We start from the raw sequence: 128,438 nt of genomic DNA, 5'->3' as shown, positions 1-128,438 counted from the left end.
TGCTGTCCCTTACCGCGTTAATGCAGAGCTCTGGCGTGGTGGACATTCTTTCTCGTGCCACTCGTGGGAATACATTATGAGCAAAAATTCTAAAAATATCCACATAGGTGGAAGTAGTGGTGCGATCAACCCCTTCGCAAGAAGCGGGTTGATGAGGTCTTCGACAAGGAGAAGTGAGGAGTCAGGTGCTGGAAGCTGCTTACGTAGCTCAAGCGTGGGAGCTCCTGTCCACTCCACGGCAAGCCAGCCGGCGGAGGTAATGGACGGAGCGTGGTTGCTGAGGGCCATCAGCCAAAAAGTAGGAAAAGGACGGCCCGCATTAGAGGTTGCTGAGCACCAGCTTGGCAAAATCATCGACTTTGCGACAACTAAGTCGAATATAAGCAAGGACCTGAAAACGGCCTTGCTTAGACTTAGAGTGTCTGTCGATGAGGCCAAGCAGGAGCACGCGGTCGCGTTGCTGGCTGCTGCAGCGGCGGAACCCGCAAAAGAGAAGGCGTCGAAGTTTACACAAACGGAGGCCTCTCCTTTGCAGATAGTCCGAAGAGTGTGGAAGCGAATGCTCGTGACAAACGTGACAAGCATTCGCAGAAGCGGGCGAGGCAGCCGTCAGGTGAGGAGCTGTCGGGCGGCGCCCGCAAGGCCAAGCGTATAATAACCCCGAAAGCCGCTGGTAATGCCGGAAAGTCGGACCCCAGCCAGGGTTCCCGGAAAGCTGGGAAGGGTGGGCCTGAAAAGGCTGGCCCGACCCGGAACGATGGGAACAAGGGGTTGCGACCAATGGTGGGCCCTCAGCAGCCACAGAGCAGGGCGATCCAAGGAGAGGACCCTCCTTGGACAAAGGTAGAGCGGAAGAGGAAGAAGAAGGTGAACCCGCAGGCAGAAGTGCAGGACGCCAAGCCAAGGCGTAGGAAGGCAGGTGCCAGGTGCGAGAAAGGCGACGCTATCGTCATCAAGACGGAACAGTCTAAGTACTCGGACGTCTTGAAGACGATGCGAAGCGACGCCAAGCTTGGGGGTCTTGGAGCCGACGTACGCAATATTAGATGTACTCGTACGGGTGAGATGATCCTGGAGCTGAAGCGCTAGAAGGAACACAAGGGCGCCGCCTACAAGAGGCTGGCAGAAGAGGTCCTTGGAGAGGGTGTGCAGGTGAGGGCTCTGACACATGAGCCGACTCTGAAGGTCAAAGACATTGACGAGATCACCGAAGTGGAAGAGCTCGTCACGGCACTGCGGCAACAGTGCGATGTGCAGGTGGCCGCCGCAGCCGTTAAGCTACGGAGAGGGCCAGCAGGGACACAGATAGCCTTGGTTCAGCTACCTGTGGCGTATGTTAAAAAGTCCGTTAAAGTAGGAAGTATAAAGGTGGGCTGGTGTGTATGTCACCTGACATTCCACGAGCCACCAGAGGTTTGCTTCAGGTGTCTGGAACCAGGACACAAGTCGTGAGACTGCAAAGGCCCCGACAGGCGCAAACTGTGTAGGCGATGCGGCGCTGAAGGTCATAAGGCCCAAAGCTGCACGAGTCCGCCCATCTGCATGATCTGTACCGGGAAAACCTCGAAAAACAGACATACGATGGGTGGTCCAAGGTGCCCGGCCTTTAAGAAAGCCGCAGTGAACAACAAATCACAGTGCAGGTAACGCAGCTGAACCTGAACCACTGTGATGCGGCTCAGCAACTGCTTTGTCAGGCGGTTTCTGAGTGAGAGACGGATATCGCCATCATTTCGGACCCATACCGAGTACCCGCCGACAACGGCAACTGGGCCTCGGATGGGACCAGGAAAATGGCGGCGATATGGACGACGGGTAAATACCCCGTGCAGGAGTTGGTGTCTACTACCTATGAGGCCTTCGTGGTCGCCAAAGTAAACGGGGTCTTCTTCTGTAGCTGTGGCCGATCGAGCGGTTCACGCAAATGCTGGACCGCTTAACGACCGTGCTAACAGGGCGAAGGCCGGTGGTGACTTTAATGCCTGGGCTGTGGAATGGGGAAGCCGTTTCACAAACCAGCGGGGTCAGATCCTGCTAGAAACACTGGCCATCTTAGATGTCGACTTGGCTAACGTCGGTACCAAGAGTACCTATAGTAGAAACGGAGCGGAGTCAATTATTGACGTGACCTTTTGTAGTCCTGGCCTAACAAGTAGTTCGAACTGGAGAGTAGATGATGGCTACACTTACAGCGACCACCTAGCGGTTTGCTACAGTATCGACTACAACAACAGCAGACAGCGGATAGAAGAAGAGGCGGCTAGGCCAAGGCCTAGCCCTCGTAGGTGGAAGACATCATACTTCGACGAAGAGGTATTTAGGGAAGCGCTCCGCCGTGAGCGAAACTTAATCGGTTTAGACGGCGACGAGCTGGTAGCGGTGCTCTCACGTGCGTGTGATGCGACCATGCCTATGCGAGTCCACCCTAGAAATGGGAGGCCACCGGCTTACTGGTGGACCGACGCGATTGCGGACCTGCGCCGCGCCTGCCTACGGGCTAGGCGGCGGATGCAGCGAGCACGATCAGAGGAAGAGCGAAACGAACTGCGGGTGGTGTTCGCCGCTGCAAAAGCCGCGCTCAAGACCGAGATAAGAGCAAGCAAAAAGGCCTGCTTTGAGGGTCTCTGTCAGAGTGCCAATACGAACCCGTGGGGTGACGCCTACAGGATCGTTATGGCCAAGACGAGAGGTGTGATGGCTCCTACAGAGCAATCTCCAGAGATGTTGGAGGGGATCATAGGTGGACTTTTTCCGCGTCATGATCCTAGTCCTTGGCCTCCTTTCGTAGGACAGTCGGGTACTGGGGCTGGCGATGAGGAGAGGGTCACCGATGTGGAACTTGCGGGGATAGCTAAGTCCCTTAGCGTAGGTAAGGCCCCAGGTCCGGACGGAGTTCCGAACCTGGCATTAAAAGTAGCTATTGCAGAGGCTCCCGAGATGTTCAGGTCTGCTATGCAGAAATGCCTGGACGAGGGAGTCTTCCCAGAAGCTTGGAAGAGATATAGACCAACATGCTTGATTGACACGGCGGGGAAGGTGCTCGAAAAGATCATCCTCAATAGAATGTTGCGGTTCACTGAGGGAGTAAATGGTCTTTCGAGCAACCAGTATGGCTTCCGGAAGGGGAGGTCCACCGTAGACGCTATCTTGTCGGTTACAAAAACCGCCGAGAAAGCACTTGAGCCTAAGAGGAGGGGAATTCGCTTCTGCGGGGTAGTGACTCTGGATGTAAGGAATGCATTTAATAGCGCCAGTTGGGCTGCTATTGCTGATGCGCTCTTGCGTCTGGGGATACCGGAGTACTTGTACAAGATTCTCGGAAGTTACTTTCAGAATCGCGTACTAGTTTACGACACGGAGGTGGGTCGGAAGTGCTTTCACATAACCTCAGGAGTCCCGCAAGGTTCCATCCTGGGCCCGGTGTTATGTTCGTGTGCCCGCGTTTTCGCACAATGCGTGACCGCATGCTTGCCACATGCGGGGAGGACACAACTCCGGACAACTTGGTCCAGAGGATGTGTACACAGTTAGAAAAAAATCACCGACTTCGGTAATGTTTTACCGAAATCTCAACCGTTAAGTTTGTTTTACAGGAAAAAATCGGTAAAGGTAGCAACTTTTACCGAAGTTCGTTAGAGTTTGATAGATAAACGATAACATTTTACCGAAATTTGTTATTTTTTTACAGAATTTCGTTAAAAATCCATTACCGAACGCTCAGCGGTTGAGATTTCGGTAAAAATTACCGAACGCGATTAGCTGTGTAGGGATGAGTTTGGCTGGAACGCCGTTTCAACGGCTATTACCCATATCGTCTGGGAGCTACAGAGGAGGTGGCGCGTGGACTCGGAGAATGACTAGTCCAGATGCAGTGCAAGAGGTGGTCCAGGGGTTCGAAGTCGGCTTCGTAGGTCATACCGGTGCCCTGCGGTCGAGATCGACCTTTACAGCGATTAAGTGGCCGCGGAGAGGAAGTCCCGGTAGCGGTGCTGTCGTGGCATCGGTCTACTGGGTTGGATCCGAGCCCGCGGTTGGAAAGGGGTCCCCGGCAAGGGTCGGGGTAGGTGAGACCCTGCTGTCTGCAACCTACGGATGCATCTGATAGGGCCTAAAGGGTAGTGATACCCTTCCTTTGCGGGCAGGTCAGATCGGGTTGCATGTGGGCATCAGTTCTTGATGTCCGCTCAGCAGTAGGGCGCGGGCGGGGTTTACCCTGCCCGCCTTCCGAGGACAAAGGGAGTGGTGAGGACCACTCGGGAAACTGGCTAAGCGCCAGCATGTTACCGTGATGGACTCTCCAAAGCGAGTCATCGATGTTCGTTGCTGCAGGCTACGCAGCTAACCTTGAGGGTGCAATATGCACTAGCCCCTCTCTGAAGCAATACCTTCTTGGTGGTTTCGGATAGACGTAGGGTTTGGCGACCATTGGAATGTGTTTAGTGGGTCGAGGAGAGAGTAGTCCTGGCTTCTACTATTGTAGTAGAAGACGGCCTCAGCCCCACACTATCCTAACCTTCCTGTTAGGGTGTCTGTTTGCAGATTATCCCCCTATGGTTTAGAAGGAAAAAAAAAGATTTGGGAGGAGGAAGTATTACCGGAGGAGTGGATGGAAGGAATCGTGTGTCCCATCTTCAAAAAGGGCGACATGTTGGGTTGCGGGAACTATCGCGCGATCACACTACTGAGTGCTGCCTACAAGATACTCTCTCAAATTTTATGCCGCCGTCTATCACCGATTGCAAGACAGTTCTTGGAGCAATATCAGGCAATTCATGGGTGAACGCGCTACAACGGACCAGAAGTTCGCCATCCGCCATGCGTTGCAGAAATGCCGCGAATACAACGTGCCCACACATCACTTTTTCATCGATTTCAAATCGGCGTATGATACAATTGATCGAGAACAGCTACGGCAGATTATGCACGAATACGGATTCCCGGATAAACTGATACGATTAATCAAGGCGACGATTGATCGAGTGATGTGCGTAGTTCAAGTATCAGGGACACTCTCGAGTCCCTTCGAATCTCGCTGAGGGTTACGGCAAGGTGATGGTCTTTCGTGCTTGCTGTTCAACATTACATTAGAGGGTGTAATTAGAAGAGCGGGGATAAACACGAGTGGAACGGTTTTCACGAAATCCTTTCAGTTGCTTGGTTTCGCTAATGATGTTGATATTATATCTCGTAAATTTGAGACGATGGCGGAAACGTACATCCGACTAAAGAGTGAAGTCAGGCGAATTGGATTAGTCATTAATGTGTCGAAGACAAAGTACATGATGGCAAAGGGCTCCAGGGAGGAATCAGCGCGCCCGCCACCCCGAGTTTATATCGACGGTGATGGAATCGAGGCGGTTGAAGAATTCGTGTACTTGGGCTCACTGGTGATCGCCGGCAACGACACCAGCAGAGAAATTGAGGGGCGCATAGTGGCAGGAAATCGTGCTTACTTTGGACTCTACAGAATTCTGCGATCGAATAAAGTTCGCCGTAACACGAAGTTAACTATCTACAAAACGCTGATTAGACCGGTGGTTCTCTATGGGCACGAAACATGGACCCTACGGGCAGAGGACCAACGCGCCCTTGGAGTTTTCGAGCGGAAGGTATTGCGTACGGTGGAGTGCAGATGGAAAACGGGACTTGGAGAAGGCGAATGAATCACGAGCTGCATCAGCTGCTGAGAGAACCAACCATCGTCCGCACCTCGAAAATCGGGAGGCTAGGGTGGACGGGTCACGTCATCAGGATGTCGGATAGCAACCCGATTAAAATGGTTCTCGAGAGTCATCCGACCGGTACAAGAAAACGTGGTGCGCAGCGAGGGGTCTGGTACGTTTGGCATAAGGCCGTTTGGCATAAGGACATTTGGCATAAGGACGTTTGGCATAAAGGACATTTGGCATAAAGGACGTTTGGCATAAAGGACGTTTGGCATAAAGGACGTTTGGCATAAGGGACGTTTGGCATAAAGAATATGTGAAATATATTTTCCCTCTGGAGAAAAATTAAAGAACAGCCTTCAAGGGAAAGAAGGCAAACTTGTTGTTGGTGCATTATATTGGATCTCATATTTTCGAAATATCCTTTTGCTTCCATGAATTTGTTTTTTTTTTCGGAAGGGGAATGTTCCTTCTTTTGTATATAGGCTGTTCTTCATCGATACAAGCAATTTAGATTCCGGTAATGGTTCTTTCTAGCAAATCATCCTTGTCTGCATATTATATCCATAAAAGTTATGGCATTATAATGTATTATCCTTCTTTTGTATACTTATCCTTCTTTTATGTTAAGTATGTATGTCACTTTTTACTGAAATCATTTTATGCCAAACGTACTTTATGCCAAATGTCCATTATGCCAAACGTCCTTTATGCCAAATGTCCTTTATGCCAAGTGTCCTTTATGCCAAACGTCCTTATGCCAAATGGCATTATGCCAAACGGCCTTATGCCAAACGTACCAGACCCGCAGCGAGCTAGTTGGGTCGACCAAGTGGAAGACGATCTGCGGACCCTACGCAGAGTGCGGAACTGGAGACAAACAGCCATGGACCGAGTGGAATGGAGACGGCTACTATTGTACAGCAGAGGCCACCCCGGCCTTAGCCTGATCGGTAAAGTAAGTAAGGATAACGTGCCTCTGGAGCCGGCCTTCTGAAACCCCCCTAAAACTTGCCGATGCCGCTCATTTAGTATTTTTTTATGTTAATAGTTATTGTTGTTTTTTACCAAATTGATATCTGTTCGGTTCAATGTGCATTATGAACCGTTTGCTTACGAATCAATTGTTCGGCATTCTAGTAACTGTTGATCATATCAAAGTAGATAGATACTTACCAAGCAAACATCCATGCACAAAAGCCGTCCATTGCTCACTTTCTGTCGGTAACAAACACAGCCGCTGTGTTATCGTTAAATCCTGCTGCTAAGCTTATCTTATGCTTGTGGAAAGAAAGACACGACGTCACTCCCTTCTTGGTTCCCATGAATCCTTCATTGCACCGGATCGTATTCAAGCTGGTTCCATCCAATCCGTAGATCGTAATGATGCTCGTGGCACAGGCCACAATGTCGGCACTGGAGTGTATGCTCATTGCGGAAACATCCGAACCGGCGCTCCAGTGCTGCACTGACGAGGCCGTCTTCCGGATATCGTACAGCCTTACCGTGGAAGTAGTACATGCCGAAACCAGACTCTCACAATCGTCCCTCAGGCAAACAGTCAGAATTGGATTCATATGTTCCCGGAATGTGGCGACCCGGGCCTCTGACGGCGGATTCCTCCGATCGAACAACCGAACGCTTCCATCGTTGCAGCCGGCCGCAAACATACCATTTGGAGCACACGACAGCTTAATGATTGTCGTGTCCGACCCACTAGGAATATCACAGATTTTGGACTCCTGCTCCGCATCCCACAGCCGGATGTACTTGGCCTCGCCGGCCGCCATGATGGTCTGCGTTTTCTGATGCCAGGCCATCACCAGCCCGAGCTCACTGGTACCCACCTTGGCCGTGGCCGGTGAATTGAAATCGAACAACCCATGCCACGCCGTGACCAGGGCCGATTCCCGATTGGCGTCCGCGGGCCGCCAAACCCGAATCACACTATCACTGTACCCGACTAGCACCAAACCGACGTCGTGTGCATTGATGAAATCCAACGACGAAACGGACACCGGCGGAGGGCTCATCTGGAACCTGTTTTGGTCCAGGAAGATTGACTGATGCTGTTGCGAGGGCTGCTGTTTGAAGGGAATGAACGAGCTGGTTATGTCGGTGCTCCAGTCCTGGAGGATGACGCGATCCCTGTGAAAAAAAAAAGAAAATGACCGTGTTTTTGTAACGTAAAGTGTAACTTACTTGTAAGCCACAGCAATCTGATCATCGTACGGATTAAGCTTGACCAGCGTGGGAGTGTGCTGCGTCCGACAGGACCAGCTCTGGGTGTCCAACCGCCCGAATACGGCTCGCCTCTGCTGCTCGCGGCCTTCTTCCCGCACGATGCGATTCCTCAGACACCGGCTCTGCCTGTCGAGGAACTCCGTCGAGTTCTGGTCCTTGGCCGTGAGCTTGCCTTCGTTCAGGAACTTGGATGGCCGGGCGAAAAAGCTAACCGACCATTCGATGTAGTTGGTGGTCACGATGGGGGTCACCGTTTGCGGTTGCTGCGACTGTGATGGCTGAGGTTGCGTCTGCACCTGGGGAAATTTAAAGAAAAATAAATGTTTTTTTTACATATCGAATGCATATTTCCGGAGAAATTCGCGAAAAGGTCGTAACTGTCAAAATGTACACAATTTAAGTGATTGTAAGAGTGAAGAGATGCTAGATTTTCCTACTAACTACTCACAAACTTTCCTTGATATCACTTTTCTAACCATAGGCTAATCCAGACCCCCAATTGCAGAGGCGAAGAGTTAAGAGTTATATAAGAGTTATAGAATATGGCGTCCTTGGTGATAATTGTAGGAAAAACAATATTTAATCTACAAGTTTGTCGAACATCACATTTTAATATTATGCTTCTGAACTGAGATATAGACAAATCAGTTAAATTTTTGCCAGATGATTGAAAACATCCTTGCACCAAACTAACATTCAACGACCACCGCGCCGAGATCATCGATCGCGCCAATCGAAACCTAGGCCTCATTATGAGGACGGCCAAAGATTTCACAGATATCCACTGCCTCAAATCGCTGTACTGCTCGCTGGTTCATAAATACACAGATCGGAAAAATACTAGCTATGTTTGACTGTTTTAGAGTAAAGAGTGCAAAAACCGATGTCGAGGGAAAAGTGCTCCGATGAACGGATTCGCTGAAATCTCACAGGAAATTCCGAAGGATCACGTGGCCCGCTCAATGCTTGCATCGATGGTGTGAACTCCAGCCAGCTTGCGGAGATCGTTGATCGCGTACCGGCGAGGGTTCAAGTTGTGAACCATTTTGAGCAGCTTATTCTGTTTCACCTGCAGCCTTTTGCGGTGAGATAGAGCGCAGTTTCCCAAACCGCGAGATTATTGACCACCACCAGCTTGTTTTTAATGTGCAGCTTGGACCGTCGATTCCGCAGGGAGTACAGCGCTTTGGTAGAGACCGATCAATCTCTTCGGCGACGTACCGTCAAACGGGGTGACTTGCAACGGCGGGGTGACTTGCAACACTTGATGTCTTCTGTCTATGTTTATCAACAAAACATAAAAATCGGACGTTCACGTACCAAAACTCAGTTGAACTATGAAGTGCACATACTATCTGAGTAGTAGCCACGATTTTTACTTTTTTATTTTTATTTTTTTTTAAATAGTTCCAACAAAATATTCATAAATTTAACATTAGTCTGAAAAAGTAACAAAAATGTGAGCCTCGAATCGTCACCTGAAAAAGAATGAAAACAAAATTTCCCAAAACTAATATTCTATATGCGGATTCTATACATAATGAGCTATATGAATTTCCATTTTACTTTATAAAAATATTACAATATCTTTGTTATATTCATATGTTTTGAAATATTGTACCTAGACGGGGTGACTTGCAACACTCATTTTCTTAACAATTCAAAGTCCAGAAAAACGAAATATTGTTGTTTAACTAATAATTCACCAGCAAAAGTCTGAAGGATCATCATATGAACTGAAAAATACATTAAAACTTATGGTAAATTAACAATTAGTAACTTGGTGTTTTTGAGCCCAATATTTCCATATAAAAATTCGCAATTCAATTTCCTATGTAAAAACAAATATAAAGATAAGTATGTCAGCCCAAACAATATCACAATAGTAGCAAGAATACTTATCAAATATGCTCGAAACTAAAAATTAATATCTGCGTGTTTGAAAAGGGATTTACATTGGGTGTTGCAAGTCACCCCGCACGACGTCTTGTATAAAAAACGACCTTATTTGGCTTTTTCAACATGAAAAAAATAATCAATCTATAACTTGTTCACTCTATTTTATAGAAGGGCCGGCTATTAAAACTATTACAAATATTTTGAATTTTAAAATTGAGTTTAATCAACATTTTTTGTTAGTTGAAGCTAAAAAGTGTTGCAAATCACCCCGTTTGACAGTTCACATGTATGTCGAACTTCAACTTCTTGTCGAACAGCTTTCCAAGATACTAAATCGTCCCATGTAGTTGGCTGACCGTGATCAACCTGCCGAAAAGGTGTCGAGCAGCATGCCTCCTCGTGAAGAAAATCGAATGAGTTTTTCCTGCGTTCAATTAGGTTCGCCACTTCCGTTGGAATTCCTGAAGGTTGTTCATCGCCGCTTGGAAGTGAGTAACAACGATTTGCGGATCTTTGTCCGACGCCAGGAAAGCCAGTGTCATCCGAAGAGAATGCGTCTACCATCAGTACGTGAGATTCAAGCGAAAGAGCTTGTAGACAACGGAGTCTCGCCACACGGAGTCGAGATGAATCATGTCAGTTGATTTGCCCGTTCGAACTCCGTGTTTCACCTTTTGCGTGATGTTGGTGCACCGTGGAATGTCCCATTCTAAAGCCGAACTGCTCCATTGGAACGACTTCTTCTATTTCCAGGTGAGGGTTTAATCGTGCGAGGATTACCCTTTCCAGAACTTTGCCTAGGTTACTCAGCAGACTTATCGGTCGGTAATTACCAGGATTGGTGATATCCTTGACTGCCTTCGGGATGGCTATCACGTTAGCTTTTTTTCAACCGGTAGGAAAGTAGCCTAAGGCCAGGCACGCGTTAGAAACTTTGGCCAAAACTACCAGTTCCTTTCGTGGTATGTGTTTCCGATATCATTCTGTCCGGAAGATTTTCGATTTTTCGGCCTGCGGATGACTGATTCCACCTCTTTCGGTTCTACCAGGGCAGCGTTAAGAGCTGGATGACTTGCAACGCGAATTTGGTCGATTACTGTGTCCACCGCCGCCAAAGTTTCCGGATCGCCAGACTCTTCGTTGTTATGAGCGTCGGCAAACGTAGCAGCGAACACTTCGGCTTTCTGTGATTAGCGTTGACGGTACAGCGGAATAAACTGTCTGCGCCGCACATTCCTTAAACGTATCAGCAGCTTTTAGCTCGTCGAAGATTTCCTTTTTTTTTTTGGAAGGATCCTACATGTAGGGTGGGGCGGGGCAAGATGGGTCAGCGCCATTTTCGGGCGCATTACTCATGTTTTGATTATGTTAATAATTTTGTTAGATGACCAGCATCAATACCTATACAAAAGTTTGGGGCATTGATTGAAAAATTATTCACTCTCATTGGAAATAAAAAAAAATGGTTTTTCGCCATTTTTCTTATGCGATACATTCCATATAATCTCCATATAAACGGCCGCGGGGCAAGATGGGTCACCTTCAATTTTGAACGTATTTCTGGAGCATTCATTTTTTTTTATTTTTTATTACAAGACTATCTCATAAATGACTTCAATCAAGCGGAATGAACGCTCAAAATTATAACATAAAATTATGTTAATTTTTTTAGTGAAAACAACGATTTTCAAGTCGCCTTAGGACCACTCAAATCGTAAAGTTTTGTATATTCCAAATCAATTTATAAAATGTTTACTAGTAGGGGTAGGCGGGGCATAATGAGCAGCTCAAGCACTTTGCCATCAAATCCAGTAAATTAAGCGCAATCTATGTGTAATTTTGACGTATAATCCTCATTTGAACCTTAACTTATAAAAACTAATCGTTGAAATTTCGAATATAGTTATAAATGTTGCAAAATTTAATGTTTTTAAAAACGTATAAAATCATGGATTGCGTTTCAGGGGTGGGGCATAATGAGCACCCTAGGTGGGGCAAGATGGTCGATTCCTGTTTTGTACACAACCAAATGCTAACTGACTGTTCTTGTCAATGATAAAGCATACCGGCAACAACCAATGATAATTGGAGGGGATTATGAGTTTTAATTTGTAGGGAACTGTGGGGTTCCATGGAGTATACTAATAAGGCATTTTTAAACGGTGATGATTTACAGATACTGATTTTTTAAAGCTAATAAATTGGAAATTAATGATAAAACCTTACTATATGCATCGTAACAGAGAAAACCAAAAGTGAAAATCGTTTGTTTAAAATGTTAAAAAATTTCATCATTTTTCCATCAGTTGCTCATTTTGCCCCACCCTACTATCAACTTTTTAAAGTATATTTTTTAACAAAATAATTATACAAATATTTTGAAAGTATTACAAACACATTTCATTGACCCAGTAAATATCAAGAAATTCGATAGATACCCATTACGTTCGTATTTCGATGCCAAAACCTTATTTTAGGTCAGCTGATTCTTATAATATTTCCCCAGTACTTGACCACTTCAAGCATTTTGACTATTTTTTCAAAGCAAACGGCTTTTTTGACAAATGTTTCGTCACCAATTCATTGGATTTGAGGTAATTAAACTACAATCAAGCAATTTGTTTTTAAAATCTGGAAATTTACCGGTTACAAGGTGCTCATTATGCCCCACCTGCTCGTTATGCCCCGCCTACCCCTAGCTCTTGTTTACTCAGTATGGATATGAAGCATATATGAATGCGGAACAAATCTTATATTTTGACGTTTTTCGTTGAGAAAATGTAAATTACTTAAAAGGTGACCCATCTTGCCCCGCACTTTTTTCACGGCGCAAGATCGATCACTTTTTAAAACTGCTTGTTTAACATCATATTGTGTATTCAATGAACTTTTTATCGACTTTTAGCATAGCTAACTAGTGTATTAAAGAGTAGCGGATGAATACAAACCAATACGATTTGTATTTACAAAGTTATGGTGATCCATCCTTAGGTGACCCATCTTGCCCCGCCCCACCCTAAGGACAGCAGTCTCTTCAACCGCCTTGACGATCGTGGTGACTCTGCCGATTGCATAGTCGATTTTCTCCGGCCGGTCCAGGTCGTTCACCCAATCTGCCGTGAGGTCGACTTCCAGATCGATTTTTCGAGCGAATGTGCTCCAGTTCGCTTTGTCGAAGCAGTGAATGATCTTTCTCACCGGCGCTGCTGTGATTTCTGCGACGACGTTTTGTCGCTTGATCTGCAAGCGGAGGTTTCACCACTACCTCCTTCTCCTGTTTGCGGATCTTTTGGGAACCGTAGCTCATCCGAACCACGATCTGCGATGACCCGTGTCCCAGAGCGTTAGTGGCACACCGAAAACACTTGGTAAAAAAACCTTTCGAGGCACTATGGGCCAAAACTGACTACAATACTTCTAAAACTAATCAACCACTTTGTGCATCAATCGAAAGGCAGACTCATCGCCTTCGTCGATGAGTGAGCAGTATAGGGAGAAAATGCTGAGCTGTTAATGGTTTCCAACACTCAAGAAGGCAAGAAATGCAGCGTACAAGATGGGTTGAACAAGTAGAACATGATCTAGCGAGTATTGTGAGGTACTATCGTTGACTCGTGAATTTTAGGGTTTTGCAAATATAATGTATGTATAGAATGTTATATAATGATGCTATATAGGTATACAAATCCAAAGTAACTCACCTGGGGAGCGGGTGCCTGCGGGGGTGGCATCGGGTCACTGGTTTGTTGCTGCGGTTGTTGAGGAGTGTGGATCGGCGTAGATGTGACTACCGATTGCAGTTGAAGCGTAGAGGAAGATAGGTCCGAACTATCGTTGAGATGAAGTTTTTTCTTGTTCGGAAGTGGCGTATGGTGGTTCGATTGGTTAAGGTGCCCGTGCAGCGGCGGAGATTCTCCACCCAAATAGTTAACTCTGGTGTTCGGCGAGGGTGGCAAGCTCAAGCTACCTACGAACTTCTCCGAAGTGGTTGCTTCCTTGGCTAGTTCATAGCCCTGCTTCCCAACGTAGTCAACGACTTTGAGGGCCATTGCGGCCACTGCAGGGAAGGGATCTTTCGCCAGGGCATTCAGCCCATTCCACAGTTTCTGGTAGATTGATCCAACGGCATTTTTGCCACCACTGATTATATTACTCGAACTGGAAACTCGTTTCATATTTATGTTCCGCTCTAAACTGTGGTAATGGTGATTCAACAGATGATGGCCGCTGGATGATTCTTGCAGGAACACCGCAACAAATTGGTTCTCGAAGAATCGCACCATCCACTGCAGGGAAGCAATCAACTCCATCCTTACCAGTGGGCTCATATCGTTGCAAACCGTATTGAACAGATGCATCGCCGTTGATCGATCGATGTTGTTTGCGTGATCCGACCTTTGCTGAACCGAGCTTATAAACGTTCCCAAAGCGTAAACTGCCGCTGCCCTAACCTCCGGTATCGGGTCGCTCAGAAGTGGATACAGCTTTTCATTGGCATTATCGCGCACACCGGACCACCGCGCTTGTTCGTAGTTTTGCCACAGATGGCCCAAACAGATGGCCAACCACTGACGCAGTACGAAGTTTTCATCGTTCAACTGATCCAGGCATATCGACACAAGCTGTCCCTGAAGCGCATTCGCCTGACCGATAGGGAAGTTATGAACTATACTTGCTAGCACGAAGGCGGCATACACGCGGTGATTACCTGAAATATAGCAGAAAATATATGTATTAACATGTTTAAGTTGGGGCCCATATAGCCGAGGCGGTAAACGCACGGGTATTCAGCATGACCATGCTGAGGGTGATGGGTTCGATTTCCGGTCGGTCCATGATCTTTTCGTAAAGGAAATTTGCTTGACTTCCTTGGGCATAGAGTATCTTCGTGCCTGCCACACGATATACACATGCAAAATGGTCATGTGCAGAAGAAGCTCTCAGTTAAAAACTGTGGAAGTGCTCATAGAACACTAAGCTGAGAAGCAGGCTTTGTCCCAATGAGGACGTTACGCCAAGAAGAGAGAGAGATGTTTAAGTTAATGGCTCTCGCATAAAGCTAATTTTAAAATTTTTTGAAGATTTTTTTTTCGTGAAATTATGTAAAATATTCCCTGGAGGAATTATTCATGCCGGGATAAATAAACCCTGAATATACCTCGGGAGAAAGTCTAAGAGGAATCGCAGAACTGGGAAAAACTTAAAAATTAGAAGGCACAGAATGTTGATTAATTGGCAAATTGAGAGACGAAATTGTGAAAAAATCGCGTTCTAGTGAGATTTGAACACACGACTCTGTATTCGCTAGACCGGCGCTTTAACCAACTGAGCCACAGAGCAGGTAAAAATTCTGCGGAATATAGGAATAGTAGTGTTCATGGTGTGGGCTCGGAGTCAGTTTGGCTTTCTATTCCGCAGAATTGTTACCTGTTCTGTGGCTTAGTTGGTTAAAGCGCCGGTCTATTTTTCACAATTTCATCTCTCAATTTGCCTCTCAATGTGTCTTCCAATTTTCAAGAATTTCCCAGTATGTTTCGACGTACCAGCAAATTGGTACAAGCCTGTAAAATGCAACATGTGGAATCTCGGGAAACTCGGAGAGGAACTCGGAAAAAAAATCGGCGTATGAATCTTCGGAGGCGTTCTCTAAAACATTCTCTGAATGTGAAGTAAATCGATCCGATTTGTACTTAAAAAGGTTAGAGAACTCATCCTTAGGTGACCTAAGCTGCACTGTGTTACCCTATGTTGAAACATTGAAAGATTTCATTATTGTTGTTATTCCTTCACATCTGGGTGTTTCGCCTCTTGGCTATGAGTATTACTTTTCTCACACGCATTAGGTCACTTTGCGGTCTTCAGCGACATTGTACGCTAGTCGCTGATCATAATTTAACAATAATAACAAATCACGAACAAGCGAAATGCCACTTATATAAAGAACAAACAACTTTTGAGAATTGAGTAACTCACCTTTGAAACCAGGACAAGGACTAGTGTCCTGCAGTGCGGCCAGGAAATACTTATGTCCCTGGTCCCGGATCAAATCGATCTGACAGGTCCCATCCACGGCCAGAATCTTCGCCCAGATGAACACCAGAAACGGTCGCAGTTCCTTCGCCAGACTTTGCAGCAACTTCAGCACGTACGGAAAGATACCAACGCTGAGCGCCAGATTGACCTCCTCCGGACCCAGATCCAGAAAGTGACCCAACAGCTCCAAGGCACGCAATCGATGAACTTGTGAGAGGAGAACCTGCAGCACGATGGGAAGTTGCTCCGGTTGATTCCTTTGCTCGGAGCTCCCCTCCAGCCAAACTTGGAAAGCGGTCAGTTGCTCTTCGAAGAACGGAGAATGTTTGAAGCGTTTTCCCTTTTCTAGGATATCCGGCAGCTGGGACAGTGCCAAGTCAAGGGCCAAGTCCCACGCTGACCACATGGGATGCCGGTAGCTTTGAGGCAACGGGGGACTAGATACGGGCGAGCAGTCGTACGATCGCAGGATTCTTTCTGCGAGCAAAAAGTTCCGAAACAGGCTGGCGACGAGCAAATCTTGGCGGAACAATCTCTGGAACAGCTCCCGGGGTAACGTGTTCCAGGCTATCGTGTCGGTGATGGCCGTGAAGATCCAGTTTAGCTCTCCCAGCATCGTCCTCCGGTCGTTCAATTGACCAGGTATTCTATCGATCAGGTCTTCCGGTACGTGTGGAACCAGTTTTGACGTAGATTGCAGTGTGAACCATTTTAACGCTATCCGGATCGGCGTCGTTAGGCACGACGTGAAGAGATCCGCCGGTAGCTGGGGATTCATTGGTAAAATTTGATTGGCAGCACAGGCCGCTAATTGAATACAATTTTTGTAAGTGGTCGGACCTACGATCGGGGGCGACGGAGAATTCCTACTGGCATCGGCGTCGGACTGACCGGCGGTGCTTCCGCTGCGGGCTCGCATCTGCTCCAGCTCCCGCTCATGCTGATCCGCAAAGGTGTTAAAACTATTTACAATTATCCCGGCGTTGGAGCAGTCGTACACGTATATCGAGGGTGCTCCCATCCATGCCTGCAGATCGTAGATCGACAGCGGGATGTACTGGGTATAGGTTCGATTGAAGACCCAAATTTCCCCATTAACCGTGGGCCGTGGAACTCCATGGCCATTGTAGTGGAACAGAACACGTTCCTCTTTTGAGTTTCTCCGCAGAGAGGTGCACAGCTTTTTTACATCCTCCACTGTTGGGTCTAGAGATTGTTTGTAGCGTGCACGCGGTTGCCATCGTTCGTATTGTTTTTGCAGGTTATTCCCTAGAAAGAAAGAAAAAAAAAAGATTTATTTTAAGAAGAGCTTGCCCCATAAAAAGCTTGAACGTTGAACACACGAAAGCCGTTAACCTACTACTAGCACTAACCAACATCCCTTGTTACCTGATACTAAGTATAAGGGTATCGGAAACTCAATTACGAAAATATGTTGAAGTACTATAGAATAGAACATCTTATAGTGGAACACTACAAATGCGTAATAAAAAAGGACATCACATAAGCACGATTCTATAACATTCCCCAGAAAACCAATCCTCAGAATTCCATTCCCCAGAAAACCATTTCCTAGAAATCCATTCGCCAGAAAAGCTTAATATACTCTGCTAAAAATTATAATTCAATACACAAACATTATTATTAATATTATTATTATTAGCTTTATTAAGGAGATTTTCAGCCCGCGGCTGGTTTATCTCCAAAAATACATATACACAAACAATACAATGTTGATCATAATGGTATGCTACACTGAAAGACGACTTGCGATTGAAATTACTATTCTGAAGGTTAATTTAACCCTTATGTGGCCGACAGGTTACCCGGGAACCGAGTGCCCATTTAAAAAGCACGATGTAGAAAAAAGCAAAAAGTTTGTCGGACACATAACGGTTAAATACACAACGCTACTAAATTTGTGCAGACTGAGTTTCGTTTCAATTCAACAGATTAATGTTTTCAATTTTACCATGGACCCGATTTACATTTAAAAAAAAGTTTTTGTCGGCAACCGGATTTGAACCAAGAACCTTGAGAGATCACTAGGCTCACACGCTACCACTCGGCTATCGAACCGGTTGTTACGAGAAGGAATAAAACGAACACAAGAAGGAAGAAGCGTTTGTTGGTCGATCATCACGTTATGCCATGGTAAATTTGAAAACATTTTTAAGCTTGTCATTACCGTAAGCCGTCTTTCAGTGTATAGGCAAGGATTTTAAGGTGAAACATCAAGAAATCCCATTGCAATTTTGCATACAAACTTTAGAGGCACGAATCTGCCGAACGAAGCATCGAACCAAGCCGCACTTGTTTAACCTGGCTTTGCTCACTTAACCTTCCTACGGTGTTCGGGTCAATATGACCCGGATCGCACTTTTCAGGCGCAATATCTTTTGATCCTGATTTGCTATAGCTTTGAAACTTTGTGACTTTAAATCTTTTGCCAAAAACTTATTTTTAAAATTTTGACCGATAATTTTGGCCGTTTCTGAAGGGCTGGACAAAAAAAGTTACGTATAAGGTGTTCGGGTCATATTGACCCGGATTTGGTACAACGATTTCACAGTCATTTCTCAATAAAATAATAAAGTTTTTGTACTCAAAATTATCGTTAGGGCTTAAATTTTGTGCATCCGGCTCAAAACTATGGTTCGGTTGGGTGCGGCCATTTGGAACCGACGCCAGAGGGACCATGGTTTGGCCATTTTCGCAGGAGGGTATTTTTCGCAATAAGTTATGCGAAATGCAGCTGATTTGAATGTTTGGAGTGCTAAATGCACCGGAAAAGCAGCATCAAACTGCCCCAACCACTAAGCTAACTGACCAGATGAGTTTTGGCTATCAGGTGGCCACGGGACTAAATCTTGAGGCCTCGGAACGGCTTCCCGGAGACCCCCGATAGGTAACCATTTTACAAATATGGTGAATCCATGCCGTGCGACATATCAAAAGTTGCAGAATTTTATGGAGAATACATCAGTGACCATGTCAGAAGCCAGAAGCAAGATTGGCCACTTGGTGGTCCCGGAACCGATTCCCGGGACCCCGGAAATGTGGCCAATTCTCGCAGTTTATATGAGCTTGCCGTATGGCACATCGAAATTCGCAGAATTTCATTGATAATTCACCAGTCATCAAACCAGCAACTGCAGACAACATTGTCCGCTTGGTGATCTCGGAACCGGTTCCCAGGGCCGGTTCCGAGGCCCCCGGAAATGTGGTCAATTCTCGATTTTTTTTACTATACCGTGCGACACATCTAAATTTGCAGAATTTTGTTGCGAATATATCATTGGCCACATCAGATACGAAAAGCAGGATTGGCCACTTAGTGGTCCTGGAACAGGTTCCCGGTAACCGATTCCCAGGACTCCGAAAATGTGGCCAATTCTCGCAGTTTGTATGACCTTGCCGTATGGCACATCAAAATTCTCAAAACATCATGTGTAGGTAATTCATCAGTCATCAAACAAGCAACAGGAAACAACATTGTCCACTTGGTGGTCCCGGAGCCGGTTCCCAGGACCGGTTCCAAGGACCCCCAAAGTGTGATCAATTCTCGATTTTTTTTACCATGCCGTGCGAATTTTTCAGAATTTTGATGCGAATATATCAGTGGCCACATCAGATACGAAAAGCAGGAATGGCCACTTGGAGGTCCCGGACCCGGATCCGGAGGCCCCGGAAATGTGGCCAGTTCTCGCATTGTGTATGACCATCTACTGTGGCACAATAAAATTCGCAGAATTTCATAGATAATTCATCAGTTATCAAACCAGCAACTGAAGACAACATTATCTACCTGGTGGTGCCGGAACAGGTTCCCGGGACCGGTTCTCAAGACCTCGGCAATGAGGTCAATTCTCGCATACATCTCGCGATGCATCGAAATGTGCAGAATTTTGATGCTCACATCAGGTATCAGAGGCAGAATTAGCCACTTGGTGGTCCTGGAACCTGTTCCCAGGACCCCGACAATGTGGCCAATTCTCGCATTTTGTATGACCATCTCGTGCGGCACATCAAAATTCTCAGAATTTTTTAATGAATACATTAGTTTTCAAGCCAACTACGGGAAACAACATTGTCCACCTGATGGTCCCGGAACCGGTTCTCGGAGAAATGTTGTAAATTTTTGTGCTAACCCGATCACCAAATTTACAGGGTTGTTGTCCAGCATTCTTGTAATATGCCCTGCTCATCGTATACTTCCGGCTTTGTCCACCTTCTGAATACTGGGTTCGCCGTACAGTGCAACGAGCTCGTGATTCATCCTTTACCGCCACGCACCCTTCTACTTCACACCGCCGAAGATTAGTACGCAACGGTCGAAACTCCAAATACTTGCAGGTTCCACTCAAGCATGGTCCGTGTCTCGTGTCCATAGAGGACCACCGGTCTTATTGGCGTTTTGTTCATGGTGCATGTCGAGGCCGTTTAGAAGCTACCTGGGTAATTTTCATCTCACCTCATTAGATCTTTCCCGATTAGCAAAACAATCAGTATGATTTACATTTATTCTTGCTATTGTTCTGACAAATCAAAGGATTTCTTTATAACCACACTACCTTTGTATATATGCCTTAGCTTGCACACAAAACTTGCGTACAACATTGACTCAATAGAACATTGTTGTTAGCACAATACAGGACAGTGAATATAAATAGGACACTAACATGTACAGAAATCAGTCTCAAATAAATCGTTAAATAGACCATTACTCTTCGTGTTTTTATTTCGCGCTACGGAACGTATCCGCGGTAACAGTACATTTGGTGCGTGAGTGAACCTTTTAGACCGCAGCTACTTACACTGATGGTACGCGTTCGAATTGCACGACTAATTTTGTTGACAGCTGTCAGTAAAGATCCGATGTAGACGAATTTATCCACCTCCTCGAAGATATCCCTGTATTTCGTTACTTTACTGTCTAGACGGATCCGGTCGTGTTCCGTTCTGCCTACCATCATGTACTTTGTTTGTGCCGCATTCACTACCACTGCGACCTTTGCTGCTTCGTGTTTCAGGCGAATGTCCGTCACCTTGTCGCAGTTCCCAGCGAAATTTGAATGAATGGATAGTTCACCTGAAACCCACATTTATGTACAATGTGCAAATTTGCTGCATTTCCAGCTTTCCGGAAACTGGATCCTACGCCGCTAGGTGGCGAATATTTCCATGTAGTACTAACATGCTAACCTTCTTTTACATTCTGAATACTGATGAAAGTCTGAAAATTTTGATGTGCCATGAGCTTGAGCTTGATTAATCGTCAGCAGTTGCTACACCAGTATCGCCAAATCAGCTTCACTCACACAAGGAACCAATGAGATAGCTGCTCGGGATATTCGGTGTTGGTAGTGTCTTATTTTTTTTTTGGCGAGAATGGCGCCTCAGGTTGCAGGTCAATGTGGAGAACGAGGGGAACATAGGCAAAACAACATTGGCTAATCCTGCCTCTGATATCTGATGTGAACATCAAAATTCTTCAAATTTTGATACATCAGACAACATGATCATAGAAAATGCATGAATTGATCACATTTCCGGGATTTTGAAAACCGGTCCCGGGAACCTGTTCTGGAACCACCAGGTGGACCACGTTATTTTCAGTTGCTGGTTTGATAACTGATGAATTATCTATGAAATTCTGCGAATTTTGATGTGCCACATGGGATGGTCGTACAAAATGTGAGAGTTGGCACCATTTCCGGAGCCTCCGGAACCAGGTCCGCGACCTCCAAGTGGCCTATCCTGCTTTTCGTATCTGATGTGGCCACTGATATATTCGCAACAAAATTCTGCAAATGTAGATGCATCGCACGGCATGGTAGAAAAAACGAAAATTCACCTCATTTCCGGGGTCCTCGGAACCGGCCCTGGGAACCGGTTCCGGGACCGCCTAGCGAACAATGTTGTTTTCATTTGCTGGTTTGATGACTAATGAATTATCTATGAAATTCTGCAAATTTCGATGTGCCATATGGCAAGGTCATACAAACTGCGAGAATTGGCCACATTTCCGGGGTCCTAGAACCGGTTCCGGGACCACCAAGGGGCTAATCCTACTGATGGATTCGCATCAAAATTCTGCAAATTTCGATGCATCAGACAACATGATTATAGAAAATTCAAGAATTGACCACATTTCCGGGGTTTTGAAAACCGGTCCCGGGAACCTGACCACTAAGTGGCCAATCCTGCTTTTCGTGCCTGATGTGGCCACTGATACATTCGCATCAAAATTCTGAAAAATTCGCACGGCATGGTAAAAAAAATCGAGAATTGATCACACTTTGGGGGTCCTTGGAACCGGTCCTGGGAACCGGCTCCGGGACCACCAAGTGGACAATGTTGTTTCCTGTTGCTTGTTTGATGACTGATGAATTACCTACACATGATGTTCTGAGAATTTTGATGTGCCATACGGCAAGGTCATACAAACTGCGAGAATTGGCCACAATTTCGGAGTCCTGGGAACCGGTTACAGGGAACCTGTTCCAGGACCACTAAGTGGCCAATCCTGCTTTTCGTATCTGATGTGGCCACTGATATATTCGCAACAAAATTCTGCAAATTTAGATATGTCGCACGGCATAGTAAAAAAAAATCGAGAATTGACCACATTTCCGGGGGCCTCGGAACCCAAGGGGAATGACATATCCTTTTCTAACCGGAATATCCGCATTTATCCGTTTCTAACCGTCGCTAACCGTTGCTAAGCGAGCTTCTAAGTGAGCAGCGGTTAGACGCGGTTAGCGACGGTTAGAAACGGATAAATGCGGATAGTCCGGTTAGAAAAGGATATGTCATTCCCCTTGTCGGAACCGGCCCTGGGAACCGGTTCCAAGATCACCAAGCGGACAATTTTGCTGGTTTGATGACTGGTGAATTATCAATGAAATTCTGCGAATTTCGATGTGCCATAATGCAAGCACATATAAACTGCGAGAATTGGCCACATTTCCGGGGTCCCGGGAATCGGTTCCGGGACCACCAAGTGGCCAATCTTGCTTCTGGCTTCTGACATGGTCACTGATGTATTCTCCATAAAATTCTGCAACTTTTGATATGTCGCACGGCATGGATCCACCATATTTGTAAAATGGTTACCTATCGGGGGTCTCCGGAAAGCCGTTCCGAGGCCTCAAGATTTAGTCCCGTGGCCACCTGATAGCCAAACCTCATCTGGTCAGTTAGCTTAGTGGTTGGGGCAGTTTGATGCTGCTTTTCCGGTGCATTTAGCACTCCAAACATTCAAATCAGCTGCATTTCGCATAACTTATTGCGAAAAATACCCTCCTGCGAAAATGGCCAAACCATGGTCCCTCTGGCGTCGGTTCCAAGTGGCCACACCCAACCGAACCTTAGTTTAGAGCCGGATCCACAAAATTTAAGCCCTAACGATATTTTTGAGTACAAAAACTTTATTATTTTATTGAGAAATGACTGTGAAATCATTGTACCAAATCCGGGTCAATATGACCCGAACACCTTAAACGTAACTTTTTTTGAGCACCTTCGGAAGGTTAAAAAAACAGCTTTTGTGAATCGAGCGCATTTGTTTACGAATTTTTAAGATTGGTGTTCTTGAAAACGTGAGTAGGGGTCCAAGTCGGCCATTTGTGGCAGCCATATTTGTATCCTCTAATGTTTCTCCTCAACATTACAGTGTTTTTACGCGCAAATATCTATTTCTTATACGGTATATGTAACAAATTAAAGTAATTAATGTACAGTGTACACATATCAATACAAAATACTCTACAATGGTTTAAATGTTTGATTACCATTTTATACAATTGTATAATTGTTGATCTTTGAACCTATCTTGAAAGCTCACAAACTGTCATTATTCAAGTTGCCATAACATGTTTTGTTCTTGACAGATTTGACCAGCAGTTTGAACGTAATACATTTTTAGAATGAAAATTGTGCAGCAACTGTTTCGCAATGAATGACGTTTTAAATGTGATATGCAAAATTTACAAAGAAAACGTATTTTCTACTGATGTTTTATTCAGTGTGCATTATGTTTGTAGACCAGTTTATTTATGGCCGGTTTATTTATAAAGCTATGTTCACTTAGAATCCGGAATCATGTCACATTTTCTAGTGGCGCTCTCAATGAACATAATCATCATTCTTTTGCTGCACTCTGATCATTCACCTATTCTCTTTAAATGGTGAAAATTTCATCGATTTTCTTGCAACGAGTGAAAAGTTATTTCAAATTGAAAACAAGAGGGGGAAAAAAATCTTGCACAAACACGTAGAAAATTTAGCGTGGTCAGGTACGACAGTCGCGAAAATTTTTAATATCGTCAAAACCATTATGTGTTATGTGCACAGATGTTGTTAACCATGGCATAAGGAAGTGTCCTCGGAAGAAAAAAGCTTGGGTTCATTGATAAATCTGCTTTGAATTTGAAGATTTAGCAAGAAGTTCGAACTCTGGGCATGATTTTTTCGCTACAAGATGATGAGAACCAATTCATACAAGGATGACAGCCTCAAGAATCGCGTGCTGCTTTTCAAAAACGTACACAAGGGATATGTAGAGGTTTTACCTATTTTGATGAGCTGCCATGACAGCCGGAGACGTTCAGTGGTATCGTCACAGATGGGTAGTTTATCAACGAAAAAAAAAACACTCAAATTTCGCGTTTTCTCAATTCACTGAATTGCCCCTCATTTCGCAATAAAAAAAAAGTTTGGCAATTTTTCTTCGGAATCCTAGTCAGACTAGTCAAGGCACTCAGGACACTGCATAGATGACCTGATTGTTGAACAAACGTGCGGAAGGGGTTGTTGCTAAAATTTACCAACGTTGTGCAGATTTTTAGAGAGGTCAACACTGAAAAAGTGAGAAAATGTGTGAAAAATAAAAATAAATAATTTCAATGATATTTTTCCATGAAAGTACAATAAATAACCTTTGTTTTGAGGGCTTCACCTTTTATGTTTGTTATTCCATCCCTAAGATATACGTGATTTTGTCATTCCGGATTCTAAATGAACATAGCTTTATTAACCTTCCTTGGTCCCTAAAAAAAAGTTACAAATAAGACCCTGGGGTCATTTTTGACCCCAAACTTTGGACAGCTCGCAAAAATCAGTGGTTTGTCCGATTTTGGATCTCTTTGGCTCAAATGAAAGGGCCACAAGTCTAGTTTTCAAAACCACCGGAGAAATCCGGATTTGGCCACTGTGGCCACCGGGAACCTGCTTCAACTGAAAAATGCCGCTTTAGAGACCCTGACTTTGACAAGCTATAACTTTGCAACCAAACAAGTAATCAGGACCGCCCAAGAATCGTTGGAAAGGTATTTACGTGGACTTTGATTAAAGACATTAACATTGACTAATTATTGAGAACCGGTTCCGGAAATCCGGAACATCCGAAATATTAGTTTTCATCGTAGCTATGTGCTAGAAAATCCACAAATGTATTCCCTTTATGCATATTATTGCATAACTTCTCTGCACACTTCACACATGTTGTTTAGGACCATTTTTGAAGGGTTCCGGGCAGTTCTGGCCAATGCTGAACGGGTTACAGGGACCCCGGAAGGTGGTCAATTGGGTAACGACAATGAACTTCGTATAGTTTTCGCTTCAAAACCCGGCGCCACATGGCTTAACCTTCGTGGATTTTCATGTATGTTGTTCTTGTGATACACAAAGAGATTGATAGTCATCTTCTTCTTCTTCTTGGCATAACATCCCTACTGGAAAAGAGCCTGCTTCTCAACTTCTCAACTCTTCATAACGCGCGCTGTTGTAAAAAGTACAACACTACTAAAAAACCTCTCTCGTTGTATACAGCGCGAGCGCGGTGCAGTTTAGGTTGCTTGATGGCGCGCGTCCTGAAAGGTTAATGAGTTTTATGAGCACTTCTACCAGGTTTTTTTTCTGAGAGCTTTCTCTGATCGTGTGGTAGGCACGAAGATACTCTATGCCCAAGGGAGTAAGGGTAGTTTTCCTTTACGAAAAGTTCCTAGCCCGACCATTAATCGATCCCGTGTTCCTCAACATGGTCATGCTGAATGCCTTTACAGCTTTGGTTATAGGGGCCCAAATGAATAGTCATATTGGTTCCACGTGGTCACCGGAGTGGCCACCGGAGAAATTCATACTGTATTGCCTTCAGATTTTTACAACAAACTAGCTGTACCCGGCAAACTTTGTCTTGCCTACTGCGTTTTTTGACGTTTCAAGTCGCTAGCCAAGCGCCCAAGTCCCCGTTCAAAATGTATGAAAACCCGATTTTCAAAAACTTCCATTTTTCCCAAGTTTTAGGCCTCATAAACCTTCCTTGGGTGAAAACTAACAGAACAAAACTTAGACGACCCCAATCGGTCCATCCGTTCGCAAGTCATGCGCGGTCCCACGTATGCCACTGCATTTATATATATACTAGCTGTACCCGGCAAACTTTGTCTTGCCTACTGCGTTTTTTGACGTTTCAAGTTTCTTTCCAAGACCAAGTCCCCGGTTGTGTGGGTGAGATGGCAACAGCAAGTGCCACTCTATATTATATACTCAGCTCGGGCCCAATCATTGCTGTCCGATCACGAGCGGCGAGTCAGTCGTAGTGGCGACGTCCATACGGTAGGACGTGCGTTGTCATCCGAGCCGCAGTGGGTGATTTCTCGGTAGCGGTTCAAAGTTGCACACCGGTCACAACATGCATGGAAGATCGATTTTCAAAAACTCAATTTTTCCATGTTTTTTGTCTCATAAACCTTCCTTGGGTGAAAACTAACAGAAAAAAACTAAAACGACCAAAATCGGACCTTCCGTTCGCAAGTTATGCGCGGTCCCACGTATGCCACTGCATTTTTATATATATAGATAAGACTAGCTGAACCCGGCAAACTTTGTCTTGCCTACTGCGTTTTTGACGTTTCAAGTTTCAAGTTTCTAGCCAAGACCAAGTCCCCGGTCAAAATGTATGGAAGATCGATTTTTAAAAACTCTCAAATTTTCAAAGTTTTTTGGCTCATAAACCTTCCTTGGGTGAAAACTAACATAACAAAACTAAGACTACCAAAATTGGACCTTCCGTTCGCAGGTTATGCGCGGTCCCACGTATGCCACTGCATTTTTATATATAGAAAGATGTGGGCCTTTGACGACTTAATTTTTATTATTTATCGTCACTGTAATGTTCTGGTATAGAAATGAACAAATGATGATCTCGTTCTTTTTAGGCCACTGGAGTGACCACTGGAGAAACTCCAATTGTGTTACTTCAATTTTCTTTCTGCAACAAAAGTAGGCATTCGGAAGCTCACCCTTGTCGTAAGCGCTATTCAAAATTTTGACTTTCTTGTATATGTCTCGTACAATAATAAAACTATGATATGTCTGCCATATTATGATGCAATATTTTATCATTATCTACCGTATGTGTGATAATGTTTGCACCATCGTATAAATAGCGTTCCCGTATCACCTGCACACACAATGTCTTGGTTTTCTTTGCATGCACGTATACTTTAACTTATATCATAGTAGGCTGCGAGAAAAAAAAATCGGATTTCAAAATTTACACAATGAAGAAGAGGTTTCAACGGTAGTCTTGATTTGTCCACGCGCAAATGTCGAAAAGTGGCTTTGAAGTCATCGTGGGAGTGTCACAGACAAAATAAAATATTTTGACATTGCCTTATGATGTAGACATTGATTTTCAATAAAACTATTGATTCTGGAATTTGAACGGGATCGATAGTAAACATACTCTCGTCGGAGAACAAAAAAAACGGAACTTTCTTACATGGCGGTACTTTTAGCTCCCGGATGCCATTGGTATTCATGGGAGTTTTTTTTCTATGGTCATAATTAATATCAATTGCATTTTTCAAAGGTAGATGTAGCAATCTAACTTTCAATAAGTGTACACTCACTGGAAATGAACTCGAAATTTGTTATTGCAAATTATAAAACACAAAGATGAAGAAATGAGGAGGTTTCATGTCTGCTGGAGGATGGATTGTTGAAAATTGCTCTAATTCGGCGGCCTTTTTCATCTCCGGTGAAAATAAAATTAATCCTTCGGGAGCTCCCACAAGGAGCTTCACTAGGAATTCTGGCTAAATTTCCTCCAAGAATTCCTCACGGAGTTCAAACAAGAATCTTTCACGAAGCTCCACCTATTATTCGTCTAGAAGTGCCCGCAGGAGCTCCAACAAAAATTCCTCTAGAGGTTGCCCCGGAAATTCTTTCGCCGGTAGTATTTTTTTTTTTTTTTTTGAACTAATAAATGTTTCCGAAGTAACAACGGGAATGCCTTTAGGAGTTTCTCAGGAGAATCCTCCAGGAGTTCCGTTACGAATTCTCCTAGGAGTTCCAAATAGACTTTCTCTAGTAATTCCATTAAATGTTTTCTTTTTATTACTTCCACCATAGATCCACTGGGAATCCCTCAAGGAGTTCCTGACAGAGTTTCACTGGGAATTTTGCTCAATGTCTCAACGGAAGCACATCCAGTTACACCGGAAGTTTCACTCGAAAATCCTCCATGAATACTTGTAGGGCCCCTCCGCTAATACCCAGAAATTGGAGTAGTTGATCCACCGTGAATCCGTCCAGCAAATCCACTGTGAATTCTTCCAGTATATTATGAACTCCTCTAAGACTTCCACCAAAGATTCTCCTAGGAGCTACAGCAAGGATCCCACTAGGAAATCGACTTGGGATTTGTCTGGAGAATTTCTCTATGAGTTGCATCGATTATTTCTCGAAGTTGCATCGGGAAGACCGGCAAGAGTTTTACCGGAAATTCTTGTGGGAGTTCTTCTCGAAGTTAAACCGAAAATCTCTTCAGAAATCGTTCTGAAAGTTCCAAAGAGAATTTTCTCAAGAATTCCTCAAAATACTTCTCTATGTGTTCCGCCGAAAATTTCTCTAGAAGATAAACTTTCAATTCCTAGAGAAGTTCTGTCAGGATTTTTTTTGAAAGTTTAATTCACTTGGGATACTTCTCGAAGTTATAATGTATAATCATGTATAGGAGTTTCACTAGAAATTCCTAACAGGAGTACTGCCGAGAATACTAAGTAATTATTGCAGAAGTTCTACCGTACATTCCCGCAGGAACTCCAACGAGAATTTCTCCACAAGTATTACGAAATAGTGCTATAAAATTTTCGCAGAAAATTCAGTGGAATGTCTTCTAGAAGTTCCTTCGGAAATTTGTCTAGTCAGCATCAAGTTATTACGTAATACTTAAATTTTAACTTTTGAACCATTTTCCCTCCATGGCGCATTTTTTTTTGTGTGAAAATCCAGAGTTCCACTCTAGTTTCTCTTGGATTTCCACCGTACATTTGTTTAGAAGTTTACCCGGATTTTTTTTTCAGGGAGCTCCATCAGGTAGTCTTTCAAGAGTTTTGCTGTGAATACCTGTAGGAGCTACGCAACACAGATGCTTCGTGAATTCCTCTAGGAGCTCCACGGTGTGTTGAAACAGGATTATTATCGCACTTTCATGAACCTAAAATATTTTTTCGTTATAAGTTAGCCTTAGCTGTATATATTAAGATTCTGGAGGTTAAAAAATCTTTCATCGGGGAAAATTAAAATAAATTCGATTTTAGTAGTTTACCACTTTTCCCATATGATATGGTATTACGCAAATCTGATGAACCTAAACTCCGCTAGAAAAAGTCCCCCTTCAATTAATAAATTTGAAACCATTTAGTGAGAAACGAATGTAAGAGTCTTTACAACGAGTTTCAATTTGTTTGGCATTCGTTTCATGTGCCCAGCCCACTACAGTCTGCCGAAAGTCATAAATCATAGAAGTCTACATTTCTGCCATTTGTCCGGCACATAGATATTTGCAATGGATGGAGGTAAACAAATACTTCCCATTTGTGCGACTCATACATTTGAGGAAGCCTGTCACTCATACCATTTGCAGCACATATCATTCATGTGCTAATTTGCCTGAAATGGCGGTTTGTTGCACATACTTTGCATGTCAAACCACATCCACATGGATATTTGCCAAAAAGTATGAGTCGACTATACTGAGCGCGCATGACTCATTTGTAAAAGTTCTGCCTCGGATCTGTTGAGGACTTTTGTCCATACAAAATATTAAAATTATGATACCTTAGGGTTAAGTGGGCTGTTGAGTCTCAAACAACAAAAAGTTGACGCAAAATACATAAGATTGGCGTTGTTATATTATGTGATTGAATTCAAAAATGATTATTCAACATTTGGTTTAAAATAAGGCTCACCGGACCAAGTTGAAACGGGTGGGTTAAGAAGAAACAACGGGTTAACGTAATATTATCTAGTCATGATACGCAATTTGAATACCATAACATTTTTTTTAATCAAACAATCATTTGGACAAGAATAATTATAGAAATTGTATTGAAATCTTTTGCAAAACATCACATGTTTTTATTAAGAATTTACCGAATGCAACGCATGCCTAATATATGTCAATGTCAATGACATCTTATAGTTTAAGCCTAGAATATATTGGAAACATATCAATTTGCAAGTAATCTGATGAATTTCTATAATGGTAGTCTCGTGCAGTGTTATTTTTTCTATCTTCGTCTGGGTTATCTGTAGTTTAATTTTATAAGACACTTTGGTCTTGATAAAAACTTCATGCAGTTTAATGGTTTTAATGTTATGACTGCATAAAATAAAATTTCTTTTTCCAAAGTAAAATCCCTTCATTTTTGCAAAGTGAGTTTGACAACAGATTTGTATGGGGAGAAATGTGATAAAAACGAATTAAAAAGTCACCCGTACACTCGATACCTTCCAACCATATTCTATGTGTTATAACTATTTAGGAATCAAAATCTATCCAATGATTCCTAAATGAAGCATAAAATCTATATATATAAAAATGAGTTTGGACTCCCTTTGAGGCAACAAAACTTAAGAACGGCTGAACCGATCAGGATGACTCTTGCATGGTTTGATTCGTATTCATGGTGGCAGTGTTTATATGTAAAAAAAAGTTATGAAAGTCAACTAGAAAAGTTGGAAAATTGATGAAATACTGATTTATCATGAGATGGGAAGGAAATTAACACGATCAAAATGAAACCAATCTAGAGTGCGGTGCTGAAATGACCTTAACAGTTGTCAAACCACCACAACCGGGCAAGACAAAGTTTGCCGGGCCAGCTAGTAACTAATAAACGTTCTTAGAAAGTTGTATTGAAACCTCAAATTGCGTCACTCTTGCATCATTTTACACATCACTGTTGTTGTTTTTTCATTAAATATATTTTATGACATTCCCAGAACATTCATGTCTTCTTAATATTGTTCTACATTTTCAATTTTCATTTTATCTGTAGATTTAGTTAAATTTGTTCTCAGCATAAACAAGAATGAACATATCTAAAATTAAGTAAAAAAGAAAATAGAACTAAGGACTCTTCCTTTTAATTGCACTACGATTTTGTATAATTTGATAGATACGTATTTCGACCTCAACTGTTAGGTCATCTTCAGTGTCTCGTACTTAATCCGATATTCTGTTTACGTACTTGTATTCCGCTAACATGCCCAGGTTCATCATCATCAAAACTAAAACTGTTTCAATCAAACATTGATTGAATTCACAATAAAAAAAGTGATTACATATGCTTACCTTAAAGCACGTGTATCAAGGGCGTGTGCCGAAAGAGTAATCAAAAGCTATTCTCTAAGAGCTGATTTCTTCACCTCGGATTAACCGGTTAACCAGGTTTACCCATATAGTTAAACCTGGTTTAACGCTTAAGTCAGGGTGAAGAAATCGGCCCTATGTGTCCTACATGCAAACAAAAGTATTTATAGGATGAATTTTCACTTGTTAGTAAAACATCGAGCCCAGCAAAATCAGAGCACAATAATCATGAAAGTTCTTATTATATTCGAAGAGCTATCAGTATTTCTGCTAAACTAGCTCAAAACAAGTAAATGTACTGTTAACATGAATGTTAAAAAATACGCGTAATTAAGTCACCATATTTGTTTAATGATTTTCCAATCGAAGCATCTTTCGTGGCCGTGTGATCGTCGTTTAGGTGTTTCGTTACATGGTTTGGCATGCAACGTATGTGCAACCAATACCCACCATTTCAGGCAAATTAGCACATGAATGATATGTGCTGCAAATGCTACGAGTCACAGGTGGATGGCGCTTCCTCAAATGTATGAGTCGCACAAATGGGAAGTATTTGTTTACCTCCATTGCAAATATCTATGTGTCGGACAAATGGTAGAAATGTAGACTTCTATGATTTATGACTTTCGGCAGACTGTAGTGGGCTGGGCACATGAAACGAATGCCAAACAAATTTAAACTCGTTGTAAAGACTTTTACATTCGTTTCTCACTAAATGGTTTCAAATGTATTATTAGAAGGGGGACTTTTTCTAGCGGAGTTTAGGTTCATCAGATTTGCGTAATACCACATCATATGGGAAAAGTGGTAAACTACTAAAATCGAATTTATTTTAATTTTCCCCGATGAAAGATTTTTTAACCTCCAGAATCTTAATATATACAGCTAAGGCTAACTTATAACGAAAAAATATTTTAGGTTCATGAAAGTGCGATAATAATCCTGTTTCAACACACCGTGAGCTCCTCCGGGAATTCCTCTGGAATTTACAATAGTTACACCGGATATTCCTCTAGAATTTATAGTAGGTACACCCAGAGGAGTTTCACCGGAAAATTCTCTAGGAGTTCCATGAAATGCCCTATGTTTCTGGTTCATAGTTTTTATGGATGCTCTACATGGAATTCTCCAAAGACTTTTATTCGATTGTTTTTAAGATTTTTATCGGGAAACCGTCTAAGATTTCCAACCGAAAATCATCGAAAATCACCAGGAATTCCTCAAGAACTTCCACAGGAATTGTCCTAAGAGCTCCACCTCTAATTCTTCTAGGGTTTCTACCAATAATCTCCCTAGCAGAAATTCCTTCAGTATATCTCTAGAATTTCGTTCAGTTGTCTCTCAGGAAATTTCTTCGGGTGGTCGTCCGAAAATTTTTTCAAGAGTTCCTTCGGAATTTTTCCCATAATTTTTTTATAAGTTCCGAAGGAGATCGATGTGACAATGCCTTCAATAGATTCTCCGGGAAACTCTTAGAGAAATTCTCTGCGGAAATTTTAGACGATTTATGGGTAAATCCCTCAAGAAGAAATTCCCGGTTTGACTCCTACAGAAATGTTTGGTACATCTTCGGGAGAAATTCCTAGTGAAGCTTTCGGAGAAATCCTCCGTAAAACTTCTATTTCTAAAGCACGGAATACTTCATTTACTAAAATACGAAATCATTTTTTAATCAATTCTTTGATCACAAAGAATCAAATGACAGATTGGTTTCTCACACTATGGATCACAAAGATTATATCCCAATTTGTAATCTTCACAGTCAAAAATCGCAAGACAAGATCCAGATCATCATTTGTTCATTTTTGTACCAGAACATTACAAATTATAAATGTACATGATTAAAATTGAGCCGCCAAAAGCCTACATTTGTTGTAAAAATCTGAGAGCAATACAATATGGATTTTTCCGGTGGCCATTCCGGTGACCACGTGGAACCAATATGACTATTCATTTGGGCCCCTATAACCAAAGCTGTAAAGGCATTCAGCATGACCATGTTGAGGAACACGGGATCGATTAATGGTCGGGCTAGGAACTTTTCGTAAGGAAAACTACCCTTACTCCCTTGGGCATAGAGTATCTTCGTGCCTACCACACGATCAGAGAAAGCTCTCAGAAAAAAAACCTGGTAGAAGTGCTCATAAAACTCATTAACCTTTCAGGACGCGCGCCATCAAGCAACCTAAACTGCACCGCGCTCGCGCTGTATACAACGAGAGAGGTTTTTTAGTAGTGTTGTACTTTTTACAACAGCGCGCGTTATGAAGAGTTAAGTTGAGAAGCAGGCTCTTTTCCAGTAGGGATGTTATGCCAAGAAGAAGAAGAAGATGACTATCAATCTCTTTGTGTATCACAAGAACAACAGACATGAAAATCCACGAAGGTTAAGCCATGTGGCGCCGGGTTTTGAAGCGAAAACTATACGAAGTTCATTGTCGTTACCCAATTGACCACCTTCCGGGGTCCCTGTAACCCGTTTAGCATTGGCCAGAACTGCCCGGAACCCTCCAAAAATGGTCCTAAACAACATGTGTGAAGTGTGCAGAGAAGTTATGCAATAATATGCATAAAGGGAATACATTTGTGGATTTTCTAGCACATAGCTACGATGAAAACTAATATTTCGGATGTTCCGGATTTCCGGAACCGGTTCTCAATAATTAGTCAATGTTAATGTCTTTAATCAAAGTCCACGTAAATACCTTTCCAACGATTCTTGGGCGGTCCTGATTACTTGTTTGGTTGCAAAGTTATAGCTTGTCAACGTCAGGGTCTCTAAAGCGGCATTTTTCAGTTGAAGCAGGTTCCCGGTGGCCACAGTGGCCAAATCCGGATTTCTCCGGTGGTTTTGAAAACTAGACTTGTGGCCCTTTCATTTGAGCCAAAGAGATCCAAAATCGGACAAACCACTGATTTTTGCGAGCTGTCCAAAGTTTGGGGTCAAAAATGACCCCAGGGTCTTATTTGTAACTTTTTTTATGGGAGCGCCCCTAGGGGTCGTTCAATACTTTTTATTTTTGGGAAAGGTTTATTTCCACGAAAAAATAATTGTCAGAAAATTTCAGATTGCTAGGATTCGTTAAACAAAAACTACAGAGAATTGAAATTCGAAAAAGGTCAAAAAAGACCCCAAGACCTTACTAAGGTTAAAAAGATTATTCTGTCGAAAACTTTGAGTAACTCGGAAAGACTCAACTGACCACGTTTGTCTATGTAGGGGGATTAGGGGCATAATGGACACCCTAAGCAAATGTGTACATTAGGCCTGTATAAAAGAGAAAAACTTAACATTCAGTTGACTTACAACTTTAGCTTGTTTCCTACGTAATTCAACCATTTACAGCAGATAGAATGTCTTCATTGTGAAGAAATAATGGATTGTAAATCGTGTGTTTTTTAGGGCTGGCAGGAAAGGTACGGGGCATAATGGGCACCCCTGCATATTTTATGCTAATTCTTTGATTACATCGACTAGTTAAGTAATTTGCCTACGGAGATCAATACCACTGATATAATACTTCATCTTAGACGAGTTTACATAACATCAAAGTTAGTAAAATTAAGTTTTAGCTAAAATAATCGGATTGATTTTTTTCCAAACTCTTTAAAACGCCTAACAGTATGCAATGCGCGTACATCCTACCGTAATTGTCAGTGTTCATTTCGCCCCGAATCGACTACAACTTTAAAATTGATATTTTGAATAAATTCTGATAAGAAATTTTTAGTATGAAAATGTGCAGATTAGAGGGGGTCAAATTAAAAAGTGTTCAGATTAGATGAGGTCAAACCAACGGGGGTAGACGGTATTTTGAATAAATTCTGATAAGAAATAAAATATTTTTTCCATTGCTGAATCTGCGTGTACATGCAGATAAGGTAACAATTCACTTGTTTTTATGGTGGACACATTCCAACACTCGTAAAACCTTATTTGATGCTGCTTCGAAATTATAAGAATTTCACCATATGAAAAACATATTTCAATTTCAATGATATTTTGATTATTTTGGAGCAATATAAATGGTACTTTTGAAAAATAGAACCACGACTTGTGCCTTTACACTTATGCATTAAAAGTTTTACATAAAAGTCAACGCTTTCGAAAAAACAGGGGTGTCCATTTCGCCCCGGGTGTCCATTATGCCCCTAATCCCCCTAAATGGTTGGAGGGATCCATTCCAATGGCTGCTCCCAATTATTCGCATCAAAGGTCCTTCATTTATGCGGTAAATGAACTTTTATCATTATTCCAATACTATGGAATAGAAAAAGTGAATACATAAACAGTTGTAATGCCAACAATTCTTTTGACAACTCAAAAATATTTTTAATGAAGAAGGAAAAAGTGACATTGTACTTTTCAGGAAATTATGGGCATTATTACAACCACCGGTGTTAAAATTGCTAAAAGATTTTTTAAATACTTTTTTAAATTTCTGAACACCTGTGCTTGTGGTGCCGATAGTTATCTGAACACTGTAACTCGGAAGAACAGCCTATGTAGCAAAGAAGGGAATCTCTATGTTGAAAAAGTAAGAATTGTGATGCCGATAATTTCCTGAAAAGTGCAATTTGAAAGAACAGCCTATGCAGAAAAGAAGGAAAAATCTATGTTGAAAATGTAAGCAGTTATAATTTTAATAATTGTACCAATTGCCCTTTAAAAAGCTTGTTTACAAAGAAGGAACATTGTTGGGTTTTCGAATGCCGAAAGAAAACAACGTCTGCCGCGGATGGGCAGTTGGTCAACCATCAAATTTTCAAATAAAAATATGTTTGAATCGTTATAAGAATTGTTGGCATTACAACTGCTTATATGTTCATCAATCATTTTTCCTTCTTTTGCATTTGCATAAGCTTCTTTTTTTCATAGGTAGTTGTTCATCATCGTAAACGACGGGATCATGTTAGCGGCATTTGACCCTGTAACGCATGTTCCATCACCTTCCAATGCCAGTTGCCGGAATATCTCCAGGAAGTACTCAGATTCTTCCAGAGAATTTTATCGTGATTTTTTTTAAAATATCTACACAGATTATTTCAGGAGTTCCCAAATTCCTTCCGAAATTTTTCTAGAAATTCATTCCGAGATTCCTCCAGGAATTCCTTCTAGGATTACCACAGCAATGTTTCCTGAGACACGTCCGGGAATTTCTTCCGTGGTTTCTCCATTAGTTTATTCTAGGATTCCTATAGGATATCCTTCTGTGATTCCTCAGGGAGCTCCATCTAAGATTGTTTTTGAGATTCCTTTACAAGTTCCCTCTAGGATCCTTTTTGAGATTCCTAAAAAGTGCCTCCAGGAACTCCTTCCAGGATTCCTGCAAATTTTGCTTCTAGGGTTTCGATGGATTTTTTTTTGCCGGGATTTCTTAAGGAATTCCGGAAATCCTCCTGGACTCCATCCTAGATACTTCTAATACCTAGTTTCTTTTAGAATGTCTTCAGAAGTTTTTTTACTCCCAAAAGGTATTCCTGGAAAATATGCCTGGAAATTCCACCAATTTTACTCGGAATTTCTTTCGGAATTCCTCCAGGAGTTCTCTTGGGAATTTCTTCAGGAATCCCTTCCAAGATTCCTGCAGAAACTCTTTCCAAAATTTCGTCTGGGATTCCTTCCCGGAATTTCATACGAGATTTCTCCCGAAGTTCCTTCTGGAATTTCTTCAGGAATGCTTTCTGAGATTCTTCCAGGAATTGTACAAGAACTTCTTTCTTCGGAACTCTTTCAGTAATTTCCGGGAATTTTTTCTGGGCTTTTTTCAGGAATCGCTTTTGGAATTTCTTCAGGAACTCTTTCGTAAATATTCCTTCGGGAATTTCTTCCGGGATTCTTTTGGGAGCTCTTACCGGGAATCTTAGATGGAACTCAGGAATCTCAGAAGAAATTCTAAAGCAATCTTAAATAAACGCCCCGATAAATTTCATCAGGCTCTAGGAATCCCAAAAGAAACTCCTGGAGGAGTCTTGGAACAAACTTGTGAAGAAATCGCGGATTTCTTGGAGGAATCCCGGATGTAATTCCAGAAGGACTCCTAGAGAACCGCCACCGTTTCATGATTCAGCACTTTTCCACGCACGTGTACTTCATATTTCGTATAATGAATTAAACCAAACCACTACTCATGATAAGCTAGCGAAAGTACGAATTGTAAACAACAAGGCCACGAAACGCAAAAGACTTTCGCTAGCCGCTGCCAAGGTCACGCTAAATACCGAGATAAGGGTTAGCAAAAAGACCTCCGCATTGAGGGTCTCTGTCAGCGTGTCAATGCGAATCTATGGGGGATGATGCCTGCAAGATCTGGATGACCATGACAAGAGGTGTAATGGCTCCGGCGGAGCAGTCTCCGGAGATGTGGGAGGGAATGATCGAGGGATTCTTCCATGTCATGATCTTAGTGCTTAGCCTCCTTTCGTAGGACCGCTGAGGACTGGGGCTAGGGTCACCGGGGATTGCAAAATCCCTTAGCGTAGTTAAAGCCTCTGGTCTAGACAGGATTCCAAACCTGGCCTTAAAAGTAGCTATTGCAGAGATTACCTTATTGGGCAGATGCTTGGATGAGGGCCTCTTCCCAGAGGTTTGGAAGCGGCAGAGGCTGGTACTATGTATTGTCAAAGGCGGGGAAACCACCCGGATACCCGTTGGCAATACGCTTGTTCGACACGGCGGGGAAGGTACTCGAAAAGATCATCCTCAACAGATTGTTAATTGAGGAACACCGAGGGTGTAAATGGTCTCTCGAGCAACTAGTTCGTCTTCCGGAAGTGGAGGTCGACCGTAGACGCCATCTTGTCAGTTACAAAGACCGCTGAGATAGCGCTCCAGCGTAAGAGAAGGGGGATTCGCTACCTTGCAGTAGTGACTCTGCACTCTGTGGAACAAAGCTAAGCTACCAAAGTCCGAATTCTCTAAAATCATCGCAGAGAGCTAGGAAGTGGTCGTTGACTTCGTGGAAGGCCGCGCACAAGTTGGCTTTGTGCAGTTAAGGAAAGTCTAAGGACTCCAAACGTTCAGGGCGACTGGAAGCGATTGACCCATGACTGTGACCAGTGCAGGCGGATACATCATTCGGCGTAGACTCACCGCTACGAGTTGTAGCCCATCAAGTAGAAAGTAGGTATGAAATGCTAGTTGTTGACACCGAAACTCTTGTAGCGATCCCAGATAAATTAAACACGGATGTTTATGGGATGTGCTTTAGCTGTAAGTTTATTTAGTGGTATTACATTTGCATGTGCATGAATTAAGGAGTACTTACAAATTTTCAGTATATCTTTTTTTTTTTTTTTTTTTTTTTTCTTTTTTTTTTTCATAGTGATTACGGCGGTAGCACACTGTGCTTATGTTCTAACACCGCACCCTTTCCCTACGTTTGCTTCTATGAGCCTCTATTTATGTTTCAACACACAGAAGTACGTAGGCATATCGTGGCCCAAGTCGACACTGTTTTGGCCTGCGTTGAACAAAAATAGTTTTAATAAAAGTTTCCCCTTTTTTCTTTTTGTCAATTGTTTTTTTTTGTAGTATGGTCCATGTATTTAGTTAGGTTCTTGTCAATTTGTCAGTTATTCGAAGTAGATCTCCAATATGTAGTCAATAAGTCAATTAAGTCATTTTGATCTGTTCTATCATAGCAGCTTTAGTCTTTGCTTTATTGAAGTGTAGTTTGGAAATATGCTGAATATCGTTATTAAAAAGAGACGTCTGGAACTGTGTCCTGCTAGTTGTTCCGTCATGCACTAATAATGCCTAGGAGATTAACGAAAACACGTGTGTTCGGTCAGATGTCCATTGCGTAGAAAGTCAAGGAAAATAGGTTTCTTTATTGTCAGTTGTTATGTAAGCCTCGCTTGAAGCACTTCCCGTGTGAACCCTGTCATCTGTACACCAACTAATCCGTATCTTCGTACACAGCTAAATACTATACTGCCAACCGGCGAAAAGCCTATGGGTAAATATTTAAAAAAAATGAATAATAATGCTGTCTAGCGCGTTGTTTTCTATCGGCCACTATTTTAGTCTAGTTCCAAACTGCAAGCTTTTTTCCAATCTTATCGTCAATTGTCTTCTAGATACCCCACGGAATTGATGAGTAGTGAGTACAATGCAGAGATCCCCCCCCTCACACTCCCAAATTGTGGTAGGCCCCCGCTAAACCTGCAAACCAGACCCACTCCCAGCCAAAATCTCTAGCAGATGTGGACAAACCGGTGCTCAACGTGCTCTCCCATAGTGGCAACATCAAATATGTGGACTGTACAACAATAGTAGTTTTAATGAAATGAATACTAAGAATTTAGGCCGACACTCGAAGTGACGAACTTTACAGTGCTAGTTGAGTAAATACACGAAAGATGGGTAACAACAAATGTGCACAAACAGATGCATAACAATATGCATGCAAAAAAAGGCCGCAACTATCCATGGTGAATTTAAAATAATGACAGCGTAAATATAATGGAACAGACTCACCGAATTTAGCTCCAAAATGTCCCTTGACGATGGTATTGTTCACTCTTTGTAGTCACGCGTTGTAGAAAATGAACCTGAAATGACAAGAAGACAGTGGGCCGCCAAACTCCACAAAATGGCGGCCCGGAAATTTTAGTATTCTGTTTATAGCATTGTTGAGCATCATAGAGAGCATAATTTATATTCAGTTTTAAATATAGTTTCTTGTTACTATGCTAAGAAATTGAGAGTTTCAAAAGTTTTTTTTTTTCTACCTGCACCAGTGAACTTCTTGAGTGAACAGCATTCAACATCTAAAATTTAGATTCTAAATTGTTCATTCACTAATGCGATTTTCTTATCACCCTGCCCTGTCTTAATTAGAAGATATAAGTAATGCAGAGACATCCCATATGCACTCTTGCATTACATAATAATGTTGGACCCTGCTGCAATCAATGTCGTTATGCTATCCACTCCTGAGTTTATAGTTGCTATAAAAATAATTTCGAAGAAGTGAAAAAGAATAGTACGAATCAACTTGTTAATAAAATACTGCTACTATTACTATTACTACTACTCTTACTACTACTACTAATACTACTATCAAAAGTGCAATGAGTGATCGTTGGCTTCCCAGTCTTGTTAGTAGTTAGAGGGTTAGTATAGACTGGTAATAAGCCCTGCCGGTCCCCCCAGCACTGCGCGTAATCAACTGTTGTTAGATCATGCGACAGCGATTAAGCGTATGCTGGAGGCATGACAAATCAAGCGTTTAAATTAAAGTCAATAAAGCAATGGCATGATTATTCAGATTCTATTTTAGTTTAATTTTGTAAAGAAATGCTTTAATTCAAAACCTAGTTACTTTCAAATACTATTCCATTTACTGGTTCACTAATTTTCGTTACTATATTTAATTTAGCTAATCTATAATTATAAAAGACTAAAATTGAAATTATTTAAACACATTTTCACTATATGACGACGCTTGATAAGCCATCGTCAAACCCATCACTCTTGGACATCTGGTCCTGCTCATCTACCATCTTTAGCTCGAGTGCGAGCCTTGCCCTAGCACTAGACGTTGAACTTACTTGATCTTCCGCTCCGGATTTCTTACTTTTCCGCGAGGTTCCTTTGCTGACGACGGATATCTTCGAAGACTTCTCGGGACCAGCAGGGACCGTCAGCCGCTTACTTCCTTTCTTCGCGTCTACCTTACGAGCGCCTTTCTGTGGAATCGGTGTTTGATTCAATATCCCGCATGATCCGCACGTCCACGGAAGGTTTGCGACGCTTCCATCAACATCTGCGCAGCTATAGTGGTACCACGACCCGCAACCGTCGCACGCCACCATGTCCTCGCTGCTGTCCGGGCGATCACAAGCCACACAATTCGACGGTGATTTGGACGAACCATCTATTCCACCCGGAAGACTCATCTTGCAATAGGGGATTTCGCGTTGAAAATTTCTAAAGAAATTGTTGACACCGAAACTCTTGTAGCGATCCCAGATAAATTAAACACGGATGTTTATGGGATGTGCTTTAGCTGTAAGTTTATTTAGTGGTATTACATTTGCATGTGCATGAATTAAGGAGTACTTACAAATTTTCAGTATATCTTCAAAACAAAATTCTTCCCTTATCGTCTTCCAATTTAGGTTATAAAATTACTAGAATAATAAATTTGCATGAAACGCATGTATAGGTTACAAATTGCAATAGTACTTACATTTAATTCAATTCAAGCAACAATAGGAAATCTTTAAAGTAATTTTTAACCACTAGTTTAGGTAAATCCACTAATTAATCAATTATTTTAGGTAGATCAAATTCAATCACGTTTCTGGGTGACTAAGAAATTGTTGTTTTCATTCCAATTGTTCAATTGTTCCACCGATTCCTTATCATTCATCCCCACGCATTAACTGTCAGCAGCAGACCCGATCAAAATAGAACGGCGTTAGGCTATCTCCATCGCAGGGAGGGTTTCGTCGTAACACCCCCCCCACCCGTGAATCACTACCATCTTCTTGGCACGGTGCTCCATTTACCGTTATTATAAAATAAAATATACCATCAAAACCTGAAACGCCATCCTCTTTATTTATCTATCCTACACCTCTGGACAAATTTTTAAAATCATCCTTGGGCGAATTTTTGAGTTACGCCCTTTTAAAGGGCCTAACCTCTAAAAAATCGAGTTTTCTGTAGAATAACACCACATTTCATAACAGAATCATAAATTAAAGACATCAATAACAGAAATTATAATGAAGAACAATGAAATTTGGTAGTATGCATCCATGTGAATATCGGTGAAATGCATTTTGTATCAAAATTTGTCATTACGTCAATATACGGTAGAAGTTCTTTGGGCCTATAGAAAACAAAAATTACATTGGTGTAACAAATTCAATTAAAAGTATATTGTTTTGTGATTCCATATGTCAATAGATGCTCTTACCGTCTACCCTCGTTGGTTTGACCGCATGTAATCTGAACACTTTTTAGTTTGACCCCCTCTAATCTGCACATAGTTCAAACTAAAAATGGTTCAAACGTCACTCTGCTAATGGAACGGTGTGAAACGGAACGCAGAACCAAAACAAAACACCAAATCAGGTTGCCAGTAGTGTGTTTTTCGATGCTAACAGAGTTGCTAGACGTTCAAATTAAAAATGAACCCCGTTGGTTTGCATGAGGTGTCGTTCAAACCAACGGGGGTAGACGGTATTACTCTCCATCAAGGCAATAGTATTTACATGCTCAGCACCAACATTTCAAAAGGACGTAACTGGTCTTTAAAATAATATCTTCTCCCATAGCTGTAGATCGAATCTCATTTTTTCCAGGACACCAACAACCACTATCGGAAAGAATTGCATTTCCTCCGTCCAGTAGTAATTGTACATTGCATCGGAGAGATAAAGGTTTGGCTTCGGCAAGCAGTTTCGCCATTTTGAAATGTTGGCACCGATATATGAATCTACGGCGAAACGCGCAATATTGTCTTCGATTTTTTTTTTGCATTTTTACGTTTTGTCTTCTCAGCCTCAGCATTTCAAGAGCGCGTAACTGCTTTCCAAAACAACATCTTTTTTTTCAAAGCTGTGGCGTGGCACTTCTAGACAAAAATAATGCTCCTCTTTCGATGGCTTACATTAGAGGGGTGACATGCAATCCACATCCATAAAAAAGGAGCCGTATCATCAACCAGTTACGTCCTTCTGAAATGCTGAATCTGAAAAGATAAATCGTACAAATCTGGAGCAACATTTGAAAAGGGCATACAAGCATTGGTAAACAATGACATCACACGTCTCTCCTGAGCCCCCGTAAACTTATTCACACAAACTACGACAGTTTTCAGATAGAGCAAACATCGATCTTTCGGATAACGGTGTTCATGTGCGTGGGCGGGCTGCTGTTAGGCCCTCGAAGCGATTTTGAAAGAAAGCACAAAACCTGTTGGGCCCTTTTCAAATGTTGCTCCAGGAATGAAATAAAAAATTAAAGACAATAGGTCGAAGAAAAGTTAAATTAGTAGGGACAAAAGGTCTTACCTACATATTTTAAAAGAAGAATGAATTTTCACCCAGAATATTATGTTTGATTATTTGTTGCCTGTTCCGACTTTTTGTCTTTTGGCCTTTCGATATTTTGATTTTTTTTTTCTTATAACTTAAGATATGTGGCACACAGACATATTTCTTTTTGTCTAATTTGTGGTTGCTCATATTAAATATTTTTGACAAATTTTGTCTATTGTTTTAAGGCAGATTTACTGTATAGAGATAGTACGCTCTTAATATATCGGTGCTAACATTTCGAAATGGCGAAACTGCTTGCCAAAACCAAACCTTCATCTCTCCGATGCAATGTACAATTACTACTGGACGGAGAAAATGCAATTCTTTCCGATAGTGGTTGTTGGTGTCCTGGGAAAGATGAGATTCGATCTGCTATGGGAGATCATATTGTGTTGAAGATCAGTTACGTCCTTTTGAAATGTTGGTGCTGAGCATGTAAATACTATCGCCTTGATGGAGAGTATTAAGAGCATCTATTGACATATGGAATCACAATGCAATATACTTTTAATTGAATTTGTTACACCAATGTAATTATTGTTTTCTAATGGCCCTAAGGACTTCTACCGTATATTGACGTAATGACAAATTTTGATACAAAATGCACTTCACCGATATTCATATGGATGCATACTACCAAATTTCAATGTTGTTCATGATAATTTCTATTATTGATGCCTTTAATTCATGATTCTGTTATGAAATATGGTGGTATTCTATAGGAAACTCGATTTTTTAGAGGCTAGGCCCTTTAAAAGGGCGTAACTCAAAAATTCGCCCATGATTTTAAAAATTTGTCCAGAGGTGTAGGATAGATGAATAAAGAGAATGGCGTTTCAGGTTTTGATGGTATATTTTGTTTTATAATAACGGTAAATGGAGCACCGTGCTTGGTGGGGTTCACTATTTTCCACGACATCGAGCAAGGCAAGGTTTGCCACCGACCTGCGATCCACTCCTCGGCTTGTGCGGACCCAGACTTGCCGAACGCGTCCATCTGCTCCCAGCAGCACTCGTTCTACTCTTCCTCTGGTCCATTGGTTTGGTATCGCAGAATCTACCACCAATACCAAGTCTCCCTCCTTCAAATCTCTCACGTGATCGAACCACTTACAGCGTCTTGAAATCACAGGAAGGTACTCTACAATCCAACGTCTCCAAAACTCATCAGCCAAGTGCTTCGCCAAGTTCCAACTGCTCCTCAAAGTCGTTCGATAGTCTGTTGGGAGAACTGGAAGCTGCTTGACACCTGATGAGCTTCCCAGCAGGAAATGGTTGGGGGTTAACGCCTCCTGATCTGCTGAATCTAGCGGAATGTACGTTAATGGACGTGTGTTAATCATACCTTCGGCCTCGATGATCACGGTTTCCAAAGTTTCGTCGTCTGGCTTCCGAGACTCGTCCAACATCGATTTTATGGCAGCCTTAACCGATCGAACCAATCTCTCCCAGACTCCACCCATGTGGGGTGTTCCAGGGGGGTTGAATGACCAGCGCGTATTGGAATTGGTAAACACCGTCGCTAGTCTCTGATTTCTCTCCTCAATGTCCTTTCTCAGCTGATTGTTTGCTCCGTGGAAGTTGGTACCATTATCCGTGAAAAATTCGGCTGGTGAACCTCTACGGGAAACAAAACGACGTATTGCTTGAATGCATGACTCAGTTGACATGCTATGGACAACCTCCATGTGAATTGCCCGAATGCTCAAGCACGTGAAAAGTGCAATCCATCGCTTGGCATTGCTGCGCCCAACCTTGACTAGAACAGGCCCAAAATAGTCCAAGCCTACGAATGTGAACGGCCGCACAAACGACGTTAGTCGAGCTTTCGGCAGCGGCGCCATTGGAGGCGGCCGTGGAACAGCTTTATGTATACGGCAGAAGATGCAGTCTCGAGCAACTTTCCCTAGCAACGCTCGCATGTTTGGGATATGGAACGCCTGCCTCATCTCGTTTACGACCGTCTCCCTATTCGCATGACGGAAACGACGGTGGAACTTATTCACGAGAAGAATCGTGATATGTGACTTCGGCGGTAGAATCGTTGGGAACTTCGCTGCATACGGAACGTGTGGCGCTGCACCAATGCTTCCCTGCATTCGCAATACCCCTGACTGATCTAGGAAGGGACACAACTTGAAGATCTTGCTGGATTTTGACACCGCAGAACCACGAAACTGCAACGATTTCTCCTTCCCGCTGAGCTGCTTTATTTCTTCGGCGTAGAATTCTCGTTGCGCTTGTTAGAATAGCGTGATCTCTCCATCCATCAACTCATGTTGCTTCAACACTCCAAATTCCAGTTGTTCTCCTTGTTTCTTCCGGGTGAGATTATTGATGAAACGATGAACGTACGCCGTGGTGCGATTTAACTTTTCCCAGCTGCCAAATCTTCTAACTTCTATCAGCGGTACGGGTTGCTCGGCATGCACACCAACTCGACGAATTTCTTCACTTGTAGTAGGCGGCACTGTCTCCTGCTTCGGCCAGAAGCTTTCTGGTTCCCTCAGAAATTGTGGCCCACGGAACCACGGGTTATCTCTATCGAAGTTTGGTCCTTTACCCCATTTCGTTGCAAGATCAGCGACGTTCAGCTCGGTATCGATTTTCCTCCATTCTTGCACGTTTGTCGTGGATAGAATCTCTGCCACGCGAAAGCCCACGAACTGCTGATATCTTCGGTGATCGGAGCGCAACCAGGCAAGAACTGTCTGCGAATCGGTCCACAAAACACGGCGACTAACTGGGAGACCATGCATTGCAGCAACACTGTTGAGTAATCGCGTGCCCAACACAGCAGCTTGAAGCTCCAATCGTGGAATGGACATCATTTTGAGTGGAGCTACCTTCGCCTTTCCAGCAACTAGCGCTACCGCCGGTCCATCTCTAGACTCTATTCGAAAGTAGACTACACAGGCATATGCTGATTTGCTAGCATCCACAAAAACGTGAATTTGAAGTGCGGAGTACGATTGGTAATCAGCGGCCGCGAAATAGCAGCGGGGAATTCGGATAGAGTTGAGTCCCGGAAGAAGCGCCGTCCAACGCCACCATTGTTCGCACAGTTCGGCATTGATAGGCTCGTCCCAGTCTACTCCGGATGCCCAAATGTCTTGCATGAGTGTCTTTCCGTGGATGATGAAGAAGCTGATCAAGCCCAGTGGATCAAACAAGCTCATAACAACACGTAGCACTTCTCGTTTGGACGGCCTGTGGGATTGATCCAGTGCATGTCCAAGATTACCTCGTACTACAAAGTTGTAAGTGAGGTCATCTCCAGTTCGGATCCATTTCATACCAAGAACAGACTCCACGTTGTCTTCCTTCTCGGGCTTGATTGTTTTCTCTGTTTCGGCAGATGTTGCCCCCACTTTTGCTGCGACCGTTGCATCATTGGAAAGAAAATTCCGGATCTCGAACCCGCCGGCAGCGTGTATCCTCCGAACTTCGCTTCCGACCTTCATTGCCTCCGCCGCCGTTGGGAAACTGTCAAGGTAGTCGTCGACATAGTGATACCGGATGATTGCTGCCACTGCTCTAGGAGATTCGTGCTCAAATTCCTTCGCATTAACATTCTTAACGTGTTGAGCGGAGCTTGGAGAGCACGTCGCACCGAATATGGCAACATCCATGACATAGATCTCGACTTTGGACGATACATGATCCCGCCACAAAAAACGTTGATATTGTCGATCCTCTGGTCTGATGAACAGGCGATGAAACATCTCCTTGATGTCTCCCGTCAGTGCAACGGCGTAAAGACGGAAGTGATAGAAGACTTCGACCAGAGAGGCAAGATAATCGGGTCCTTTAAGGAGAACCGAATTGAGCGATACTCCGTTTACCTTTGCGGCGGCGTCCCAAATAATGCGCACCTTGTTCGGCTTCTTTGGGTTCAGCACTACTCCCAGTGGCAGGTACCATGTTCTCTCTGAACTTGTGGTAGCTAGTTCTTCTTCGGTAGCACGATGTGCGTAGCCTTTCTGCTGATACTCCCGCATTTGCTGCCGGACGCTATCGTACAGCGGTTGATCCTTCTCCAGACGCTTCTCTAGGGAGTGTAGCCGACGTAACGCCATCCCATAGCTGTCCGGTAGCTGGATGTAGTCCCATTTCCATAACAAACCGGTCTCGAATCGATTTCCGACCCTACGCGTGGTAGTTTGAAGCAGCTGTTGAGCCCGTTTATTCTCCTCCGACTCTAGAGGAGTGAGCGGGGGTTGAACACCAGAGTTGTCCAGCGTTATGTAATCTCGGACCAGTTGGTTCAACTCACCCTCCGAATTGGTCCATCCTCCAACGTGAAACCCACAGGTGAATGATTCCGTGACTGAACGTGAGCAACCGTAGATGCTCCAACCCAAACGGCACTTGGCTGCCATTGGTTGCCCCCAACGTCCTTCCCGAATTTTCAGTGGAATCGTGAGTTTCAGGTTGTCAAGACCAATAAGGAGTTTCGGTGTGACGTTTTCATAGTCGGCAATCGGCAATCCTCGAAGGTGCGGATACTTTTCCGCCAGGTTCCGGTAACTTAGTGATTGTGTTGGCAACTGGAGACTTTCGACTGTTCGTGCATCCATCATCCTGTAGCGCATGGTGGACGTCTCGCCGGAGATATTCATTTCGATGACACGGGAGTTTACCTCTTCCCGCGTTACGTTTCCGGTCCACTGGAGATTCAACGTATTTGACGGGCCAGTGACTCCCAGCTCATCGGCTACTGCAACATCCAGAAGAGAAATTTGTGATCCTTCATCCACAAATGCGAACACTTCAACTCGTTTCTCCTTCGCGTACAGTGTTACAGGCAAAATCCGGAAAATCGGGCCACTCTCACTCAGTAGTTCCGAATGGCTAGTGGACACTACTAGCGGAACCGCTGGTTCACAAGTATGTAATAACGTATGATGACGAAGACGGCAGCCTTCTATGTCGCATCCTTTCCATGTCTTACATGGCCATTTGCCGTGTTGGTTCAAACAAGTCCTACAGAGTGCATGCTGACTGACAACCTTGAGACGACCATCGATGTTCATCGCCTTGAACAGGAAGCACTCTGTTACTTTATGTCCCTCCTTCTTGCAGACAACACAGACCTTCTTTGTCGGATACACTGGAGATTTCGGATCGTTCTGTAAAGAAGTGCACTCCACCGAAGTACTATCCGAGTGTGCGTGGATGAAATTTCGGTCCTTGGGCTTTTGTTGTGCTGTTTTTGTTGCATTCGACATTGGCTGGTCATCCATCACTTCAAAGGCTAGCTCCACCACCGACGACATAAAGCTTCCAAACGTTCCTAGATTGACTATCGGAATTTCGGTTTTGTACGATGACCACTTCATTCGGTATTCCACAGGAAGCTTTGCAACCAGGTCATGCAACAATGCCGGATTCGCCAAATGCGCCTGTTGTTTCGCTGTCTTCAAGTGTTCCACCAGACTGTCCACCGCTAAACCGAAGTCGACTATGCTGTTCAAATTATCCACTTTTGGAGAAGGAAGCTGTCGAATCTTTTCGGTAAGCGCCCTTATCAGTGTTTCTGGACGACCGTACCGCATCTGAAGAGTCTTGATGACATGCGGAACGCTTGCAGGGGAAAGAAGTCTGGAACGTACCATTTCCATCGCCGGGCCTTTGAGGCTGCGCTGAAGCCGGATCAGGTTTTCATCCAAGGAGAATCCACACGTAGCAGTAGAGCGTTCGAAGTTACTTATCCAGATGGGCCAGTCTTCTGGATTACCCGAAAAGGTGGGCAAATCCTTTCCCATGACTTGCCGGGCTGCCAGCTGCCGACTAGTCGGGCCATTGTCGGTAGGATCATATATGCTCCCGCTTGCTGCACCTTGAGCTGCATTCCCTGCTGTCAGACGTGGACGAACATTGTACGCGACGTCTTCACCATCATCATGCTCCTTCCTCTCGCGAGGCATCTCCCTGAAGAAGCTCTTCTTTGCTACGTTGAAGATAGGTTCCTGTGCTTCGTTGAATTTTATTTCTCCGGAAATTTCCGGAAGTTTGCTGTTATCCTTTGCTGCTGACGTGGATTGCATGTTTCCCTCTGTCTGCTCGCCGGACTTTTGCAGCCAACGTCGCACCTTTTCCTCGGAGTTCGTCACCTCACTCGCACTGACACTGGACACTTCACTACCGCGTTGAGAGAACTGTCGGACGATGCTCTTTTTTGCTTCTAATGACAGACGTTTCATCTCCAACATCGCTTTTCGGGTTTTCTCCTCTTCTTCTAATTGCTTTTCCTGAAAAGCCTTCTCTTCAGCTAACTTTTTGCCTTCTAAAGCTAACTCGCGGTCCCTGTTCTGCTTCTCAAGTAATAACTTTTTATTTTTCAACACGAGCTCGGCCTGAAGTTCTTCCGCCCTAATCTGGTCCTGCTCATCTACCATCTTTAGCTCGAGTGCGAGCCTTGCCCTAGCACTAGACGTTGAACTTACTTGATCTTCCGCTCCGGATTTCTTACTTTTCCGCGAGGTTCCTTTGCTGACGACGGATATCTTCGAAGACTTCTCGGGACCAGCAGGGACCGTCAGCCGCTTACTTCCTTTCTTCGCGTCTACCTTACGAGCGCCTTTCTGTGGAATCGGTGTTTGATTCAATATCCCGCATGATCCGCACGTCCACGGAAGGTTTGCGACGCTTCCATCAACATCTGCGCAGCTATAGTGGTACCACGACCCGCAACCGTCGCACGCCACCATGTCCTCGCTGCTGTCCGGGCGATCACAAGCCACACAATTCGACGGTGATTTGGACGAACCATCTATTCCACCCGGAAGACTCATCTTGCAATAGGGGATTTCGCGTTGAAAATTTCTAAAGAAATTGTTGACACCGAAACTCTTGTAGCGATCCCAGATAAATTAAACACGGATGTTTATGGGATGTGCTTTAGCTGTAAGTTTATTTAGTGGTATTACATTTGCATGTGCATGAATTAAGGAGTACTTACAAATTTTCAGTATATCTTCAAAACAAAATTCTTCCCTTATCGTCTTCCAATTTAGGTTATAAAATTACTAGAATAATAAATTTGCATGAAACGCATGTATAGGTTACAAATTGCAATAGTACTTACATTTAATTCAATTCAAGCAACAATAGGAAATCTTTAAAGTAATTTTTAACCACTAGTTTAGGTAAATCCACTAATTAATCAATTATTTTAGGTAGATCAAATTCAATCACGTTTCTGGGTGACTAAGAAATTGTTGTTTTCATTCCAATTGTTCAATTGTTCCACCGATTCCTTATCATTCATCCCCACGCATTAACTGTCAGCAGCAGACCCGATCAAAATAGAACGGCGTTAGGCTATCTCCATCGCAGGGAGGGTTTCGTCGTAACACTAGTACATAAGTGTTACTGAAGTTCGGGCTGGCCGGGATACGTAACCGTGTATTTAAACTCCTCGGTGTACCGAAATAACTAATTAAAATGTAACTTTATGTTTAAAATTACACGATAAATACGACACGGCGGTTACATTACTTCTTAACTAATATTGTACATCAACCGAAAGCATATCGAGATGCTATCGGTGAAGAAGCAAGACCGCGAGAGCATGAGATACTTTTCAGTGATTCTCAACACTAAGCTAATTATATGAGTTGCTTTTGTCCACATATGCTACAAAGATTAAGCTGAGAATTGGACTTAATCCTCATTCGATGTACCAGTAGGCACGCTTCATAGCCACAGCTGTAAAGACGTGGATATTCAACATGATCAAGTTAAAGGAGACGAATTCGATACCTGATCGATTCACAAGTGAGGATGACACACCAATAAGAAGCTGAATACCCGGCAATAAGAAAAAGAGTAAGAAGTTCAACCCACAACACAAGCCCTAATTACAAATAGAAAGTTAAACCCTTCGATTAGTTGCTGTGTGATGAGCTGCGCAAAATATGGAAAAGAAGATTTTTTGGCTTTGTTTCAATCACGTGCCGCTTGTAAAGCAATAAAACGAAATAGAATTACAATCTAGGATAGGCATCGAGAGCGAAACACACTCACCTATCAGCTCCAAGGCCTTTTGTGGCGACACCGACGAGGGATCGATCCAGCATTCTAGCCTCGAGCAGGGCTGTATCTTGACCACATCCGGCGGATCGACTCCAACGTTGAGACATAGGACCAGTGCCACACTGACCGTCTTCATGCGTTCCTTGACGCGCCAGCTTTGCGTCGTACAATTCATCCCTTCGATTTTGGCCAAATGGCGGGCGTAGGTGAAACTGATCGGCAGCTTGGAATCATCCTCCTCTTCGACGATATTGTCATTGCTCTTATCGGTCGTTTCTATCATGTTGCACATTTGCTTAATTACGGCGGCACACAGAAAAGCGGTCCCTGGGGGAAGGCAACGATTACTAGGTATACCAGATCACTGTTTACATTTTATTACGACTCAACCACAATCACTCCTTTTAGGGCGGCCAGAGGGAGACGAGCGAACTTTATTTACCTTTTGGTTTGCTTCCAGTCGTCACTCTCCCTTCTTCCTCCTGCCTTCACTCGTAATCAAAATACACGAAGCGGGTGCGGGGTTTTCTCCTCATTCAGCTCCGCCGCCGCGCCCACCTTCTTCAAGCACTTTTTTTTACTCTTTCCCGTTTCCAACCACTGTATTGTTATCAGCCTTCAGCGCAAAACCCTCGAAATATTCCGGTTTTTTATACTCGCGCGCGCCCCGTTATCAGTTGTACCGTAATCCCGAACACTGTGATGCTGACAAAATTTTCTCTCCTCCCGTGTCGTTTTCCTACGGACTAGGTGGACATTTTTTCCGCATCGATTGCCTTTGGCACGGGCAGCACCTACAATTAGCGGCACAAAATTCGACACCAATCTCCCACGGCGGTCACGGATTCCAGCACTGATTGGTTCCGCATGAGTCGCCGCCTCCGGAGGATACACAATAGTCGGGAAAATCGTTCACTTTATCGGGAAAATCGCGAAAACTTTCCGACGTAAATACGGACGAAACGTTTTGTAGTACGCGAGAGGTTAGATTTTTAATTTTTCTCCTGCGAATCGCCAGACCAAAGAGAAACGTCAGATAACAACCACAGTTGACTGCGGGTTTGGGCCGCGGGGCTGGGGGTCATTGAAAAGTGGTGAAACTACACTCAAAAATTTGAACACGAAAGTAGCTATTTTGTACTTTCGACCTCTTTCGACCTATTCAAATCGAGCTCCAGATGGGCCTTTTCATTTGACGTCTTAAATCAGCTGATTTTTCGGCCTTTGACAGTTCTCCTATGAAAATGCGCCTTTGTTCGGCGGTTGTAAACAGTGGCATACACGGACCTGTCTGCTGAAAAGGACTATTGAATTTTGCAAGGTGACGTCACGAATGAACGTTTGGTTCATTCTCGTTCGTCTCTTCCTTTTCTCTCCCACACGAATTTTGACATTTTCCGGTGGTTTGTTTTGATTCCCATTCGTTGCCGTTCTTTTCTCTCTCGGGGAGAAAATTGAGGTTAAGTTTCGATGCAAAACTCTATTGTAAGATTCAAGATCCATATCTTTGAAAACGTAAGACATTCTTAAGCCGAGTATTAAAGACAACCGTGTTTGTTGCTAGACAGTATCAAACTCATATTTATTTTATTTGAGATACCAGACGAACTCATATTCTCCTAATGGGGTTTTGAGAACTGATATGTCCGGGTATACTTCCGGAATAAAAGAGTTTGGTATACTTTTCTTCACTAGTTGTAGTTTATTAGGAAGTCAAACTTAGAATAATCAATCTACTGTCAGCCCCATCACTTATATAGTCAAGCAAGGGTTGCTGTGATCAAATTCAAATATTTTTGGATACAAATGATTGCTGGGATCCAACATTTCCCCCCCTAAGGCTTCATCATCCAGTAGGGCTTGAACCGGGCCGGAAGTTGGATCATGCGCCGGCCTCTCTCTAGGATCGGTGTCGCTGGTTGAACTGGTTCGACTGGTTCTACCGGTGGTTCTTCATCTTCTTCTTCGTAACCGGCAGCTTCATCTTCCGATAGATCATCCGTCAGGTAGGGATCTTCTGGATTCTCTTGAAGTGCTTCATCAAACCGCTGTGGCTCTTGATTTTCAAGTGGGATGGCGTTCGGTGGAGTCTCGGTTGGAATGGCCAATCCGAACCCGTCGAAAAATACAGAAAGTGGTGTCGGTTGATCTGCTGGAGCGGTACGGCGTTCTGGAACACGAGTCTTGAGCTGGTTGGCGTGCGACCGAATGAGTCGTTGACGATCTTCAAGGAACACGTTGTAATTGACCTTTCCAATCCTCTCGATCACGGTTGCTGGTTCCCACTGCCAGGAATTTGCACGATGTACCTGGGCATACACGGGATCACCGTTCAGGAAACTTCTCTGGTGTGCGCCGTGCTTCTTGTTGAAAGCGGCGTTCTGTTTCGTCCTGCCTCTGGACTCGGTGTTGGTTCGTTCGGTTGGTCGGAGCATAGACGACACTGTTCGAAGCGGTCGGTTGAACATCATCTCGGCCGGAGATCTGCCGTCCAGGTCACCGGTTGGTGTAGTGCGGTAGACTTGAAGGAAAGTGTAGAGTGCTTCCTCGAGTGTTTCTCCCCCCGAGCGAATTTTCCGCAGGCTTCGCTTCAACGTGTCCACGAATCTTTCCGCTAATCCGTTTGATTGGGGATGGTAGGGAGCGGTCCGGATGTGGTGGATGCCTTGACTGGTACAGAACGCTTGAAATTCGTGGCTCGAAAATTGAGTGCCGTTGTCGGATACGATTACCTCTGGAACGCCGAACGTTGCGAATGATTGGTTCAGCAGATTGATGGTGGTTTTCGTTCACGTGGACTACGCAGGTCCAGTAGATGGAGTCTACTTCCTGGTGGTAGTCGATCCCTACACAAAATGGCCCGAAGTGCACGTAACCAAGTCCGGACGTCTGCGAGCCGAAAATTTTCTTCAGGGTTTCGACGGTGTCGTTGAAATTGACGTCTCTGGGAAGCTTCGGCAGGATGTAGTTGGTGTACCGCGTGTGAGACGGTGTGTCCAACTTCCGCAGCAGCAAACGTACCTTGGCAGCATCCTCCAGGTTCCTGGCATCCGAATCGAAAAGATCTGCGTACCGGCTGTACCACTTCTCAAAGGTGATGCCATTCTCCGGGTCGAACGAAAATTCACTGATGTTGGTTGCCAAGGCTTCGAGTGTTTGCTCCGGGTTGCTAGGGGCTGGTGTTGGTTGCGCTAGCTTCTGCAGGAGCGCTGCCATCTGGAGTATTGCCTCTTGAAGTTCCGCCATCGCTTCGGTTCTTGAATCCTCGTCGCCAGCTGATATGTCCGGGTATACTTCCGGAATAAAAGAGTTTGGTATACTTTTCTTCACTAGTTGTAGTTTATTAGGAAGTCAAACTTAGAATAATCAATCTACTGTCAGCCCCATCACTTATATAGTCAAGCAAGGGTTGCTGTGATCAAATTCAAATATTTTTGGATACAAATGATTGCTGGGATCCAACAAGAACCCTTCCAAAGGGTTCGGTAGTTTTACTGCATGCATCTGGTTACAACCCGCATAATCACAAACTGTAAATGCAACGTTTCTCATACTGTAGATGACCATTAAAAATTGTCACTTAACCATTTTTCAAACTGTTGCAGATAACTGTAAACTAACCATTCCAGGTACATATTTGCCAGTTTGACAAATGGTAATCCGCCAATTTACAGTATGTGGAATAGGCGGTTAAGATTGGTTACCATTAAAAATCGCCCGTTTTCCCGAACAAATTTTTCGCAATACAGTAAAGGATACGGTCAATATATTATCCAGTTTTCAGCACAATTCACTGCATAGAAAATGGTTAGAGAACAGTTTAACCATAAATTCGGAAGAAAAACAAATAATGTATGTATAACAGGTGAATTATAGTTCTCCATAGTAGAATAACTGTAAACCATATTGTGCTTATATGGCTATGCACACTATTCTATACTGTTCTTTTGCATTGGAACCTAAAGAGAAAAATAAAGTATCCAATTCGGAAACACTCAAAATAATTTGCTACAAATTTTAAATAGTGCACCATGTTATATTGACTACTTAGGCTATGAACAAAAATACATCCAAAAACGCGTAACACTGAACTTTCTATATGGTTGTGCCGGAGTCTCTGGGAATCCTACCTAATTAATGTTGGACGCCGGATCTTGCAGCTCTCGTTGCAGCTGGTCATTGTGCCTCATGAATTATACTGGCCATTTGTGCAAATATGGTGACACGGTATGTTACTAGAGCACCTACCGGCATTGATGCTTGCGGAAAACTTTTCTTCAGTGGGGTGGATCCGAGGGCGGATACTCATCGGACTGAGAACATTTTTTCCGTTTTTGAAGTAACCGGGTTACTTTTCACGCACGGCTCGACTCCGTTGATAATCTGCGTAGACCTTCCGTAGAGGACCAGAAGGAATGGATTATCGGCTTCCGGAACGATTGGAGTCGTTTGATGGGGGTTTCAGGAGCGTGTGGAGGTCCCAGGCGGTATGGTAAAGTCATCCGTGAACGTTGTTTTTTCTATAAATAAAATCAATAATTTGTTACTGAATATCGGTAATAAACAATTGTACTACTTACCACCTTAGATTCTGAATATTTATTTGCCACTAGAACCAAGACTAGAACAGTTAAAGTTTCCTTTTTAGTCACGCATGAAAGTAAACATTGGGCGCTAGGTTATCCAAATCAACCGGAGCTAGGTAAAACTTGATAACACGCACACACAACGTTTTTAACAGTAACAGAAACAGTCCAGGTCATACAGAACAATAATCTTCTCAAATGTGTGCGTGGCATCATCATTGGTTTGCTTTCGGTATGGACCGAGTAATTGTCTTTGAACTATATGTCACACGGTAACCGATTGTGTGATTGTTCGGTGACCATTATTTAATGTTTTCCGTTGCAAGCTATCTTGGAATGAACCATTGGAAATTATAAGTGTACAATTTATTAGACATCAACAGTTTGAGATATGGTTGAAAATTGGTTCTATATATTTTCGCTGGTCGAAATCAATATTGTTAAATTATAGGGTAACATTAACTCAAACGTTAACAGTATTATAAACAGCTTACATAATGTTTGAACTGTTTGTCAAGTTGTTTTTTGTTATGCGGGAACACAGATTTGGACAAAAATGATAAACCCAATAGTCTATTTTACGAAACGACAACAGTGTTGATATTGATATTAACACTCACGGGCTTGGGCGCAACCTCCTGTCTAATTTTCATTCATGAAATGAGCGATCAGCTGATCCGAAACGTCTCGTAAAATGGCTCATAACAAAAACAATATTCTTTATTGTGGGCTTATAATTAATACTCATATGATAAGGAGAGTCGTACAGATGATGTTGTTTATCTTCGAAAACGATAAGGGAAATGTCCTAACGGGCTTGGTGGTCTAGTGGCTACGCTTCTGATTCGTATGCAGAAGGTCATGGGTTCAATCCCTGGCCCGTCCTTTTCATCCTACTTTGTATCTTTCTACACAGCAAAAAATAATGTAATCCGCCTCGATGTAATGTCGTCGATGTATCAAAAACTCGATGTAATCGCAATTTTTTGATGCGAAATCACACCATTTCGATGCTATATTACATCATCCACGAAATTACATAAAAATTCTATACCCAAATGCCTTTACGCCAAACCTGTGTAATATTTACATCGAAAGAATGTGAATATTACACAGAAATAGGTGCAACCAAGCGGTTACAATATTTGAAGGGCAAAATTACACAACTCGATGTCATATCGCATCCGTTCCCGATGCGATAATAAGTCGCGCAACACTGATGGTGTTGTGATCGATCAAACAACCGGTCGGCCATCTTGCGAGTTTCAAGCAGGCGTTTGCTGCAGTTTTTCATTGATTTTTTCAAGGGTTTTCCGTACTAATTTGGTAAGTTTTGATATTTTATCATGCATAATTAATCAAAGACCAATAATTAAATGTTGTATATTTTCAGAATCAGGCGAAAATGTGAAGCATCTGAGGATTGCAGTACAAGGCGGAGCTGGCGCCTGCTGTTTTTAGTGTCGGTGTGCCAGTGGCACCACCGCCAGCAAATCCCTTTGCATCGTCTAGAAAGGCGAGAACCGACGACCGATACCTCTGCTCTAGATGGAATCTTCCGGGGGCAAATTCGCCTGGATGGCACAACATATAATATTGAGTCAGGTGAGTTTTTTTTATTTCGGCGTTGACAACACGGAGTTGATTCAATTGTAAATTCAGCAGGAGGCGCACCTGCATGCTGTGGCGGAGAACCTACACAACCGGGATAAAAACCGGACGCCGGCTACGTATGAACCGTCGGATGGGTATCAGTCAGAGAGACGCAACGTGTAACACCTGTAAGAAGGGCCTGAACGATTGTGTCGGTCGACTTGGCGCCATCGGTGTCCCCCGTAGGGCAGTTTTGAGCGACTATAACGATATGGTCATCGTCGCTGATGAAGGAGCTGAATCCGGTCGAGGTGCTAGCTTTTATTCCTTTGCTGTAACAATGACCTCGGCGAAGTTGAATCCGGCGGACATGGGTTATTGTTCCACCAGTTTACATCCGACCATCGGGGGCCGGCCCCACTGAGAATGATTTGACGATGGAGCGAGTGAGTGGAACTTCGGCTGATTCAAGAGGAATGGAATCAGTTGACCTTAACTGTACTTCAAAAGTGAGCTGCTTAAAATTCAGTTGTAAGTTTCCCAGAAATCATTAAATTTTACATATAGGTATCTCTAATTACTAACAGGCTAACTTCTTACCATTTCAGCTCAAAAAGTCGACACGCGGCATTAAGCAGGGTTTGAAGGGCAAAAAGGTTCGATTCTGATAAAATCTGTCCGACAAGCGAGTATTTCTCCGTCCGTATCGTATCCTAGGATCCCAATTTGATTCATCAGGTGAGAATGCTCGTTCGGATGACTAAGGTTCCCACATTTTTGGAACAAGAGAACACGGTCAACATAAATGTGAGACCGATCTACTTTCTCTTAGTAACAATAAGTCTATATTTTCATTTCAGAAAATGCGTCAGTTAAACATGGGACGAGAAGCATCTCAGTGCAAACTACGTCCAGCAGAAGGGAAGTGCCTATAGAAGTATCTGGCCTAACGAGACAAAGTTTCCCAGAGTCTGAAATGCGGAGATTCCTGGAACGCCACCTCATCCCGAATAAAAATTTACATTAGCCTGACGTTAAATTTCAATGTATACATCAACATCAAGGTTTGATGTACTTCTGATGTTGAACATTAGAAAACATTACGATTCAGATGTGTTTATGCAAGGTAACATAATGTATACATCAGGAAATCAAACGTTTTTCTGATGTCAAGCAAATAATCCGAAACATCAAAATCTGACGTTTTCAAATGTTTTTTGATGTGCAAAAAACATAAAACTCTAACGATTTTCTTTTGTATGTTGATGTAAAATAACAATAGATTTGGACGTTTTCAGATGTTTCATGATGTGCAAAAACATTAGATTCAAACGTTTTGTTATGTATGTAGATGTAAAAAACATTAGAATTATACGTTATATTGATGCAAATTGAGACATCGGATTTAGATGTTTTCAGATGTTTTATGGTGTGCAAATACATTAGATTCAAACGTATTTCTGATGTATGTTGATGTAAAAAACATCAGGTTCAGACGTTTCCTGATGTATGTTGACGTCAATTCTGACATTTGTTTTAGACGTTTTTAGATGTTTTATGATGTGTAAATACATTAGATTCAAACGTATTTCTGATGTATGTTGATGTAAAAAACATCAGATTCAGACGTTTCCTGATGTATGTTGACGTCAATTCTGACATTTGTTTTAGTCGTTTTTAGATGTTTTATGATGTGTAAATACATTAGATTCAAACGTATTTCTGATGTATGTTGATGTAAAAAACATCAGATTCAGACGTTTCCTGATGTATGTTGACGTAAATTCAGACATTAGTTTAAAATGTTTTTAAATGTTTTATGATGTGCAAATAGATTAGATTCAAACGTATTTCTGATGTATGTTGATGAAAAAACATTAGATTCAGACGTTTTCTTACGTTCTTTGATGTACATAACCATTTGATACCAAGATGGATACTCATATTTGCAAAAAACAAACGTGTTCTAATGTTCTAGATTACATACCACAGTTATATGTATTGCGATTGATAGATATTGATAGATTGAAGTCATATTCTTAAATACTCGTTTTCCTTTCGATTGTCCGTCTCTAGGTCCGTCTAGAATGTCTTAGTAATGCATACATTTTGATCATAGCAGTAGCTCCCGTGCCCCATCAGTCAGTTAACTGACCTCAGCTTACCTAACATCATATGTGGCAACTCTTTAAGCGACATATTGGAACTAGTGCCGAGAACGCGAAGAGTCGTTAGACCACTGATGTAGGCGCCAAATCATGGGTGACGAATTTTACGGCGTGCTTGATCAAATTTGTAGCATTTTACACAATCTATTGGACAACAAAAGAAATTCGAATAGTTAATAACAACTTCTCATCAATACACCTATTGTCTGCACCTCTAACTACATAGCACCTTACCTTACTTCCGACATGATAGATTGAAGTTATATTCTTAAATACTCGTTTTCCTTTCGATAGTCCGTCTAGAATGACTTAGTAATGCATACATTTTGATCATTGCAATAGCTCCCGTGCCCCATCAGTCAGTTAACTGACCTCAGCTTACCTAACATCATATGTGGCAACTCTTTAAGCGACATATTGGAACTAGTGCCGAGAACGCGAAGAGTTGTTAGACCACTGATGTAGGCGCCAAATCATGGGTGACGAATTTTACGGCGTGCTTGATCAAATTTGTAGCATTTTACACAAACTATTGGACAACAAAAGAAATTCGAATAGTTAATAACAACTTCTCATCAATACACCTATTGTCTACACCTCTAACTACATAGCACCGAACCTTACTTCCGACATGATAGATTGAAGTTATATTCTTAAATACTCGTTTTCCTTTCGATAGTCCGTCTAGAATGACTTAGTAATGCATACATTTTGATCATTGCAATAGCTCCCGTGCCCCATCAGTCAGTTAACTGACCTCAGCTTACCTAACATCATATGTGGCAACTCTTTAAGCGACATATTGGAACTAGTGCCGAGAACGCGAAGAGTTGTTAGACCACTGATGTAGGCGCCAAATCATGGGTGACGAATTTTACGGCGTGCTTGATCAAATTTGTAGCATTTTACACAAACTATTGGACAACAAAAGAAATTCGAATAGTTAATAACAACTTCTCATCAATACACCTATTGTCTACACCTCTAACTACATAGCACCGAACCTTACTTCCGACATGATAGATTGAAGTTATATTCTTAAATACTCGTTTTCCTTTCGATAGTCCGTCTAGAATGACTTAGTAATGCATACATTTTGATCATTGCAATAGCTCCCGTGCCCCATCAGTCAGTTAACTGACCTCAGCTTACCTAACATCATATGTGGCAACTCTTTAAGCGACATATTGGAACTAGTGCCGAGAACGCGAAGAGTTGTTAGACCACTGATGTAGGCGCCAAATCATGGGTGACGAATTTTACGGCGTGCTTGATCAAATTTGTAGCATTTTACACAAACTATTGGACAACAAAAGAAATTCGAATAGTTAATAACAACTTCTCATCAATACACCTATTGTCTACACCTCTAACTACATAGCACCGAACCTTACTTCCGACATGATAGATTGAAGTTATATTCTTAAATACTCGTTTTCCTTTCGATAGTCCGTCTAGAATGACTTAGTAATGCATACATTTTGATCATTGCAATAGCTCCCGTGCCCCATCAGTCAGTTAACTGACCTCAGCTTACCTAACATCATATGTGGCAACTCTTTAAGCGACATATTGGAACTAGTGCCGAGAACGCGAAGAGTTGTTAGACCACTGATGTAGGCGCCAAATCATGGGTGACGAATTTTACGGCGTGCTTGATCAAATTTGTAGCATTTTACACAAACTATTGGACAACAAAAGAAATTCGAATAGTTAATAACAACTTCTCATCAATACACCTATTGTCTACACCTCTACCTACTTAGCACTGAACCTACTTCTGACATTATGTTCATCGTACATGGTACACTTAAAAGATGTATATTTTCCTAATTCCGTCCTGGATTCCGGTCGCACTTGCGGCATACCGTGCGGGAACAAACGTTCAAGCCGTGCGCAAGTAAAATCACTACTTCCATTGATATGATGCCTCAAACAATCTGATTCGACGTGGATTGATGTTTACAGCTGAAAAAGAAAGCGGAACATGATGAATTTTACTTAAAAACTTACCGTAGGTACTTACTAGTCGTGATCAAAATTCTTTCCACTAAAATTTCCCTCACTGATGACACGTGTTTTATGACAGTTTGACAGATGCACTTTTTCCGAATCTCGGCAAAGCAAACCTTTTGCCGATTACAGTGGCAAAACAAAATGTAAAATTTCGGAGAATTTCTGAATGTTTTACCGGCCAGGTTCGTTAATTTGAATTACCGAGATCAAATCTTACGACTAACGATTAACGATTACGATTTCTAGAAAACGCAGCGAAAGTAATGTAGTAATTGATCTAATTGTGGAGCACAGTATTCCCTTATCTTCTTCTTCTTCTTGGCGTAACGTCCTCACTGGGACAAAGCCTGCTTCTCAGCTTAGTGTTCTATGAGCACTTCCACAGTTATTAACTGAGAGCTTCCTCTGCCAATCACCATTTTGCATGTGTATATCGTGTGGCAGGCACGAAGATACTCTATGCCCAAGGAAGTCAAGGAAATTTCCTTTACGAAAAGATCCTGGACCGACCGGGAATCGAACCCGTCACCCTCAGCATGGTCATGCTGAATACCCGTGCGTTTACCGCCTCGGCTATATGGGCCCTTATCTAGAGAATTTAAATTAGAATTGTTTTCCTAAATACTCAGGCCTCAAAGTCTGATACAAACATCAAAATATCCTTTATCTCTGTCAAAAGTTTGATAAGTGGGTTTTAATCACTCTAAATCTTCAAATTATGTCTCCACGAGTACTAAGAGAAACCTGAAAATCATTTTTCTAAAGTTCGTAATAAATTAGTTATTACAACAAATGTGCTATTTTCGTAACAGGACACCATTAAATTGCGGCTATTGCAAAAGTGCTTAAAACATATCTAAATTTTTTTTTTATGAAAAGTTGCTTTTGGGTGTATATTTACAAAAATAGGTATAATGTTTTTGAACTTTCATACGCAAGCAGACATATTTGAAACTTATCAATGAAAAAATTCATTTTTCTTACATAAAATGCTATTACTTCACCTAACTATTTAAATACGTTACCAGTTAAATTTTAAGTAAAACAAATGGTTTTCCTAAGACTGAATCAACCCTTTTTCATATGCTGGAAAGCTTGGGGTATTGCGCGCAAACCCCAAAATTTTATTCCCACCTTTGGGTTTCCGCGCCGAAGACCCAGCGCCAGATTCGGCGACAAAGAAAACTGACAGCAGTCGCCGGACAGTTGGCAATCCTGATATTTGACGGCGGCCGCCCGGTAGTCATGTGAGTGGATTGTTGTCACGCAAATAGATCTTTTCGCTGAAAATGCATGTGTATTGAGTTATTGTTGACAGATTTTCTGCAGTGTTAGTGTGAAATTCAGCGATTTTCTGTATCGCGGAAGCCTTCGCTGGAAGAAAACGTCATGTTGTTCAGCGAAGCAAATAAAATTTTCAGTGAAAAAAGCAATAAAACAAGCACTTTGAACTTTATTCCAAAAGCTAGACTTTACATATACTGGCGTGAGTGAGAAATGGACAAATTGAGGTGAAATTTGCGAAAAAGTTACTCGTCGCAAATTTCACCTCAATTTGTCCATTTCTCACTCACGCCAGTATATGTAAAGTCTAGCTTTTGGAATAAAGTAAAACTTCCATTCGGCTGGTTAAGCCGCAAAAATCGATAATTAATTAATTAAATTAAGCACTTTGAAGTTTCACACCCTTGGCGTAGAAGTGCGTAGAATGTGTCAAATTCTCGCGGTACTCCTAAACGAGTTCCTGAGGATATCCTGGTGAAATTACTTAGAAACTCAAAGAGAAATTCTCAGGGACTTTTGAAGAAATTGCCTGGGAACTCCTGAAGCACTTCTCTACATAGAAACCGTTAATTTAGAGTCAACGCCGTTACTCAAAGTGACGGACCAAACAAAGTGTGCTTAGAACGATAAAAAATGCAGGATTATTGCAGAATTATGTATGTGTTTTAAACTAAGTTTTAATGAATTTACTATAAATTTTCACAATAAAGCAATAACTTAGAACGAGCTTACCCATTTATGTGTCGTCCATCTCTGCAACAGCATTTGTCTGGGTCTTTCGCCGTCGAACGAAACACGAACAAAACTGATTCCTATATTTATTCACTTCACATCCACGACGCGACGAATGAAAACAAAATCCTCTGCCAGAAGCATCAGTTTGCGGCATCTGACCGACACAACGCATCCAACGAGCCTCTGCACGAATTTGCCCTGTCCTGCTCACTCCCACAGAAAATTTGAAAACAGCGCGCACAGTAAAAGTCACATTTGACTTTTACTGTGCGAACTGTTTTCAAGTTTTCTGTGGGAGTGAGCAGTACGCCAGATTCGTGCAGAGGCTCACTGAATCAGTTCCCTCCTTTGCACTCACTCCCGGATCGACGAATTGCAAAACAAAAACAAAAGAATCACTAGAAGCAGCATCGATTTGCTGCACCCGACCGACCGACCCACCGCACCCAACTGAAGCAGCAGCTCCGTCTTTCGCACTCACTCCCGGATCGACAACGCGGCGAATTGCGAAGGAATCACTGAAAACAGCATCGATTTGCTGCATCCGACCGACCGACACAAAGGAACCAACCGAAGCAGCTCATTTTTTGCACTCACTCCCGGATCGCCGACGTGGCGAATTGCAAAAGAAAAACAAAATAACACAAAACAAAAATAACAAAAACACTGAAAGCAGCATCGATTTGCTGCATCCGACCGACCCAAGCGAGAAAACGACAAGAAAAATGCGGCGTCTTGACTCTGACTCTGACTGGTATCTTCCGCGATTCACACACAAACTGTTGCGGATCCATACCTATCCACACGGGGAAAGATGACACGTACACAAACCGACGACAGCGCGAGCAAACGACAAGAAAAAAGCGTTGCACAAATGCACGTTTTCATTTGTTTGACTTTTGAGCGGCGTCATGTTATTAAGCTGGCTAATGAAAAGTTTATTTTCTGTAAACACGGCACCGCTCAAACGTCAAATTATTAAGCTGAATCCATTTTGATGATAGAGAAATCAATGTGATGTTTAATTCTAATGTAACATTACTTTCATCTGTCGTTTGATGTATGCTGATGTTCCAAGATTTCGAGTGGGGAATTCTTGACATTAGTATGAAGTATAATTCTAATGTAACGTTTTATTCTGGTGTCGTTACATGTTTTCTGATGTTCCATGTGGGCAACAGTTGACATCAATATGATGTTTAACTCTAATATAACATCACAATCATCTGTCGTTAAATGTATTTTGATGTTTCAAGTGAGCAACACTCAACAACAACATGACATTTAATTCTGATGTAACATTCCATTCTAATGCTGTGATAGGTATTCTGATGTTTCAAGTGAGCAATTCATGACATCAATATGATGTTGAATTCTAATGTTACATGACATTTTTCTGTCATTAGATGTAGTCTGATGTATCAAGCGAACAGCAGTTGACATCAATATAACATTTGATTTTGATGTAACATTAGAACAGTTTGTTTTTGGATGTTTTAGGATGTTAAATTCAACATCACATTGAAGTTTGATTTCAATGTTACTTGTAAATCTTATGTATTACTGTGTACTTGGATGTTTCATTGAAGTCTGAGTACATTAGCAGAACAACAATATACATTAAATGTTAAGGTTTTATAGATGTATGCTAATGTTTTCTACGTTACAATTTCTATTCGGGATGGAGCTTGAGGTGGTGCTGTTTAACCGTCGGCCCATAAGTGTTGCGCCAAGTATCATGTGTCACGTGGCCAAGGTTCAATCGCAGCGTACGTTCCGCTTCAACGAGTGTGTTCTGCCGTACAATGCCGATTTCGATGGGGATGAAATGAATATGATGGAAGATGCCCGCACCAAAACTTTGGTGCTAATGGTGGTGAGTATCAGAACAGACTGCATACGTCTGTTTTTAATATTATAAGTAAATGACTGTTTTTCTTAAGCGGATTGAAGCAGAAATTTCACATTTTCTTAAAATAAGATTTATATTTGCTTCTGCAGAATATTGAGTATTTCTGAGGATGTTTGATTTGAGACGAACGTAAATTTGTTTTCTCAATGTAGACGCAGTTCCATTTGCTCAGAACGATGATCCCAATTTCTTCCTACTCTAAACAAACGATCATTTTTGTATTGTTCACTAGCTGTCCCGGCAAACTTTCTTATATACACAACCAACATGCATACGAATCGAACCATGCAAGAGCCATGCTGATCGGTTCATCCGTTCGTGAGTTTTGTTGCCTCAAAGGGACTTAAAATTCATTTTTATATAGATAGATTATTTTAGTATTTTTGTTAGAAGTGGAAACGAATATACCTAACATATGATAACAAAAACGAAATCAATCAGTGCCGTAATCGCTTTGATTTCTAATAGGTATAATAAATTGGGAATTCATGCTGGAATTCATTGAGGAGATCCCTCGGGAATATCTCTAAGATTACCTTCGGGAATTTCTCCAGGACCACCTAAAGGAATTCATCCGGGCATTGCTCCAGGAGTTCCTTCTGGAACTTCTCAATGATTTCCTTGGAGAATTCCTCAAGGAGTTCCATGCAGAATTAATAATCAGAACTTCCTCGAGGAGTTGCATCGCTAATTCAGCCAGGAGTTGCTCCAGGAAATCCTCAATGAATTTCTTCGGCAATATCTCCACAAGTTGTTTCAGAAATTACTCGAACAGTTCCATCAGGAATCCTTCCAGCAGATATTTCGGGCATTCATATGGGGCTCCTTCAAGGAAATTTTCTCATGTATATCTTCGGGAATTCCTCCAAGGGTTCCTTCGAGAATTTCTTGAGGAGTTCCATTGGAGGTTTTTTAAAAGAGTTTCTTCGAGAATGATGTTCCCTCGGCAGTTCCTCCAGTTATACATTTGGGAGTTGGACGTCCATCGAGCTTTTCTATAAAAGTTCCTTCGGAAATTCCTCCAAAAGTTTCTTCGGGAGTTCTTCCAGGAATATTCCAGAAATAACTCTAGGGAGCTCCTTCGAGAATACTTCCAGGCTTGCCATTAGGAAGTTCTTTTAGAAAATCTTTCAGTTTTTCCTTCAAGTACTCCTTCATGTGTTATATTGGGAATTTCTCCAAGAGTTCTTTTGGAAATTCCATTGGTAGTTCCTCCAGGAGTTCCTTCAGAAATTTCTCTAGATATTTCTCCGCGATTTTTTTCGGGAATACCTCCATGAGCTCCATTGTGAGTTCCTCCGGGTTGTACTGAACGAAGCTCTTTAAAAAATAATTCAGGTGTTTTTTCGAAAATTGCTCCATTGTGATTTTCCGGAATTTCTTGAGATGCTCCATCGGGATGTTCTGAAGGAGTTTTTTTATAGTCGCTTTAGGCTCTTCTTTGCGTACTCTTTCAGGTATTTCATCAAGGATTTTTCCAGTAATTCCATTGAAAATTCCCTTCGGAGTTCAATTGAGAGTTTCTTCGCGAATTACTTTTCCACACTTTAGGTTTTTTCACACCACGATGGTGTAGTGCACGTTCAGCGTACCTGTCTGGGTCATATTGACCCTAATAGGGACTAGGGTCAAGGTATTGTTTCGAGAATTTCTGGTGGTGTTATTTCGGGAATTCCTTCAGGAAATTCATCAGGAATGCCTACTGGGTTTTCATTAGGTATTTCTCCAGAACTTTCTCAAAAAATATCTATAGGATCTCTATCGGGAGATTTGTATTTTTTTTGGAAATTTCATCTGGTTTTCCTAAAAAAGTGCCTTAGAAAATTCTTCCATCCAACGAGGTCCAACGATAATTTCTCCAGAGGTTCCTTTGGTAAATTTTCCAGGAATTCCATTGGGAATCCCTCCAGGTATTCTATTGGAGATTCCTCCAGGTGCTGCTTCTGAAATTCCAAGTTCCTCTAGGAGTTCCTTCGGGAATTTCCCTAGACATTCCTTGGGAGGTTTTCCAGGAGTTCCTTCGCGAATACCTTGAAGTGTTCTATCGCGTTTTCTTGAAGGAGTTTTGTTTTTGAGAACTGCTTCAGGTATTCCTTTGGGAACTCCCCCAGAAAATTCATCGGAAATTTCTCTAGGAGTTCCAACCAGAATTTCTTTAGGCGAACCTTTAGGTAATTCCTCCTGGAGGGAGAATTTCTTGAGGATTTTCTTCAAGAATTCTATAAGCTATTCTTTCAGGAATATCTCCAGGTCTTCCATCGGCAATGCCTCCAGGAGTTCCAAAGTAAATTCCTCCAATTGCTTCCTCGGGACTTCCTTCGGGAATTTTATTGGAGTTTCATTGAGAATTCCACCAGGTATTCTATTTGGAGTTCCTCCAGGAGTTCCATCAGAGTTCTTTCTGGAATTCCTCTAGGAGTTCTAACGAGAATTCCTTCAGTTTTTTTCGGGAATTTCTCCAGGAGTTTCATCGGAATCCCTCGAGAAGTTTCACTGGGTTTCCCAAAGGAGTGTTCTCGAGAATTATATGAAGGTATTTCTCGTTTTTTTTTTTTTAATTTCTTATGGAGGTCCATCGAGTTTTCCTAGAAGGTTTTTAAGGTAGGAGTTTCACACGAATTTCTACAGGAGTTTCTTCGAAAGTTCCTCAAGGAGTTCCTTTGGGACTTCCTCCAGGAGTTCCATCGACAATTGCTCCAGGGTTTCTTTCGGAAATATTTCCAGGAGTTCCATCGACAATTCCTCCGGGGTTTCTTTCGAAAATATTTCCAGGAGTTCCATTGAGATTTCCTTGAAAATTTCACCGGGAGCTCTTCATGAATTTCTCCAGAATTTACTCGAGGATTCATCCAGGAATTTTTCATCAAGATTTTCTCTGAAATTCCTCCAGCAACTTTTCGAAAATTCCTCCAGGAGTTACGCGGGAATTCCTCCAGGAGTTCCTCGGGAATTTCTTCAGGATTTTGACGGGAATTCCTCCTGGAGTTCCTCGGGAATTCCTCCTGGAGTTGCTTAGAAATTCTTCCAGGAGTTCCTCGGGTATTCCTCCTGGGGTTCCTCGGGAATTGCTTCAGGAGTCACTTAGAAATGCCTCCTGGAGTTCCTCTGAATTGCTGCAGGAGTTCTTCGGGAATTGCTCCAGGAGCTCCTCTGGGATTCCTCCTGAAGTTCCTCGGAAATTCCTTCAGGAATTTCTTGAAAATTTCTTCAGGAGTACCTCGGAAATTTCTTCAGAAGTTCCTTTGAAATTCCTCTAGGAGTTTCTCTTGAATTCCTCAAAGAGTTCGTCGGGAATTCTTCCAGGAGTTCCTCGGGAATTGCTCCAGAAGCTCCTCGGGGATTCCTCGGGGATTCTTTATTAGCTCCCCAGAAGTTCTCCAAAAATACCTCAAGGAGTTCCTACAAGAGTTTTTCGTCAATTCCTCCTGGAGTTCCTCGGGAATTCCTCGAAGAGCTTCCTGGGAATTCTTCCAAGAGTTCCTCGGGAATTCCTCCAGGAGTTCCTCGGGAACTCCTCCCGGAGTTCTTCGGGAGCTCTTCTGAAATTCCTTCAAGAGCTCCTTGGGAATTCCTTCAGAAATTCCTCGGAAATTAAACCAGAAATTCCTTCAGCAGTTCCTTAGGAATATCTCCAGAAGTTCCTCGGGAATTGCTTCAGAAGTCCCTTGGAAATTCCTCCTGGAGTTCCTCTGAATTACTGCAGCAGTTCTTCGGGAATTGCTCCAAGAGCTCCTTGGGAATTCCTCCTGAAGTTCCTCGGAAATTCCTCCAGGAATTTCTTGAAAATTTCTTCAGGAGTACCTCGGAAATTTCTTCAGAAGTTCCTTTAAAATTCCTCTAGGAGTTTCTCGGGAATTCCTCAAAGAGTTTGTCGGAAATTCTTCCAAGAGTTCCTTGGGAATTCCTTCAGAAATTCTTCGGAAATCCAACCAGAAATTCCTTCAGCAGTTCCTTAGGAATATCTCCAAAAGTTCTTCGGGAATTGCTTCAGGAGTCCCTTGGAAATTCCTCCTGGAGTTCCTCTGAATTACTGCAGGAGTTCTTCGGGAATTGCTCCAAGAGCTCCTTGGGGATTCCTCCTGAAGTTCCTCGGAAATTCCTCCAGGAATTTCTTGAAAATTCCTTCAGGAGTACCTCGGAATTTTTTTCAGAAGTTCCTTTGAAATTCCTCTAGGAGTTTCTCGGGAATTTCTCAAAGAGTTTGTCGGAAATTCTTTCAGGAGTTCCTCGGGAATTGCTTCAGGAGTTTCTCAGGAATTGCTCCAGAAGCTCCTCGGAGATTCATCTAGGGATTCCTCCATTAGCTCCCCAGAAATATCTGCAGGAGTTTTTCGGGAATATCTCCAGAAGTTCGTCGTGAACTCCTTCAGGAGTTGAAAATTTCTCCGGGAGCTCCTCAGGAATTTCTCAAGAATTTCCTCGAAGATTTATCCAGGAGTTCCTAGATTTTTTCACCAAGCGTTGCTCTGGTATTACTCCAGGAATTCCTTGGAAATTCCTCCAGGAGTTCCTCGGAAATTCCTCGAAGAGTTGCTCGGTAATTCTTCCTGAAGTTCTCCGAAAATACCTCAAGGAGTTCCTACAAGAGTTTCTCCTGGAGTTCCTTGGGAATTCCTCCAAGAGTTCCCTGGGAATTCTCCCAAGAGTTCCTCGGGAATTCCTCCAGGAGTTCCCTGGGAATTCTTCCAAAAGTTCCTCCGGAAATTCCTCCAGGAGTTCCTCGGAAATTCCTCCAGGAGTTCCTCGGGAATTCCTCCCGAAGTTCTTCGGGAGCTCTTCTGAAATTCCTCCAAGAGTTCCTTGGGAATTCCTTCAGAAATCCCTCGGAAATTCAACCAGAAATTCCTTCAGAGGAATATCTCCAGAAGTTCCTCGGGAATTGCTTCAGAAGTCCCTTGGAAATTCTTCCTGAAGTTCCTCTGAATTACTGCAGGAGTTCTTCGGGAATTGCTCCAAGAGCTCTTTGGGGATTCCTCCTGAAGTTCCTCGGAAATTCCTCCAGGAATTTCTTGAAAATTTCTTCAGGAGTACCTCGGAAATTTCTTCATAAGTTCCTTTAAAATTCCTCTAGGAGTTTCTCGGGAACTCCTCAAAGATTTCATCGGAAATTCTTCTAAGAGTTCCTTGGGAATTCATTCAGAAATTTTTCGGAAATCCAACCAGAAATTCCTTCAGCAGTTCCTTAGGAATATCTCCAAAAGTTCCTCAGGAATTGCTTCAGAAGTCACTTGGAAATTCTTCCTGGAGTTCCTCTGAATTACTGCAGGAGTTCTTCGGGAATTGCTCCAAGAGCTCTTTGGGGATTCCTCCTGAAGTTCCTCGGAAATTCCTCCAGGAATTTCTTGAAAATTTCTTCAGGAGTACCTCGGAACCCAACAAACATTTTCGCTGTATAAGTGTGGAACAAACCACTCTTAAGCAAACTTTAGCTTAAGAAACTGCTATTCAGCTAGTTCTGTTACTTGGGAAATTTCTACAGAAGTTCCTTTAAAATTCCTCTAGGAGTTTCTCGGAAATTCCTCAAAGAGTTTGTCGGAAATTCTTCCAAGAGTTCCTTGGGAATTCCTTCAGAAATTCCTCGGAAATCCAACCAGAAATTCCTTCAGCAGTTCCTTAGGAATATCTCCAAAAGTTCCTCGGGAATTGCTTCAGAAGTCCCTTGGAAATTCCTCCTAGTGTTCCTCTGAATTACTGTAGGAGTTCTTCGGGAATTGCTCCAGGAGCTCCTCGGGGATTCCTCCTGAAGTTCCTCGGAAATTCCTTCAGGAATTTCTTGAAAATTTCTTCAGGAGTACCTCGGAAATTTCTTCAGAAGTTCCTTTAAAATTCCTCTAGGAGTTTCTCGGGAATTCCTCAAAGATTTCATCGGAAATTCTTCTAAGAGTTCCTTGGGAATTCATTCAGAAATTCCTCGGAAATCCAACCAGAAATTCCTTCAGCAGTTCCTTAGGAATATCTCCAAAAGTTCCTCAGGAATTGCTTCAGAAGTCACTTGGAAATTCCTCCTGGAGTTCCTCTGAATTACTGTAGGAGTTCTTCGGGAATTGCTCCAGGAGCTCCTCGGGGATTTCTCCTGAAGTTCCTCGGAAATTCCTCCAGAAATTTCTTGAAAATTCCTTCAGGAGCACCTCGGAAATTTCTTCAGAAGTTCCTTTGAAATTCCTCTAGGAGTTTCTCGAGAACTCCTCAAAGAGTTTGTCGGAAATTCTTCCAGGAGCTCCTCGGGAGTTGCTTCATGAGCTTCTTAGGAATTGCTTCAGAAGCTCCTCGGGGATTCCTCTAGGGATTCCTCCATTAGCTCCCCAGAAATATCTGCAGGAGTTTTTCGGGAATAACTCCAGAAGTTCCTCGTGAACTCCTTCAGGAGTTGAAAATTTCTCCGGGAGCTCCTCAGGAATTTCTCAAGAATTTCCTCAATGATTTATCCAGGAGTTCCTAGGTTTTTTTCACCAAGCGTTGCTCTGGTATTACTCCAGGAATTCCTTGGAAATTCCTCCAGGAGTTCCTCGGAAATTCCTCGAAGAGTTGCTCGGTAATTCTTCCTGAAGTTCTCCGAAAATACCTCAAGGAGTTCCTACAAGAGTTTCTCGTGAATTCCTCCTGGAGTTCCTTGGGAATTCCTCCAAGAGTTCCCTGGGAATTCTTCCAAGAGTTCCTCGGGAATTCCTCCAGGAGTTCCTCGGGAATTCCTCTAGGAGTTCCTCGGGAATTCCTCCCGAAGTTCTTCGGGAGCTCTTCTGAAATTCCTCCAAGAGTTCCTTGGGAATTCCTTCAGAAATTCCTTGGAAATTCAACCAGAAATTCCTTCAGCAGTTCCTTAGGAATATCTCCAGAAGTTCCTCGGGAATTGCTTCAGAAGTCCCTTGGAAATTCCTCCTGGAGTTAAAAAAGACGCGGACACCGTCTTCAGCCAAAGGCTGCACAGACTGAATGAAACTTAACACTAGACAAGGGACACACGGAGCATGCACCAGTGGATACGGAGAAGAAACTATTCTCACGAAAAGTTTCATCGCCCGGAGCGGGAATCGAACCCTCACCCCACAGCATGGTGCGATTAGAAGCTTGGTGACCCTAACCGCACGGCTACGAGGCTCCACAATTACTTCCTCTGAATTACTGCAGGAGTTCTTTGGGAATTGCTCCAAGAGCTCCTTGGAAATTCCTCCTGAAGTTCCTCGGAAATTCCTCCAGGAATTTCTTGTAAATTCTTTCAGGAGTACCTCGGAAATTTTTACAGAAGTTCCTTTAAAATTCCTCTAGGAGTTTCTCGGGAATTCCTCAAAGAGTTCATCGGAAATTCTTCTAAGAGTTCCTAGGGAATTCATTCAGAAATTCCTCGGGAATTCAACCATAAATTCCTTCAGCAGTTCCTTAGGAATATCTCCAAAAGTTCCTCAGGAATTGCTTCAGAAGTCACTTGGAAATTCCTCCTGGAGTTCCTCTGAATTACTGCAGGAGTTCTTCGGGAATTGCTCCAGGAGCTCCTCGGGGATTCCTCCTGAAGTTCCTCAGAAATTCATCCAAAAGTTTCTTGAAAATTCCTTCAGGAGCACCTCGGAAATTTCTTCAGAAGTTCCTTTGAAATTCCTCTAGGAGTTTCTCGGGAACTCCTCAAAGAGTTTGTCGGAAATTCTTCCAGGAGTTCCTCGGGAATTGCTTCAGGAGTTTCTTAGGAATTGCTCCAGAAGCTCCTCGGGGATTCCTCTAGGGATTCCTCCATTAGCTCCCCAGAAATATCTGCAGGAGTTTTTCGGGAATATCTCCAGAAGTTCCTCGTGAATTCCGAAAATTTCTCCGGGAGCTCCTCAGGAATTTCTCAAGAATTTTCCTGAAGATTTATCCAGGAGTTCCTAGGTTTTTTTCACCAAGCGTTGCTCTGGTATTACTCCAGGAATTCCTTGGAAATTCCTCCAGGAGTTCCTCGGGAATTTCTCCAGGAGTTCCTCGGGAATTCCTCCTGAAGTTCCTCTGAATTCCACCAGGAATTCCTCAAGCAGTTCTTCAGGAATATCTCCAGAAGTTCCTAGGGAATTGCCTTAGTCCCTCGGAAATTCCTCCAGGAGTTCCTCGGGAGTTTCTGCAGGATTTCCCCGGGAATTGCTCCAGGAGCTCCTCGGGGATTCCTCCAGGAATTCCTCGAAAATTTCTCCAAGAATTTCTTGGAAATTCCTTCAGGAGTTTCTCGGGAATTTCTTCAGCAGTTTCTCGAGAATTCCTCCAGGAGTTCTTAGGAAACATCATCAGGAGTTCCTTGAGATTTCCTTCAGGAGTTCCTCGGAATCCATCCAGGTTCGCCTCCAAAATTCCTCCAGGTGTTCGTCGGGAATTCCTCCAGGATTTTCTTGAGAATTGATACAGGAGCTCCCCGGAAATTGCTCTAGGAGTTCCTCTGGTATTACACCAGGAGATCCTCGAGAATTGTTGCAGGAGTTGCCTGGGAATACCTTCAGAAGTTCCTCAGTAATTGCTCCAGAAGTTTCTTGGGAATCTCTTGAAGGAATTTCCATGGAACTCCTGGAGGAAGTCCAGAAGAACTCCTGGAGCAAGCCCCGAGAAAATCGTGGGGCAGTTCTGGACGAATTCCTGACAAACTTTTGGAAGAATTCCAGAGCAACTCCAGGAGAAATTCCTGAGGAATTCCCGAGGAACTATTTGAAGAATTCCCGAAGAACTCCTGGAGGAGCAACTTCTGGAGGAATTCCCGAGGAGCACCTGAAGGAATTGTAGTAAACCTGCGAGAGGACTTCCCGAGGAACTCCTGGAGAAATTCATGGGGAACTCCTGAAGGAATATCCTTGAATCTTCTGGATGAATTACCGGGGAACTCCTGGAAATAGTGCCGTGGAATTCCCAAGAAAAACTGGACGCATTTCCGAGGAGCTACTGGAAGAATTTGCGAGGAGCTCGTGGAGGAATTTTTGAGGAACTCCCGGGCAACTTGTGGAGGAACTCCTGGAGATATTCTCGAGGAGCTCTTGATATTGTCGTCGCGGTTGAAACTCGAAGTTTCCCCACACGCGACAATCGAGTATTCTCCAAATCCATACGTGAGACCTAACATCGGACGTAGTGTGCTGGGCAGCGGATCCATCCAGCGCGCTTTGTCCGACGTACGTCCGACGCACGGTTTAAGAGAAAAATCGGATTTTCGCGTGTCAAAACGAACAATAGAATTCCCGAGAAAATATTAAAGTAACTCCCGAGAAATTTCTCTAATAAACCAACACCATACACGGAGCGTAATGTAGACGGTTCAACAATACCGCATACTATTCGAATTGTATCCCGCATGGGTGGTTAAGCACATGTTATGGTTATCATTTATGCGGGTTCTGAGAAACTTCTGAATGAATTCCCTAAAAACTCCTCGAGGAATTTCCGAGGAACTTCTGGAGGAATTCCCGAGGAACACCGGAAGAAATACCCGAAGTACCTCTGGAGGAATTCCCGAGAAACTGGTGGAAGAACTCCCGAGGCACTCCTGGAGAAATTCTTGAGGATCTCCTGCAAAAATTTACAAGAAACTTTTGAAAGAATCCCCGAGGAACTGCTACAGCAATTCCCTAGGAACTCCTGCAGGAATTCCCGAAGAACTCCTGAAGGATTTTCCGAAGTCCTCCTGCAGTAATTCCTGGATAAACTCCTGCACATATTCCCGGGAAAGGAATAACGTTAGAACTCCAGGATTAATCCCCGAGTAACTCCTGGACGAATTCCTAAGGAGCTCTTGGAGGAATTCCCGGAGAAATTACCGAGGAACCCCTGGAGAAATTCCCGAAGAACTCCTGAGAAATTTCCCGGGGAACTTCTGAAGGAGTATCCTTTAAACTCCTAGATGAATTACCGGGGAACTCCTGGAAATACTACCGTGGAGTTCCTAGAGGTATTCCCGAGGAACTCCCGAGCAACTCCTGGAGGAATTCCCAAGGAACTCATGGAAGAAATCCCGAGGAACTCCGGCAGGACTACCCGAAGAACTCCTTGAGGAATTCCCAAAGACCTTCTGCAGAAATTCCTGGAGAAACTCCTGCAAACTTTCTGCAAAATTAGTTATTTAATCCAAATTTAATCAAAAAATTATTAATGCTAATGATTATTAATGAATATTTTAATATTTCAGAATGACGACGCCACTATCTTCAAGCAGAACCACTGCCGTCAGAATGGTCACCCCAGCTACTATGAGCCCGCAGAACCAACTTGAATTATATAATATATAATAATGATTCTTATAATAGATTCTTATAAGTAAATTAAATTTTATAAAAAAAATCGAGGATGTAAATAAAATTTCCTTCTAGTATATACTTTTTCTGATTTTCCTCCTGAATGGCTGATTAAATTGTATTTGATCCTATTTCGACTTAAATTTTGTGTATCCTTAAAAACCTAGTGGTTTTTGAGCTACACAATTTTTTTTCGTCGAAAAAAGATTAAATTCAATTTAATCATCCATTTGGAGAATTGGCAAGCGTTTACATCGTTTCCTTACGTACATTGCAAGGATTACATCGTACCGTGTACGTCGAAAAACAAAATACATCGCAAGAATTACATCGGATCTGTTTATTACATCAACAGCCGTCGAGTACATCGGGCTGTGTAATATTAATCAATCGATGTAACGACCTGGTTGCAGCGATTTCGATGTAATATTCAACAACTTTTTTTGCTGTGAAGAAAAACGGCATTAGAGGAAATTCACTGTGGTAATTTGCTTCGTAGTCCCCGCGCAAAGTATCTAAATACCAAGGTAAGAGATTCCCGCTAAAATTCATGGATTAGTGAGAAAAGGAAAAAAGCAAAAAATAGTTATGAAGTTTGCGCTGATTTGTATGGGTGCATCACTATTTAGCAAACTTTCTTAAGAAATTAAGCACTCCCATCATAGAAGCAATTATTTAATTGCATCTCACTGGATTAAAAATGACCTCCATGCTATAAAACAGAAAATATCGCCATTTGAAAATCGGTGACAATTTTTTTTAATTTGTTCTAAACATATTTTTTCAGCATTTAGAAACATCCAAACTAATTAAACTTCACAAATTTTGCTGAAATAATGACATTTTAGTGTAAAAACGCCAACTTTTCATAACTAACGCAGATGTGTTGGTGAGTCTCGTTATTGACATTTGCGGGAATCTCTTACCTTGGTATTTAGATACTTTGGTCCCCGCGAGAGTTTTCTTTCCGTGCACTGTTTTGATGGTTCACAGTTGGCTAACGATGACGTCTGGTGACTACTGTGGCCCTGACCCCAGCATCTCCTAACAGCGGGTCTGATTTATTTATTTACAAACAAACGCCACAATCAAAATCAAGTAAAATTTCTACTTTCTCTTAAATAATTTAAAGTTTTAAGACTTAATTTAACTTAATTTTCGTATGTAAATGGCAGAAGACTTCAGCTATTACGTGTACATTTCGCTTACGTTGATTCCAGTGTATTTGGCCTTCAAACTGGTCCAGTGGATGGGATGGGAACTTTTCGTGAACAACTGATTCTCCAGTGATGGAGCTAAGATGGTAAGTAACAAATTTGTTGAACTCTGTTAAAGCCGGTTTGAATTCTACATCCAATTTTATTTTATTTTAGTATTCAAATTGTGTACTCAGTGCAAGGAACACTCAAACAATTTGTGCCATTCCGTGATCTTTTCATAGAAGAAATTAATAAAATCTGTTGAAATGTTATTATAGTATTTCGCATCATTATCAATAGCCGCTCAGTGCTGTAGCCGAAGGGAAGTGCGTTCTGAGCAGCTGGCACCGATCCCGATCGATGGCAATGGTTCGTCGTTTCATCATTATTTCCTTCTCCAGTTCACCGCGGCGCATGATGAGATCGTTCTTCACCTCTTCCTCCTGTTTGAGCTGGGCATTCATGGCGGAAAGTCCTTCCTCGATCGATTTCACTTCGGCGATGAGCAGGGCTTGTGACTGATCTCGGCAGTTTTCCACCCGTGGCCTTTGGTTTCTGTTATCCAGACGAGTCTGAACCACCTTCATGGCGTGATCCATGTTACGGATGGCAACCTTGAGCTTTTCGATCTGGATCTCCGTATCGGCCAGATGTTGGAGAGTCTGAAAGCACAGAGAAAGGTTCATACACATTTTTCATGCAACAATGGGTGTTAGAAACTCACAGATCGAAGGTCAATTTCTAGCTTTTGACGAACTTCTTCCATGCATGTGATACGATCGGCTAGAGCTCGCTCGACACGGTCCGCCTGCGAACGAAGATCCCGAGCTGCATTCGTCAGGATGGCATCCAGCGTGCCTCGCAACTGTTCCGATTGCTTCCGGCAGTCCAAACACATCGCCAGAGTCTCCCGACTAAACTTCTCCCAGTAGATTTCCGTCGATTGTCTGAAACAGTCCGAAGGCCGTGTTACGTTTTGAAAAGTATTTATTTAAAAATCCAACTTACTCATTAGGGCATCTGGTGGCACCCGGACGGAACAACGTAATGGTCGACTTATTGGTCAGATTACAGTTGATGGCGTCGTTTTCATGGGCCAGCTTCTTATCGCTCCAGTCGAACTCCATTCTCTGGCGGGCAGCTCGGTTCTGCACCTGCTGGGCTTCGATTTCCGCGAGGGTCTTCAGCAATATTGCCCGGATTTCGGCGATCAGAGATACCTCACGGATGAGTTCCTCTTCCGGCCTGTCGCGGATGAGTTCCGTGTCAGGGCGACCCGTTCTACGCTCGAGGCATTCGGATGCTTAAGGATGAATAAGGAAAACTATGCTTTACAATCAAATGGTATTACAGGTCGGACTCGATTCTGAAGCTTCCCAAACATATATCAGGAGAATGGAATGATGTACAGAGCTGAGTTTTTGACATTTTATTTATCAAGCCAACCTTGATAAATACCCACTATTACCACCGGCCTTCACTCTGTTAGCACGGTCGTCATACAGTCCAGCATCTGCGTGAACTGCTAGATCGGCCATCGCAGAGGCACATAACAGCTACAGAAGAAGACCCCGTTTACTTTGGCGACCACGAAGCCCTCATAGGTAGTAGACACCAACTCCTGGACGGGGTATTTGCCCGTGCGTTGTCCATATCGCCGCTATTTTTCTGGACCCATCCGCAACCCAAATGCCGTTGCCGGCGGGTACTCGGTATGGGTCCGGTATGATGCCGATATCCGTCCCCAATCAGAGACCGCCTAACAAAGCAGTTGCCGAGCTGCGTCACAGGGGTTCCGGTTCAGCCGCGTTACATGCACTGTGATTTGTTCACTGTGGCTTTCGATGAAATAGGTTATTATTATGGCTTCTTCGCCATAATAATAACCTATTTCATCATCTACCTGAGGGAAAAAGAAGGAAATAAGGATAATGATGGGGATAAGGACAGGTAGGGAAATAGGAAAAGTATTCTGGAAGAGGATACTAACGCATAAGCGTACCACAATGGGTTCAAACAGCGCCCTGAAAAAGACACTGCAATAACGCATAAAGCGAAAAAGAGCCTTTACCACAGCGGGTTAAGAACAACAGAATATCCTGAATATTCAGGTCTCTCAAGTCAGTTTCATTTAATAAGTGTTTAACGAATACTCGGAAACGCAGTTGCGCAAAAACTGGACAGTTACAAATCAAATGATACGAAGTTCCATAGTCGGATTCAAAACTATCATATGCAAATGAATCAGCTTGCTGAACATTCGCCATGTGATAGCTAAATCGGCAGTGGCCAGTCAATGCTTTGACCAGAATGCTGCAGTTCTGCTTTGACATATTTGTAAGATACTTCGCCGCCCTTGGAGATGGCTCAGTACAATAAAATTTGGTTTGACGACATGACTCCAAACTATTCCAGTATTGTTTGTGTTGAGAGGCAGCCCAGGTGTGAATCTGAAGCTTTACCCAACACTTGAATACCGGAATAGCTGGCTCAGGGCCAATGAAGTCATGTGATGCTCCAGTGCGAGCTAACTCATCAGCCAATTCATTTCCAGCGATGGAAGAATGGCCAGGTACCCATACAAGGTGAACAGCGTTTGTTGAATTCAGCTCCTCGATTTGAGTTCGACAAGCGATAACTATCTTCGACCTAGAGTTGGCCGAAGCAAGTGCTTTATTAGCAGCCTGGCTATCTGAACAGAAGTATATTACTTTGCCCATTACGTGCTGCTGAAGTGTCGATTGCACTCCGCACATAACAGCAAAGATTTCGGCCTGAAAAACGATGCAGTGTCTACCAAGTGAATAAGACTGATACAGCCTTAGCTCACGAGAATAAACACCAGCACCTGCTCGACCTTCGAGAAGGGAGCCATCAGTGTAACATACGATGCCGTCTGAAAAACTTCTTTCCAGATATCCAGATGTCCACTCCTCCCGGGAAGGGAATTTCGTGGAAAATGTCCTATATGGAAAATTACAAGCAATTGTAAGATCACTTGGAGCAAGGACAATTTTGTCCCAATTCACCAAAAGTGGAAACAACGAGGTGTGTGTTGATATGCGGTTCACAGGAGTTTCCTCTAGTAGACCGAGTACCCGTAACCGGTAAGTGAAAGAAAGAGCTTCTTGTTTGAGATGAATGTGTAGTAGGGCAACGTCAAAGAGAACTTCTAGCGCTGCCGTAGGAGTTGAAGAGAACGCTCCAGACATCGCCATTAAGCACATCCTTTGGAGAAGGCCTAATTTTGATTGGACCGTTCTCACTTCACCCTTTTGCCACCACACAAAACATCCATAAGCCAATATTGGCCGAACCACAGTTGTGTAAATCCATTTGATATACTTGGGTTTTAGACCCCAAGTTGTACCAAAAGTACGCCGGCATTGCCCGAAGGCCATACAAGCTTTCTTGATTCTGAACTCAATGTGAGGTGTCCAGGAAAGCTTGGAATCAAGAATGACTCCAACGTACTTTACCTGTCCAGTCACATCGATTTCAGAATCAAAGAGACGCAAAGGTCGAACGCCATTACGGTTTCGCCTTTCCATAAAAAGAACAATAGACGTTTTACTCGGATTAACCAAAAGGCCATATTGGCGACACCAACCCTCAACTACCTGAAGAGCGTTTTGCATCAGGTCGAAAAGGGTGCTGATGCACATACCGACTAACAATGTTGGGTAATCGTCGGCAAAACCATAAGTACGAAAACCGCTATATTGAGTTGCCTCAATAGCGTATCTGCTACGAGATTCCACAAAAACGGCGATAAGACTCCCCCTTGGGGGCATCCACAAACACTCAATTTCCTAATCGCCGCTTGACGCAATGTCGAGAAGAGATATCGGTTTTTGAGCATTTGGTGAATCCAGATGGAAATCATTGGAGATATACCATGACTCCGTGCGGCTTCCAATATGGCATCGAAAGGCACGTTGTCAAAGGCACCCTCGATATCTAAGAAAACACCCAAACAAGATTGCTTTTGAGCGAATGCTTTCTCGATATCGTAAACAACCTTGTGTAAAAGAGTCACAGTGGACTTACCAGATTGGTAGGCATGTTGGTTCACATGAAGAGGCACGTTGGCCAGATGAACATCACGGATGTGATGATCCACAATGCGTTCTAAGCATTTCAGAAGAAAAGAGGTCAAAATGATAGGTCTGAAACTCTTTGCTTCTTCATACGACGCACGGCCCGCTTTCGGAATAAACTTCACAGTAATATCCCGGCAAGATTTAGAAATATACCCTGTAGCAAAACTGCAAACAAGTAGTTTTTTTCAAAACATGTTTGAAACAATCAAATCCTTTCTGAAGCAAAATAGGATAAATCCCATCTGCCCCAGGCGATTTGAAAGGAGCAAAGCGATTCATAAGTTATGATACTCCGAGCCGAAGCTAAAGAATCATAACTACAAGAAAAGACATCAGGTTAATCCGAAGATGTAATATCCACACATCCGGGGAAGTGTGTACTGGATAAACATTCCAAAACTTCCGCATTAAAGGAAGTGAAATCACCATTTGGCAATCGAAGTTCGTTCACTTGAAAATTCTTAGATTTTGCAAGGATTTTGTTCGACCGACTGGCTTCACTCAAGCTGGAAACATTTGTACAAAGGTTTTTCCAGCCGGATCGTTCAGCAGACCGGAGAGCTTTCCTGTAGGCCTTGCGAGCCGACCTGAAAGCCTCCGAACCAGCCGAACGTCGTCTGTTCCAACTCTTTCTATCCATGAAATTTGGCTGCAATCATATCAGTATTCCTGAAACGCAAAGTTTGCGAAGTAACATTTAAATGTTCAAAAAAGATGTAGCGATGGTCAGATAAAGATTCTTCATCTGACACATGCCAATTGTTCAGCTCGTGACCAATTTTACTAGAGCAAAGCTTTATGTCTAACACTTCCTCTCTACCAGATACCTCTCTCAGATACCATGAAGGTTGGGCGGTTGCCTATGGTAAGTAATGCAAGATCTGTACTCCTTAAGTACTCCATCAAACTGGAGCCTCTCAAGTTAATGTCTGAGCTGCCCCAGATGGCATGGTGAGCATTAGCATCACTGCCAACAATTAGCGGACGGCCTTTCGAAGTGCAGTATGCGATGACTTGTTTGAAAGCATCCGTAGGGGATGGTTCATCATGCGGTAAATAAACCGAACAATAGACGTATTTCCTGTTGAGGTTTCCAACAGATACATCAATTGTGATAGCACATACATCTCCGGTGGTTAGTTCAGAGATGAGTGTAGCAACTATTGCGTTGTTGACAAGCACACAGGCTCGAAGCATGACACGCGAATTTGTCATTTCATGTTTACTGAAAGTAACAAACACCGAGTTCACAAGGTTTCCATTGGCGTAGCTAGCTTTTTCTTTTATCTCACTCACTCTCCTTAACAAACACGAGAAAGAGAAGGATGAAAGAGAGGGAACAGGTCCCCTCTTGCATCCCACTCTTTCTTGTGTTTGTTTAGGACAGTGAGTGAGAAGAAAGAAAAACGCTAGCTAAGCCAATGAAGGTTTCCTAGATAGAATTTCCCCTTACGAAAGTGAGGTTCTTGGACCAAGGACACTTGGGCTTATAATTTTGCAAAAGTCTGCAAAGATTGATCGTGGCTGTTCTTTTACGCTGAAGATTGATCCGAGCTATCCTAAGGGAACGTTCAAAAATTACGTCCATATTTTGGGGGAGGGGGGGGGTCTAGAAAAATGTGACAGTACGTGTATTAGGTATAGGCAAATAGCGTGACAGAGGGGGGAGAGGGGGTCTAGAAATCCCGAAAAACAATGGACGTAATATTTGAACCTTCCCTAACCATAGCGTACCATAGTGTATCAGTCAGTGTCTATATTCTAGCACTGAAAAATAAAAATGAACATATTTGATGTTTAACATGTGATAATGTAGGCCTAATAGGCGGATATCAATAAACTGCGCGCCCAATGGTCATTAAACAAAATGACTATAACAGTAACAAAATTAGCTCAAATTCGATGAACAACCAGACCACACTGATCCAGAGCCATGTAGTTTCACATACCAGATGAAATAAGTACATATATTTGATGATATTGTAGAGAAAATCCAAAATTTTACGAAATTTAGCGATCTGTGTGATTTTCTGCGGTTTTAAAATTCTGGTTGTCTTCATCTTCAGGCGCCGCCCTGTAAAGGTTAGTGACCAAAATGGGAAATTTTTTAATTAACTTTTCAGGAAACTAGCCTATTATAGATCATGGAACGTTGAAACATAGATTGATTAATTTCAAATGGACGAAAATGAGGTTTGAAGTTGAAAAACACTTTCGCATTTTTTCCTGCCGCATACTGTAATGCGAAACCATATAGGTGAAAATTTAAACCAATTAACAACATCTTCATAATACCGCCCTTATTTAGCCTCAAGTGAGACTAAAGAAGGGCAGCTGATTGTCTCGGAGAAACACAAGGTCCACTACACCATTGTTTCGGTTAGCGCAGTAAAGGGCAACATACTGTGGAGGGCGCCCTGGTACTCCTCAGGCTCCGTTAGCGGTTAGGTTTTTATTGGACCCCCCTAGCCATTCATTCCTAGGCACGGGAAGCATAAAGCCATGAATTAGGGGTCACCTGTTGGTTGACTCTTACCACCGGAACAGGCGGTCCGTAGTGTTATTCTTAGCCAATTGAGGCAATCGCTACCGACACTACACAGCTATCTAGGATGATCGAGGAAAGAAGTAAATATTTATGAACAACTTCATACGGGTTCGCACAGCCGAGTCGTTATTTTAATATGCATTTGTAATGCTTCACTATAATTTTGTAATAACCCGGGAGCTGGAGCATTTGCCCAGAACTTGTTAATTAACCTTATAAACTCTGCATACCTACCCAAAGTTTTTATTTCTGTATAAGCATTCAAAAGATGTCTTACCTATCGCTTCCGGCATCCGTAGCACAGCCAAGGATTGCTTCAGCCGCCTTCGTTGCTCCTCCAAGGTGCTAATCTCATCCTGCATAGCTTTGATGGCGCGCTCCAGGTCGCTCTTCATGTCATCAATAGTTTTGGCCCGGGCATGCAGGCTTTCGGTGCAGTTCGCTTGGTTCTTATCCGTGATGGCATACGTCCGGATGATGGTATTCTTGCTATCGCGTTCGATCTTCTCACTCTTGGTGGTCGTCGCGGCGCAGGCGTCGATCGTATCGGCGTTCCTTTGGCGCCATTCGTCCACCGAGTACCGAGTGATGGAATATCGATCCACGACGGGACGTGTGCCGGTTTGTCCGGATAAGGCACCCCAATCGATTCGCCCGGAAGCCCAGGGACCAATGGGACCCATCGGACGGGCCAATGGGTGAACATCGGAATTCCCGTCCCGCTGGGGAAGGTACGGTGGCGGATCACTAGCAGGCAACCCCACTGGGCTAGTCTTCAGTTCGATGTCCTCAGCGCACGGTGGCGGAGGTTCCTTGTGAACGTGGAACGGGTTTTCGTAGGATGTTTCCTATTTTGTTGTGAAATGATATCTGTTATGCAAAAATGGACTAACAACATCAAAAGCAAACTGTACATGACCCCAACGGATTAGGCGAGGTTTCTTCCGGATTTCTTGAAGTTTGTACAGATATTGACGGCGCTTGGGAAGTTTCTTTTTCTTGATTTCTTCACACTAAGAAAAATGTGAGTTCATTTCATTTATTTATTACCAGCCAACAATTTTCTTACCGTTTGAATGGGTTCGTGTTCGATACACACAGCGGCACAAGGCGTGCAGGGAGGGCAATTTAGTTGTGCCATTATAACCAAGTTATATTATGGTCAAATATCTGTTGTTAGTTATTTTAATTTAAAAAATAGACACAAAACCATGAAAACAATTTCCAATTCTAGTCAAAAATCAAATTTCAGGCTCTTGTTATACAACGAGAAACATGGTTACTAGGGGATCACTAAAACGACAGTTGCCTTGATTGCAGTGCAATAAACACGTGGTGCTGGAGCCATACCGCCGTAGCATATGGTGTAGCAATATTGCGCGTGTGCAGATGGTCGGTACGTCGGTACCAACACGACTTTCTTTGTATTTGATTTTAATCAGTCGGCTGGCTTCCTGAAAGCTGCTGAATTAAATACAGTCGTTCGATTTCTGGTGGAAAATCATCAAACCTCTAGGTCAGGGTAGCATCTTCAGAAAATTAAATCCGTTTTCCGGAAAATTGTCGAAGTCCATACCTAGTTTAGTAGTTGTAAACTTCATTGAAATCAAGATTGAAATGTCTCATTAAAATTGAAATTAATTGATTGATTGATTTGTCTTTATTATAGAGACTTTCAGCCCTTGGCTGGTTCGTCTCTAGGAAATTGAAATTAAACACTTCTCCTATTGTCAAAAAATCCCTGGGGTTGGTTTATATCTTCCAGGAAGCATTGATTTTCGTCATATGACCATTGTGCTTTGCAGTGTTGATTGGTTGAACTTAATGTAGATTCAATGGTAAATTTTAAAATCAGATAATTCAATCCTCTGATATAGTGATTCCGTTTATACTACGGCATTGTGTAACGGTATGTTGTCGAAATCACTTATGTACCGGGAAAATATAATTCCAAGCTGGTGAGAACATTACCACAGAGGGGGGTTATTAAAAAAAAAAGACACTACACCGTCTTCAACCAGAGGTTGTACAGACTGAACAAGCACTAACATATGACAACGGACAACACACATAACACCCAGTGGCCCAGTGGAGAATTTTCCGTTTGACGAAAAGTTTTCCCCGACTGGAGCGGGAATCGAACCCACACTCCGAGGCTTACGAAACGTCTAGATGACTGACGCCTCTAGCCGCACGGCCACGAGCCCAGTCAGACCCTTGATGGAACAATAATGTGGGAATACCATTGAAGGTAATAATCTCCGAGGCTTATGAAATCCAACAGGGCGCGTGCATTAGGCTGCGGATCTATGCTAAGGGAGATCAGTAGCATCTGTTTGTTATTAGTAGAACAAAATGCCGTTCTATGAAAACGCAGTGTGAGTGATCTCCTATGGTGCTGTAGTACTATAAATGATCTCATTCTCTGTGAATTCTAACTTTGGCTATCTAGTCAGTAAATAGTAAAATTATTAAGATAGCTTAGGAGCTAAACCTTAAAAGCATACATTTTCTAAATATGACAAGGTTTTGAAGACAAACATGAGATGAGTATCAGATTTTAATCTTTTAATGAGTCATTAGCATAATCGTATGTGAGACATAGGGTCATGTCGAGCAATTGATTCAGTACAGTCGGAACCCGCTCGTTGAGCCACAACCTCCACCCAACCAACGAATTCGATTCGCTAGTTGGGTGAAGTGACAGCAGCACAAGGGGCGTGCGCATTGTTTTTTTTTAAATCATGTTTAGGTTGGAAGCAAAAAGGAAAAAAAAATCAATTTGTTTTACATTTAGAGCAAAACTGATACGTTTTGCAAGATACATATATGGACAATGCCAAAAATAATTATTTTCACCCATTTTTAGTCGGTGAAGTGAAAATATATATATATATTTATGAAACCACCCGGACCAAAAGCAAGCACAAAACGCTTTCAATGATCGATAAAATAAAGATTGCCGATGTTTTGCATTTGTTTCAAAGTAATTGTACATATTCTGTTTTATAAATAAATATGAAATAGAAATTCTTCTCGATTATCAGTAAAATTTAAGAAACCAAAAACTCATTAGCTCGCCCCTCGGAATTACAGATTGGTTGTCATTTTCAGTTTGACATTGAATTATGACATCCAGGTACTTTTTAGTTGGCTGACTGCTCAACTAACGGGGTCCCAACTAAAAAGCCACCCAACTAATAAGCCCCCAACCAGCGAGTCATGACTGTACTACAAATCCTCGCGGACAATTTCATTATAAACTATTGGTTTTCGTCAGTCTTATGACGGAAAGGCTCAGCTATGCTGCAAATCCATATATTAGAGTCCGTTCATAAACATATAGACCAAACCCTCATAAAATTGTGTCCATGCAAAACCAAAATTGCATGAAGTTACTGCTATGGCTTCGGAGAAGCAATAATTGCACGCGGACACAATTAGTTAAACTATTCACTTTATTTATTATAATTAGTTACACTAGTATTAGGAGCCAATTTCGGGTCGACTGATCGGTCCAACCGTCGGATGGTGAAAGAGACCGACTTCCGTTGGCGTAGACTAAAGAAGCCAACAGCTATAAAAAAGTGATTTGGTACATAAAGGTTGGTACCATAATTATAGTTAACCGAGGGATACTACAATTTCTCCCGCCTAAACATTCGTTTACAAAAGAATCAATAAACACTTATTTCTAACATTACAATCTTCTGATTTAACAAATTACAATACTTTTGTTTCTATCTCTAGGTGAATTGATCATCGCGGTACAGAGAAATACAATGTTCATCGATTCACTTCGGGTACATGAGTCTCGGCTGTCCTTTTAATCGATTCGAACGACGCACCTTCGGAGATTGATGCACACGTTGCCTGGTTTTAGGCGCTTTCCTGTGGGACTTCTTCCTCGGTGCGACTACCACAGTTGATTGCGGCTGGTTCTGGTTACCACCGTCTGGCTGCGCTTCGATCGATTCTTCGGTTTGGTCGGTGTCATCGCTACTGCTTTCATCGTATTGCTCTGCTGGTTGCGGAGCTTTAGGCGTGATCGGCATGGAGGGATGGAACTTGTCCGACAAGTCCGAATGCCGAATTTGGTTAACGTGAACCATTTTTACATTACCGTCAACGTTAATTAAATAAGTTAAAGGACTGAGCTTTTGCAAAACGATCGCGGGTATCCAACGAACGATTTCTTTAAAATGATTCCGATAGAATACCTTTTCACCGGCAGTAAACGTTTTCGTCGATTGTACCGCATGATTCGAACTAGTTGACGGTACGCATTTAGTAGAAACCACGTTTTTAGGGTAAACGCTTTCGATTTCAACCTTTCGTGGGTTAACGAGATTTACTAACGTTCGCTGCGTATACGAATAAAGCATGGACGACGGTGTACGGTTCGTAACCGTGCATGGAGTATTACGATACGAAATTAAAAACCGATTGATTTTACGCGATAATGATAACGGTTTGCATTTTTCATCGAGCAAGTATTTCTTCAGGCAATCTTTAACGGTTCGAACGCCTCTCTCGGCCAACCCGTTCGATTGTGGGTGATATGGGGGTGATTTTGAAACCTTAGCCCCATTCACGCTAAGAAATGTTTCGAATAGCTCTGAATTGAAGGGAGGACCATTGTCGCTGACCACTTCTTCAGCAATTCCAAAGTATGCAAAAAACGACTCAACTTGTTCGATGACTTGAAGGCTATTACTGGACTTTAGCAGACGAATGTCAATATACTTAGAAAAAGCATCGACAATGATAAGAGCCACATTACTCTCAAAATGGAACAGGTCTAGGTGAATCCTTTGAAGAGGTCGTTCACACTTTGACCAGGACGAATCTACGTTTTCACGAGGGACTGACTGTCGTTGTTGGCAAACAACGCATTGCTGGACCACCTTGTTGAGGTCTTTGTCCAAGTGCTTCCACCAAACGTAGCTACGACCCAACATTTTCATCCTAACGATTCCGTCGTGATTAGAATGAAGTTGCCGAATGACTGCAGACTTCAAGCTTTCGGGTATTGCTACTCTATCATCGAAATAAAGCACACCATCATCTATTCCAAAATGTGATTTTAGAGTAGAATATGGTTTCAAACAAGGTTCTACTTGGTTCGGCCAACCATGTTGGACGAATTTGTAGATTTTTGATAGAAGTTCATCTGACTTCTGATGGGAACGGACAAGATCGAGGTTCACAATGCTAGAAGCATTTGCAAGACATTTTATACCGAGACTGACATGCTTAATGTCATTATTCTCGGGTAATGGTAAACGGGATAAGGCATCGGCATGGTTAATGAGTTTACCAGGACGGTGCTCGATGACGTATTGATAACCTGCTACCTGTAGAGCCCAACGCTGTAATCTGGCCACAGCGATAGCTGAGGTACCTTTGGACGGATTGAAGATCTCCTTTATAGCAGTGTTATCGGTCACCAAAGTAAATTTAGCTCCTTATAGGTATTTGTGGAACTTGGTGATTCCAAACACGACCGCCAAAGCTTCCTTGTGCACCTGGGCGTAATTTGTCTGGGCAGGTGTGAGGGTGGAGGAAGCAAAACACACAGGTTTTTCTATGTTATTCACTAAATGTGAAAGGACGGCTCCGACACCATATGAACTGGCATCGACAGCTAAGACGATTGGCTTCAAAGGGTCAAATGGTTCAAGCAAGTTGTTCTCTAAGAGAAGACACTTGGTTTTCTCGAAGGCATCTTGACAATTTGAAGTCCAAACGAAACGACAGTTTTTTGTTAACAAGTCGTACAGGGGACGTAATTCAATCGACAGATTGGGTAGAAATCGATGATAGTAATTAAGTAAACCCAGGTAAGACTGCAATTGAGCAACGTTACTGGGTGCGGGGGCGTTGAGTATTGCCCTGACTTTCAATTCGCTGGGGCGAATACCATCGCTTGTAATAGTATAGCCGACATAGTCTATACTACTTTCGAAAAATCGTGATTTGGCCAGGTTGATTTTGACGTTGTGATCGTTGAGTTTTTGTAGCACTTGGAAAAGGTTCTTTCGGCAGTCGTCTATGGACGATCCACCTACTATTATATCATCCAGGTAAGCAATTCCTGGTGTATCATCTAAAATCTGGTCGATAATCGACTGAAATATCGCGGGGGCGGATGTGATTCCGAATGGCATCCTAGTGAAACTGAACAATCCGCGATGAGTATTGATTGTGCAAATCAAACGAGACGTTTCTGACAGCGAAACCTGCAAATATGCACCTGAAAGATCGATTTTGCAAAAGACCTTCCAGGTGGCTACTTTGGCCAATATATCATCCACTCTTGGAAGAGGGTAATGATCAGCGGTAATATAACGATTGAGAGTGGCTTTGCCATCGAGGCAAATGCGCACTGTGCCATCTTTCTTTGGGACGCTCACTATTGGACTAGCCCATGGAGAAGTTTTTACTGGAACCAGAATTCCTTCTGAGACCAACTTCTCTAGTCCACTTTCGACTTTATCGCGAAGCAAATAGGGTACCGAATACGCTTTATGAAACACCGGCGTCGCGTTGGGTTTTAAAACGATTTCCGCGGAAAAACCGGTAATTGTATCCTTCGCGGTTTCGGACACGATTTTAGGGAATTTCGTCCTTAACTCCGATTCAAATGACGGTTGCAGGCTACTTACGGACTTCTCGGAAAAGATCCTCCTCCACTCCGGATAGATGAGATCCAAGCCATCACGGCCCAGAAGCGGGTTCATCTCGCGGTCCGTGGGAATCACTATCAGGCTCAGCCGGCCGGATACTCCCGATGGGGCGACAACGTGGAGGGTGACGCTGCCTTTCGGACGAATGGTTTGACCTGAAACGGAAATATACTCTTGAGAAGTAGGAACTAGTGGACAATTTGAAAAACGATTCTGGTAAGTTTCCGCCGAGATGACGCTTCGGCAGGCTCCACAGTCGGCTTCAAATTCGAGACGTTGACCTTCGCACACCAGGGGTACGAATTCCGGTTGGTTTAGACGGTTCAAGGCGCTTGGACGGGCCTCTTTATCGCCGGAAGGGCGATTTTTCCGGACATTTGACTTTTCACCGGTACGATGGTCGACGCTTGACACTGGTACCGATGCTTTCGGGATCTCGAATAGATTCAGTCGCAGGACCTCCAATGCTTCTGACAATTCCGCTACTCGATTAGTTCCTCTGGCCTTCTTATGCTGATTTTGACTCGATGACGACTTCTTGGACTGACAAACTTTCGATGTGTGACCCTGTTTGCCACACGCGTAACACGTCCAACTTTGGGCAGGACACGTGGCTGGGTCATGCTGCCGACTGCAGCGAAAACACGACTTCCATGACTTCTGGTTCGATGACGTTTTCGTGTGGTCACTAAACTGTTTGCCTCGCTTGGGTTGCTGTTTTCTGCTATGCTGCTGGACTGCTGCGATTCTCGACGACGACGACACTGGATTTGACATCTCCTGATTTTGACTGAGTGCTGCCTCCCAGCTTCTCGCAAGAGAGCAAGCACTGTCGAACGTCAGCTGAGCTTCCGTGAGCAACCGTTTTCGTAGACTTTGGTCATAAATCCCTGCAACAAACTGGTCACGGAGGGCGTCCGGTAGAAAATCTCCGTATTTGCAGGACTGCGACGTTGCTTTCAAGCTGATTATAAAATCGGTGATGGACTGGGACGAATGTTGCTCGCACTTCCGAAATTTATATCTTTCGGCGACCACGTTGGTTGTAGGTGCGAGATGCTGTTTCAGCAAATCTACCAGGACTTGGTAGGACTTCTTGCGGGGGTCTTCTGGTGCACACAGCCTCACAGAGACGATGTAGAGAATGGGACCAGCAACAGTGATTAACACCGGGACTTTCTTGTCGTCCGGAGTATCATTCACGAGGAAGAACATCTCTAGACGATTGATGTACTCCACAAAATTCTCCCCGACCACAAACGGCTCTATCTGACCGAACATGCCAGCCCTAATGACTGGAGCGGCGGCTGCAGCATTTCCTTCCATCTTCACTGCTTTCGACGTTGTTCCACTTGCACTGTCACTTTGCTCGTCACTGTTCGACATTTGAGGTTAGGTTCCTAACACGTGCTCTACCGACGGCGTAACACAATACACTACGCGAGACTATTCACTACCGCACTACTACCGTTTTACCTCGTCGCCAAGTTGCTATGGCTTCGGAGAAGCAATAATTGCACGCGGACACAATTAGTTAAACTATTCACTTTATTTATTATAATTAGTTACACTAGTATTAGGAGCCAATTTCGGGTCGACTGATCGGTCCAACCGTCGGATGGTGAAAGAGACCGACTTCCGTTGGCGTAGACTAAAGAAGCCAACAGCTATAAAAAAGTGATTTGGTACATAAAGGTTGGTACCATAATTATAGTTAACCGAGGGATACTACAGTTACAACTTTGCCTCTCCTCATGAAGTATATGTGATTTATGAACGAACTCCTAGTTGAATCCAATAAATGGATTTTTATTTCTGGGGCACGCATTGGGTATATCTCTTCAATAATACAAATACCGCTAACTCTTCTGTTGTTTTCTGTAGTTACACTATCCATTTGAAGATGTATAGTAAATAGTAGTAGTTCATATAACCAATATCTATAAAACTTCCTCAATCCTCTTTGTAAGATTTGGTAGATAGTATGACAGCATTGATTGAAACACGAGAGCTCTTATATGTTATTATTCGCATGGTTAATTATTTTATGAACAATAATTTTATTGACGAATCCGATTTAAAATATTTGAATATGTAGTAATTTTTGTTATGCCATATTAAAATAATCACTATCATTATCATTGAATGTTATCCACTCAAGATCTTCGCTACATTAAATTTTGAATTACTGGAGGCTTCACTTATTAACAAATTTACAACAAACACGCTATAACAGTATCTAGAGAATCGTGGAGGGTGAGAAACCTGAACTAGTAGCAGTATTCATATAGATTAACAATTATACTCTATTATTTTCAATCATTGCAACATTATACTAATATGTATGTGCGGGCCGCCCATTTGCGGAGTTGTGCGGCCAATTATTCTCTTTCGATTCCAGAAACGACCGTTTTGAAGCAAGAAGTGTCCTAATGGCCAACACAAACGAGACTTGTCCGAAACACACAAGATAAGTACAACAATTTTATAATCAGGCACTCAACTATTTCTACTACTTTGCTAATAGATAATGCAATATGCATACTTCAATATCAATTATTTGTTTGTTTGCGCCTTTATTTATGACACTATTGAAGCATTCGTGTCGCCGCGAAATAGTTTACAATTTATCTTATTCACATTTTTCAATTCACTTTAAAGTATCTAACACTGCTTTTACAATTGTGTATGTTCATTATTAATAGTAGTCTGATAATTCAAGTCTAGTGATTTTTTTTCCCAAGGAATAGAAAGAGTTGGTGTCATAATCAATACAATACTTGAAACTGGAAACTCCTTATTTCCCCCTATGGGTTATAGCACTGGTTCCCAACCGGTGGTCCGCGGCCCCCTGGGGGGCCGTGAAGCCGGTCCAAGGGGGCCGCGATGTTACCAAAAAATTGTAAAGTTCTAATTCTATTTTGTGCAAATTTTCAAATTTTTAATTTTGTATAACGCCACCCCCAAAAGCCACAATTTTTGGAACAAATTTTCAGTATAAAATGCCTTCAGAAGATAAAATTTTCGGCTGCGCCGCTATTTTTCAGCTATGACTCAAATTAAATGTACATGACATCATTGTTTACGAAATGTGAGTGTAGAATAAAAAAAACGTATCATTGACCGTCGAAACCCCCACCCACAGTAAATTTCAGGCTACGAAACTCGGTTTCATTCATTTAATTAATTTTTTTCTAAAAAAAAATCATTGGGCCGCAGATGTTTCGACAATTCTTAAAGGGGGTCGCCACCTCAAAAAGGTTGGGAACCCCTGGGTTATAGGGAGGGGCGGGACATTCGAGCCTACTCATCAGTGGAAAGGACTTGATATGCTAATCGGTTTAGCATAGAGCAGATACAAGTCTACTGGCAGACGTATCGCCCAGCGAAACAACGCAGATTGGCCACGGCCCGGGGGTACGTTGATTATGTATAACAGAATAACAGAATAAACACTTCTCCTATTGTCAAAAATTGCCCAAATTACTCACAAATGCATTCACGATTTATATTCATGAGTTAATATGAGTTATATTCCTACAAACAGCAGTGAATTTCGTAATAAAAATTGAGCTGAAAATTTGACAGCGAATTACAAATATTGTGAATTTTGTGATAAATATATTCTCATAAAAAAATCCGTCAGGAGCTTCCCGAGAATTTTCTTCTAGAGTTCCCCGTGAACTAGTCTAAAAGCTCTTTAGGCATTCCTACAGGAGTTCCCCGGGAATTGCTTCAGGAATTTCCAGGCAAGAAGTCCCCGTAATTCTCAGGAAATTCATTCAGGATTTCCCCGGGAGTTCCTCTAGGAGTTCCACGGGAATTCCTCCAGGAATTGCTCCGGAATCCCTCCATGACTTACATGAAATCCACAGGAATTCATTTGGAAGCTGCCCAAGAATTCCTGCAGTATTTGTGGTAGAATCTTTTCAGGATTTCCATGTGAACTTCTCCTTGGTTTCCCTGGAAATGACTACAATAGTGACTACATAAATATTCTGAAAATTATTTAGGATTTCCACGAAGCCTACATCAGGAGTTCACTAAGAATTCCTCCAGCAATAATGAATGATTCTCTGCAGTGTTTTCTAGGGATTTTTTCCTGGGTTCTCCCATAAAATCCTAAGGCGCTGACCATAAACTACGTAGACTAAATTTTGGCAATTTCAAAACCCCCCTCCCCCTCCGTAGACTTTCGTCCATAGCCAATTTTTAAAATTTGTATGGACCCTAGACTTTGGCCAGATCCCCCCCTCTCTTCAGAAATTCCTCCAGAAGTTCCTCGAAGATCCCTGCAGAAGATCCTCGGGAATCCCTCCAGAGGTTCCTCGGGAAATCCTTCAAGGAGTTCATCAGATAGTCCTCCAGGTGTTCCTCCAGGAATTTTCCGAGAATTCCTGCAGGAGTTCCTTGGAGGTTCCTTAAGGAGTCTTAGAGAGCGAGGAATTAAAACACGTGTGGCTAGTGTAACGATCAGTATAGGAATGAGTTTATTAATATGTAGTCATTTTAATGACTATAAATTATCAAGGCTACCATGATGTGTACGTCTAACACTCCTCCTCACAGATGGTATTTCTTGATTATTTGTGTCCGACAGTCGTCCGGAAATGTTGAAGCTTGACTTTGGAAAGGGGCTTCGTCATCATGTGGAAATTACATTTTTCCTCTTCAAATCTTTGGCAAATGCATACTTGGTGTCAATATGCTTTGACCTTCTCTCGAACTTTTCTCCATCCAGTTGAGTTGATGAATACAACTCTGGTTGTCTTCCAGTGTTTTGATTGGTCCGCAAGGTTCGACGAAATCGGTTAAGAGCTTCCTCAACCACGGCAACTCTTGACAGGATTCCGCCAACGCAACGAATTCTGCTTCAGTCGACGACAAGGCGACAAAACTTAGCTTGCGAGCTCCCCACGATACTAGACCTCTGTCAAGGAATACCAACACGGAGAAAAAATATTAGTACACACAAACGAATTTCAGTTTGATTCAACCGGCATTTCAGGTTGAATTTGGCACAAACCAAATATTGGTTTGAATTTACTTATCGCGGTAGTTGAAACTAACCAAAGTTGGCAGTTGTAGATTTTGTCAATTTGCCGTTATTATCAACAAACTTTTGTTTGAAATTACCAATATGCCAGTTGTTTTATTTTGACAGGTTAGAAAACAAACGATGTCGGTAGTTGTTTCAACTAATACTCACGGTTTGTCTTTACCAAATATAAGTTTGATTTAACCGGAACTTCCGTTTGAAATAAACTAACGGGTTTGTTAAAATTGCTTTTGCTTTGCCCCTCTTTTTTGTATTTGTATATGTCTACGAAAAAAAACGAAAAATTTGAAAAAAATAAACAATATTTTTATTTTTTTATTTATTTACCCAAGACTGAACCTTTCAGCGGAAGACCAACCTCCAGATTGCCTATATTTACAGTTGTACTCCCAGGAACAGCCTCCTCCTAATATCGATGTAACAATCTGCTTATGCTGACCGTTCGATCGATTGATTTCCGGCGAGATTTGGGATGTGGGTTCCATAATTAACCTGATATTCATTGCTTTTGGAAGGAGCTGGTGATGCGGCCGGCTAGCAAGCGTTTTCTATTGTGGGAATCTTTTACGGGAAATGATTGCTAGTTTGTGGTCCTGGTTGAAGCCCTGGCCAAGTGCTCAGCTTGGTTTTTCCACTGCTCCTTCTCATCCTGGCTTGGTTTCTTCAGCTACGGTCGCAATTCCGCCATCATAGCTTCTTCAGTCCCGAGTGCGGTGAAACCTCGGGAGAAACGGTGTGGCCCTTCAAGAAGGTTGCGTCTTTTACTTGGTGTTGGAAATATGCGAGGTTTTTCGAGATTTTTACCCTTCTTACACCCATAAGAAGGGTATAAATACCGCTTGGAAAACCGACTTTCGATCCGAGGCCCGCAGGGCCGAGTCACATATCCCAAGTAACACAGAAAACATCTTTCAAAATTAAAACTTTGAAAGATGCTATATAAACGTATTATAAAAGCATCAGTAAACATCAAATGTTATTTGCAAGCTTTATTTTTGTTAGCTGCTTACTAATAACTAAAGAATATTATTAGCTATAAATCGTGAAAAAATACGCAGATAATGCATATACTCAACACCAATCTTTGTCAAGTCTTGACAGCAATCAATTCGAAAATAACATTTACTTTGTTGATGATGCAAAACTGGGTTATCTGGGGACAAAGCTGCCAAAAGCAAAAATCATCTAAAAAACTGATCAATTTAGTTTAGTATAGTAATTAAACTATAAAAGGATATAAAAAAAACTAGCCACGAGAAGGACAGCGTATCCGTTAAACATGAACGAAATCACCAACTCGATACACAGCCGACATCCTCGGAAGAACCCATCGTTCTCCTCGCCAAGTTCTTCTGGAAGCAGCGACTGTAATCAACATTTCTTTCCAAACACAGAGTCAACATTTTCAAATATGGGAAGCATTCAGGCAGTTCCCCTGGAATTACGGTCCATTTCAAATTAGCTTCCAGTTTCCTAACGTCAAATCCGCCAACCATTATCACCAACATTCTGATGTAATCTGCTGTGTTGTATTCCCGAGCTGCTGGCCAACTCACACCACACACGAACCGTCCAATCACGGGTTGCTCCGGACATGATCTAGTCGGGTGAATGGTGAATCTTTCGTTGCGCTTACTAGATTTTACTGAAAATTGAAGGCAAATATGAGCCTCCATCAGCAGAATTTGCGATAACTGTTGATTTTATTTTGACACTTTGACAGATCAACAAAACAGTTATAATGTAGTTGTTTTAGCGTTGTCAGAAAACAAACTAATAAGCGAATGTGTTGAACATATGTAAATCAAGCGTATTATAAATGTAACAAAATGTGCATGTTGTAGAATTGCTCGAAAGATGTTAATTAGAAGTATTTTTAACTTCTGCTGTATCAAAACAAAAGATTGGTGTTTTCTGTTTTAATTCCAATTCCAAAAATGATTCATTTTACAGTACCGTATAAAAGTATCAGAAAACATACCAAATTTGAAACGAAAACTAAATCTTATTCTACTTGATTTGTTGATAATTTTTAAGAAAACAACATTAATATTAATTAATACTCGTTCATAGGCCATAATCAGTGGTCAAGGGTTCGATTTAAATTAAGAATTAAATTTTAAATTGTTTTCAAAATATTTTGAATAGCACTGTAAGTTTCGTTTATAGTCTGCCATATTTATTTTTGATTCTTGCCACATTTTTTAATTCCGCTAAATGGCGCATGAATTATGAATAACTAAAATCATAAGTTTCACAATAAATCTTAAAGCGCAAGTAAAGCAATGTTAACACCACATAGTATATATGCCATTTTATGATCAAACACCCAAACATCATACATTTTCGACTCCATCACTTGAAAAGTAGTTACCATGTTGAAACAGGGAATTTCATTTATTCAGAAAAATAAACGATTTATTTATTTTTCATTTCATATTTTTTTCTCTGGAGGCTGTCACGCTTTACAGTCGGGTCTCTTAAGAGACTGGTATTATATATGGATTCTTAAAGTTATATAGCTTTCAAATAACTCAATTACAACATTTTCAATAGATCGTGGTATAAACGTTTTCTGCAGATTTGTATTACTATAAAACAGTTTAATTCCAACTTATGAATGAGATTGTGTTATATGTGTTATATTCAAGTATTATTATTGACAAATAACTCGATTTCAACTAAACAATAGTAGAGTGTGGATCAAAACATACCTGTGGAGTACTATTAGTGTATAAGGATACATCTTATATAACCTGTAAGATGTTCTATAAGCCGCCATTTTTTGCGCTGTTTTGCTTATATAAGTGTTCGATATTAAGTCAATAATACAGGAAAAATACAACCAACTATGTATGAATTGTGAATTTTAAACTGCTATAATACTAGCTGTGTTACTTGGGATACCAATCAACTCAGCTCGACGAATTGAGCAAATGTCTGTATGTGCGTGTGTGTATGTGTGTGTGTATGTGTGTGTGTATGTATGTTACAAAAAAATGTCACTCACGGTTCTCAGCCGTCTGTTGACCGATTTGAGTTCTCTTGGAAGCGAATGAAAGCTACTACATCCTAGTAGAACGCTATTGAATTTTATTTTGATTGGACGTTCGGTTACCGAGATATCTTTCAAAGAGTGCTAGGGAGTAGTACAACTTAATTATTTTAGATATTTTTGACAAAGTGTATCACCATAAATTTCTCAGCCGTCTATCAACCGATTTGGGTTCTTAAGGCCCCAAACGAAAGCTACTACATCCTAGAAGAACGCTATTGATTTTTTTTTGATTGGACGTTCGGTTACCGAGATATCTTTCAAAGAGTGCTAGGGAGTAGTACAACTTAATTATTTTAGATATTTCTGTCAAAGTGTATCACCATAAATTTCTCAGCCGTCTATCAACCGATTCGGGTTCTTAAGGCCCGAAACGAAAGCTACTGCACCCTAGAAGAACGCTTTTGAATTTCATTCCGATTGGACATTTTGTAACCGAGATATCTTTCGGGGAGTACTTTGGAGTAATACAACTTAACTTTTTAAGAGGTCTTTGACAAAATGCTTCATAATAAATGAATCAGCCGTGTGTCAATCGATTTGAGGTCTCTCAGCATCAAATGAAAGCTACAGCATCCAAGTAGTATGCTATTAAATTTCATGCCGTTTGGACATTTTGTTTCCGAGATATCTTTCCACGAGTACTAAGGAGTAATGAAATTTACGCTTTTGAGAGATTTTTGATAAAATGTATCATAATACATTTCTCAGCCGTTTGTCAACAGATTTTTTATGATCATATTTGGTTACACAAGTTAGTTATACATGAAAATGCAATTGCATCAAATACATAAAAGCTACTATCTCTTTGTAATATTTGAGCTTAATAAACAGTAGCAAAAATATCACGGAATGTATGTAGGAAAAGCCTTTTTACCCTTCTTACACCCATAAGAAGGGTATAAATACCGCTTGGAAAACCGACTTTCGATCCGAGGCCCGGAGGGCCGAGTCTCATATACCAATGAACTCAGCTCGACGAACTGAGCAAATGTCTGTATGTGTGTGTGTGTGTATGTGCGTTACAAAAAAAAGTCACGCACGTTTCTCAGCCGTCTGTCAACCGATTTGAGTTCTCTTGGAAGTAAATGAAAGCTACTACATCCTAGTAGAACGCTATTGATTTTTTTTTTCGATTGGACGTTTGGTTACCGAGATATCTCTCGAAGAGTACTTATGAGTCATACTTCTAAACTTTTTAAGATTTTTGACCAAGTGTATCATAATAAATATTTTGACCGTGTGTCAATCGATTTGGGTTCCCTTGGCACCAAATGAAAGCTACAGCATCCTAGTAGATCACCCAGAAATTTTATTTCGATTGGACATTTGGTTACAGAGATATCTTTCGAAGAGTACTTCAGATTTATACTACTAAACCTTTTGAGATTTTTGACCAAAAGTATCATAATAAATATCTTAGCCGTCTGTCAACCGATTTCGGTTATCCTGGCACCAAATAAAAGCTACAACATTCTAGTAGAACCCTATACAATTTCATTAGGATTGGACATTTGGTTACCGAGATATCTTTCAAAGAGTACTTGGGAGTAATACAGGTTAACTTTTTGAGAGATGTTTGACCAAGGGTAAGGGTACCATAATAAATATCTCAGCCGCCTGTCAACCGATTTGGGTTCTCTAAGCACCAAATGAAAGCTACAATATGCTTGTATAAGGCCCTGAAATTTTATTTCGATTCGACATTTGATTACTGAGATATCTTACGAAGAGTATTTCAATAAATTCTTTTTTTTATTATATTCACTTGTTATCGTGCATTTGTTTTTGACCAGTCTATGGGAAATTATTTTTCGATAAATGATGCTGACTTCATACAAAGTGTATATTGTTCGTGCAGTTGAAAATCGGAATTTTTGACACGCGAAAATCGATGTTTCTCCTAAACCGTGTGTCGGACGTACGTCGGGCACAGTGCGCTGGATACAGGGCCAGGTGCGCTGTCCAGCGCACTACGTCCGACGTTAGCTTTCACGAACGGATTTTGAGAAAATTCGATTGTCGGGTGTGGGGAAACTTCGGGTTTCAACCGCGACGACAATACTAGTAGGTTATTGTTTTCAACAAAATTATAAATAACAAATTACAAATACACAGGAATTTTATGGAAACTAACAATATGTTAAATGAAAGCTTTGAAGAACCAGACAGCCAAAATAACTAGCTAATGCCAAAACTGATTAACTTAGTAGATATATCATTTTTGTCGTTTTTACACCATAACCATGAATACCAAGTACTTCGGAGCTAATTTAATTGACTGATTTAGACAAAGTGTATCTCGCTGATTTTCTTACCCATTTGTTAATCGATTCAAGATCTTTTAGCAGTTAATAAAAGATACAAAATTCCAGAATATGTAAGCTATTTTTTAAACATTCCATACAAGACTCTAGGAAGTGTCTGGCATTTCTGGTAGTTTAGTCCATGGTCCATGATGCTATTTTGGAAACCAATCCACTAGATGCCAAATCCACAATATTTTCTAGAACTTTTGGTCAATTCCACAAAACAAATATGTTAAATACAAATAATACAACAATAATTTTAATAAGTGTAAGAAGGGTTCTGTGCACCATAGGTGGATTAAATCGGGTTTTTCCTGGTGTATCTGAAATTTGAAGAAGCAACATAATTTGATTTACAAAATCACAGAAAAATATATTTTAATAATCTTACCTTGTAAAAATGAGACTTTTTTTTGATCACAAACTTCGGGTTGCAACGGCAGCATCAGTACAGAAGAGCAGACAGGGAGTGTATGGTGTTCGCAAAGACTCTTCAAATGGCTGAACGAAAAGAGCTAGTGGCGAGGCTTCTGGGATGGTTCTAATGAAACAAACTACTATTTTGGTTTGTTTCAAACTAAACTTCCAGTTAAATTTTCCTCAAACAAAAACTCGGTTTGATTTTACCCGGGCTGTTTGTTGTAACAAACCAATATTGTGGTTTGTTTTTTATTACAAACACATGAAACAGTCAACCCAAAGATTAGTAAAAATAAACCATGATGTTTGTAGAAAACAACAAATTTCCAAATTTGTTTCTACCGGAAAGGATTTTACTAACCAATATTAGAAACAATAAACAAGCCAGTTTGTTTCAACTGCCATTTTTAGTTTCGAAACAACAAATTTCTAGATTGAAATAACAAACAGCAAAGATAGAAAAACAACTAACAGATTTGTTGTTTCAAACCAGCCTAGTTTTTCTTCGTGCAAATCTAGGAATTTCGAAGTTTCTAATTGAAATGGAAATTATGTGCTTTGTTAGATATAATTGCTTTAAGGAAGCATCGTTTCTATTAGGAATATTCTTAATAAATGCAACAGAAGCTAATTTATACTATAAATGTATACATTTAAATTGCCTCAATGATTAACGATTGAAAATGATAACTGATTTCATCAGAATTTAGAAAATTCTAATTCTAGGATGGTTCTTGACAAGTCGAGTCAAGTACAAGACACTGAAGACGACCTTACAGTTGAGGTCGAAATACGTATCTGTCAAAGGATGCAAATTCTTAGTGGAATTCAAAGGAACCGTACTTAACCCGATTTTCTTTTATTTACAGATATTCCCCTAACAAGCCCAGGTTAATCATCATCTTGACAAGCATTAAACATATGATAAATGTATGGTATGTGGGGGCATGATGGGTCAGGGGGCAAGATGGGTCAGTACCGTTTTCAATCGCACAATATAAGTTTTGAATCTTTCAATAATTTTCCCAGATGAACGACGGGGATACACAAAAAAGTGGTATATTGTTTTGAAAATTCTATACGTTCCTCACACAGAGAAAAATAAAATATTTTTTCGTTAAACTCCTTATGCTATACATTCCATATGACTACGTGTATTGTGTAGACGGGGCAAGATGGGTCACCCTAATTTTTCGGTATGTTTGCATAGTTTTTGAAAATGTTTTATTTTTCATGGAAAGGCTATTCTATGACCTACATTATCGAAGCGATGAGAGCACTGAAAATTTGAGAACATATTTTTTAAATTTTCCTACAAAAAATATAGGTTTTCAAAGTCCGTTTATGGCGACCCGAACAAAAATCTTCTAGTTCTGAGAATAATCTACCGTTATGTTTCAACACTTTCTTCATGTAATCTGTACTTCTATGAAGCTTAGATGTATAGAGAAAAACTAGAAGATATAGTATTTTTTGTTGGAGGAAAATCGAGTTTTCTTATAGCTGGGTCATGTTTTGAAAATTGTTTGACAAGACGCAGGTTTCAAACTTTATAACCTTTTTATACTCTTATATCATAGCTGACTAGTGTATCTGAGAGTCGTGGTAGAATACAGAGAAATGCGATTTATATTCAGAAAGTTATAGGGATTCATTTCTTAGGTGACCCATCCTGCCCCCACTTACCATACGTCGTTGGAACAGTAAAGTTGTATGCAATTGAAACAACATTTCAAATCAGAAGTTTGTCTTTTACTGCTATGCATTCTGATTCACGGCATGTTTTCGATGGTTTAGAGGTAGGCATGTATCTTAAGGACAAACGTCTTAAAATCCCGCTTCAACAGTGCATCAAAACTTCAGACGCATATATCTCAAGAAAAAAGCTTCAAACAACAGTGCATTTTATTATTCTGTTCTTGTCGAGGTTCTTGCTCACTTGTAATAAGCTTAAAATAAGAAGCTCAGGTGCGATGGTTTTGTTTACGAAGAGATTTGTGCGCTAGAAATCGTGAGTAGCTGCCAAAGTCGGCCATTGTGGCGGCCATTTTGGGGTTCTAACAAGTCTGTCCTTGAAACAATTTTAAAAGATTTGCTATGAGTGCGTCTATAAAAGGTTAATAAGTAGGGAATGTTAATCTATGTTAAAATTCTTCGCGGAGTAAAAACCACATGTCAAAAGACAATGGAAAGCTTGGAGAAGATTTGTGAATAAAACTCTATAATACGTAAACGAAACATCATATAAGTATGAGTATGTATAAGAGTAGCACCGCTAAGAATGCTAAAGGTAAACGTAGGTTGTCTGATTTTGGTGGAATGATTGGTGTGTTCTTTATAGTTAAGGTTTGCAATTGATTCTATACTCAGATGAAAGTTGCAAACATTAGAAAGTATATATTAGCGTGGTTCAAAAAATAGTTTTTGCTCCACACCGCTTATTCGATTCATAATCAGATTCTAAGTCTTCTCCCAAAAAATGAGCTGATTTTGTTGAAAATTGAGAGTGCACAAGCCCTTCAAAGTTTGTATGGGAATTACTATGGGAAAAGGACGTTTTTCATTCAATTGACCGTAGCATTTTCCAAAATGCCCTAGGGTATAAGTTGGTCCTTGGTATTCCTAGACTACTTTATCAGCTACAACTTTGCCGAAGACCACATTCAAATCGGACGCCACATGAATTAGTTATCGATTTTCATTCAACTAGTGAAACTTTAACAGTGATCGTTCAGCTTCCCAGCAGGCAACATTGCTGCACATGGCGCCAAAGATAGCACACATAAATCATGGCTACTATGTTTCAAGGCTAATTGCAGTGATGCCTATCGAATAGTGTAATCATCATGATCAAAGATTTTCATTCTGGATAAAAATCGATAACAAATTAATAAAGCGTCCGATTTGAATGTGGTCTTCGGCAAAGTTGTAGCTGATAGAGTAGCCTAGGATTACCAAAAGTCAACAAACACTCTAGGGCACTTGGGAAAATGCTAAGGTCAATTGAATGAAACACGTCCTTTTCCTATAGTAATTCCCATACAAACTTTGAAGGGCTTGTGCACTCTCAATTATCAACCAAATCAGCTCATTTTTTAGGAGAAGACTTAGAATCTGATTATGAATCGAATAAGCGGTGTGGAGCAAAAACGATTTTTTGAACCACGCTAGTATATATGTTTTTCTGGCATGATATTGTTTCAGATGATACATGATTATATCAGATTTTATATGATTTTATCATTCCATTTTCCTGTTTTATATTTGGATGTACGTAGTAAAACACAATTTCCTTTTTGTAGTGTAAACCAACCAAATCTGATTTCTTCCAACTGAAATACATGTCCATCAATGTTTACAATATAGTTCACATATATATTTTCAAATAGACATTCAGTACTGAGTTCAGCAACAACGGAAGGATGGCAGATGCAGGAAGTATATTTTTATGGGCTAATACAAACGCTAAAAAGAAAGGCGATAATATTTGATGAAACAGAATAAATCAATGAGATTCACTTATTTAGAATTAAGTAGGTAAAATTCATATAATTGAATATCATAATTACGAAATAAGCATTAAGAGCAATTTATTGTTGTTTGTTGCTACGGCGGCATGTGATAGTTCTGAAATCCAAATAATTCATAAGAATGTGAAATTATTTGCAGTTCTCCTCCAATCGAAATCTGAACAGATTTTATGTACTCATCATTTTACTAGTCTCAGAACGTTGATGAGTTTATACAACAGATACAAAGATACTAAATAAATACAAAAACGACAAAAACTGACTATTCTGTAATTGCAGACATATTTGGAAAGTAATATAAGAGAACAATCTTTTATCGATGTTGTTTGTGAGAGTTAGTAGGGGAATAGTTGCCAGTTGTATAAAATGAGGTACGTATATAGAGATTTTCAGTTTGATCGACTACAGGACTGGAATGGCGGAGATCCAAGATTATTTGGAGTTGGAAAAATATACAAGGCAGTAAAATTGTGTAGTAGTTATTGTATGATTCATTCATAAAATAATAATTTAGTTTACAAATCGACTTGTCGATGATTCAACTACAGAAACGAGGAAGAGAAATCAAAATGACGTTCGTGATCCTCCCATCTTAAAAGGCTATGCGGTGGAAAGACCTATATCTAGCATGTGTGATAATAGTTTTAAGCAAGGTATCTAAAGTCATATAAGAAGGAGAGGAGATGTACACACTCAAAACAGATTTGCGGGCTCGGCAAAAACGCGCACAGCCGTCTGCTCAGTAAAACTATCAGCTGATATCCCAGCAAAAAGTGACATTTGTTAAAACGATTGCCGAAGCTCAGCAATGAACTGTCAAAATTGCTGAGATCTCAGCAAAATTATTGTTTGCTGATTACTCGGCTGTGCAAATCTCGGCAAAAGAATGGAAAAATGCTGATATCCCGGCAATCTGAATTAAGTGTGTAGTATCGTTAATTCAATTGTAAGGCTAACATGCGATGCATTTGAATAACTTGAATATGTTTACAATGGAGTAGGCTTTGGAAAATATAGCATATCACTTTTAGGATTCCAGTACTAAGAATCAGACTTGTTTTTATTTGATTGTCCGACATTACAATTCCCAGCTTGGTATCCATTTTCGATCGACATTTTTTTCTTCTTGAAAAACGTCAAGCCTTTTCGCACTTACTCTACTGCGAGGAGAGTAAAAGCAACATTAAATATTAAGTCTATGGTAGAACTGCCTATAGCAAGGAAGTAAAACACGTGTGGCTAGTGTAAGGATCAGTATAGAAATGAGTTTATTAACAGTGATTGTAATGACTATAAATTATCAAGGCTACCATGATGTGTACGTCTAACAAAGAGTTCCTCAGGAATCCCTAAAGTGGCCTCTCGGGCAATTTATTCAGCTGTTTCTCAGGAATTCCTCCAGGAGTCCCTCGAAAATTTCTCCAGAAGATTCTCGGGTATGCCTCCAGGAGTTATTCGAGAACTACACTCAAAAATTTATTAGGATGTTCCTTTTGATCTTCTATAGGCATTCTGGAGGAACCGGTGCAGATAGGTTGCTAGCTTTTCGGGGCCCATCTTGTTGAAATCGGCTGCGATACCATCCTTATCAGCTACTTTGTTGGTTTAGAGCTGGTGAATGGCATCTTTACCTTCCCTCAGTGTGGAAATTGTATCATTTCCGTCCTCTGCTGTACTGGCGTAGTCGTTTTCTCCGTTGCCGTGGCCTCCCGTTCTCCATACCATTCAGGATTCAAGTTGTCATTGCCCAATCAACACAACTTGTTTCTAAACCAGTAACAGCAACCTTAGTGCAATTTATTCACTGTCCGTATCACGGACAACAGAACACAAATGCTTCTTATCTGAAACCCAAAAAGCGCAGATTCTGAATTCTTATGCAACATAAACGAGGGGGAATGATAAAAAAATGAAAAATAAAATCGTCCAGACTCGAATCATGGACACCAGGAGTATTATCTACTCACCTTGCATACTGCACCAAAAGCTCTGTGAGAGAATCGCTGCTCAACGCATTATAAAAGCTACTGAAGTTGCTTGTTACTTTATTGCACCTTCTTTGTCACAAGTTAGAGAACTGTCAAAATGAAAAGACGCTCAAGTTTTCTGCAACGCTCTTGGAACCTAATCTGAACAAACAAACCAGAGTTGGATGTTTCATGCATGTTACATAGCACTTTTAATGTGAGCTAACCAAGCTTGCTATTTGATAAAAACATTCGCGAAATGATGCGATTTGCTTTCGACAACGAATACGTTTTCACCCATCCTCGCCTTATTCAATCAACCTCCCATACGAGTAGCACACGAACAGACTCAACACTGATCAGCATAGTTTACTCTTCCTTTTCGCCGTTGAGCCGTTGCGTTCTAGCCAAGCATCTCTTTTCATCGCTTTCGATGCTTTTCGACAGCTTATCGCGAAGCATCGTTGGCTGGAAGCTTTATTAGTATGGTGTCGGTACATGCGAATGTTGCTTCTGTGTGCGTGTCGAGCGTTCGTGCCGTAGCTTCGCAAACCAACCTATTCGGTATGGTTCGGCTGTTCGGGCGAGCCTGTGGCGGCACAGTCAGATGTGTGCAAAATCGTTTGTGATTTACATCATGTTCGTTCTGCCACCTCTTTGCTGCTGGTCATCGCTGATCAGTGCACAGTTCAATCGCACGCGATAAATATACAGTTGATGAGTTGTGATGAGCACTAGTGAGGTGATAATTTGCATCATTGGAGCTAACTGTATTATCACTTGCGAGGAATATGTAAGCTCCGCCTCCACGAATCGATGTCAAACACGTGCACCGAGAAAAATTTCTACTCAATGACTGAGTTGACCTTACTCAGAAATCGAAAAATCCTTTGTTTTCTTACTCAGTTTCCGTTAAAAGTGGGACAACCCATTGCCAATGGGTTGTCCCACTTTTAGCCGAAACTGAGTACGAAAACAAAGGATTTGTCGATTTCTGAGTAAGGCCAACTCAGTCATTGAGTAGAAATTTTTCTCTGTGTGGTGATTTGTGAGTTCTATGAAACAAAGCCACAACTTTACGAATTTCAAACTTTCAATGCAACTCAATTGACAAGATGGAAGTTTCATGTGCTTCTAGTGCAACTCATATAGACCAAAGCATAGAAAGCCATATTTTAGATCAGGCCTGCCCAACCTTTTTCGGCCGCGGGCCACTGGTCAAACTGCATACCAGTCGACGGGCCAGAAATAAAAATTCGTTAATAATACATCATTTTTTTATCTTTTCTGAGCATGGCTAGATAATAGAAAAGAACTTTTTTGCAGTTTAATAGAAACATGAAATTTGAACGGTGTTTTTGATTTCTTGCAGAACATTGACAAAGTATTTAGTAAGTTTCAATAACATGTTTTAATGTAGTACCAAACAGAGCTGTTGAATGGCACAAAAAAATCTCTGAAAGCTTCAAAAATTGTGATTAAATTTTTAATTTTTTTCTTAAATTAAGTTTTTTTTTTATTCCTGTTCGGGTTTCTCACTGCGACCAGTTTTTAGATCTATTGTGACATTACATTAAATTAAATTAAAGTTTATGACGTAATCTTTCTATTTAGTTTTACAATCTTAATCTTATCAAATTTTTTTTATCTGTATTAACGAGATTTTTAGCCCTAGGCTAGTTCATCTCGGGACCCACGCTTTACTTCCCTTCCGAAGGAAGATCCCACATTTTGCGAGTTTGTCGGGAGTGGGATTCGATCCCAGGTCCTCGGCGTGATAGTCAAGTGTTCTAACCATTACACCAGGTCCGCTCTACATCTTATCAAGTGAATTTTCACATTACACATTATTTTATTGTTAAGAATCTTTACTTCAATTTTGTAGGACACTCAAACCAAATGCTTGCATATTTTTAAATCTTTTAAAAATTTTACAAAATATACTCTAAAAAGTTTTTTTTTTTAATTATAAAAATACATTTCCATTGAAAAAGGAAAATATTCAGAATAATAATATCTCGGGCTAAATTCTATCATTTTTGTCCAATCGTGCCGCGGGCCGCACAAAATGTCCTCGCGGGCCGGATCCGGCCCGCGGGCCGTACGTTGGGCAGCCCTGTTTTAGATGATGTTGCAGGTGCTGCTTGGGTGAAGTGCTGCTTCCACCTTTCGATCACCTCACGTCCGTCAAGAGGACCCGTTCTTATCCCTGCATATTTGGGCTCGCAGCACGAAGCCGTTGCGGGATGCATTGAGTTTGTGGTATGTAGAACTTCCGTCTTTCTTGGGAACGGCACAGCAGCTCCGTTTCTTCTAGGCGTAGTAGTACTTTTCGGCACTCTTAACCCTCGGGCGATCGCACAGTTGTATTTTGTGCAACACGTTGAAAAAATCTCGCTTTTTGTACTCAGCATTGGCGTGGTGCTGACGGTGATGACCAACCGCGCGAGTTACGGAAGGTTAAGAGTGTTGAAAAGTAGTACTTTTCGGAACTCTTGAACTAGTGAAGAAAAGTAGACCGCTTCGGCACACTTTCGACGTTTGAAAAGCCCAATCTTATGCCACGTAATTGCAAAAAATATTATACAGCATTCCTTTCAGAATATTCGACACTAACACAGTAATGATTTTATATCCGTTTGAAGTAAACGCGTGGGGAGCTCGTTTTCAGTTGTTTACTTATTCACATACAACATTTGCCGACCAGATCAACGGAGAAACCTACCGCTTGCTGTTAATTGGCGCTAAGTGCTGTACTGATTAGTACGGCAGTGCCAGCTTATTCGTCATACAGCAATGCCAAAACAAAACTGTGTACATTTCGCTTGATTCCGTTTTGTAGTTGTTATTATTTCATTTATTTTTAGTGCGATCTTGTTTTGTCTACTTGCTTATGAAGTTGGTAATAATGTGCTTCTTGAACATTCGGCGATACCTAAGAAAATGCGGCTATTAAAATTCGACAGCCTAATGGCTATAGTGTTTGAGTCAACTAAAATGCTGTTGTCATAAAATTTTAACATTTTTATAGTAATAGTTATGTAACGAGTTGCAGGAAGCATATGTTTTCAGTACGAGTCGCATATTGATCAAACTTGACTTGCCGAGTTGCATAAACAGGAAGAGTGCTGAAAAAATATGATTTTTGAAAATTATTCTTTCCTTATACAACTGCTTTTGGTTGCATAATGTTCAAGATGCAATTCAAATGAGTTGCATCATGAACATTTTGAAACTATTTTTCATTATTCAACTCATTTTAGTTGCATAAATAAGTAGGGATAGTTAAATAAATGAAATAGTTATCAAATTGCATATTTTAGTCATTATTGGCTGCGCGTTTACTGCTTCGACTATGTGGACTATGAGTCTTATTTATCAATAGTTTACCTAGGCTCAGTGTACCAGTTATGGCTATAGTACCTCAAATTCGCCATAGTCGATTTTCAATCTTTTTTGATGCAAATCAACAAGAATAAAATTGTAAATAACAGATCACGTTTACAAAAGATGGCTGCAATCATTCAAATTTCACAATTACTCGAATTATGATAGAAATAACTTGTTTTCCTTAAATTTTCGGTTTCCTTGCACCCTATTTCGCCATAGTGTACCAGTTATGGCTAATCCCTTAAGGAACACATGTGAATAGTGCGAAGTGGAACAAAAATTAACAAATGTATCCATAACTGGTACAGGGTTCCTATCATTGGCATACGCCGTAATAAATACTAAAAGTAGTTTTGAACACGTTTCTATATTTTTCCTGTAAAGTATGAAAACTAATCAATCATTTGACATATCGATGACATTCGATGGTTTACTTCTTATTTTTGTAGAAATAGTTTTTCTTAGGTAGTGCGATAACTGGTACTGGCACCCTAGATCAAACATCAAACTACGCTACGAAGCAATAATAATTGATGATGATAATAGCGTCAGAGAAACCAACAAAAGAAACAGCCCAATCTGTATGCTTACAGTCACGGTCTGATTATTGCTAACTCCAATGCACAATAATGGTAATACGTCAACTTGACATAGCTAAATAAAACTGGGGCATTTGTCACAATAGATCTAAAAACTGGTCGCAGTGACTTAGGGAATCGCGCCACTTGGGCGGTGGCTTCTATATTCGTCTGTTTCCCACTATAACTCAATCAACTTTTGGAGTGTGATGAGATAGGTATAGTATCTACCCGTGTACAACATTTCAAGTCAATTGGTTCAAAATTGACTGAGTTATAGTGGAAAACAGACGAACATAGAAGCCACCGCCCAAGTGGCGCGATACCCTATATATCCAACAAGGAATAAAAAAAAAACAAACAGCCCAAACTATGGATTTTAATATATATTTAGAAGTAAATATTCTGCTCTGCTGAATACAGCCCTGAATCGATCACTATGTCCGAGAGTGTTCAGCAGCAGTTTGTTTTGGGAACATTTTTCTTTATGCAATACCTACACACACGACGCATTTGTCGACTATGCACCACAAGCCGGCTGCTAGATTCATTACAAGTCGCAGTCAGCAAAGCAGACGCAGATAAGAATGCCCACACCTTGCGGCAGAGGAAGTGGCACGTCTTTTTTATAAGGAGCGTTCTGTGGCATGCTCGTTTCAAGCTGTGAGACGTTCTAAGCATTAGAATTTAAGGCAATCTTCTAACAAATCGTAACATGGACGTAACTTCAGCTGCAGCAGGGCAATTTGTAGTTCTTTTTATTGAAAGGTTTTTGCGACCATTAAATGAATAATGCACCTGATTCGCCCATTTACCTAATAACATTTATAGTACATAAAACTTATTTTGCATTCGAAATAAAAAAAAACAACGGCAGTGCAATACATACGCGCTGCTTTGTTGTATTTGAGCTAATGGATAACATCCTTAATATCCCGCAACTTGAAAGTTGGTTTAATTCCCACAGGCCCTCTGTTGGTCCTCTGTTGCACTGATAAAGTCGTTTATGCAATTCAGTATCATAATTTCTATTTTATTTAACTCTTTTTGGTAACATAATGGCCAATTTTTCCGAACTGGTTCATTATGCAACTGAAACGAGTTGCATAATGAAAAATAGTTACATAATGTTCATAATGCAGCTCATTTGCGTTGCATTATGAACATTGTGCAACTCAAATGAGTTGTATAATGAAAAAAATCATTGCATAATAGTTATTTATGTAACGAGTTGCAAAAAGTTGATTTTTTCAGCACGAGTCGTACATTTATCCAACGAGGCTTGCCGAGTTGGATGAATACGAAGAGTGCTGAAAAACTCGAGTTTTGCATCGAATTCCATACAAAATTTTATGCAATGATTTTTTTCATAATGCAACCCATTTGAGTTGCATAATGTTCATAATGCAACTCAAATAAGTTGCATAATGAACATGTTCGGAAATTAGATGCATAATGAGCCAGTTCGGAAAATTGGTCATTATGATATCAAAATGAGTTATATATAAATGTAAATTATGATACTGAATTGCGTAAAATTTTGTATGGAACTCTTCGTATTTATCCAACTCGGCAAGCCTCGTTGAATAAATGTACGACTCGTGCTGAAAAAATCAACTTTATGCAACTCGTTACATAAACAACTATTCTTCCGCTGTCTTGATATTTTGTGTCTTCGTTTTTCGTACCGTTCAGGTTCTAATTGAAGTGTTGCTTCCAACTTTCAATCACCTCACGTCCGTCCGTCAAGAGGCTTCCGTCCTTATCCCTGTATATTTCGGCTCGTGACACGAAGCCTTTGTGGGTTGCGTTGAGCGTCTGTTGGAACTTCTGCCTTTTTTTTGGAAACGGCATAGCAGCATATTTCCTCGCACTCTGCTTCTTAAAAAAAAAACGACGTGGGTGGATCTGCTGCTTCTGCATCTGTTTGTATCGATCCATGTTCTGCCAGGTTCCATGCTGGAGCATTACAGTCTGCGCTGCGTTTTCAGCTTTAAAATTACTCAAAACCCATTCTTTCATCGACTTCCTTATACGTACCTGACGGAGTAGCATCGTTGGTTGCTGTCTTTGCTTTGACTGTACTACAGCACTGCTCTTGAGGAGCCAAATCGAGCTCACCTTTGTCCAGGAACGCTGCCTTGAGTTTCTTCGCGTATGCAAAGGCGACATCCGGTTGGTTCTGCCACTCCACTTCGAACCTAGACGGTCGTCGACTCGATAATGTCAAAGAAGTTCGGTACATCAATCAAAACTTGAATCAATGAATCAATGGCTCAATACTAGTTCGACCGGACCTTGGCGTAACGCTATGAATGAATCCATGAACCCATGAATTCATGAATCCAATGAATCCATGGATCAATGAAACGAAAAATCGAAAATCAAAAATTCAAGGAATCGGAGAATTGAAAAATCGGCGAATCGAAGAATTTTATTATAGGATTCGACTGGATGATTGTTGATTTTTTATTTGCTTTTATTTTTTTATTTTTTTCCTAGAGAATTTCGTCTAGCAGTCTAACCAATTGGGTTGATTAATTATTTATCATCGCTGATGTTTCGGTCCGGCTATTGAACCATGTTCAGCATATCGAGCCCTGAAGATGGTCCAATAGCCGGACCGGAACGTCGGCGATGATAAATAACACTAGTTTACAAAATAAAACGAGTCGTGAACTTCTGTCAACGACCAAAATTTTTGAAGCATAATTTAGCGCTGATTTCAAAACCGTGCTTCAAAAAAATTAAAGTAGAACAGTTTTTGTGTTTTAGCTCAATATCGAGTTTTACAACTTTTTAAAATATGGAATTTAATAAAATTCAAATATCTTGCGTTTTGTTCAACAAATTTTAAACCTTTTTCCATAAATTAAAAGCTGAATATATTACCATTCGATCATCTGAATGCAGGTTTTGCGTCAGATTGATGAAATTCAAGATATTGGCGAGTTTTGGAGACGATTTCCTCAAATTTTAGCTAATTTTCCAAAAATATATGAAGATATGCATTTTTTCGATAAGAAAAAAACAATTTAAAAATTCTTTCTCAACGTTTATTCGACATATTATATGTAGGCGAGTCACAGTAAAAATTTCAGCTCAATCGGAGCATTGATTACGGAGAATGAGATGTGTGAAGTAAGCGACTTTGCTTAAAAATAGAACAAAAATCGATTTCTAATCATCAACCTTGTATGGAAAGTCGAAAAAATTTCCGCTCTACTATAATTTTTTTCCTTCACGTTTTTGAATTCAGGGCATGATTCTACACCAAAAACAATCATCAGCTTACCGAGTTCAAAAATGCTGTAAACTAGTGTAATTAATCAACGCAATTTTTCAGACTACAAGCCGAAACTCTCTAGGAAAAATCGAAGAATTTAAGAATTGGCGAATCGATGAATTGCTGAATTGAAGTACCGAAAACCGGGGTCAAATTGATCAGCGGGGTGAAATTGATCACTCGGGTACTACATTGTAATTCCATACTAGGAACTCTTAAGCGTCGTAATGATCTTAAACTTTTTACGTCATGTGATTCGTAGATGTCTAAAGATGAGTGTAGACTTTTAATTTTTTTATAAAAAAGTTAGTTTTGCCTTATTTTTTCAAGGAATTTGCAATGTATTTCTCATTTAGCTGAAATCATTGCTGCTAAACAATCAATTGCTAATAGCACTTCCTGTGAATTCTCTGTTTTAACATTTTTGTGGAGCCTTGTTTGGGATGTCATGCAGCTAATCAAAACATGAAATTGTTATAAAAAGTTCATTTTATGAAGAAATAGTCATTTATTGTAATAGAAATCACAAATTTCAAATGAAATTGCCTACCTTTAGGCGTTTAAGGGGAAGTTTCGAAATTTAATTTTGCATTTAAAGTATTAAATTCACTAGTTGTAAGATTTTAGACGCGTTATTCGGTTTTAGAAGAGCAAAATTAAGCGGTGAAGGAAATTTTCCTTTCCAACCGATGCTTAATTATATACTGATCAATTTCGCCTCAAAGTGGCATTTAAAATTTTCTGATATTTGGAGTTATTTAACTTAAAGTTTAAATTTGTTCAACAAAATTCTGTCACATGGTTCCATGGAGATCCTCTGGGTACTGGTTTTACATAAATTCTTTTGGCAATACTTGAACAGGCACTGATCTCTCTCTCTCTTCTTGGCGTAACGTCCTCACTGGGACAAAGCCTGCTTCTCAGCTTAGTGTTCAATGAGCACTTCCACAGTTTTTAACTGAGAGCTTCCTCTGCCAATGACCATTTTGCATGTGTATATCGTGTGGCAGGCACGAAGATACTCTATGCCCAAGGAAGTCAAGGAAATTTCCTTTACGAAAAGATCCTGGACTGACCGGGAATCGAACCCGTCACCCTCAGCATGGTCATGCTGAATACCCGTGCGTTTACCGCCTCGGCTATATGGGCCCCTGGCACTGATGTTATCCGCAAAAGTTGTTTTAAATTGATCAATTTGACCCCGGATTACGGTAACAAACAACCGTATAAACTTAGGCAAAATACAGTGTTGTCAGTATCGTAAGGTGGCGGACTGTACGAAAATACAGAAGAATTTAATTAAAATAAAACAAAACTAATTAAAAATTTTGCCAACACCTGAAGTGACAAACTTTGCAGTTCTTGTTGAGTAAATACATAAGGATGATTTTAAACAGATACATTTACTGCGTTTTTTAAAGAAAACCAAGAAACAAGCTCACCAATCATCAACCACTAACTCGAGCCTCCGTCGACCTATCGCTAAAAGCGATACGATCGTGCGACACTATTTTTCGACACTCGCAGGCACAGCAAAGAACAACATAATACTAAACACCTGAACACTAAACACCCGCGCATCTATTGTTTTGATTTTCACGCGAGACAATAGCGAACGCGATCGATTATGCTGAGATACTCATCTCTTACAGCATACAGCGATGCATACACAGTAAAGAACAACACAATACTCACGAAGAATCGAGAAATTGAAGAATCGAAGACTTGAAGACTTGGCACATTTAAAGGCTTGAAAACTTGATGACTTGAAGCCTTGAAGACTTGAAGATTTGCAAACTTGAGGCCTTGAAGATCTGAAGTTTTGAAAACTTACTTGAAGACTTGGAGGCTTGAGAACTTGAAGACTTGAAGACTCGAAGATTTGAAGATTTGGAGGCTTGAAGACTCGAGGACTTTAATACATGAAGACTTGAGGATTTGAAGACTTGCAAACTTGAAGGTTTAAAGACTTGAAGACTGAAGGCTTGAGAACTTGAAGACTTGACGACTTGAAGACTTAAAGACTCCAGAAGTTGAAGACTCGAAGACTTGAACACTTGGAGATTTGAAGACTCGAACTAAATTGAATACTGTAGAACTTGAAGACTTGACGACTTGAAGACTTGAAGACTCGATGACTTTAAGACTTGGAGATTTGAAGACTCGAAGACTTGAAGACTTGGTGTCTTGAAAACTTGATGATTTGAATCCTTGAAGACTTGAAGCCTTGGAGATTTGAAGACTTGAAGACTTGAAGACTCGATGACTTCAAGACTTGAAGACTCAAAGGCTTGAGAACTTGAAGATTTGAAGACTTGACGACTTGAAGACTTGAAGGCTTGAGTACTGGAAGACTTGAAAACTTGATGACGTGGAGACTTGATTACTCGAATACTTCAAGATTTGGAGACTTGAACACTCGAAGACTTGAAGACATGAAGACATAAAGAAATGAAGACTTGAAGAATCGAAGAATCGAAGACTTGAAGACTGGACGACTTGAAGATTCGTTGAATTCAAGACCCAAAGTATTGACTAGACTAAACGAATAATCGAAGTATCGAAGAATCGATAAATCAAATAATTCAAGAATCGAAGAATCGATAAATAAAAGAGTTCAAGAATCGAAGAATCGAAGAATCCGAGAATCGAAGAAGCGAAGACTTGAAGACTTGGCAGATTTAAAGATTTAAATACTAGAAGACTTGAACAACTTCAACTTGGTGGCCGATCGACGAAAGAATGTGCAGGTTGAGGATCAAGGGCCGATTATTCTATTTCAGCATGGGTAACTCTCGCTGAGACCGTCCCACTATTTACACCATGTCTTTAAAAATGTTTAAGGTAGTGATCTTCTGAAAGTCCTCCTCAAAAAAGTAAGAAAAATGCATTTTGTTAATCAATTTGATGGACCCCCCGTTAGTTAGAGCCACAACCATTTTCGCGGACCCCTCGATTTTGATCAATCGTTGGCTCATTTAAACCGTTATAAAGTTTTTCCGAAAACCACCTCATAACAAAATGTTGTTGAAAAGAGGAAAGATAGAGCTACTATTTACAGTTATAAAAACATGGGTCGGCCATATTGATTTTGGCCGCCATCTTGGATTTTTATACCAAAACCAGTGTCGCGAAGCATCAGCGTACAAGTCACAAAAAAGCTGATAAACACCAAGCTTGTGTCACCCTGTCTCTGCGGTTTCTGATTCGCTCTCTCTACAGTCGCTAACACCAGAAAAGACAGAATCCCATCATAGTCACCCGGTCACCCTTGTTTTGCTACAATCATCCTGACTTGGATACGGCTCATGTGAGTGTCATGACTCTCTCCGTCGCCTCAAGCAGATGCACGCGCAACAGCATGTAAAACTATGCATGTGTATTATCACAAGCACGGTACTACGTCATAAATCCTATTCGTTTTGCATAGCTCAGTTTAAACGCACACATTGAGCGCACCACGAAGTTCGCCCTGGCTACGGCAAACGCTCTCACTTCGCCCGTTATGCATCGTTGCTCAGAGAGATTGATTCTCTCGCAACCCGCCTGAAGCATACTCAGCAACTGCTATCGCTGCAAAGCTGCGAAGGGTGGAACCCACAAAATGTTTGTCATTCCAGGCGTGACATGCTAGCTGTTTCGTATCACCTTGGGAAGGGTGACTCCAAAAAGCGGTTGAAGTGATTGTCTCGTGATGGTCGCGATTATTCGCAAGACTGACCAAAACTGTTTTTTCACCATGTTGGCAACCACCGATTTTCAAAATTTTTGCGTCAAACGAAAGCGGGGACATTTTTACACAATATATCAGAAATTTAGAGATGTATCTTTTTCCTATCAAAAGTTATCAGCATTTTTGTTAATCATGACACTTTAACGCACTGGGTCAGGTGCCGGGAGCCCACGGCAACGGAGGAAACAACGACGCCAGTGCAGCGGAGGACGGAAATGAACCAACTCCCACGCTGAGGGAAGTTAAAAAAAAAAGACGCGGACACCGTCTTCAGCCAGAGGCTGGCTGCACAGACTGAATGAAACTTAAACACTAGACAAGGGACACACGGAGCATGCACCAGTGGATACGGAGAAGAAACTATTCTCACGAAAAGTTTCATCGTCCGGAGCGGGAATCGAACCCTCACCCCATAGTATGGTGCGATTAGAAGCTTGGTGACCCTAACCGCACGGCTACGAGGCTCCACAATGGTATCGCAGCTGAACTCATCAAGATGGGCCCAGAAAAGTTGGCCACCTGTCTGCATCGGCTGATAGTCAGGATCTGGGAAACCGAACAGCTACCGGAGGAATGGAAGGAAGGGGTAATCTGCCCCATTCACAAGAAAGACGACCATTTGGAATGTGAGAACATCAGGGCGATCACTATTTTGAATGCTGCCTACAAAGTGCTATACCAGATCATCTTCCGTCGTCTGTCACCTAAAACGAATGAGTTCGTGGGAAATTATCAGGCTGGCTTCATCGACGGCCGGTCAACAACGGACCTGATCTTTACCGTACGGCAAATCCTCCACACGCAAACAAATCCGTTCCGATATACGTGAACTATGCATAGCAACGATAACAACAATAAGAAATGTACACCGTGAACTAGATGTCACGGTATCGAGAACTCCCATATTGACAGCTGGAACTAGTTCCAGTTCACGGTGTATATTTGCTTGTTCTCATATTCGCGATTGTTTGTTCACGTTTATCAGAACGGTTTTCTGAGCGTGCAGAAATACCGTGAATACCAGGTCCCAACGCATCGCCTGTTCATCGACTTCAAAGCGGCATACGATAGTATCGACCGCGCAGAGCTATGGAGGATCATGGACGAAAACGGCTTTCCTGGGAAGCTGACGAGACTGATTAAAGCAACGATGGACGGTGTGCAAAACTGCTAAGGGTTTCGGGTGAACTATCCAGTTCATTCGAATCTCGCCGGGGACTGCGACAAGGTGATGGACTCTCATGCCTACTCTTCAACATCGCTCTGGAAGGTGTGATGCGACGAGCCGGGCTCAACAGCCGGGGAACGATTTTCACAAAATCCGGACAATTTGTGTGCTTTGCGGATGACATGGACATTATTGCCAGAACATTTGGAACGGTGGCAGAGCTGTACACCCGCCTGAAACGCGAAGCAGCAAAGGTCGGACTGGTGGTTAATGCCTTAAAAACAAAGTACATGCTGGTAGGCGGAACCGAACACGACCGGATCCGTCTGGGTAGTAATGTTACGATAGACGGGGATACTTTCAGGGTGGTGGGGGAATTCGTCTAGGGTGCCTATTAGAGATGGTCGGGTTTCAGATTTTACAGACCCGAACCCGACCCGTACCCGAACAATTTTCAATTTCAAAACCCGGACCCGACCCGAACCCGAGAATTTTTTGTTCTGTCAAACCCGTACCCGACCCGAACCCGAAACATTTTCTTCGATCAAACCCGAACCCGACCCGAACCCGAGAAAATATTTGTCAATAAACCCGACAAAACCCGAGTTGTGAGATGATTGTTAAATGTATCGGATATATAAAATAAAGTATTTTTCTAAATACTGATTTATCTACACCGGTACCAAACCCGACTTGAACCCGACTTTCTTCAAACCCGACCCGACCCGTACCCGAAAATTTTGAAATTGTTTAAACCTGGACCCGACCCGAACCCGAGTTTTTTTTTAAATTTCCAAGCCCGAACCCGACCCGTACCCGTCGGGTTCGGGTTCGGGTCGGGTTTCGGGTTTGAAAACCTGAAACCCGACCATCTCTAGTACCTATAGGGGAAGACGGGGTAAGACGGCCACCCTAAGCCATAAAAATCATAACCTAACACTGACAATGAATTACACTAGTTTCAACACAGCATATCATTTTTCGAAGTGTTGGGCATGCAAGAAAATTATTTTTCGATTTGTTCTGTTGAAACTTTTATAATTTTGAGCTATTTGAAAATTTGATTAAAAAGCACTTTATTTTTTGACGACGGGGTAAGACGGCCCACCAGCGGGGTAAGAAGGACCATCACTATTTTTTAAAATAATAGTGATTAGAAATGTTTGAATTCCATACGTTGAAATAAGATATGACTCCTTTAAGTCCCTCACATGGAAAATTGGTTAACATAATTGCCCGGGGGTTACCATTTATTATTTTCATTGGGGTATCGTAAATATGGATACTCAAACACCCATTTACATCACAAAAATGATGTTTCTGGTTACGTCCAGCGCAACAACGCAAATATGAGTTTATTTATGTGAAATGGCATATTTTCAACAAACAATTTTCGATAAATTGGGTGCAGCCAAATTATTCTATGATCTGGGGGGTGGCCGTCTTACCCCGTTCGAGGTGGTCGCTTTTACCCCGCTTGGGCAGATTTTACTCATGAGGCTAGTTTATAAGGATTTTTGTTTTCAATCTCAATCCCGTTCCTCTTATGTTTTGTTAACATTCCTGGTAAGTTATGAACGGGTTACTTTTTTGGTTTGAACACTTTATTCCGAATCAAAATTCTTAAGGTTATATGCGACAAAATTAGATCAAATACATCATCATGGAGCAAAATCTTTGTTTTTTTTTTATTTGTTTTGAAAATCTCAATATAAACATTGCGCAAAATGGCTTAAAATGACAAATATTTCTTACTTGAACAGAGTACTAGGTGAAAGTTTATAGAAAACGGCATTTTCATGGTGATTTGTAGGTGGTCCGTCTTACCCCGGTGGGCCTTCTTACCCCGTCTTCCCCTACCAGTTATCGCACTACCTAAAGAAAACTACTTCTACAAGAATAAGAAGAAGACCGGCGAATGTACAGGAAAAATATAAATTCTGAGCAAAACCCACTTCTACTATTTATAACGGCGTGTGCCAATGATAGGAACCCTGTACCAGTTATGGACATACTTTTTAATTTCGGTTCCACTTCGCACTATTTACATGCATTCCTTATGGGATTTGCCATAACTGGTACACTATGGCGAAATAGGGTGCAAGAAAGCCGAAATTTTAAGGAAAATGATTTATTTCTATCATAATTTGAGCAAAATGTGAAATTTGAACAAGCGCAATCATCTTTTATGAACGTAATCTATTGTTCACATATTTGTTCTTGATGATTTGCATCGTTAAAGGTTGAAAATCAACTATGGCGAATTTGAGGTACTATAGCCATAACTGGTACACTGAGCCTACCTCGGATCCTTACTGACGGCTGACAACAACGTGAGCCGTGAAATTCGGAGGCGCATCATCAGCGGAAGTCGGGCCTACTACGGGCTCCAGAAGAAACTGCGGTCGAAAAAGATTCACCCACGCACCAAATGCGCCATGTACAAAACGATAATAAGACCGGTAATCCTCTACGGGCACGAGACATGGACCATGCATGCTCGAGGAGGACCTGCAAGCACTCGGAGTTTTAGAGCGACGCGTGCTAAGGACGATCTTCGGCGGTGTGCAGGAGAACGGTGTGTGGCGGAGAAGGATGAATCACGAGCTCGCTGCACTTTACGGCGAACCCAGCATCCAGAAGGTGGCTAAAGCCGGAAGGATACGGTGGGTAGGGCATGTTGCAAGAATGCCGGACAACAACCCTGCAAAGCTGGTGTTTGCAACTTATCCGGTTGGCACAAGAAGGCGTGGAGCGCAGAGAGCACGATGTGTGGACCAGGTGGAGCGTGATTTGGCGAGTATCGGGCGCGACCGAGGATGGAGAGCGGCAGCCACGAACCGTGTTTTATGGAGAATTCTCGGATACTTTTTCAAAACGACGTATAATACACGCAAATCCTATGTTGATACGTCGTTTTAAAAAAGTATCCGAGAAATATTGTTGATTCAGTTTTATCTTGAATTTGATGTAATACTAAATAAATGAAATAAATAAAAGACTTGAACACTTGATGACTTGAAGACTTGAAGGTTTGAAGACTTGAAGATTTGAAGGTTTGAAGATTTGAAGACTTGATGACTTGAAGCTTGAAGACTTGACAGTTTGAAGGTTTGAAGGTTTGAAGACTTGAAAATTTTAAGACTTGAATACCTGAAGGCTTGAAGACTTGATGACTTGAAGTTTTGAAGGTTTGAAGCAGTGTTTGGACGAAAAACTGATAAGTGAACAACTCGGCAGTTTTTATTCCCTTCTGTTGGTTCTGTTTCAATTACCAAGCGGTGTATGTTCTCTCGTCGAGTCGCATGGTTTACGAAGGAACACAAAGAAGATACTCCGATATAGACAAGCTGCGGCGATGAGCGGGCATCGCTAAGTGTAACACTCACCGATGATCTCTCATCGTTGGCTTGGGACAACTGTGAATAATCGTTATTTTTATCAGTATTTAATGCGTTTTCGTTTTGAAAACGTGAACTTCTATTCAATTTAACTGTATTCATGACGTTGTAGGTTGTGTAGTCACAATAAAAAAGAATATGACAATAAAATATTCTTACCGAATGCATCGCTTTCATTAGCGTCATCGAGCATCTTCTCTCTTGATTGCGCTCTTGTATCGAACCGGACAAGAGAATCTCGCGCTTAGTATCATACGGGCGTAATTACAATGATCGATTTCTCTTCATCGAGTTTCCCTTCGATAAATAACTTGACCGGTAAATCATGTTCGGCTGTTCTTGTTGTTTTAAATGCTAGTCCTAGTCGTCCTTTACTGAACCACATCGAGAGATCATCCGAGTATTGGTTGTATTTCCTTGAATAATCCGAAGAGAAAATCGATGAGGAGAAATTGATCAGTGTAGATACACCTGTATGATACTAAACGCGAGGAATGAACAGTATTTCGAGGAGCGTTCCCGAGCATGTCGGTTCACGAAATGTTACATTCGCGAATGTACCACTTGCTGAGTATGGACCATTCAGTGGTTCGCGATAAAAATCCACACACTGGTTTGAAGACTTGAGAATTTGAAGACTTGAAGACATAAAGGAATGAAGATTTGAAGAATCGAAGCATCAAAGACTTGAAGAATCGGCGAATCTACAACCCGTGGTATTGAATAAACGAATAATCAAAGTATCGAAGAATCGATAAATCAAAGAATTGAAGAATCGATGAATCGAAGAATAGAAGGATTGTAGAATCGAAGACTTGAGACCTTGCTTGAGACTTGAAGACATGAAGACATGAAGACTCGAAGATTAATCGAAGACTTAAAGACTTGGAGACTCGAAGACTTGAGGACTTGGAAATCTAAGGCCCGAGGTATTGAATAAACGAAGGATCGAAGTATCAACGAACTTTTTTCCAAAAAATGTATTTTAATGGCGCATCAGTTAGTTTGTCTTTCGTTATCTTATATGGGTGTATGCATGTATCAAACACTATTCGGGCGATCCAAATCTCTGATAATCATTTTCTGTGCTCAACTAAGGAAGAACCTAAATATATCACGTAGGCACACCGTCTCCCACTACGTCTGCGCACGCCTCAAGCACCCCATCCCATCCACCAACTCAAAAACTGCCCTAGGAAGGTCGTTCGTCATTTGTGCCTGTGCTGTGCTGCTTGCATCGTATCGCCAGCCACCTCACTAACAACTGCGCATCGAAGTAGTTTGGACGTAGAAAATTTCCGCTCTGTGAGAAACGACGACAAACGGACAAATTTTTCGTTCTGTTCAAGAAATCAAAATGTCCAAATCTGGTTCAAGCGCGAATTCTGCGGCGTCGATGCTCGGCGGGGAAGTTTTGGAAATCGAACAATGTCTGTTTCCGGTGCCGGAGGAGTTTTTCATGAAAAGCCCCCCGAAGGCGGAAGAGTGCATTTCGGTGGCATTTAGTGACTCGCTGGGGGAAATTCCGCGAGTTCCGTCGTACACCAGGCTGGAGGACCTGCTGCGCCAGGGGTTCTCGTCGGAGGTCATCGACAAGTTGTGCTTCAACGAGATGCTGCTGATAAGTGCCGGCAACGATGAAACCGTCGTCGGTGGACTGGCCGTACAGGTGGAAACCATCGCCGACGAGGTGGTGGCCGTTTTCTGCAGCTCGCATTTCGCCATGGGTGAGGATAGGACGGCTCGTTGTGAACTGCTGGCCTTGACCGATAAACAATTTAACCCATTTCAGGAGCGAAAGTGTGAAACGGTTCTGGCGGGCGATTTCAAACAGGTACGTTAGAGAGTGTGTGCTGATAAGGCATTCGTTCGGTAGTGATGCTGTATTAAAAAAAACACTAGTCGACGAATTTAAAATAATCTGCGCACCAGGAGTCTTTGCTCCTATAGAAAATGCGTATCATTCACAAAATTCAGTTTGCTTGTAACCTTGATCAGAATATAGGCGCCTGCTTTAGTTATGTCTGGCTGAGTTGATATGAATGTTCATAATGTTTGTGACACGTGCTGATGCACTGAGACAGAAAATGGAACGACTCGTCTTTCAAATTTGTGAATGGAAACGCAATTCTATCGATACTGTTACAGACGTAAACAGGACTGTAAACAGTTTTTTTTTGTAGAAATTGCGTTTTCATTCATGAATATGATAGTGGAGAGGTTTCAGTTTTCATCTTTTGATTGATTGATTGATTTATCTTTATTTGAGAGACTTTCAGCCCTTGGCTGGTTCGTCTCTCGCTCATCTTTTGATCTGATTCGAATACTTTAATAAGTATTAAAGTTACAGGTATTGGTTTACATCCCACAATTTGTAAAATAAAACAAACTGTGATTTATTATCAATGAAATATAGGCGGGGAGCGTTTTTGTATTTTCGTAGACATTCAACATGTCAGTATGTAGGGTAATTTTCTAAATTGTTGAACACTACGTAAAGGGGTCATTAGACTGTTTGTAAATATTTGTCATTGAAGTTCAACATTCATCCAAGGTTGCTATGATTCACGTTGTTTTGGTCATTGTTGTGGCTTGTTTGGCCAAATATTTGTCATGTCTAATGTGACCTTAAATGTGTAAATCGAACTTAAGTAATTTTCGTTTAATTAAAACGGCTGATATAGCAGCGTATAAATGAGTGCCATGCCACCAATTCATTTCCAAAATATTAAATATTTCCCAAAAAAAACAAACGCTGACGACACGAACAGTGCACAGTTCTTAAAATTAAAATTAGGAAATTGCTATTACGAACTAAGTTTTGCTGGAAAACCAATATGTAATAAATATCAAGGTCGCACCATAGTTACAAGAACCGGAAGGATGTCCTTAACCCTAGTCGTTTATTGGGGTCATTATGACCCCTTAACGTGCACTAGGTCAGCGAGGTCAATATACATCCAATTGTTGATCACTGGCATTACCTAAGCCAGAGGTTCCCAACCGTTTTGCTATCACGGCGCCTTTTGATTTTCGGGAAACTCGTGGCGTACCAACATTTAACTTTCAGTTAAAAAAGTCAATCAGAGGGAAATTTAATGAACTATAATTTGCATCTTGAATTTTGAAACGATGTTGATGTTTTGGATAATTTGGTGTTTTATTAGAAAAATAATCTAATCGTTATAATTTTCTTCCGTGTTAAGAATTTTAAGTTAAGTCAACGGTTTTTCATAGCTCATTATATAATTCATAAATGGTCATCATTTTATTGCTTTCAGTTCATTGAATCCGGAGATATAACAGTTCAAAGTTGGCTATCGGATAATTTTACCTTTTTCATGAATCTTTATAACTTTGTTAAGAATGGCCCGATCATTTCCTAATTTGGACCACTGATACGCAACTAGTTGATGAACTTACAGTAAAAATTTTAGAATATTTGATGCACTTTTCGAAAAGGTACAGCTAGTTGAACATTTTTTGAAAAGAGAAAATTTTGCCTGTCCCGATCATTTTGTCTATCCCTGTACTGCCGTTCTAAGCATATCTGTACCATGTTCAAAAATGTGCAACTGAGAAAACTGCGATTAAAGTTAATAACGTATTTTTCTAATTGACCAATAACTACAGTACCACAACGGCACATGCAGCTGTATTTCTATTAAAATGGATTATATCTGAAGTGGAATCAGTGAAGTTGCCTTTTTTAACGCAATAAAAAACATTTTATTTTTGAATAAATAGTTCCCAGCGGGACAGTTATGCTGGGAAACACAACGCAAATTTGAAATTTCCACGCATACTTTTCGCAGTCTTTGACTGTATTTCTTTTAGTGGGACAGATATGCTTGGAAATGCAACAATGGGACAATATAGCTTGGTATTTATTTTCGAAATTTCAGAACAAACTAAGGACTTTTACAAGTTTACATAAAAATACACATACAATTATGCCGATAGGAGGAAAAAAGTGAAAAATGCTGAAAATCAACATGGGACAGATATGCTTAGAACGGCAGTGTATGTTTCATGAAAATCTGCAATGTTACCCATAAATAATTGAAAACGTTCCATACTTTATGAAAAATGTACCGGTAAAACATAAAATTTCTCATTAAAGATGAAATTTCCCAAGTAACCAAAAGTTCAGATAAAAGGGTACTTTATAAGCTAAGCAGCTTGTTCGAGGTTGCTCATTAGCCTTCTAAGCAGCTTCATTTTTAAGTAATTTTGGAACTTTAAAGTTCACATAAGCACGCTGGATAGCCTTCTAAGCAGCTTCTGGCAGAACTTTGACAAAATTCATGCAGAAACAAAAATGTGTTTTTCAGAATCACAACTCAATGTCACTGTGATTCAATGTCTGGAAATTGTTTCTGATAATTATATTTTCACATATGTCGCTGCTATGTAGATTTGAACTGGATCCTCCTGCGTGATAGCCTGCCGTCTTACCGCTGCGCTGCTGAAGACACTTGACAAAGGCAAGCTAACTTCACTACTGTACAAATGTGCAAAACTAGCTGCCGACAGAAAATCGATTCAAGTCAGACTTTACCTGCTGTTCATTCAATCGCAACTGTAGTACAGTGGTAGAGCGTAGGGTTCTCACGCAGCGACTATCGGTTCGAATCCGATAGGCGGCAATTTTTTTTTGTCCAAGCCTAATATTCATTGATTTGATACATTCATATTTGTCTTTTATTCGTGTATGCTTAAATAGTTGTTTTCTGTAAAAGAAATAAATTTTATCTTCATTAAAACACAATGCTACTGAACTGAACTTCTATGAACTTGAAAGTTCCGACAAAGTTCCGAGTAGCATCTTAAGCAGCTTTAAAGTTCCGCGAAGTTCAGATAAAGTTCCGAATGGAACTTTCTGGCTGCTTAAGAGGCTAACAATGAGCCTTGCCGGAACTTGTGACCGAACCCAAGTAACACAGAAAACATCTTGAAAAATAATAATCCAAAAAGATGTTATATAACTGTATTATAAACGAATTGGATAACATCTAGTGTTATAACCAAGTCTTTATTAAGTTAGTCGATAAAAAGCAATCAAAAAAATATCTGCAATTTCATCATGCCCGCAATACTTTGATCGCACAGTTATACAGCATAATTAAAACTATATACACATCCAATCAATCCAAAAACGAAAACAATCACTGTTTACTACGTAACACCATTCCACTTCGCAAAATTTAATTTCAGTTTCCAACGTGTCTGGGTCTGCATTATTTAAAAAAACGACGTCTAGTTCTAGAAAAACACATAATGGGAAATCATTAAGATCTAAATGAAACTAGATTTTTCAAGTTTTCAAGCCGATACTATGAGGCAGAATGTTCATCACGACATATGGAAGTGAAAACAAAGACCGCTCGTTACTCGAGGTTACTTTCACCCTTTTCAGTTGATGGCAGCTTGCCTTACCTGATGTCATGCAACTTACAATTTTTATTTGGAAGACACTATTTTGCACTTTTATCATTCATAATATACTCAATAAATTCATTTCTTGGTCAAACTTTACTGCTTTCGACAAAAATGAGACGAATAACAACAAGTTTTGACGTTTTGATAGTTATTTATTCACTAACGCAGAAGTTCTAATTCAGTTATATTGACGTTTGGATGTTCATCACAAAGCGGAATTATAACCTTTCTGTGAATATGTTGAAAATATGTTTTCAATACGTATTATAAATGTTTTTTGTATTTTTTTTCGTGCAGAGTTGTTTGCAAAGCGGCTTAGAGTACAGTGCCGACTCAAAATGTAAATAAATGTATTATAATATAAGTATAATGCAGAAAATTGATTTTGCTAAGATAATTTAGTGTATTCTAAAAAAAGCTTTTTAGTTT

At 41.5% G+C, this 128,438-nt stretch overlaps 4 protein-coding genes and 2 long non-coding RNA genes across 9 annotated transcripts in view; 4 read left to right on the top strand and 2 right to left on the bottom strand.

Annotated features, from left to right (window-relative positions):
- Window positions 1-6,842: 6,842 nt before the first annotated feature.
- On the bottom strand, window positions 6,843-52,625 carry LOC109622875 (regulatory-associated protein of mTOR). 2 transcript variants are annotated; one of them, XM_029858149.2, is made up of 6 exons: window positions 52,052-52,625; window positions 51,601-51,936; window positions 15,783-17,111; window positions 13,511-14,517; window positions 7,869-8,200; window positions 6,843-7,814 (listed from the first exon to the last, which is right to left on the bottom strand). In XM_029858149.2, exons 2-6 carry the CDS (start codon window positions 51,899-51,901, stop codon window positions 6,878-6,880), a joined length of 3,906 nt encoding a protein of 1,301 aa, XP_029714009.1. In that variant the 5' UTR covers window positions 51,902-51,936; window positions 52,052-52,625; the 3' UTR covers window positions 6,843-6,877. The 2 variants fall into 2 exon arrangements, with proteins under 2 accessions (XP_029714009.1, XP_019932885.2); XM_020077326.3 differs by having other exon boundaries at window positions 7,869-8,206; window positions 52,052-52,624.
- LOC134287990 (uncharacterized) lies at window positions 38,181-39,937 on the top strand. Its single transcript, XR_009997672.1, has 2 exons — window positions 38,181-39,470; window positions 39,592-39,937. It is a non-coding gene; the product is annotated as an uncharacterized LOC134287990 (long non-coding RNA).
- A 4,484-nt stretch (window positions 52,626-57,109) lies between the features above and the next one.
- Window positions 57,110-58,787, top strand: LOC109413579 (uncharacterized). Of its 2 annotated transcripts, none has more exons than XR_003893504.2 (5): window positions 57,110-57,521; window positions 57,589-57,800; window positions 57,861-58,319; window positions 58,397-58,526; window positions 58,649-58,787. It is a non-coding gene; the product is annotated as an uncharacterized LOC109413579 (long non-coding RNA). The 2 variants fall into 2 exon arrangements; XR_003893506.2 differs by having other exon boundaries at window positions 57,858-58,319.
- Window positions 58,788-77,184: 18,397 nt separating this feature from the next.
- Window positions 77,185-77,604, top strand: LOC109622874 (uncharacterized). Its single transcript, XM_020077325.3, has 2 exons — window positions 77,185-77,435; window positions 77,506-77,604. The coding sequence occupies exon 1, from the start codon at window positions 77,301-77,303 to the stop codon at window positions 77,409-77,411; it is 111 nt and encodes a 36-aa protein (XP_019932884.1). The 5' UTR covers window positions 77,185-77,300; the 3' UTR covers window positions 77,412-77,435; window positions 77,506-77,604.
- On the bottom strand, window positions 77,508-85,325 carry LOC109622873 (tektin-4). Of its 2 annotated transcripts, XM_062848777.1 has the most exons (6): window positions 85,052-85,322; window positions 84,897-84,995; window positions 84,260-84,830; window positions 78,340-78,634; window positions 78,056-78,278; window positions 77,508-77,993 (listed from the first exon to the last, which is right to left on the bottom strand). In XM_062848777.1, exons 1-6 carry the CDS (start codon window positions 85,121-85,123, stop codon window positions 77,625-77,627), a joined length of 1,629 nt encoding a protein of 542 aa, XP_062704761.1. In that variant the 5' UTR covers window positions 85,124-85,322; the 3' UTR covers window positions 77,508-77,624. The 2 variants fall into 2 exon arrangements, with proteins under 2 accessions (XP_062704761.1, XP_019932883.1); XM_020077324.3 differs by lacking the exon at window positions 84,897-84,995 and having other exon boundaries at window positions 85,052-85,325.
- Window positions 85,326-123,792: 38,467 nt separating this feature from the next.
- The window catches only part of LOC109622872 (uncharacterized), a 12,685-nt gene continuing 8,039 nt past the window's right edge, over window positions 123,793-128,438 (top strand). The window contains exon 1 of the mRNA XM_020077323.3: window positions 123,793-124,401. Within this exon, the coding sequence (XP_019932882.2) occupies window positions 123,925-124,401 (477 nt within the window). The 5' untranslated portion in view covers window positions 123,793-123,924. The remainder of the gene's footprint in view (window positions 124,402-128,438) is intronic.

Source organism: Aedes albopictus, chromosome 2 (assembly GCF_035046485.1).
Source record: "Aedes albopictus strain Foshan chromosome 2, AalbF5, whole genome shotgun sequence".
NCBI lineage: Eukaryota > Metazoa > Arthropoda > Insecta > Diptera > Culicidae > Aedes > Aedes albopictus.
Note: the sequence above shows the minus strand (reverse complement) of the source record. Positions and strands in the feature narration are given on the sequence as shown.

What these genes read in the sequence shown, in the direction of transcription:
- LOC109622873 (XM_062848777.1), bottom strand. Translation starts at nt 85,123, where the DNA reads ATGGCACAACTAAATTGCCCTCCCTGCACGCCTTGTGCCGCTGTGTGT. An exon ending in AACACGAACCCATTCAAACG is followed by an intron (nt 84,996 to 85,051) that starts GTAAGAAAATTG and finishes CATTTTTCTTAG; the next exon opens with TGTGAAGAAATCAAGAAAAA. An exon ending in ACGGATGCCGGAAGCGATAG is followed by an intron (nt 78,635 to 84,259) that starts GTAAGACATCTT and finishes TTCATCCTTAAG; the next exon opens with CATCCGAATGCCTCGAGCGT.
- LOC109622874 (XM_020077325.3), top strand. Translation starts at nt 77,301, where the DNA reads ATGGCAGAAGACTTCAGCTATTACGTGTACATTTCGCTTACGTTGATT.
- LOC109622875 (XM_020077326.3), bottom strand. Translation starts at nt 51,901, where the DNA reads ATGTGCAACATGATAGAAACGACCGATAAGAGCAATGACAATATCGTC. An exon ending in AAAGGCCTTGGAGCTGATAG is followed by an intron (nt 17,112 to 51,600) that starts GTGAGTGTGTTT and finishes CTTTCTTTCTAG; the next exon opens with GGAATAACCTGCAAAAACAA. An exon ending in CGCAGGCACCCGCTCCCCAG is followed by an intron (nt 8,207 to 13,510) that starts GTGAGTTACTTT and finishes AAATTTCCCCAG; the next exon opens with GTGCAGACGCAACCTCAGCC.